Here is a 128,125-nt window from a genome sequence, read left to right as displayed (position 1 = left end):
TATATAAATTTAGATTTGGAATGTTTGGATTCATATAATTCATTTAAAAATAATGAAAAATTCTTAGTTACTGCAAAAAGTACAAAAAAATACATTTTTAAAAATATTTATTTACTCTTTATTTACCTCCTTTAAAATCAGATATACTCTATTTCTTCAAATAAAAGTTGGCAACCCTAGCCATGCTTGATGCGCGCACGATCGTCAGTAGCAAAGAGTAAAGTAATATAAGGGGACAGTAGGATACATCCAGCACCGCGGCCTTGAGCCGACGTACGTCGGGGATTGACCGTGAATAAGACGCTTAATAATATTTTGTTTATAAATACCACTACCATACAATGCAATACGCATCGTAAATGAATAATTCCAAATTAAACGAATCTTAAAATTTGGAATTACCTATCCATAATTCAAAATTAAAAGAATCTTAAATTATCTTCAAGCAATTTTATAACTTAATTTTTTTATTTATCGATATTTTAGTATTCGATAAAGTGGCAAACACTACCTTTTTAGAACAAAAAGTGGCTACATGTGGATTTGAATGCCAAGCCGATAACAGTGTGTTGTCTCTTTCTATCGCATTAATTAGGGTATTGAATAAAAGAGAGCCACTATATAAGAAACGTTCAATCCATTACTTCTCCAGGCTTGTTAATTGCTCCGAGTGACGCAGAGATTACAGAGTGACACTGAGTTTAGTCACGCAAATAATTTGAAGCCTAGCTTATAATGGATTTTCCTTTATATTAGGCTTCAAATGAACTCCAATAACACAATAGATGTGAGGATGGAATGAAAGAATATTATTGTCTCTTTTAATATATTTTACAGAAAAACTTTATTATTCATAATGTTATTCAATATTAATTTTTCTTATAATTGATAATAGCGTAAAAATATACATTTCAAATATGGTATAAAAAGAGCAAGAAATTATATACAACATGTTGTGTTACTACAACAATATAATAGAGAAGCCAAACAGAAACTCTTTGACGGTAAATATCAAGGGGTTTTCACAAACGATGCCATTTCTCTAATAAGATTATTAGGGGAGGGGGTGACACTGAACCCTCCAACTAAAGGACACTTGAGTATTGATAATAAAAGCTAAATGTTACCTTTGCAAGCCCACTCTCGTACAGGTCTCGCTTCAACGATAACGTGATTTTTGTAAAGCAAGAAAGCTTCATTCAAATAATGTTATAATAAACAACCTTAACCCTGCACCGACAAGAATATTTGCAAAGCAAAATAGGTCGGAGGGCCAAACGTGCCCCGAATACTTTGCGGATTAAGAATTTGACTTTAAAATTAAGAAGATAAACCCGATGCTGCGTATCCTTAAATAAGGAATTGATTTTCAATAAGCACTCTTGGGGCGGCTTTCATAACGTTGTTTTTATTGCGAATTTATCTTATTTGCACACCTGGGAACTGTTATTTTTTATCAGACAGCGATTGTTGTATTTTAAATCCTTTGTTACATATTTTTATATTTTTTGCTATAAAATCATCGAGTCATTTATTCATTGGGCAACGACAAGCGAGTCGTATAAAAGTGAAGTATTGTTTTTAAATCATACATTTTATGTTGGAAACTGTAAGCTGTAGTTAACATTCCAGATAAATATTATCTACACTAATATTATAAAGAGGAAAACTTTGTTTGTTTGTTTGATTGTAATGAATAGGCTCATAAACTACTGGACTGATTTTAAAAATTCTTTCACCATTCGAAAGCTACATTATCCACGAGTAATATAGGCTATATCATCATGCTAAGACCAACAGGAGCGGAGTGATGCGGGTGAAACCGCGCGGCACAGCTAAATGATAAAATAAACATGTACAGCCGTACAAATAAACGAGTTATAACATTTTATGATAAGAATAAACTAAGAATAAGTAAAAATCATACAAATAAACTCGTAATAAATGAAACCTATTATAACGTCGTAATAAGTATTCATACTAATGCTATTTCGTCGTTATTCCGGCTACCACCCTAGTATAAGTCTGACATAACCGAGTAATAACATATCTTTTGGTACATTGTGCTGTGTTTTACAAGTTTTAGAAGCAATTTTCAATCTGAATTTGAGATAATATAATGAGAGTAATACGAGAAGTAGAAAAAGTTGAGCAAATTAATAATTTCATTATGTACCTATTGAAATGAAAAATTTTGTATGAAATGTCAAAATATACGAAATTATGAAAAACCCTTTTGATATTTATAATGATTTATTTATTTACGACATGCGCCAAACCATACATACATAAAACTTATTTCTAAACTTATCACAATAATATAAACTTTCGTTGAAAATATAAATCTTCTAAGCCTGGAGTTGTATGTTTTGAGTACCAGTTATTAGGCAACTCTCTATCTCAAGGTGGGTTTATCTTCTGTTCTCCAGTTATTGGATAGCGTTCTCTTTCATTTGCTTGCATATTTAATGATATATTTAAATGATTTCCAATAAATATTTAAAAAATAAATAAACAGAACATCGTATGATGAAACTTCACAACAAATTCGACGAAGTCAAACGAGCGTCAAAATGACAGCACCAAGGCATAACCGTAGACAATTTCAATGTTTTTCATAATTTTATGAATGAATTGCTACGTTGCCGCTTCGCGCCTATTGCATAGCGTGAGCATAGTTACATCGACGATATTCCAAATTTATTTGTAAGAAATTATGACATCCTTATTCTTTATTTATTCTTATCATATCTATTCATTGCATAAGGTTTGAATACGCAAGTTTTTATTTGTACGGCTGGTAGAGTTTTTCACAAATCATTTCTGCAATTAATTGTGTTATACTTTATGTTTCCACTAGTGATACGAGTATTGTGCTCTTATTATTAAAATATTTACATTATTATGTAAAGTCTATATTTTATATTCTTACTGTATTTCTTGTTATAGACAGTGCAATATTTCCAACTAGTATTTATTATACGAAGAAGTTTATTTCAACAATGTGGTTAAAGTCCTTAGCCAATACAAGTAGGTACTCAGTCATACATAGAAGGCTTTATAAATCCAAATCCTGAATGAAAATACCCGAACACTAGATTAGGTAAAGGCAAATAAATTACCACATATTATCCCCGTAATGTTTCCCTGTTACAAGGTCACGTTTAAAAGCAATTCATCACCGTACAGACAGTGATTAAAGCTGATCATTTAGGCCCATCGCTTTGGAACTTCGATTTGTCACTAACTTCCCTTCATTACTTACTAACTTGCTCGAACTTCCCGGCAAATAGAACTTTGATACATTCTTTATAATCTGCTAAAGGTCTTAGTTATTGACGGATGCGAGAGTAAAAGTAGTTTTTCATGGTCAATTATGTTTGTGAAAACATTATTTTATTCATTGTAGAGGCTGATGATTTTTTATATTGTTAATCAATTTAAAATAGGAAGTTGTTTAGTGCTCCACTGTATATTTAAATAATTTGTATGTTTTTAATAGTCATTAATATATAATCATTGTCTTAAGGAGGTTTGTAGACAATTTTTACACCACATAAAGCGTGACTTAATAGCGCAAGCACATCCCTCTTAAATTTCGCCATAATGTAAAAGAAGTTGCATAAAATCTTACTAACTCCCAGTTAGACTTCATCGTAAGTTGTTGTAAAACGTTCAGTATTCAGAATAGGAAGTTACAGCATCGTATACACTTGTAAACTCGCTTCTAGATTACGGCAAACACATTTTCGTTAACTTTTTCAAGTGCCCTAGATTATCTAAGTTTTTAATCTTATGAAGTGCTTGTTTCACTGCTTATGTAACAATTCACTATATAAATAAGAGCGATTAATTTAAATATCAAATAAAACTAAAAAATACAATGAAATTAATTTATTTTTCATTTGCCGATATGAAATCGATGTGACCGTCGGACAAATGGACTTCTGTCTTCTTTCGGAATCTGTAATAAAATAAATTGTTTTCATCAATTAATTTTTGATTGGTTAATCAATAGGTATATGGGTATGTATATATTACCTAGAAATTAAATTACTCATACTTATAGATAAAATATTATTGCTAGAATAATATTATAATTCTATTTGTTTGGAACATTGTACATATAGCGTATTTAATATTAATATTGCTATAGTTTACTCATAAGCTTTTTATAAATATAAACTGTTATTTTCTAACGATAACATTCTATTCTACTTTTAAAATATTCACTATAGTATATATACTTAAAAACTTAAGTTGCAGATAATTAAAAGTTGATGCAATCCACCGAGAGAAAATTGTTTCGATAAATCGTCCGCAAAATCTATTAAATGCCGTTAAATGGGTTAAGATCTGGCTTCGGAAGCTAATGTCCAGAGGGGCCATTCAATACATCCGGATAAGTGGACCGTTACTCGGACTATATCCGGGAAACCGGGAAAAAACGGATTAAAAAGGTTACGTTAATGGTGGCGCGGTGAAAAGTGACGCAATTACAGGGACTTGGCTCTTTCTTTGTTTTCGGCAATGGCTTCATAGGCTCAGATGAGGTAGCAGTGGGATTTGAGATGCTTATCATCATTACTAGGTTCATTGTTTTGGATGGATATATACAGTATACTGCAATGTTTGTGTCGATAATGGTTGCGTGGATGAGAAATGAGGATAAATGAATAAAAACAATCTTTAAAGTCTTGTGCATCATAATATCATTTGAATTCTATCAACGTAGAGTTTTCAGTTTTTCGTTAGAGCACAAATCAAATTGATATATGAACAGAGGCGGTTGTGAATATAAAATAGTCTTTCGTACAAATTACTGTTTAATTCACATCTTTGATATAACACTAAAGCACTTAAATTATTTTCATTTATGTATAAATATGAACCGACAACAAAGCATAAGCGTAAACATTAGTAAACAAGAAGTGCTTGTCAGTAAAATATTACATTACATATGCTCTGAAGTAAAAAGCATCGAAGCCTTAAATTAGTTCGCAAACAATCCACAGGGATACGCCGCTACTTATTCCTGCCACGTACGTGTGTGGTTCAGGCGAGAATTTTACTTATCTTATCTCCAACAAGACTGGGAATATTTCAAACAGCCATTGCTGTAGGAGAATTTTCGATTATTCCGCTGTGAAAACGATTTGAAATAAAACGCAAACGGTTTTCCTGTTTCGGCGCGATACATTTAGGCCTTTCGCAGATTTCGTATCTGATTGAAGAGGCTTTTAAAGATGTATTCACGTTTTGGTGTTATACTTGGGTATTGATTACGTTTTGTGGTTTCATTGTAAGGTACAAACGCGGTCTGAAATTCAAACAAAAAATGATTCCTTTTACTAGTTTCACACTGAAGCCTTTGAATTGCGCAGTGTACAGGACCAATTAAAAGACTTCAATTTCATCTGAAGGTGAAGTAACTTCTTGGAATTAGACTTCCTAAGGAAACCTTACTTGACTATTCAACCGCTTGCGCTTTTGGTCTACATCCGAATAGAAATAGCACTGGAAGGTACCTGAATTTCATTCTGAATTGAAATCAAACATTTTGAGTACATAACCTTTAAAGAAACTGCGTGGGTTCTATATATTTTCTCGATTAATTTTAAAACATAAATCATACACGATTTTCGACATAAATATATCTCCAACGCATGTGCGTAATTAAAATATATCTATGCTATCTGCTACCTTAAATTATATCAACCAACGCAGGAATTACATATGTTTTACTCACACCGTAAATCAAAGATTTGCTCCGAGTAAATTAATTCATCGCACAGACGAAGATTTCCGGCGGGTTACCGTGTTTTATGACGTCACACAACGTGGTTTCCTGAACCTCATAACGCGTTTTACAATGGTGGTGTTCAATAAATCTCAAATTAATTTTGTAGCGCTCGAAACACTTGTACTTATGAAACAGTAAAATGTATTCTTGTATTGTATTTTGAATTTGAAATTAAAATTAATGTAATATGTAAATGAATAACTGACGAACTGATACAGATTTGCTAAGGGAACTGTATATCTAGATACAAGTATTTTTTGTCTTTCAAAGCGATGTTCATATTATAACTTTCTTTAATGGATCTAAAAGGAAATTACTAATTTAAACTGATAAGGCAAATCCACACAGATGATGATCTGTCATCTGTGTTGCTCGGGAAATGCTTCACGAATCTGCCTATTAACATTTCAGTATTCTCTATGTCTGTCTTTAATTTTTAACAAGTTAAAATGAGCAGTATGTAGGTATAGTAGAAAAAAAAATATGCACAGTACGGATAGCGATTCAAAAAACGAGTTGTCAGGTTTTAATTTACCAAATAGTTGTTGTTTGTTAAAGCAAAATGTTTCTTTTTCTTATTTCTTAGAATAACTTAAAAGTACATACCTAATGAAATGCAATAAGAGAATAAATGGTTTCGGACAAGTGAAATTTGAATTCACTGTAAGTTCATAAAACTTTTTGGATTAAACTTTTCGAGTTCCAACGTCTAGACAGGATTATTGGGGAGCATTTGTAAGACAAATCCGATGATGCATACATGATAACCATTAGATTATAATTTATATAAATATAATATATTAAAAAAATATATGAAAATATGAACATGGGAAAGAAGATAAAACCAATTTTTTTCATTTCATTCAAAATAAAAATAATTAGGTATACAGTTACAGGACATAAGTACTTGTTCATCATATAATCGATACTAATATTATAAAGCTGAAGTTTGTTTGTTTGTTTGAACACGCTAATCTCAGGAACTAATGGTCCGATTTTAAAAATTATTTCGGTGTTAGATAGCCCATTTATCGAGGAAGACTATAATCATCACGCTAAGACCAACAGGAGCGGAGTAATGCGGATTAAACCGCGGGGCACAGCTAGTTTATTATAAGGCATAAGGGTTAAAATTTGAAAGCTATTTCCATAATATGCTTCATGCTCTTAAATAATTTTCAATAAAAACAATTTTAATAAAAATCACAATTTAATAAATAAAATAAAAAGGTTTATTTAAAGAAGCCGGTTGAAAGAAATGTACGATTCAGTTTGTTTAAGTTTGAGTGTGAATCTGGTTGAATGAAGCAATTTCACACATGTCGTCATTTCACTGAGGATTTTCTTTGAACATTTACTTTCTTTTGGTTCAAAGAATATAGAGAGTATGAATTATTTTTAAAACATTTTACGTGCCTTTTACAAACCTAAAATATTCATTAATAATTGGTAAAGTGAAGCAATCACCTGCGTCATTAGATTGAAACGAATTTGTTGAATTTCAACTCGTTTATTTCTTGTAAAATATTTGTGTGCCTTATCCTTCCGCAATTATTACATTAGAATAACATTTTCACCCTTTCACATCTAATAAATAAATCAGCTTTTATATTTATATGAAAAAATTCAGAGATTTCGTTTTTATTTGCTTAGGCACTCATGCTACTTTTAAATGCATACCACACGAGTTAAGTCGCGGGCTACAACTAGTATATCCATAGACTATAAAAGTCAATATGACCTCTCTATTCTACAATTTGTTTATAGTAAGTACTTAAATACGTGCACAGTTGCATGCAAATTTTATGTTAAAAGCTACCTCGAATGCTTAATGAAAGTTCGTAAAGTTGCTAGTAACTTAGCACTTGTGTGTCCCAAGCCGAACGACTTAAACCAGAATTTCATTATAAGCCAAAGATTATATAATTGTGTATTTTATATACCTGGATGTAATATTAATATTGTACAATTAACTCTAATTTGCTGATGTGATATCAATTACTAGGTTTCCGCCCGCGGCCTCGCCCGCGCAGTCAAAGAAAAACCCGCATAGTTCCCGTTCCCGTGAGATTTCCGGGATTGCGTCATTTTCCCGGGATAAAAAGTAGCCTATGTCCTTTCTCGGGTATCAAAATATCTCAATAAAAAATTTCATGAAAATTGGTTCAGTAGTTTAGGCGTGATTGAGTAACAGACAGCTGACAGACAGACAGAGTTACTTTCGCATTTATAAATGTTTTAAATATTTTAAATAACTTCAACAATATACTGATTTATTGTACCTATTGTTAATAGAAAATCTTAATTGCTAGAATCATAACGATAAGGTTTTAATAATTTATAGAGTAATGACTATGTCTAATTACGTTAAAGCAGCAGGTTAACTAAAACTTAACTCTATATTATTTAAAATTAATATTTAAAACTTACATTTTTAGAGATTTATATTTACGGTTGACCTTGTTAAAGCAATATAGGTACATCTGTGAATATTTTATAAGGCTTTTAAGTCTCTATTTGAAATAAACTGTTGTAGTTGTTTTTAATATAATAACACAAGCAACCTTGTACGTTCAGGTTTTTATTTTAATACTGAATGCATATAGAAATATACTAGCTTTCCGCCCGCGGCTTCGCCTACGTTTTCAAAGAAAAGCGTCATAGTTCCCGTTCAAGTGAGATTTCCGGGATAAAACCTATCCTATGTGTTAATCCAAGTTATCCTCTATATGTGTGCTTAATTTCATTGTAATCGCTTCAGTAGTATTGGCGTGAAAGAGTAACAAACACATACATCCTCACAAACTATCGCATTCATAATATTATAAGTAGGATATAGGTAAGGTTCTAAAATATATAAATGCTATCTGAAATTTAAATATTTCTCGAATCGTATTATTGATTTAAACATATGCAGATAAATTAGTAAACCGTTTAAAAATACAGCTCATATTTATGCACACCAAACGGAGCGCTGTAAAAATACTTCAAAATAAACTGCAACACCGCAAAATATTCCTGTTGTTTTTGCTTTAATTGTTAATTTATTCATAAATCAGAATTATGTATGCAACCAAATAGTTCCATTTCACGACAGCACGTACGTGTGAAAAGCTGTTTAATGCACTTTTATTAAAGATTCATTCGCTGATACATGACAATAAATTTTAAAGAGTCTGCAACAATAAAACGGCCATAAAATCGTGTCTGTGCGATAGTGAGTAAAAATGTTCATAGACTTAAGGCAAAGTTAAACTTGGAAAAACTTTAACAACCTCGTTCGCGCAGTAAATTTTTCATTTTCCCAGTTCTTGTTCTTTCTTTTTAATAATATGATCTTCCTAGTTTCAAATAAGGAGTTGGTGTGACTTCGTTTGTTCTTGTATAAATCGTTAGTTTTCTTTGGATCTCTTTAACATTGTCTTTTATATTTGCTAGTTTAGTACGTACGTCAGTATTTATCGGCGAGAAAAAAATTGTTGTGTTCTTTGAAATTACTTCGTTTTAAATTAAAGTGCATTTTCTGGGAGGCGAAAAAGTTATAGTTAAAATTAAAAATACTTTTTACGTTGGCGTTATTCTGTACTGTCTCTACCTACGCAATTCAACTTAAATCCTTTCAAAAAATCTGAATATAGTAAAATACTAGTAAAATTCATCAAAAGATTACATTAAATATTATATCACCAGTAAATACTTTTTAATGTCTCCAAACCCGCAAAGGGCGTCTATACGACCTTTTAAATACACGAAGTTCAATCAATATTATAAGCCAAAGTTTAGTGAAGAGGCAGCTCGTAAAGTAACCCGAAACTTATTGGAGAACTTACTAAATTGTTAGTAGAGTAGAAACAATCAATCGTGTGTATCAAAACTTTTGACAGCGGGGTAACTGTTTTGTGTTTATGGTTATTTCCAAGAAAAAGCGTTTATTGGAAACTGACAATTGAGGATTTAATATAAGAGAAGTTAAATTGAAATCGACGTTTTAAAAAGAATCGAAGTAGCTCAATACTTTAAGAATTAAATGGTATTCAGACGATACAGTCGGTTTAATAAATTTGGAAAGGAAATTGCCGTAGTATTATTTTTAATTTCATTTGTTTCTAGTCATCACTATATGAAAAATTAACTAACCAACTGTTTTTGAGCAAACAATAAAAATTTCTACAATCATTCATACCAGTAAAATTGACAATACAACGCATAGCGCGAGAAACTCCGAGAATCATAGTGATGGCTATTTTCCATCCGCCAACTTTTTCAATAAAAACCGGCAGGTGAGATTCAACTTTTAAAAATGCTATCAAACGTCCCCTTAAAACTCGTTTAAACGAAAGTTAATTTAGGTACAGGCGAAACACGTCAAGTATGGCGAAATAGCGAATTTTATAAGCGCACCGTGCGAATGTACGAAAAGTTTAATGCTAACTAAAAGAATTTAGGATTCTACGGGGACATTTTAAAAGTGCAGTTGTTGTTTCACTGGCTTCTTTGTATTTTTCAGCGACTTCACGTAAATAGAGTTTATATTTGCTGTTTACTGGATTTTTATTCCGTTTTAAGTCAGCCAAAAATCTACAGGTTTGTACGTTTTATTCTGAGTTTAAGACTACATGTTGTTGGCAAGCATGAGGCCTTTTATTATGATTGAATAACAGAATAACACGTAAGATTTCTCTTAATATAAAAGCTAAGGTAAGGGATTTATTCTAGACGAAACAAATACAAGTAATAAACAAAAAATATTTATTTTTCGTTTGTTGCTTCATGTTCTTCATTTCTTACTTGCTACAAATACTAAGATCGAGTAAATTAAATGTAACTACGGAAGTAACGAAGAGAGAAAAAGGAATTAGAAATAATTGTTATTCCATCTTCTGAATTTTCTTTAGAATTTGTTAGCAATCTGTTAAATGCGATACAACTGATAGCAGTAAAGTAATTTATTTCGCAGTCCATCAACGTTTCGAGGCATTGTATACAAAAACTCGGGCGAACATTTATAATGGCCCACTGGGCAGGCGGACAGCTAGGGAATAGCTTGACATTATCGGCAGAGAAAAATGACAGAGCGTGTAATTCTGTACGTGATTTTTTCTTGTTTAGTCACGTAAGTTGGGCTTTACCAGCTTTATTATATTAGCAGTTCTCGGAAAATGGTGATTTAATTTGTGACTCGAAGCTAGGGGATTCCTATTTTTATGCACATTTGAGAGATACCATTTTCGACTTCGTAGACTTCGTAGAAGTCGATCTAAAGAACTACGAGCACGAGTAAGGCGAGTCAAGGCTTTTGTCGCTTCAGCGGTATATAGAAAATGTGAATGGTACTTTATGCATTCTGATAGTGTTGAAAATAGAATGGACAAAGTGAACTACATCTTAAAAAGATTCAATAAGTTGCTCTGCATATAGCAATTCAAATGATTTCTTAGACCATTTTCTTAATAGTGGCTTATCTGGCTTACAGAAAAGGTTACACTGTTGTTTTAAAAGTGAAATATTTCCATAATATGACAGCAAAAAAAGCATATAACTAGGTATATTATTTAACCTCACTTGTAATAAATAAATAAATAAATAAATAAATAAATATTATAGGACATTATTACACAAATCGACCTAGTCCCACAGTAAGCTCAATTAAGGCTTGTGTTGTGGGTACTAAGCGACGATAAATATAATATTTAATAAATACATATATGTATAGATAATAACACCCAGACCCAAGAACAAATAATTGAGTTCATCACACAAATATTTGCCCTGACCGGGGATCGAACCCGGGACTGTCGGCTCAGTAGGCAGTTACTTTACCACTGCGCCAACCGCGTCGTCAAATAAAATTTATTACATCTAAACCTACAACTAACTAACAGAAAATACAGCATCTTGCCTCTGAGGAAAAATCACCGATCCGTAAAAAGAGCCCTAACTAATTCAATTGTACTTAGAAAGACACGGAGCAGTTCACACAAAACATTTATATCCTCGATACATCACGTGCGGAATTCGTATGGATGATTTATTTATAAGTGCAATTCTAATTTTACGACGGACGAAATTACACAGTTCGATTTAGACGGAGCTCTTCCAATCTGGTTTACGATGGACCTGGGTATTGCTATATCAATGAAGCTTTAGTATGCCATCGCGATATTAGGCGTTTCATCGGGTTTCGTATTATGGTACCCGTTTTCCCAGAATTTGTTCCGCAATTTAGTAAATCATGTATAATAACATTCTGCTACGAATGCTTTTGTATGTAGCTTTTGTCTTGGAAATAAGAACTAAACTGGATTTATTAAACAATTTAAATAGGAGAGTATTATGTACGTCATACAAATAACATCACACAATTTCAAGGCCCATTTTGTTTTTTTATTACGTTTTGTACACACTGATTTTAGATAATAGATAACTACTGTCTATTGTTAAATGGACGTCAGGTCCATGGTAAAAATTGCGTATAATGTCTCTCATAAAAGGATATTTTCTATGTACCAAAGAACTACGATTGACAGTCAAATAATAAAAAAATGTTGCCGGACATTTCACAAAGCTAACGTTTCTAACTAAGCTGTGCTTTTACTTTGCAAACGAGACAGCTGCACGTGCAGAACGTATTTTTAAATATAAATGCATACTTCTTAAATATCATAAAAGACTACGAAATGCAGATATTTGTGTAAAATCGACACCTCACCTTCTTACCAAATAACTAGCGTCGAAGTGACTAGGCGATTAGATACACAAAGATTAGATAGTAGCAAAAAATATTTAAAAGTTTTGTAGGTATCTACTTACGTCATTTTATATTATATAGATCGCAAGGAAAAACAAAAGGTTATAAAATAATAAAACATTGTATCCATGACTTAGCGTTTTAATAAATATAAATCTGAAAGCCTCCAAAAGATGATGAATGTTATTTACTTAAGTAAAACGGTATTTAAATTTAAATCTCATCCACTACCTACTCATAATAAATGCAAATCTGTAGATATTTATCAAACAAATCTCTTGGTTGAATTTGGTATGGAGGTCGGATAAACTTCGTAAGAGGGCTATTAACTAAAAGACGGCTACGTTATCGGAGATAATGTGAAATGCTAAAAAAAGAAACTTGATTTAAGATTATTGCGTATAAAAAAATGAGTTTTACAGTACTTAATTTACCTTCAATTACCTACCCATAATGCAGTGACTACCTACGTATTTACTTTTAAACAATGAATCACTTATTATCTCTAACTAACATAATAAATTAAAACAAAGTAAGAAAATCAAAAACTCTTCATAAAATACACCATAATTATCTATAAACAACATTATAATGAAAATCACCCTTGATAAACTGAACGTAACAAAATGCAAGCACAAATACAAAGCCTTATCATTTTCAATACTTTAAATTCTCTGAACAAAGGCGATTGATGAAAATTTCAAAACAAGCAAGAAAATGCTGAAGTGATGACTTGACATCTATTTGGTAAATACATCAGACGCCATTGTTGGCTCCTTTATGAAGAAGATAAAATATTTCCTGGCGCGAGTCGAGCATTGTCGGTGAAATGTCTTGTCGACTGGGCCCGGGGCGTGTGGTACAAACTTCCCTGGAACAAAATTAAATCAAAATTGAAAAACATTATAGCTTAGTTTTCTGTAGGTTAAGTAGATATTGAACACATTTATTTTGGTAAATAACTTATTTCGATTCTATGGAATAAATTTAATAATTAATACTTCGTTAAAAACTAACATTCATGCAGCATAATATCTTCTTTGGAAAATAGTCTATAAGGCATATGCGAGAAAATTAACATTGTTGTCTGAATTAATAATTAATATTAATAATAAGCTTTTTGATTTCACGGATAAGGATAGATACGTACCAAAATATCAGACGTTCTTTTGGGAAGCGAACCTAATCATTGTTTATGACGTTACCAAAAAAGCTTGAATAATCGCAAAAGAAAATGGCAAGAAAAATAGAATGAACCAGATTGCGCTTCTAAACGCTGCATCCTTAATCTTACGCCTCTGCGCAAAATTCCCAGGGTTTTACAAAGGAAACAGAGCCGTCAATGAATTGACGAATATTTATGTTGTACATGATTATGTACTGAGCATGTAACATTTACAAGACCTGGGACGGGAACATTAATTTTCTTTAGTCCTAAAAAACTCATAATGTGCGTCAAGGGACGAAGTCGCTACAAAAATGTCTAAGGTAGTAAGGCTACATGAAAGAGGATTGTATTTTAGGAATATGAAACGTGTATTTTGCTTTTAGCTAGTAAGGAAAATAGTCTCTAAAGCTTCTAAATTATACGTAATAGTTCATTTGTACTGTACGTCGGCAAGATTTTATCTTAATAAAAAATCTTCTCTTTTTGCGTTTCTTGTCTTCTTTATAAGTGATTGGCGTGCGAAAGATGGAGCAAATAAGAAAAAAATTAAAGGTCAATTTAAGGAGAAAATACATGATATCAGACAAAGACCTATTATAAGATAGCAGCTCTGTCTATTCCTCGACAAAATAAAGATGAATCTGCGTATAATAACTCCATCTGCTCTTTATATTTTAAAGTTTTCACTACTCCGGTTTCAAGCACGTAGCAAGATGGATAACTGCGCGTTATTCACTGAAGCCATTTATATAAGACCATGAGAGAAATTGCCTTGTAAACAGTTACCGGGCAAATATTTGTCAGGCGTTCTTGCATGACAACTTAAATATACATTTTTTGTTTAAAAATTACTCGTATAATGAATAGAACGTAAATTAGTTGGAGCTAGATGAATTGCTAGCAAAACAATTTATTCTGGATATATTTGTCAAGACAAAGGGATTGAGCTTCGATTAAAAAAGGAAAGAGAGTGAAGGGGTGTTTTGTAATTTGATGGAATCGAAGAAGTGAAGACGTTTCTTGAATTAAGTTCAATGGTATTTTATCTGTACCTTTATAAAAAGTAATAATGTCTAAGTATAGAATAAATTTCTATACCACAACCTCTGACTGATCATGTTAAAGTGGCAGATTAACTTGATAAGAACTAATATGAGAATTCCTATAAGTTTATACGAAAATTTAGTTAAAAATGTTTAAGGTTCGCACGTGAAAATGATTGAGAAATTAGTTTGATGTCCACGTAATTACAGTTGTGGTGTTTTCGATTTGGTTGCCAATATCAGCGCCAACGTTTTACGTTGTAATGGGCTACAATTACATCAGCGAACTATGGATGCAATCGCCGAAAAATAGCTTGATATTCGTTGCGTTTATGCAACGAAAAAATACCAACCAAAAGCTAGCTCGTAATAATTACAAAAATAACATTACACTACTTATTTTACTAAGGGCCGATTTTTCAATGCTTGGATAAAAATTATCCGTCCAGTAAAGTATTACACGATAATATTAAAATGTCACGTAAACTGTCAAATACGGGCAATTAGAATACGTTTTTAAAATGGTAGTTTTATACATTAATCGACGAATAAGTTTTAACCAAGGATTGAAAAAACAGCCCTAAGAAAGAAAACTTATTAATGGTTGTTTTCGTTTAATGGTTATTACTTTCAATCAAATCAGATTAAAATGTTGAATTGATGATATACGGTTAAATACTCAATCAAGGAATAATTAAAGAAATATAAAACAAATATGAACTATGACTTACATTTATTAACGTGAATAGTTAACCATATTCCATTATGTACGATCTAAAATGTATTTAATAAAAGTTGCCTAATAGCCTTTTGGTTCATTAAAAATTAAGCTGATTTTGCAGAGCCATTAAATTGGTCTTACTTTATATTCGGCTTTACTCAACTTACCTTAAGCCAACGGAACTCCCCGAAGTATTAACTAAGAAGTAAACTCGCAAACTATATGCTAACTTCAGACCCCGCAGTGTATTTTTATGTCAGCATCGAGGGACAAACAAAAACACCCACTTTTCACTTTTGTGAACATTCTAGCTTTAGTTTGGAACTTGTGACTGTTGTAAATTTTCCAAGTGTCTTTCCGCTGCGGGGAAATTCAAGAATTTTAAGTTTAACGAAGTAATAAATATGTTCAAAGATAACCGGAGAACTTCGATTGATTCTATTATAGTGCAGGTAAATGCAGGAGCTGTAATTGAGTTTTATTGTGTCTTCTTGAAATGGGATGCGTGCGGGAATCTCGTGACGCTCTCAGCGGGTTGTATTCCACTTTCACTAGGAAGTTTGGCGCTTAGAATATATACTGTAAAAGTAAGTTACTTAAGAGAAGATTGACGGGCGAGAGACGCGACGATACGATAATATAGAACGTTGAATTCAAAACAATTGAAGCTAATTATTTAAATCCACCGCTCGTTGGGATATGTAAATAAAATGAAAACGTAGACAGCAAAACAGAAAAGTTCCCCAACTTACCGTATAATTCGTTTTTCATCTCCACCTGCACAATGAGCACGGCAAACGTATAAGAATCATCTTAATTTCAATTCCGTGTTTTCTTTAATCTGACGCGAAAACTTTTCGATTTCCAAAAATCACAATTTTTGCTCGATCGAATTTCTTGGAGCGTCCCAAATTTTGACAGCATTTTACGATTAGATAAGGAATTGAGTTAAATCCGATTGAAAAGTTTCCTGCTGATGTTCCCGTGAAGAGATTAGAGGCAATCTTTTGAGTTTTAAGTGAGTTCCGAGATCGGGCGTCGATCTCTAGGGAACATATTTAACGGGGCTTTTTCTTCTAAGGGAATTTTTCGATAAAATTGCTACAAATCGCTGCAAAGGGTCAAACCTTTATATTATTTAAGTGAGAAATATTTTGGGAATAAGTTATGGATAAGGAAACATCAATAAAGGCATGAAGAGTGGTTAATTATACTAAATATTGACGGTTTTTTGGTCGCTTGTTTTGTATTCTGTATGTTTATAATTTATATATTGTGTACTGGTGTGTGAATTAACTAATTCAATCATTCAATTCTTTTAGACCTATCAACAGTTTATTCAAACGAATAAAACTGGAATATTTTCGCCCAATTCATATTGACACTATGGAAAATAAAAACACTTAAACAGATTAACATACGGGCTTCAGATTTCGCTATTCAAATATCGAGTTACCATTGATAATACTCGTTTTTCTGTTTACAAATACACAAAGCCTAAATCGCTTTGTACGTTTCGAGTACTCTTTGCTTCTGACAGTATTTACATAGCGCTTTAGTTAAATTTCCGATCTACTGACCCGATGCTTCGAATACCTACGAATATTTAAAGTTCCTTTATATTATTCCAATGATAATGTTGTTGTGTGTACTGTCGTTCGTTTTTGCTTTGAGGGTTTTTCAATGTGGTTCATTTAATATAGACAGTCTTGAAGCTTTTACTCCATGCAAGTTAATGCTATTTGTGAGAATAATTAATATTTGAACTTTTAATAGTCTATACTCTATATACTCGGGTTGACAAAGTATGTATCTTTGTAGACACGTATCTTAGTTTGAGTATATTAATTATAGTAAGTAGTTTTTATCGTATAGATTATTTTTTTTTATGTTTTTTTTTAGAATTTCCATCAAAGAATACATAGTTTGAAAACTCTTAATTCTAAAATTGCTTACGACAATAAAATCATTTATGTATCTTTACTTACAGGAAATTACAACGATCATATTACAAATATATTTGAACGGATGACAATATTCTTTTAAGACATTATAGTGTAATAAGAAAAAGAAAAGATTGTATCTCTTATTATAATAAATTTCTCATAAGTACATGAACTTTTATAAATGTATATAGTGAAAAAAATGACTAGGTACGTCTTGCTGAAAATACATTTAAAAGAATTTGAAAGGTCGTATAATTTACTAATATAATATATGTACATATTACTAAACTAATACTAGGTTAGAACCTAGGTAGGTACTGATATAAGTTAATAATGTTTTAAATAATATTATGAATACAGTCTTATATTTTTTCAGGAATGTATAATAATATAAGAAAAGCAACTCCACGTGCAAGTTACTCAGAAGCTATACGATCAAAAGCACCAAATTTTCATGACATGAAAGGAGGACAATAATATTCATATAATAAGCAGGATAATATAATAGAAATCATTAGCTCTGTGGGTGCGGAGACATTGTCTTTGACACGTAAACAGTTGTGAAGCAAAACTAATTGACCAATTACGTCGAAAAACAGAAGTCGGCTCATTGTCTTAATGACTACAATTATAACTTGAATCAAAACAATTAGTTGCCGTATTTGAATATTCTTCTTGCGTATACATATCGTAATTGCGTCCCTTGTCTATTTTACAAGAGAGTTTGTTGTTAACCTTCATTATGTTATTTTGCTAGTATTTTGTCATAGAGTAGATTATTTCGAGAGTCTATTACAGATGAGAAATAACAAGACAATAAAGCGCTTTTACTTGACCATTTAATTAGCTTAGGTATACAAACATTGTATTCCTACCATGCGTAAACAAAATGAATTATTTACGTTAAGTGGCTTCCATACATATTGGAGGAAATATTTATACCTATAGCATTAACTTGATTATATTACTACGTAATAATTAATATAGTTTAATAACCTAAATAACACGCTTATGAATTTATTGTACTGTCACCGATCCTCTTCCGTAAGTATACAAAGTTTGAATTAAATCTGTCCGTTTACAGTGTGTCAAGTATATATAATACTAGCGGTCCGCCCCGGCTTCGCCCGTGGTACATATGAAAAATAGACGTTGGCCGATTCTCAGACTTACCCGATATGCACAGAAAAATTCATGAGAATCGGTCCACCCGTTTCGGAGGAGTATGCAGACTAACATTGTGACACGAGAATTTTATATATAAGACTAGCGGTCCGCCCCGGCTTCGCCCGTGGTACATATGAAAAATAGATGTTGGCCGATTCTCAGACTTACCCGATATGCACAGAAAATTTCATGAGAATCGGTCCACCCGTTTCGGAGGAGTATGCAGACTAACATTGTGACACGAGAATTTTATATATAAGATAATATGACGTACGAACATGCATGTGAAGATAATAAAACCCTGTTAAAAATAAACAAAATTGCTCTCCTATTGTATAATTTTCCCCTCAGCGATGTTATATTCATAATTCTTTTACGCTATACGTTACAATTATCATAATAAGTGGGTACAAAATACGTAATACAAAAATATAACCCAGTTAAGAATATTTCGTTCCAGTGAGATTTTCACAATCGCGTTAATATTTAAAGGCCGTACAATTTTTAATTGTATCCAATTAACAGTATTTCAGCCCTTGGCATTCGGCAAGCCAATTACATTAGAGTTCGGAAAATGTAACGAAGCGAAACATAAACAAATATAATGCAACTTTATATGCGCAAAACGTTATATTTTGTAGTAAAATTTGACAACTCGTGATGTATAATGAATAGAGATACATTTTTGTACAATTGTGTTGTGTTCTTTTAAATAAAAATATGGTATAAATTTACAAATTCAATGATGAAAATACACATTTATTTTGCTTGATAGTTGTAACAAAAGAGATGTAGATCTGAAATCTGTTCCATATTTACTTTTTCATTGAAATTATTTTAGTACAAAAGTATCTTTTATTGCCAATTTATTGCATACAATTTCATGCAATTTTTACAACAGTTAGTTTATCTAGCAGAAATTGCCTCAGGCAGTAAAACTATTTATTGTATTGTAATATCAGTATTTTTTCTACAATAAATACAATTTCTTACATTAAACAATCTAAGTAATTTAACCAAAGGAATTAAACTTAAAGATGGCTATAATTCTGAATCTGAACTGAATCATCTCATCTGTATGAGCAATTTGGCCGGGTCTATCAATTGTTCTAATATCGATATCCATCATTGCTCGAATCGACTCATTCTTAAGACTTCGGCTATACTGTTAGACTAGATTGGTTAAATTGCCTCGTAGTTATATTGTAACTGGCCTCTATTGGAAGACACTTTATCATCTTTGGATAATATTTGTTTTGATAGTTGGTATCATGCTAAGGTATCATGATAATATTCATTAAAAAAAAGTAATGTTATAAAGTTTGGTCATTATAATATCTAGGTTACTGGCATCGAAGTAAAATTTTACGTACCTTTTTTGATTGTTTAAGCTTCTAATACCACGTAACTAATACTTCCATTCTTCGAAAAGTTATTTCATAACAGCTATTGTTTTAGTTAATAAATTGAGAAGCATGTAAAAGTAATATTCAGTAATGTAATATATACTATTAAAAGGTCCTTATCGGAGGTTGTAAATGTCGGTAAAGGATCTACGATTAAGGTGGAATATAGCGCGGTTTATTGAAAGTCATTCCATCTTGAGCCTATCTAGAAGTCAAGAGTCATGACTCATGACGTACTTTCGGCTTTTAATATAACGCGTAGATACATCACGAAAATTTTAACGGGTTCAGCATGAAATAGAACAATTACCTAACACTAAGATTGGCTGAGCCTTGAGGGAAATCAAGGGATCCACACGATCCCCGATCGGCGGTGATTTGAACGCCTCTTACATTTGGCCGTGTTTCATGTAATGCTGTAATTTAACTTAGTATGTACAGTCACGCACACAGTACTTAGTGGTTTTAATTATACGTCGTATTGAACTGATTCTATGTTTCTGGGCTAATTGTACCTTACCGCTCGATGTTTTAATTCATTCCTAGATGTGGGGTATTTTTATGAGCCCTGGGAATTTGAATAAAAAATTATAAATACATATGAGGGACAAAAAGGGTGAAAAAAACTAAGATTCTAAAGATATCGCTGAATAGATTGCTAGATGGTAAGAAAATAGCTTTTACAAACTTATTATTACGAGATAACACATAATGTATCTTATTCTATTCATATTACAATACGACTCCCCACACAACATTTTCCTCTCACTTGTACCCAAATATAGAAACTCCATAGGAAATCGTCTGCACAATGTCAGTGACCAATCTGATGAGGGTCACTGAAAGGTATTTCAGTTAATAACCCCGGTACAAATAGCGAACCAAAACCTGCGTTCTGTGGGCGTTCGTATACAATTTGAACTCGTTTACCGTTTTTCTACAACTAACATAGGAATTGTGATTTTGTAGATTGTAACATGTTTTTATCAGATACAATAATGTGGTTTGTAAGTTTATTGATTTTGTGTCATCCCTTTTCTGAATGTGAGTTTGTTGATTCATCACAATTCCTTTTTTAGTAACTTCAATTCCGTGGCTGACACAGTTAGCAACAAGAAACATTTCTCTAATATTAACATACATAACGTTATATTATGTGTAGAAAAAAAAACTAGTGTCACTTGTGGATTAAGTATATTTAATTCTATTTTCGTTTTTATAAATCCGGTTTTAATGAGTTCCCAAAACTGCTAGAGCAGTTGATAATAAGATTATCTTGGATAAATTTCACGAATGAAATTATAGCGAAAGAGGATAAGTATCTATTTATAGAATTCTTGTTGCCTTGGTAGCAAAAGCGAATTAAATATACCTATGTATAGTAGAACTTACCTTTCTGCAATATATTATACTAGCTATACGCTTCGCGGTTTCACCCGCGTGGCTCAGGTCCTGTTGGTCTTAGCATAATAATATACAGCCTAAAGCCTTCCTCGATAAATGGGCTATCTAACACCGGAATAATTATTCAAATCGGACAAGTAGTTCCTGAGATTAGCACGTTCAAACAAACAAACAAACTCTTTATATTTATAATATTATATTTTTAGTGTAGATTTAGGCACTGTCTTTCTTTAGCTATTTCGAAAATGATATTTAAACAAATGAAATAAGATTCAGGGAATATAATAAAAATATAGAACACATTACAAAAAATGATAATTCGCTATCAACACTCATAAAAACTGTAATGAAATAGCGCTCCAGAACGTATAATTAACAAAGAGAAAACATACCTACAATTACACCAGCTGATTAAAAAACAACACAAAGAGATAGAAAGGAACAAAAATGATTACGCTTTTTAATTACCAAGTACTCATATCACGCCATGGAGATTCCACAAAGGTTCAAAGGGTGTCACAAAGGATGTCATGTTGAAGCATTTTTTCAGTAACTTCAGTAATTGCGGGGTCGGAGATTTGTGGATACGGTGCGAATATTAAATTAAATTTTTATAATGATTTATTGTAGTTTTATTCGGCTAATATTGAATGTGGTGCCTACCTGTAAATTTAGATACATAAGTACTAACGCTTATTTTAAATTAATTTTGAATTGTTTGAGCAAAAAATTATATACCTATCTAGTTGGTAAGCCTTTTTTAAATAAATAAATATATGCGTGCGTTTTTAAGATATACTTAGCTCCTGATTCATATTTTAAGTGGCACAAAGTTTATCTTAAAATAAGCAACAGGAGAGTAGTTATATAAAAAAAAATAAAAAATAAAAAAAATTGTTTGATAAGTTCAATACTTAAGATTTTACTTCGTTTAATTTTCGATGGGAATAGATAGATAAATAATATAAGTAACTCTGTAGTTAGAAAACATATAACAGACATATATTATAATTTTATTCCATGATAATATGTGTTTAATTTTAATTTGTAATTAAATTTTCTATGTAACTTTAACTAAGTTTTCAACGTTACAAATTTAAACTAAAATATTTTCAAATTTTATAAACATTAATTTCAACAACACAGAAAGGGCTGACGAACTCTACTATTAATAAACATTGAAATCAATTTAAAGCTTTTGAAAGGACAGCCAACACAAATAGGTGTTTTCAACATAAATAAATATCAATTAGAAGTACACCTAAAGCGTTAATCTAAAAGACCCGAAAGTTCCAATCTGTTGAGATTAATTTTGATATCAAAGTTTAGTTCATTCATACATCTATACAAATCCAATTTAATTAATGCCCTTGGTGCTTATTTCACGTGTGCCTTCAAATCGAATTTCCAGTAATGTACTTGTTCTATAATAACTCGCCATCCGAGATTATTGGAGAGGCAATGGACCCACAAATAAGTGCCCTTTACAATGAAGTGGTGATTTGGAAACATACGGCCGTAGAAATGCGAGTCAGCCGTTGTATGCTAATACATACTGATAACGGATTATCGAATAGCAGTGATGACAAAATCTATGTTACCAAATAAGTCAGTATGGGTATGCATATGGCCAATAAATATTATATAGTAGGTATGTTCATAATTCTGACCTAATTGTTATGTGCAATAAATTAAAAAAAATCTAATATTGTATCTTTTACATTAACAAAACCTTTTTCTTTTTACTTGCACCATATTCTAATTTGTTTTTATACCTACTCAAAACTCATATCAATGTTGTTGTTTTAAAAAAAAGAAGTACGTAACGTGTCCGTTTCAATTAAATACATTTCAACCTTTATGTAATTGAAGTACGGAGAAAATCAAAAGAATAGGAATAACAATAATTCTGAAGGTCATCGCGATTCGTAAGAACTCTTCCGAATAAGTGCCAAAGTTCAGTTAAATTAGGTACTTAGCCCCAATTCCTTGCGAGTGCTGATTACTCGGGTCTTGAGTCGGCTTTCAAGTTTTAATTTTGCGCGATTCACATTTTGATTAACGTGCCCTTAGAAATTAATCACGAGTACCTACAAAGTGAAGTAAAGAGTTTAGGATTAAGTGAAGGTGCCTTTGCTATGAAAGGGTTCAGTTGTAGTTGAATCTGTTGTTATATTATTAATTTATTAGGGCCTAAATTTTGTTTGTTACGCTTAGGTACTTATACCTATTACGCTTATAGTAGGTACATAAGAAATCTCTATGACTATTTCATGCCTATAATTAAGGAAGCGGAATTACCATTTGACTTATTTATTAATGAGTTATTTACCTGCTTTTAGTGAGTAAAACTGCAGCTTAATATAAGTTTCATATTTTTATGACGTCACTCATTTAAAATGTGCTTTTTCGATTTGGCTCTTTCCGCAGGTCAACGAAAATTGGGTCATTACTGATTGTTTAATTGTTTATTCCTCATGGGTTGTATTTCAATAAACATCATGTATTTGGATTCTGTTGAAATTGAAATGGTTCAACGCTGAATAGTAATTTTCGGTAAATTAACACTTCGTAACGCGAATAATTATAGCACTTAATGAGAATTGATGAGGCGTGACTTTTTATTCGGACTTTATTAGTGTAATTTTATTGAAAAGCCTCTTCAAAAAGTCAAAAAATTACTTTTCTATCCTTCATACAGACCATCCTTATAAAACACATACTAATACCTTACAGTTACAGTACTCGTACTTTGCTATTCCATTTCTTAAGATTTGTGAAAATGTGCATATAAATAAATAAATAAAATAAATAAATATTATAGGACATTATTACACAAATCAACCTAGTCCCACAGTAAGCTCAATTAAGGCTTGCAGTGTTGTGTGTACTAGGCGACGATAAATATAATATTTAATAAATACATATATAGATAATAACACCCAGACCCAAGAACAAATAATTGAGTTCATAACACAAATATTTGCCCTGACCGGGGATCGAACCCGGGACCGTCAGCTCAGTAGGTAGTTACTTTACCACTGCGCCAACCGCGTCGTCATAATATATATACTTCCCTTTGTCACAGTATTACAATATTTCCTTGTAGTACAGTCTACTGCCTTTGTCTTATACGTTACAATATCGACCATCGTTGTAAATGTCCTTGAGTAGCCTGTACCTACCATGATGACGTACCCTGTAGTTTAACTTTCCTTAACTACAGAGCACATAGGTGTAACACTACGGATGTCTCCTTGTTAGAGGCCAACATTTCGTTGCCGCATGATTTGCCAACCCAGATTGTAATTAGCAATGAATTGGAACTAATACCCAATAATCAATGCTACAGTATTTTATAATATCAGAGTCTTACAATATATTAATCATCTTGATGGTAAAGAATTAATTAACTTATTATTAATTAAATTAATTAAATTAACAATAATTGTTGTTCTTAAAATAGTTTGCACCCATCCATTTAAAGTACTATATGCCACAGTACGAATTTAATTAAGAAGCTCCTGCTATAAGTAGAGTAAATATTAATAATAAAATGTCAAAGTTGGTATCTTACCGTAATAATAATATGGTTTCATGTTCAAGTTAGGATCTCTCCCGGGGAAAGAAAGCTAGATCAAATTTTCAGAACAGAATGAAGTTGTGGAAATGGTTACATTTAGCACTGCAGATAAAAATTAACTGGACCTTTTCGTATTAAGACAACGCTTTATTAAATACTTGGATGTAGGTTGAATATATTTTCGTTTATTCATATTGAACTAGGTCTACTTATTATGTAAATAATATGTAATGAAATAATAGCGCATCGCTTTTATGTATGGACTTTTGATTAGATACTCCACATAATATTTGAAATAAGTTGTTTGCATGATAATGAATATTTCGCTCAAATAAACGCTATTTAGAAAAATCATCATTCGTCTGTTTCTTTTGATGTAAATGATATGAGTTTGAAAAATATTATTAGTATTCGAACAAACTTATCCTTACATAATATAATATCTCGTTAATCTATTTAATCTCTAATATCTCGTTAAGTATCTATTTATAATTCAGAATTTTAATGGTCTTTATCAGTCTGATCATTAATAAAGTTTTTTCATGTAAATAAAGCAGTTCTAGTGATTAAGGAAAATACGATCGCACATAAAAAACTTTCCAATATTTTAATAATACGTAGAATACGCTGTTTTCTGAGATACCGGAATATTATCAGTTCGTGGAATAGCAAAATCGTGTTAAGAAATATTGAAATGTAAACAAACAATCATTATCAAGTTTTGAGAAGTAAATTATTACATATAAAAATTGATCAGTACACACCGTTCAACTAAGTAATTTTTTTTCATGGTTTAGTTGCTATATTTAAACCATTTCTGTGATCTGTGATTTAATCCTTTAAATGAAAGGGGCTTTGTGCCCTATAATGCTTTGAAAGAAAGTGGGAGAGTTCTTCTAAAACTTTCTCTGAATGGTAATTTTTTAGGTGTGTAATTTCTTACATTGGTATAAGAATCTAAGCAATAAAATATAAAGAGTGTGTATATTTCTCGTGTTTCAGACAATAATGATTTAAATATCAATGCAAATTAATTGCAAATAAAAAAATCCTGTCTTCGGACTTATATCATACACAACTATTTGTAGAGATGGGATAGTGATAACGATTAATAATGTACCTAACGATTACGTATTATTTTATAATCATTTCTCTTATGATATTTGAAATTAATCACAAAGCTAATTATGTACTATTAATCTCATACTATGAATACGAGAATTCATAACTTTGTTGTTCATCTGTACTTCACTTTGCTGCATTTATTACTGTAATTTAGCACTTCGTTGGGCTTGTGATAAAACTTGTTAATAATAACTAACCAGATTTTATCAGTCCCATGAAAGTAAAATGTATGGTCACTCTTACATTGCATCGTATAGAGCCTGCGTCGAGTATGAAGTGGTCTTTATATTTAAAAGATTTCCCGGGAACGTGTGCAATTTGCTAAGTCGATTTCATTCGGAAATCTTACTGGAACTCCTATATACAGTATAATACTTTTTCTTAAGATGTTTATTACAAGCTTATTACGATGGGTCAAAATTAAACTATATTGATTAAAAATAATATAGAATAATGACAAACGATTAAATCTTATAAAATAATGAAGAAGAAATAAAAATTATACCGGCCGAATTGATAACCTCCTCTTTTTTTTTGAAGTCGGTTAAATAAATTTTCAAGCGTCCCTGATGAGTTCAAAATAAAAAGAAATACAAAAACAGACTACCTTTATTTGACTATTACTGATACAGTGTCTGTGTGCTTTTAATTGGAGTGTTTTGTAGCTACTACAAACCATTTCAATATGTAGGACGTCCATTTATTCATAGTGTGTATTTATGTGATTAATTCTTGCTTAAAAATTCATTATCTATAATGAATGCCCAGCAATAGAAGCTAATTTGTTGAATTTTGAACAATAGGCACAATTGTATAATGCCCTGGCCAATGGAGCGAAATAATAGACTCCCGAGTCTAGTTGACAGTAAATTATTGCTATGCTTATTCTCGAATATTCGCTACATTTTCCAGTAATAAGATTAAAACTAAATTGTGTTTGCTCTAGATAAATTTAATACGTTATGTTACAAGCTTTTCGATTACGAAAAAGTCAAACATTTCAGAGAGGTTATGTAGGTTTGATTTTAAATAAAACCCTTATTTAACATTTTTAAATTTCTGTGTTTTTAATGTAAATATAGGTCTTTTAAAAGAAAGTAATTCAGAAATAAATATTATATCTTGAAGCTTTATTTTTTTAGGGCACTTGGGCAGAGATGATTACTGCTCTTAGCGTGAATTGCCCCTTCCACTTTACAAACACAAACACCAAATTGATAAATTTTAAATAGAAAGCTTACAAATGCAATCATTGTTTCCCAGAATACTTGTTCACAATTTTTGGATTGAGTTTTATTTATTTAAAATATCCAGATAGTAGAAAGTAGAAACAGTCTCTGCTTAGTACCGTAAAACTGTTGAGAGTCGTCTGTTCTTTATCATTAAATTCCGCAAATGGGACATACATTATAACATTTATTATGCATTTAACGTAAGTAAATTTTATTATAAGATACTATATGTCACTTATGGAACTTTCTAGATCCATTCAGGTATGACATGCTGAGCACCTATGACGTCACAGTCTATCTTTAGTCAAGTGGGAATACCTCGAGGGCAGCGAAATTAAACAATGTTGTAGAGACAAAGCGGCAGTAGAGTGGTTAGGCCTCAAACCCTTTGTTCGGTCACCCTACTGCTGATGTTTCTTTTACGTGTGTTACACATGGCACGCTCAAGCGAATTTTAGAACTTACTAGAACTTGCAAATTAAATTGTAACTTCATAAAAGTTTTTATTTATTAAACACACGCTTTAGTTGATAAAATTTGTGGAATTCGTGATAAGGCTTTATCAATTGAATACCTTATAAGGAGAAGACCTTAGGGAAAACATGATGGCAATTTAGCTTACGTAACATAAAAACATTTAACAAAAACTCACATAAACTGTATTATTGAAATCTAGTTCTAAGATCTAGATTTATCTAGAAAATCGTCAATTTGTGAATGTTATTTTTTTCATAATAGTAAAAAGAAGGTAATTTGATACAGCTTAAATTTTTATTAAGATAAGAAATGAGTAAAACCTACAGATTGAATAAAGGTATCATCAAATTATTACATTGAAGTTTCGACAAGCCTTATTTAATATAAACACAATATAACGAACAAGAAAAAATATTATTACAGCGAAAATGTCACAATCGTTTACCCAAAATATAATATACGTCCCATACATTAAAGTTTCAAATCGCTTGTTTCTATAATTTGCACTAAATCACATCAACACGAAACAGGAAGCCCCTTTAAACAAGCATATAAGATTTCTATTGTGTACAAAGATGATATTATGCCCCGCAGTCATATCCAACATTCTTCAATTTCAACAAACTATATTAGGGCGAAAAAGTACTGGGAAAATCCTGAAAACCTTTCTGAGAATTTTTTTCATAACATGTTGTTTATTCTACAATATAAGACACGTGTTGGGTGGTTGTGAATATTTATATAAGCTAGTACAATATTTTATTACAGATAATTTTGATTGTACCCTTTTATCTACCAATAAATACATTTTTATAATAGATAATAACAGTTCAAAGTTTAAAGTCATTATCAGACCTTTGGAATTATGACTAAAACATTAAAATTTTAGATCCACCCACAATAATGACTGCTTTATTTTACAAAATAATAAACTCTTAAACAACGGCAGTAGCCATCGTAATCCGATATTTTATAATAAATTCAAGTAAGTGCTTTGTAACCTAAAAAGAACGAAGCTAAGAATAAAACGCAACTCAAGCAAGTCAATCCAATTAGTCTCGTTTTAACTCGCTGTAAAAATCCTTTCCTCAAATCGATGAAGTCACAAATCTTTAAATTGACTCCTTCGTGGCTATTCACGTGAAAAATACGTCATACGTGTCTGGTTTTAGAACGAGGCATTAACCGAAGCCAAGACTTAGGGAGAATCTTAAATGGAAACAATGTAAAATGCAGACGTGCATGGTGGCAGGGAAAAGAACCGACTTATCCAAATAACCTCTTTGTAAGTTGCAGTCATTGTTACCAAGTATACTGTGCTAATGTGGTGCAATACGGTGGTATTATAGATAGCATGGACAATGTATCTTAGATAGGAAGGAAGAAAAAGATATTGCATAAGAGGTGGTTATTTGTTTCATATGTTAATTAACAGAGACAGATTATACTGGTGAGTAGTACTCGTAAAAAGAAGCAGCTACGACTTGTAAATAAAAGTCAAATCAAACTTACAAAACTTAAGGGCTTGGTCTAGTAGTGCAAACAAATGCATCCTGTCATCCTATATGTAAATAATACAAATGTACTAAGGGAAAGTTGCTCCACTTAATTTTTAAAAATTAAATCATTCGTATGCATAATTTAATATTCGTAATAAGTACCAAAAATGACAATTTGAAACAATTTTCGTGAAAATTACACCGGGTGATTTTTTTTTTATCAGTACACAAAATTTGCGAATACTTTCTATTGATATCTTCAACTTCATGTTTATATAACTGATCAAATTTTACAAAGAAATTTGGACGAAATATAAAAAAAATAAGCTTTCCATACAAAATGCATAACTCTATACATTTTTTTCGACCTAAGTTTCTTAGTGAAAGTTGTTCAGTTTAACTAATAAAACGGATATAAACAAATTTTGTATATAATAAAAAAATGTAATGTTTGTGTTAAAAAATTATAAAATAGAAAAATACGCAAATGAAAACAAAAGATATTTATTTCTGACTAGCTTCCGCCCGCGACTCCGTCCGCGCGGATGTCGGTCTTCGCGTCTTCTACAGATTTATTATATTAAATTCAAATTCAAATTTCTTTATTTGCAGAATGTAGATTTACAAAGATGTTAGGTAGATACATATTACATAGGCTCTTAAACATTCTGGCTCTTAATTGAGCATGCAAATATATTATAAATTACAATAAACAATTTTATATTACACAACACTAGATCCCATTAACATTATATATATATATTAAATTATAGCAGCTATTATAAATTTTTACAAACAAATATTTCGGTCGAATATTCGGTTCGGAAATTAGTTTTTTTTACATAATATTATTATAATAAATAAAGATACAAAAGTCAATACAATATTTAAGCCTAAGCCAAGTCCTCGTTCATCTTACATGTCAGAAATTCATTCACCGTATAAAAGCATTTTTGTTTCAGAAATGAAGTAATCCTCCATTTAAATTTATTAAGATTACAACTCCTTATATTTGGGGGAAAGTGATTATAGATTTTTATAGCCATTCCTTGACAATTGGCACAAAATAATTTTGATTTACACATGGGGAAGCGTAGTCGGGTGGGATCCCTAGTCTGAAACAGGCAGTCTTTTTCAAAAGTAACAAAATGATAAGTATGTTTTTTTACGAAAAGAGCTATCTCGAGAATATAAAGGCAAGCTACAGTCAGGATCTGTAACCTTCGAAACATCGGTCTGCAACTATCGAGGGGTCCTATTCCTGTTATAGCTCTGACACACTTTTTTTGAGCTAGAAAAGCTTGGTGTACGTCAGTAGAATTACCCCATATTAAAATACCATATCTCAATATAGAGCCAACATAGCCGTGGTAAGCAACAATAGCGGCCCTTTCTGAAACCACATTACGTAATTTTCTTAGAGCATACACGAATCTATGAAGTCGTGATGCAACTGTTTGAATTTGCGATTTCCAATTACAATTCTTGTCAATAATAACACCTAAGAACTTAGTTTCTGCAAGCTCGGTCATTGATGTTCCGCGAAAAGTTAAATGTAGTGGGGTTGTTTTATTTTTATAATTGTGAAATTGAATAAAGTTTGTTTTACCTATATTAATGTTTAAATCATTAGTTTCTAACCATTCTATTACATTTTTAATTGTGTTATTAATAACGGATTGGTAGTCAGTAAGTTTGTTATCGGCAATAATAATTGATACATCATCAGCAAACAGTACACATTTATGCGGTGTTATATTGGGCAAATCGTTTATATATAGGAGGAATAATAAAGGTCCAAGGACGCTTCCTTGCGGCACTCCACTTCTGTTATATTTAGGAGCGGATCTGTGCATTCTAACGTTTAGATCCGAGTGTGCGTGGGCTATTTCTACGTATTGTTGACGATTTTTTAAATAGCTTTCGAGCCAATCAAGTGCTGGTCCTCTTATTCCATACAGATTACGTATAATATATTATGTATAATATATAGATTTATATTGATAAACCTAATAAATCTTTTGCTAGCATTCTGATGCTTTATCGGTTGCACTGGATTTATCTCTTTTTTTTTTCAATCGCTTGAATGATATAGGATGTGTCCTTGATGGGCATCGAATGCTGAAGTCTCGAATCAATCAATTCTGACAGTAGGCAATTTATGTAAAATCTTGATAATGGTCCATCATTTTATTTTGCCAAAACGTTACATACTTTTTTATATATTCTATTTTTAACGAATGATTCACTCCAGTCCAAACAGCAAATAAGCAGACTTCTGCTTCTGCAACGTTTAGTTGTCCCTGAATTTGGAAAAAATAGTCATGATTCTTATCTATAAAAAAGTGTTATTTTTTGCATTGTATTTCAAATATTAAATTTTTTATTTTTAACTGCATCTACCGCATTCATGTCTTTTGCCGGAATTAGAAATTTAACTTCTACTAGTTCCATTTTCCCTTTTTGATATGGGAGTGTATAAAGTAAATTTCTTAGATATTTCTCGTTATACTTTTAAAAAGTTATTATTGTCATTTTGCTCATTAGGTAAAGTAATTTCGATATCAGTTTTAAGTTTTTTGATACCTGCAATAATAACGTCATAATCGCCTGCACATACTTATCGATTACACCCTGTATACAATCCACCATCCACATTCATAATGTTTTCCTGTCCTCCTCTCCTTTACGCTGTTCACCGATACATTTTAAATGAGTAAATCTGCTACCACTGAAGGATGTTTCATTGTGATCAGCAAATTTTCACCACTGTTGTCGATTATTTGTTTTTCATTTTTAATCAGCAATTGGGAATCATCAGTTTTGTTTTTTGCAGATTGGTGATGTACCCTAACAATACGTCGAAAAGGGAAAGCATCAACGAATAATTATCGTTTTCGTCCTCTTTTTTTATTCTTCGCGTCTCTGTTACTTGTGTTTGTTTAGTTCTCAACACCCACTGAATTTTCTATGTTATTGTGATCTTCCATTACATCTGAGTTTTGATGATGTGATGATAATCCATTCGTTTTAATATTGGTACTTAGAGTTGGTGGACTAAACTAGAAATGGCGGACTAAATTTGTCAGCGCGTCTGTAAGATCAGAATATAAAACCAACATCCTGTATTTAAGTTACAAAATTAATAATCAAACAACATGCCGCTACGTTGAAAATGACTAGAAGAAAAAATTAAAACACCTCGGCATATAATTTTGGAGTAAACAAATCATTTTCCTTGGGGATTTCCCCGGATGAACTTGGGAAGTTCAAGTTCTCAATACAAGTTTATATTATATTTCATATTTCTCAAACGAAAAATAAACATTTTTGGAACTTCAAAAAAAAATGTTGTGTGGTTTTATGAAACCACGGTAAAAGTGAAACTGTTCGAACGGTTCCGAACACTGCTTTGTGTAGCGCATGTCGCGTGTCGGTCGGCTGCCGAGTAGGTATACCTACCTACTCGGCAGCCGCGATACACGCGACATGCGTTACACAGACCAAAAAGTTTGAGACGATGTAATAAAAGTTTCACTTTAAAAATTATGAATAATAAGAAAATTTATGAGCTTACTTTAGTTTTAAAGAAATATACATCCCTTTACTGACACTCCGTAAAATAAAGAAATTGTTGCCAATCACCTTTGCAATCTATTTGGTTTCATTAACTTTATGTTCGAAGATAATTTTTTTTCTAGTAGTTACACGCGTATTTTTTTCGTTTATTTTCCATATCGAAATCAAATGTTTAAAAATACGAATATTTGCACAAAACTAAGATAAAAATAATCAATTAACAAAAATATTAAATTTAATGAAGTAGAGCAACTTTCACTTCGGTATGAAGGAAAATCGAGCGTAGAGCACACGTCAGAACGCTCCGGCCCAAGGAGCGCGACTAAAGAAATTCGCTAGGATTTTTCCTAATTATTTTAAATATTTTTTTAATATTTAAAGAATTATCAAAATTCCAAAAAAATTTTTTTTAAAGGATTAATACTCATTGGTCTTCAACCAACTCGAATAAATTAATGGAAAAAATAACTTTTAGCAGTATTTATCAATAGATTTTGTAAGGCAAAAAATGGGAAATTTAATGAATTTATAACGTTCTAATTAGGAAAATCATAAGTTTTTCGGCAATTGTATTCAGCAGTTTTTAATAACGACTATATAAGGATAATAATGCGCTGATCAGATTGTGTAAATTATAATCGGTTGCAACGTAGTGAGTGCACAAAGTTAGCTCGAAATGTCTTTGGGGGAAAGAGACTTATCTTTAAGGCCTGATTAAGGTAACATAAAGTAACTTTATAAATGTGAAAAAATTCACGCGCATTGCGTATATAACACTAATTGATAAACAAGAAAAAAAAATTCAGTTTATCATTTCATTAGCCGGGAAAAAATTGTCAAATAACTTGTTGAAAACGCAATTTTGCTAGACTGCAGCCTTAATATAACCCGATAAATAAAAACACTTAATGAAATTTGAACATTCCCACCAAATTATTTAAAAAGTATAATTAAAACCAAGGTTATGTTTCAATGTAGCCTCAAAGGTGCTCAACTCGTTTTAGACGTAAATAGTTTCCATTCTTTTAAATGTAACTCGATACATTGTTTACGATTGCAAAGTTGTTTTGCAATTGAATATAATATTTCCTTTGAAGTTTTCACAGAAAATATTCAAGACGAGTAGTACACTAGCGACCTCTAACTCTTGCTTTATGGTCTCTCTGTACAAACACATTATAATACAGAAGAAGTTATTGGCAGACGATATTGTGATGTGTGTATTTATACAATAGATTGAAAGATTGAAACAATATTTCTGTATAAATAAAATATTGAATGCTATATTTTGGACTACCAATGTTAGTGTACACTATTAAATTAAAAATTAAATAGTGTACACAAAAAATACGATGCACATTTTTATTGATAGTTTATGAATATTTCATCAATAAAGAATACATTTTATATTTAAATGATAAGCAGAATATCAGGTGTAAAAAGCTCAGATAAATAATCTTTTCATAATTGCGACGAGTGAATAAGGTTGACAAAGATAGAGATGCCTTAAATTATCCGCGCAATATCAATTTTTTCATCGTGTTTATTTTAGGTAAATGTGCTAGTCTTCTGTGATGCGCAACTTTTTTAGTAAAGCAATTTCGCATCGTTTTCGTAAAGTTTATGTTTATATTCATAATTCACAAAACTTCAGACGTTCGCGTGACATCTTAAACAAACCGTTATGAAAGGCAATAAAATTTGTAAACAGTGAACCTTAGATTTATTAAGTAGAATAGAGATAAAGTCTACGACTTCAGTCAAAACGTATTCAAACAGCGTTTTGATAGAACTTGTTACAACTGTAATTATCCAGAGACGCGTCGAGAGTCACGCCCAGGGGAATCAAAATTGTTTATAGAGTAAACATAATCTGGCTTCAATCGTAAGATTGGCTTTGGGTATCTTATTGGCTATTCTTCTTATGGTAAAGTTCCTACGAAATTTCCATGGTGTTTTCATCATTGCTTTATACAAATGTAGGTACTAAAGTTTATAACAAACACGTTCTTTATAATAAGCAGTATGTATTATTTGTTTGTTTGGATGTAAGGCACATGCTGATTGAACAAAGCCTGAAATTGTAATGTATGCGCTGGTATACAATCAAGATCTACAGAATACTTTGTTGTTTATTTATATTGATTTCTTTGTAAATATATCTTTGTATATAAGAATAATAATGCAAGTTGAAACACTTTAATGATTTGAATATTTGTTATATCACACATAATTTATGGATTGATTAATAAAATAGAGATTACTACTTAATATCCTAAGGCCCCTAAGTGGGGCATAGGGCTGATTATTAGACATTGAGAATGTCAAAATCTGGATTTTAATTTATGACATGAAATTGTTGCTATTTTGCAACTACATATATTTTGTTTTTACAAGAGTATGTCGTTCAATATTGCCATTTGCCGTTTACCTATTCTAAAAATACAATCCAAGCTTTATCAAGCTCTTATTTGCTTAATGCATTCATCTGACTAACCGTTAGCCGTCCTAAAACTATGTGCTAGTATTTCGGGTAACAACTTCACATTTCACCCTTGCGATTAAGTACTTGAACTGAGGCTAATCATTTCGTATAATGTACCATCATTAACGTGAAGGGCCCTCGTATACTCCGCTCTTTCGGGACCTTAGATGGTGAAAGTTGTAAACAAAGCAAGTGTTCCGAGAAGGTATTATGTCTTCGAAATGTGGAGTGGGGCGCTTCGAGTTACTAATGGAGATTTATTTACATATATGTATTAATTTAAATATATGATCTATTATAACTGTGTGTGCTGCCGCAAATCAAAACATTAAAAACGGAACATGTAGAAGAAATAAGAAACAAAATTTTTGCCGGATCAGCTAAATACAGATTATGTACTTTACTTTTACAGCCGTACAAATAAAAACTTGCTTATTCAAACCTTATGCAATGAATAGATATGATAAGAATAAATAAAGAATAGGGATGTCATAATTTCTTACAAATAAATTTGGAATAACTGTTAGAAATTAAAGATTTTTATCGGATTTTAAACGCGATTTATTCATTATATTATTTTCCCGACGTTTCACACACTTTGCAGCGAGCATGGTCACGGGGAGACAATCGCGTTTCAATCCGTTAAAAATCTTTAATTAATAAATGTATAACTAATACTCGCGTAAAATCAAACACTATAAAATACTATTTTACTTTTGTTGGTGTAATTTGAATAACGATCATTATGTATCCATTAATTAGTTATTATTATTAGGAGCGTAATACTATATTGTGTTTTCATGCATTTGAACAATAACAGTGAATGTTATTTGGATTTTATTGAACTACTAAAATATAGAACCTGATATTGCCCATACTAATTTAATGTGCGTTAAGTATTTGTCAGTTTACAAATAATATGCATAAAGCGATAATGTTCATTATACCATAATATTGTAATGCTTGTATTGAATTAAATTCTGTTAACAAATGATTAATAGGTAAATCGTGGTAATGATTTTGAAAATATATCTTTTCCAATACATAACATCTTAATAAAACGCTTGGACTATAAAAAGATGGCGCGTAACGGATAAATGTCACGCGTAAAGAAAAAATGTTACACTAAATTTTTTTCCAACCCCGATAAAGAAGTTTCACTACAAAAAATATTAGGTACATTATAATATTATACATATTTCAGCTTTAACGAGCTTTGCTGCGTCTGTAATAGTAAATAATTTGGAAAATCCAAAAGTGCACGCCTCATAATTTTTTTTTAATAAATATTTATTAATTATTATTTTTGTTTATTTAATAACAATTAAACCACATCGAATCAGACCCTGAAAAATGAAAGGGTTCTATTCCTGAGCATACTCAAGCGTAAGAGAAAAAAAAAGACTCGATTAGTAAAGTATTTCGGTCGCTATCGTGTTAACAAGAAAAAGGATCCGCACATACAGACACACGGACGTCCAAGACAGAACTTTTTTAAACTGTTTTTTAACTAGTTTAAATAACAAAAATGACATCAAAAATATCATGAACGTTAAAAATAGTGTTTTTTCTTAATATGTGTGTGTATGTATTATCTTACAAGTGCAATGTATGATACATAAAGACATTTTAAGTTTGAAAAATCAGATGTTTTGCGCGAAGTGACAGTAGTACCCACCTCAACGCTTCGCTTATGAGGCGTGCAATATTCGATGTAAAGATATAATATGCGTGCTCTTATCAAGAAATACTCGATTGTGCCCACCGTAGAATATATTTACACCCCAGATAGATACGTATCGGTCACGTAAGCCTAATTTGTCACCAGATATTGTGCGTATTGTTGTCTATCTGTACGTAAGTAATAATACGTGACACTGTATTGTGAGCGCATGGAAAATTGCTCGGAATTATAGAGTGCTTTGTTGGATTTTGGAATATCGAGAATAGCATTAATATGGCTCAAAATATATAAATAGATGCTGCACATGTCTCTATTAGTTTTTAAGCTATTGCATAGCTTCTATCGCGGGCCTTGAGCGCGGGGACCGAATCCAGAAATTCCGTAACGAAAAAACCTCACGCTGAAGGGCACGGAGGTGGGGCATGAAGGCATAGCATGCAATAGCTTTACCGCGGCAGTCCCCGAGTGCCACACATCTTTTTTTATTTATCGCGAAATATTTATTCGATTTGAAATTCAATGTGCATTTGTAGAGCCATCTAGATTATGTGTTTCATTAGCTAGACATTATTCTTAAACAAGACTGCACAAATTCTTCTCGAACCTCGACAAATATCACTAACCGGAGAGCAAATAAATTGTCAAATACGTCTCAAAGCTGAATTTAAACTCATGTATCCCAATCCTCAAAGTCCATACATTCACAACTACGTTAGTTACAATTAGCCAACGCTTGAGTTCGGCTCCCACAGATAAGTAACACTCAGATATAGCACAAAGCGATCACGCGTCGCTACAAGGCTACTGATAACAAAAACGTTGTGACAAGGATTACAATCCACATCAAAGCCGGCTTTCGTGTAACTGATCCACTCATTTCCACTGAGTGTAAAATTCGTGCAAAGTATTTTAAAGTACATTTTATAATTAAATGTTAGCGCTCCCTTTCTCACCTCCGCTGGCGAGTGCTTTAATACGTTTTTTTGCTGTTCACGAAGCCGGGGCAAATTCAAATAAACTTAACGCTGTATATGTTGACAAAAAAGGTACATTTTTACTTTATTAAACAATTTACAAAGTGATAGATCGCTGGACGCGATAATGTATGGAATCTGTTGAAAAAGTTTCATCAAGTAAATTTAATGTATTTTTAAAATATATTTAAAATTGCAGTTATCCTTGTTTTCAGGATGTATATACAAGTTTTTGTACAAATGGATGTTTCTTAATAAAGTTCGTAAGAACGATTAAATGGTGTTAGGTGAATTGGGTAGTAAATTTATTATAATCAGATATCGAGATGTCGACCTCAAGAGCTAAAGCTAGTTTATAAAAAAAATACAATATGAAATAGCACTAAAAGAAGATTATTGGTTTAGTTGTTGGACACATTGATAATTTCCTTGAACTGAAATCACTTTGCTTTATTATTAAGGTTTTTCCCCAATATAATAAAAGCGTACATCGAAGGAAAAGCGAAATAAAATCAGTATATCATATTCTTATTATTATAATATGGACGTGTTTTTTTACATTTGTTTGATCGGTATAATATTCGACTATTTTTCTATCACTTGCGTAACATGACAATAGACAAATAAACTTTTGTCTAAATAATTATGCATCCACAAGGCAATCACCCTGATTCCGCGAAGTTCCGCTAAGTGATGTGTGTAGCTTTCAGTTTATACAATCATTTTCAAAAATTCATTATTTTATGACATGTGTTAGCATAATCTAATCTGTACCAAATTATGTTTATGTTAATCTGCCGGGATTAAGGTCTTGCCGTTCCGATATATTATCACCATATCATGTACAAACACAATGAAATCATCGAGAGCAAAAAAACAAGGAATGAACTAAAGTTGTGAACTGATTCAACTTTTACTTTGAACACGCTATGTGATCCGAACAAAATTAATATATATCCCGTTCATAAATCTAGAATTATAAATCCGTGTTATCTTCCCCATACATATGACCCGTCGGAAATTAAATTAGATAAACGTAATTATACACGCCGGGCGCATACATTGTGCCTGTTTACGGGGTCAAAAATACCCGGTGTCGCTAATGTGGGTTAAGGATGTGATTTAGCTTTGTATTAATGTTCTTGTGAGCAGTTACGATTTTATGACGTATGTTTATTTGAGTATTTTGTTATGAAGAATTTTAATTAATAAATAAAGTGGAAGTAGAGTTAGCTCGGCTCTACATGAGATCTGCCCCCCTAGACAAGTGGCTTTCTATTAGCGTAAAGTTCAATAGAATAGATTATGAATGTATGAGATTGACGTTTGATTACGACGACGATGACGATTGCTTACGTCAATCTCATACATTCATATTCTATTCTATTGAACTTTACGCTAATAGAAAGCTACTTGTCTAGGGGGGCAGATAACTAGAGTTCAAAAGGATTTGGAACTAGGAAGTTGCGCCTCATGTTTATTTGGAATTATATTAATAAACACGACCACCTTCATTATTAACTATTTTTCTATACCGCTATGTCTTTTTATATGTTTACTTACTTTATAATACCTACTATATAATATTATAATCAAGTTGATTCTGTTTTGGTATATAAAAATTTCAAAGTTGTGGTCTCGCTCCCTTATAAGTAAATTTATATTAGAAAGAAAGAAACAAAGTAGTGCTTGGTTTAAACATTGATTAAAAAAGTTTAAAAGTAAATTAATATTTAATAACAAGATCACAGGAGTTCTAACCAAGGAAGCGTCTAACCAAATTCCGTATTGCAATTTGTATTTTTTTATAAACAATACTTAAAAGACTGTCTCGTATTATCTTACTTATCTGCAAAAATGGTTTTTGAAGTATGCTAAATTTTAATCATAGCAAGAAGTTTAATAAGGTTAGACTCACTCTTTGCTGTTTTTCTTATCATGAGTTTTATTATTGTGACACGACCAAAACTATTTTACTATATTTCTTCCTTAGTTGAAGGTGAGTAATTTATTATTTGAATGGACTTTACTTGGATATTTTAATATTATTTACTGTTTACTAATATTTCTATATTGAAAATATCTACAATATCAAATATAATTTATTCATGTAAAAGCACTCGTAAAATACCAAATTCGAGAAACTATTTACACTTTTTGGAAAAAATAATTGGGTTGTTATGTAACTGAATACTTTATTATAATATCGTATCTTTCATTTTCAAGATATTCTTCGGTGAATCCAGCTTCGATAATAATTTCACTTTATATTGAAAATAAATATTATATTTGTTAGTACCTACATAATTAGTTTTTATATTTGAATTTGATAGTCTATACTTATACCTTGTTTTTTCAGTCATGTAATTTATTGTTTGTTGTTGTTATTGAGTAGGTTAAAATAAGATATTTTTATGGAGCAAGTGAAAGTTAAATAACGACGCACAAACTACGCTCTTTTATTCAAAGTTTGAACAATAAGGTAAAATCAAATGATTTTACCTTATTGTTCAAACTTTGATAACGTTTGTCCATCATACACGAAATTCTTAAATGTCCAAAAATTCATATTAAAGCTAAAAATGCTCTAAAGCTATCTCCTAGCCCCCGAAAATGTAATCGTTATTTATAATCTCAGCCTAAATTAATTTAGGAGGAAATAAATCTTGGTGTAATAAATAAATTTTCATTATGGCGTGACAAATTTTCATCTACCGACCGAGATGCGCATGTGTTGGCCACAGTGTAGTGGAGTAATCCAGTATGTTAGCAGCGGCCGTGCGGTGCGCATGTCTCTCGCTGCGGCTCTTCTGAAGTTTTGTGCTCGTGCTTACGATGTGCAGTTTTGTGTGATTTTGTTTTATGGATTGTGGCAGGTGAGTTTGTATTTAAATTTAGAAAAATGATGTTTATTTTTCAGGAAAATTATTTGTTACTTTTTTTGGAATAAAATTCGGACGACTTGAATTATTAATTTATTGATGTTATGTTTTAGGAATTTAATAATCTGTTGGATGTTATAATTTTTTATTGCGTCTATATTTTTGGAAACTGGTGTGGAAGATTCTTAAATTAAATTAAACAATTTTCTGAAAGTCATTGTTTTTTTATCATAATTTTAATTCCATTAAAAATGTTTTTTTTTTATATATTGTATTATGTATTTTAGTAGGTAATAAATGCTCAAATATGCCCCAACAGATAGAACTTGTCGTCTATAAAATAATAAACATAAAGGTATGATGAAATTATTTACAGACATATTATTAGGTTATAATGTTAAGTCTCGACCATTCTATAAGTTAATAGAGCTAAAATAATCACGAGAAAAGGTATAAATGCGATCAAATAGATATCGGGAACCCATGAAGTTTTAATAGGCTATAGAGGTGTGAAAAAGCTAAAACTTGGTGAATCGTAGCTGGTAATTATGAAGATTTGTGGCTGTATCCAAAAAGGTTTTATTTCTCCGTAATGCGGTGAAAGAGAGCATTCTTAAGTAGAATTTGTATGACTTAATTAGGTCATAGATACCACCCTTAAACTGTAGTCACATAAATTTAAGGATTTAGGACAATATACCGTTAATGGTAAGGTACGGAAAGCAGCTGGGACTTAGAAAGTCAGATGTTTAAGAATTCAGAGTACCTCAAATTTTTGTTCTGATTTTAAGTAAGGCTGAGCAAAGTATAGAGCCATGCTTGCACCGAAAAGAAGATAAATTAATTGAGTTATCGAATATCTACTTACAAAAGTATTAAAGATGGGAAATGTAATTATTGATGAGGCTATCATAAACGTTTCCTTTTCTTTCCTACAACCGTAGAAAAATACCTGATACACTTTCAGCTTATTGGATCTTATCAATGCCATATTTTATACTTTATACAGGACCTTATTAGCTAGCTAATTGAAAAATTAACTCCTTGGTCATGATTTTACGCTATTTCTTTTTAATAGAGAATATATTGTACTTTACAATTGTTTAGTATAGAGTAGACGTAAATACTCATTCTTTTACTTCAATCACGATATTTTTTATTTTGGATCTTCTATTAAACGGAAAATTCCTCGGTTGTTCATTCCTGATTCCACGGCAAATGGTTTTCCACTTTTTGATTAAATTCGCAATTATCATAATAAATTCCTTGTCTAAAACGTGCTTGAGGCATGTTCGCTGCGACATTACTAGGTTAGCGAAATTAGATTAGAGTCCCACAGACACCGCAAGTTTGTCGTACCCGGCGCAGATTTAAATGGCCTTTCTTTGGAGTCCTTGTACCTAATATCACTAACGAATTTCGGCCCTTTTCTTTTCGTTCTAGTTTAGTTTTTACGCCGCTGAAGATAACATGTTACGGTCATGAGCATGTAAACGAGCCCAAGTTTTTGTTCAGTAAATACGGTAATTGGGTCGAAGTTGAAGGCTGTACAAAAACATTTCTGTTGCGAAAGCTAAGTTCCCGGGAGTTTTTGTAAGTGTTGCCAAGAAGTTGTTGGATTTTTGCGTTTATTCAATATTCTCTATTAGGATGGCAGACTTTTATCGACTTATTTACATTTTTGTCTGATTTTCAAATTTGAATTATTCATTAGTACGTACCAGTTAGGTTTTCAAATACTTACATTTATTAGTCACAGTTCAATCGTTAAGAAATTTATAAATAAGAAATACATTTATCTTCAATTGCTAATGCCAATGTACTATAAACGTTATGTTCAACTAAATACATCAGAAAATTTTCACGTTTATTGATTGAGAACATATTTTTCATTTAAAAACGCTCGCTACGGCATCGCCCTAGTAGGCACTTTTTGTAAGTTTTTCAAATTGATAATCCTAATCCAAGCGGAATATCCAACAAAAAAAAAAAACATAGAAATCTGTTAAGCTATTCTTAGGTTAGAAGGATTACAATGTTTTATATAATTATAAATTTTAAAGCATTTACAATTAAGCATTTAAATATAACTAAATTCAGTATTGACTCAAAGTCAACTGTTAAAATGTTCGTTCTTAGTACTTCGTTTGTTTTATTTTTCAAGTGAATCGACATAATATTAGTCTTAAAGTTAGCTTTAAAAATAATAATTTTCTTTTTATATTATAAATATCACTTCTCTATTCAACGTATTCAAATATTTTATAGTAAACGAGCCATAAAAAGCTCTTAGTTAGCTACTTCGTTCCTTTACGTCAATCTTTTCGATACAACCATTTATCTCAAGAAGAGTACTTTCAAAATTTCTCGGAAGATATTAATTTTTAATTGAAAACATCAGTTTTGTATCTCGCTGAATTTCACTATCCAAGCCCCTTGGGAGATAGATTTTATAATATCTCCCTCATTAGTTTGAAAGTAACCTTGTTCGATTTTTATAGTTTTTCTTTTGACTTAAATATACGTGTTTACTGTTATACCTCATTTTATTTTAATTTTTATTATAGGTGTTTATCGTTGCCACTTTTTATTATTTTTAGTAAACATTGAGAAAACCAGTTGTACGACAAAAAACATTAGATATTATAAGGCAATCAAATTAAAATGTATTGCATTCAATACACAGAATTTAATATTAAAAATATTAGTTGGATCTTCTCTTAATCCCTAATTCCAGCAAACGTATACAAAGATATTTATAAAGATTTTCCTAGAAGTTCATAAGCAACTATTTCATAATAACATTAATGCTGAAACAATATTATTTTCCTTATCCTTTATTTTTAAATTATTTTATGAGAATGTACAGTTATTACTTACCTGGATTTATCAGTATTGCTGGATGTATTGTTTTGAAACTTAATATCATGCATCATATTACGCGACATTTTTTAAAATCTAAAGGTACGATCATTTATTAAGTTTTACTGGTACTCAATGTATTTACACATTACGTTCAACCCGAAATTTTAAAACTACATTAAACGGACTAAGTCAAATAAAACGTTTCCAGAAACTCGAAGAAGATTTAGATATTTTTCAAGTAGTAAATTTGGCGGAATAGACGTTCTAGCCGTCTCACAATGAACGTTTATCAGAGATTACGCGTTTCACGATCGTTGCAGTGGAAAATGGAGCAACCTTTTTGAGAATGGAGATAGAAACAGTATCCGAATGGGATTAATTATATAATTCTGCGCAGTATCCCTGTATAATGTTCTGCTGTTTTCTGTTTATGGGACCTTTGTTGGACGCTTTTATATGCTTGATACGTGAAAATTGTTTTTAATTTAGTGCTGTATGTTTTTGCTTGTACTTGTATATATTATAAACGACATCTAAACATGTTAATATAAGTTATAACGCATTTTCGATAAGCTTAATAAAATTTATTTACTCTGATATTTAACGAACGCACTATTTTATTGTTAAAGTTTGTCATACTCTCGGTTAAAGTGTAATTAATGGTTATTATACATTTATTTTCAATAAGAAACCTATAATAACATACTAGGGACAGTTCGCATCTTAAAATACATTCAAAGGCAGTAAATTCAATCGTCACAAAGACAGTGAAAACCTGTTCATACGGCTTACCTTATCGGATGCAATAATCCAATAAAGCCTGACAGGAGTCAGTCAAATGTTTACAAATTCGGAGTAAGGTCAAAGGTATTGGATAAATCGAATCAGATCCCAGAATGTGAAATAAACGGGATCTCCCATGAGCTTTGGGCACGTGTGAGAACTGAGAACTACAAGTAATGTTTAATATAGTAATAATTTAGCCAATGGAGAGAATATCAAATGAATGTAGTGCGTGCGGACGCGATTGTCGAAGGAATATTTCGTAGTTATATGGATAATCCTACTAATATAATATAAGTAAAAGATTAAAGATGAAATGTAAGTTATACCTACCAACAAAAATGCCTTCTGGGAACTTTATAAAAATTGTCATTGATTGATATTTTACTTGGTTACCACGCACTAGTACCTAGCGTTATAAAATTCTATGTAGGTACTTATAACTGAATCTTACTTCGAATTTAGATACGATGGATTGCAAATAAATTAACTATACGTAGGTAGTCAACAGACTATGCTATAAATTATAAAATACTAAAAAAGGTATACAAGGTATAAAAGGCAAAATATATGTCTCCATAACTCTTCTCGGAATGGGAAAATGATGTCACGTTTATGTTTATATTTTTATATTGATATAACATTACCTATAACGCAGGCAGGCGTATCCAGAAACATATTATAATATAACATGCTATAAAAAGTATAAAAAGAAATTGTTCCATAATCTATTTTTTATTAATTCATATAACTGAAGCATGATTCTCGAAAAAACAAACATAAAGTTTAAACCTATGGTCTATTTTATTCATTAAAAATTTTATGCTTTACATATTTATATATCCATTTTACAAACAACATTGTTTGCAACTCTCCTTTTTCATATATTAAATGAAGAACGTTAAATAAACAAATCAAATATATCGGAAGCCAAAACAAAAATAAATGGAGAACCCACGGCCGAAAATAATTGAACAGAGCTGAATTAATCTTTTATTATTTTATGAAACCCTTTGTCCATTTCGAATACAAAATTTACCGTGTACGTACAAAATATTCAAAAACTAATCCACTTTGGGTCTCTGGCTATAGGTTTGATGTTTCAACCTTTAAACTTTAATATTTTAAAATAAAATGCCATTTTTTAGAAGCGATAGATTCACAATCTAGCTCGATTGATTTGCTTTGGGACGCATACCTAAGCCGTTTGAAAGTATTTCTATAGGTAGGTACATGTTTTTTTAATAAATTTAAAAATAATCTTATACATATATAAAATTCTCGTGTCACAATGTTAGTCTGCATACTCCTCCGAAACGGGTGGACCGATTCTCATGAAATTTTCTGTGCATATCGGGTAAGTCTGAGAATCGGCCAACATCTATTTTTCATATGTACCACGGGCGAAGCCGGGGCGGACCGCTAGTGATATATAAACGACATGTTCATTCCAATAATATAACACAGTAATAATACGTACCTATTTTTAAATCCTCTCACAACTGAACAATTCAACGAATTAAAAATATATTCACTCATTTGAATTTCACAGATTTGGTAATATTTAATTTTATAAGCAATGTTTCTATTTTTCTCGCCCTTGCTATATTTGCTTATGAGTTATGATCTTTTGACAGTTCGCGCGGCGCGCCATCTTACCATCTTTTTTTTTTATTCTGGGCTCTGGCAATGAGCGAAGACCTCAGAGGAATAAAGGCGAAGACTTATTTCGAGTTTTAAGTTAAAGGTGGGGAAAGGTAAAGATAAATATTGTTATAAAAGGAACTAAAGGATGATCAGGAAAAGAAGCTAAACATGGGTAATTTGGATCAAACAAAATAAGAACAAATAAATAATCTTACCATCTTACCCAAATCTTACGGCTGCTGGGCGTCAGGCGTTTTAAATATCGAACTAACCAGCAACATTTTGTTTTCTTTTTAATTTCAAACCACGGAAATATTTAGGTCATTTTACTTGGTTAATAATTAAATGAAAAAAAGAAACGTAGTATCAAATCATAAATAATAATAAAAACCAAGCAGAGCTGGATAGACCGTCATTAAATATTAAAACGTCCGCTAAATTTGTTAGGAGGGACGAAATTTAAAGAAAAAAATATCATTAATAATTCACACCGTACACCACGTCCTTTGTTCAATATTAATATGCCGTATCAAAGGCACGTACTGACTAAATAATTCAAACTAAAATATAATCTCCACTTACAAAAGACAAATAGTGGTAGGGGAAATACGTACAAAACGACATGTATGGACAAAATGACATAGTCCCCTTATTTCAAAATTGGCGGGTTTTAGCTACGTCTCCGCGACTGTATCACGTGACGGCAGCCATATTTACAATCCTGTCAGACGTTGAGCATCATTCTGACAGTTGCGCCGCAGTTACCAGTTCAAACTTGTATCTCGCCTTCAAAAGTTTATTTTACAGGTGTTTTTTTCCTATTTTCTGGCGAGTTATTTGTTGTTATTTGTAATTATTTGTATTTAAATCGATAAACTACGCTAGTATCCAGTGATTTCGATTAAGTTTATTGAAATCATTAGTTATTTTATGGAATTATGATTTTTATTTGTTTTTCGGTGAATTGGGACAAAATGACATACATACAAATTGGACAAAACGACATAGTATGCCAGTATGCCATTTTGTCCATAGTGTCCATAGTGTCCATAGTATTTTCCAATTCTAAGCCAGGTGAAGGTTGGTTACGATGTATAACTTGTTACCTTTGGGCTCATGCGTCATGTGCTGGTGTCCCAAAGAAGACCAAAGGATTTATTTGTGAACTTTGCTCTTAAAAATTTGTATGTCATTATGTCCTTATCGTATATGTCATTTTGTCCATACTATATGGACAAAATGGTTTTTGTTATTAGTTATATTTTTCATTATTATATATTTTATTATAGATCCTACTTAATTAATAGACTGTGTTACTGATAGTCAATGAACTTAAGATGAGTATAAACGATTGAGACTGATTATAATGCCATTCAATAAATAAATATGATTGGAAAACAAAACACCCTGTCATTTTGTCCGTACTTCCCCTATAATGAAGGCTCTAAGACGCCGCGGGCGGTTAAGAAATAAGGGGAATTTATGTCGAATCAGACGCCAGGACTGACATTAATTAGCCGTCGCGATACCATTATTCATCTCTATTTTTTTTAATATTTTTGGTAAGCAATGTCAATATAACTCACGGTTAAATTAAATAATATATGTGAAGGAAAGGAATACTATTATGGCAAGAATAGCCATAGATAATAGCAACACATGTTTTATAAGAAGGTTGTGTTTGAAAGAGTGGTTAGTGAAACAAGTCTCGGAATTGGAATGTAATAGGCCTCGATTCGAAATTTAAAATATGTTTTTTTTTATAACTGGCCTGTTAGAAATATAATTGTGTGTTCTTTTTTTAAAAAGCAAGAATGTAGATAAACTATCCAGTTAAAATGATTATTTCATTATTGACTGTATTTTACCGTACGAATCTGCGTTCAGCTTTATCCAACCGACCCAACATTTACAAGTTAATGTTTACTGAGTATTTTAATTGTTCAAATATTTTCTCAGCGTAATTTTCACACGCCGTAATAGATCTTTAGAAAGGTCAAAAATAAATCTCATCCGCCTACGGTTGCATAAAATTCGTTGTATCCCAAACATTAATCTCTTAAGCAATTGTGTTAAAACCCGCTACTTCCTTCCAGTAATAAATCAAGCTAGAATACATAGCGCTTTCTTTGTTTAGGTTAAAACAATTGTTGAAATTTGTACGTATCACTATAATATTTTATGCGGGATTAGGATAGCTTAAGACGCGAAGCGCTGTATCGCATTGTTTTAGTTTTTGACTAAGTATTTGCGTGGTTTATTAGTTTACAAACATGATTTGTATGTAATATAATGAGTACAGATTTATTAAAAGAGGCTTCTATTCAAGTCCTGAAAAGAAAAGGATGTAGTAGTGATAAACGAAAAAAATAATTAAGTTTAGATAAGTATTTTAATTTAATAACTTAAAATATTTTTTTTGATGTACTTAAGTTGTCTATCTTGTTCAAATGGGATTAAATAATATTGTAGTATCCCTTGTATTTAAGAGTATAGTTTTCATAAGTTAAGGTGTTTCTTACACAAAAATACAATTAATTCACTACATCTTTACCAAAGCAATCGAACATTATTCATTACAATAGCATGAACACAAGTCCAGTTCAACCACAGAAAGATCGTACGTGCACTGAGGTGACATTATAACAGGTTTACAAACCATTTGCATCTCAAATGTATTTCCTCTCGAATGCATTGTGCAAGTGATCGGTGCATTAATGGTACAGCTTGTGACCTAAAAACATCACAAGTAACTCCTAGTATAGTAAGCTCATTGTTGCATATTTATTTTGAGTTTTAAATACGCTTTTAAAAGCAATTATGATTTTAAGCTTAAAAGCATGTTGTCGAGCGCTCTCGTTATCGGTAACTATCGTTATTTTTAATTGTTCTAGAAAATATGTTTGTTGGAAGAGAATATAAAACATCTAATATGATATCGTTCGAAGAATACTTTATTAATTAGTTTGATCAATTAATAAAGTAATTTATAAATGTTTATTTTAGTTGCATGGTACACAGGCAATAGTTAATAATATTTCCGCACTATAAATATAACATAATATGATACTTATCATCCAATAGAGCTTTTAAATAAATGAATTAAGTAGAACATTCCATGAATTTTTTATGAGTGCTAGATATACCTTTGAATACACATATGCTTTTAAATGGTAATGTTTCCATGTTCGTTAGATATTTGTGTATTTTTATTTTTATACTTTATTAATGAGCAGTTCTACACGTATACACAGTTTACACAATATAGGTAACAATGAATGGTTGTATTCCAGATATTTAGTATAGAGAAGATACTCTTGCTTCGAAATCCATAAAATAATATATTTATACATTATTTACTATTAAAATATTGTAGCAATCATCTTCCATGTAAGGCTTATTGCTATAAAAATATTCCATCAGATTCCCAAAAGATTTTTTAATAAAAAAATAATAGGCGCATAAATTTATCACATAGACTGCAGGTACGAGTAATAAGCTCGTTTATCATTCATTTCTTATACGGTCCCTTTTACTTTTATTAAAATACTAGCCTGTCTTGGATGAATACTTTTTTCTTTATAACCTTGTTTTATTTTCTTCGTGATTTAATCAAATTCTTGGCCTTTAAAGTGGTTTTGAGATGAAGTAGCTGTTCTCTCATGAACCTGCCTCGATATAGACTCGACCGTAATGGATGTGTGATCCATCTTTGTAGTGTAATCAAATTACAATGGGTTGTGTCCTATGGTTATAGGAAATTTTCACGATGCGGAAGACATTTTGTCGAATGGGTCGGTTCTTTGCAAAATTTGGTGTGGTTTGTTTGATGGTTTTACTATATTAAGTTTTATATAAAAAAAAATGTTTTCCTTTTCTCCTTCTATTTTATGATGATATGTATGAATATATTAAAATATATAACTGTAAGAAATTGTGTTGAAATTTATTATACCGTGCAAAAAGCATTACCAGGCTCTCTTTCAAACCAGTTTTTCGAAAATAAGACATATTTGGTGAAATAATACCTAAAATATTTCAAAAAATTGTCCAAGTAAATTATACTATTAAAACGCCAATGATTGTTTAAACCGTCCACAAGTAAACAACACACACCCCACTTATATTTGGAAAAGCTCAAGTAAAATCTCAGAAACGTACGCCAATGCTGCCAGTAAAACAACTGACGATATATAAATCGTCACATCTGAACATAATGAGCTAGTCCTTCGTTTTAATTAAGTTCTTGTGTAATACGATATAATGAAACTCGTAAATAAGGCTGCGTCATTCTCGTCGCAGTTTGTATGTAAATAGACGCCCAAATACAGCATTATGTAGCCCAGTACGAAGTAAATAGAGTTTTGCATCTTTAGCAAGGAAATTGCGTACCGTACGATATTATTTGAGGCGCGCTTTGTTGAACTAATATTTGATATTGAAGGATGTTTTGGTCACATTTTTTGGTGTATGGTATCTATGTTTGAAGCTTCGTGGATTACTGTTGGTACCATTGCTATCTATATATCTAGCATATATTTTTACGTTACCAAAAAACATTGAATCGGTGAAATTTACCTATTTTTATTCTGCCATCAATTTTTAAAAGAGAATTTAATTTGGATAGCAATTAGCAATGAAATCCTATATTCAGATAAGGTATTTTAAAATTGAACAATATTAAAAAAGTTTTAAAATACGCGAGATTCTGGAAATGGCGGCATGCCTCCAACTGTTCGTTATTGTTGAAAAGATCAAGGTCCCAATTAAAATTGGGAATAGGTGTGCCAAATTCTAATTTACTGTCTCTTCAGTTTTGCAATGACCTCAACAAAAAGTGCACTCAAATATAAAGATTGAACATAATAAACACAAAGCAACTTTGTTACGTGACATGCATGCAACTTTGTACTAATAATGTTAATTGTGTCTTGATTAATTTCTTGAAGATTTAAGATTACTTATAAGTAATTTAATGTTATTAAATAATATATTCATTCTAACACACAACTTACTTATTTATATCCCACGCTCAATACGGATCGCGAAAAGTTTACAAATCAACATAGACCAAACATTTAGTAGGATTTGATAGAAATAGACTTTAGCAATGTCTCTCACAAGTTATATTTAGCAGATACAAATATAAACGTTATTCGATCCTCTCAATCATTAGATGGAATTATTCTGAATACATCCCAAGATAGGACACATTTTCGTTTATTTATGCCACTAAAATTTACGTATTTCTCAGGAATAATATTTTTTATCAATAATCTACCGCCTTCAAAATGACAGAACAAGACCAAATTTAAATTAGATCACACGGGACGCTCCAGTTTTCAAATAATAAAAATAATCTTTAAAATTGATACACCCAGTCAACAGTCTTAGGTAAATAACACTAAAACATTCGAATTGAGAACTTTCTTATTTTAACTTCAGTTAATAAACCTTTGTAAGTTAAGTTATTCTGTGGTAAATGAAGTAGAAACTTCCAAAGGCTATCTATATAAAGTAACTGTCATTTCTCTTGCCAGGTAATGCCATTCCATGCACGTTGCATACGTGCAGGTCAAATGTAGCTTCCTTAACGCGTCAGCTTGCATAGTACTGAATATCTTAGTATAGAACATGTTTGAAAAAATGTTTAGCAGTGGCTACCCTGACTAATGGTTTGTCAATGTGTTATTTTCTTGAAATAAAGTTTTATTGAGTGAAAGATACGATTCCCCGGGAATACTCGCTCGTAAGAGAAACAAATTATTGAATAGAATTGTGAATTTTAATTATGTTTGAAAATATACAAGAATATATTATTATGATCAAGCTTAACATAAAACTGTAGAGGAAAAGAGAAACTTTATATTTGGTATCTACTGAAATTCACTGCGATGTTGATGTTTTTATATAGCCTGATCATTGCCAATACCATATTATTGGCTATATATATACTATATTATAGGCTGTTAAAAAAAATCAGTTTCTCTCACACTACAATATACAGGCCTATATTGAATTTCGATATTCGTTTATCCTGCCTATATGCTTTGAATTTGGCTATCATACAAAAATTTTATTCCGCTGACGTTTTATCACTCATAAGTTTTGTCGTTTACGTTCTGTAGTTTTCGCTTTTCGTTTAGACAACTCGTGTCAGCTGTTTGAAGATGCAAAATTCAGAGGAAATTTTAAAATGCTTTTGCACAAACTGAAATTTAAGGCCAGGCGCCTCTAAAATATATGGACGTCGTGTAAATAATATAATATCCTGGCTGCATGCTCGCGGTTAAATTGTTTAGCAGTATAAACATTTAAAATTGTGTTCAAATAAATTGCCCTTAGTTTAAGTGAAGTTATGGACGAAGGAAATTAATTAAATATGTATGAAACGATTAAACGATAATATGATTGTACAGTGAGAATATAATTTGATCTTTATTCCTGCTAATATATTTTTGTGTATTAGGTATTAGGCAGAAATACGTAATATAAGACACAATCTTTCCAGTACTTCTAATACTATATGCAAATAAATATTCGTACAAAAATACATGCAATTAATTTTATTAATTTTTCCTGTCTCGTTAAAATTTCTCTTAGTCACGGCACGATTTTCTAGTATCAAAACTTAAATTTTCCATAAAATCATTGCATTTATACGAAATAAAGTGTTCGGAAAATGGACGTAATATAGAGACATTCGATACTGAAATACGTTCGTTCTACGAAGAGAATAATGAATAAACTTGTGAACAATTCATTGTACATTGATGTACAGTTCATTAACACTCGCGCCAACTTTATATCGCTACAGTTTGTGTATTTCATTAAACTCGACCTTTTTCCACCACAATTTTTCACCCCTGTTTAATAATGTAAAATACTTTTTTCGTAATCGTTTGACCGCCTACAATTACTTAAATGAAGCGAAATTTTACTTATAAGCCTCCCTTGACGATTATGACGAAGAAAATATTACTTCATATTTTTTAATGTTTCATTTTAAGGACAACTTTTTATTATATTTTAAGGTTCAAAGAGCGCTTGCGTTAATGGTTTCGAAGATATTTGAACGTGCATTATCATACATCTATACTAATATTATAAAGAGGAAAGGTTTGTATGTATGTACGTATGTATGGTTTTCACGCATAATCTACTGGACCGATTTTGATGAAATTTGGCACAGATAATCTTTAGACCCTGAGAAAGAACATACGCTACCTTTTATTGCGAAATATGTACCACGGGCGAAGCCAGGGCGGACCGATTATAATAAATAAATACTCATAATTACATTTGCTAACACAACCACGTTTTAAATAAACGAAACGAAATACAAACTTCCACATTTATCATCCGAACGGTGCGAGGTTTATTTAAGAAACTATCCTGAGACGTATCTCAATTTAATTAATCTGAACAGATAAAACGGAGTCAGTGCTGTGAGTTACACGTTCAGTTAAATCCAGCTGAGTAATGAATAAACGGACCGCAGTGAACACTGACGAATGGTATATATATCGGCCAATATGGAGCCCGCTTTTTACGCGATTTATATAGATGGAGCCAATCCCGAAATTGCTGCGTGCTTTAATTTATAAGGACACGCTGTATCGGTTAAAGCTCACGCATATAAAAAATATTACGATAAATAACAAAGATCACAAAAACAATATTGTCATATTTTTTTCGGTTAAAAGTAATCTGTCGAATTTCCAGTATACGTAATGTTATGAATTAAAATTCCACTCGAATTATTATTTAAGAAACACATGAAAAGAAAAACCGATAACGTTTTGCAAGAATAACAATGTCATTTCCATTTCAATAACGTTTACGAAAAAAAGAAAAAGAAAACCCAAAACATTAATATTTAACAATATAAGTAAAGAGTCCTGTCTGTATCCTTTCCAAAATATTTGACGAAAGGAAGCAAGAAACAAAGCAGTGGTTAGTTTAACCGTTGATTAAAAAAGTTTACAAGCAAGGGGCTGCGTTGAAAGGATTTCTATTAACCGCACAATCTTCAATCTCAAACTCTGTTTAGGTTAAGTACCCTACGCAAATTATTGTTGCGTATAGTGCCTTATTATGTGGTTTACCAAGTTTGCCTTTCCTAATATGTTTATTTTCCTCTTTGAAAATGAAAATATACAAGTTGAGTTTGATATTTAGTTTTATAACATTCAAATGATTTAGAAAGCGAGCCGGATTGGAATTCCGAGTCGAGATCGATATTTTTCCCTACTTTCAAAATTTCTCTACCATAAGCGCACCTCTTGAATCTGTTTTGCACCACGTCCTTCTTATACATTTTGTATGAAAGAATTTTGGAAAGGCGACGAGGCGGCACGCCACGGTTGCGCCGCGGGCGTACCGCAGGCGTACCGCAGGCGCGCTTCCCCCATCGCATCCAAATAGAGGTCAATTCACGGTCATACACAATCAAAAACAAATCGGGTGGTAGGAGACGGTAGCCTGTCAGTCAAAAAATATGTGTTCTCTCTGTGTGGAATTATATAGAGCTGCTATTACATACCCTTCTTCGTTTTGTTTTTAAAGGTGAATTGAATTAATCGATGAAATGATTTACACAGGTGATGGCAGTAGGGAAAGTGAAAATGAAGAAGAGCATAATGAAAGTTCCCATGTATTTACAATGTCAGAAATAAAGATAATCCTGATTTTGATTGTGTTTTTTATTTATTTGTAATTGTAATAATATTGTGGAATGATCAGTACTGTAAATACTTTTGAACTGAGATTTTAATGATAAGATTTATATGGTTTAAATGTAAACCTGTGTTTGAAAACCATATTTTATCTATACTAATATTATAAAGAGGAAAGGTTTGTATGTATGTATGTATGTATGTATGTATGTATGTATGGTTTTCACGCATAAACTAGGTACTGGACCGATTTTGATGAAATTTGGCACAGATAATCTTTAGACCCTGAGAAAGAACATAGGCTACCTTTTATTGCGAAATATGTACCACGGGCGAAGCCGGGGCGGACCGCTAGTACAATATAAATTTTGTGTTATTTTAACCTTCTTTTCTTCCATCATTACACCAGTACTACTTTAAAATTACTTTAAAAGTACTATAAAATTTTCCAAGTAAATTCCAACATTTTCAACAAAGATATATTTGCAATCGTGGGGTTATCCTCGCTATTTACTTACAAGGAATTATCAAAACAAAATCGTTACTTTCAAATTAATGTTAATCTCTTTTAGCACAAAAAACATAATTTTACTAAATTATGCATGAAGAAAATGCATTTAACCACTCTATATAAATATCATTTTCGGACGCCAACAGCGCGCCCGATGCGCGCCGGCCGCGGCAGCGCGCCCGAGGCGCGCCGGCAGTGCGCCCGCGGTGCGCCCGATGCGCGCCGCGCCGCTTGTATATGTCCCGCGCCTATAAGTTACACTCCTCGCTTCTACCCGGGTAGTCTTATTGTATCCTATTATCTTTATTGTCGTATCTTTCAAGTGGGATAAAACTGTACACAGTATGCAAAATTTAGAAATCCATAGCAGATAAACAACTTGCTTGAAGGTTTAATGTTTTTTAATGAAAGCGAGTAAAACCATGCGGCCACGGCTAGTCCGAACTAATTTATCAACACGTCACGCGCACAGCGTTCAGACGAATTTAGAGAAGCAATCCAACGTTAAAAAGTAATTGTTATTAATTAATCTCGATTATTTCATTCTAAGACTGAAGAGTGTAATTGAATTCCACTAGTAATGTATTCTATCGGCGATCCGCTCACTCTTAAGTGGCTAAATTAAATTAAGATCTCTATCTGATTCTTATTAAGTTTACTTGATAAAACCTTATTGCAGACAGACTAATGACAGTGTTCGAGTCTAATGGAAAATGGTGTCTTTTAATTTTATTACGATTCTGTGATCTGCATTAATTAATCTGTGGGATTAGCCGCTTTAAATGTCATTGAATGAATATAGGTACACACACATACCTACACATCAACTCACGCATTATTGAACAGCGAAAGAATAAGGATAAATATTTTAATTAACTTGTTTAATAAATCTAATTACAATATAATGACCCCATATATATAATTAATTGAGTTCAAATATTCCACCTTATCCTACCTCAATTCTCGCAAAAATTTAAGTATATTTAACATATAAATTTATAAAGAATAGAAAAAATTCGATCACGAGGCGGGACTCGAACCCGCATCCTTCGCGCCATTCCGGGGCGGATGCCTTACCAACTCAGCCACTCGTGACCCGCCAGAGCAATCGAATTTATTCTATTCTTTCAGTTTTATGGGCTGAGTTGGTAAGGCATCCGCCCCGGAATGGCGCGAAGGATGCGGGTTCGAGTCCCGCCTCGTGATCGAATTTTTTCTATTCTTTATAAATTTATATTTATAAAGCATTTGAATGCCATAAAACCAAAAATATAAATTCAACATATATTTAACATGACAATCCAATTTAAAATGTAACATCGCACGAATTCAAGAGCACAGTTGTATATTATGTTGGAATATCTCACTATTTCACAGACGGCAAATATTAAATTTTATGTAGTGTGTCACACTCGTAGCAATACGAAAACTTGAGAACAGTGTGTGAATGTAGGTGAGAATAATAGGTTAGTTAAGGATAACGTATTTTCACTTGAGCTATCACACGAGAAAGCGGAAGCTGTCTGTAGACAGTTGCAGTGTAAGCTCTGAGTTTACGATTCATTGTGTTCTGTATCAACAGTGAAGGAACATAGGCTTATTTCATGAGATAGTGGGTCTTATTTCCTCGGCTTATTTTATGGAAGTAATAGTGGTTCATATTTCTACGAATTAAATAAGTGTTAGTGAAATAGAGGTTAAAAGTACATACATTATTGTCACTGTAAATACGAATTAAATCAATTTTACAATGTTTATTTTCAATCATTGTTAATCGTTGATACGATTAATTGGTGTACAGTTGAGACTGGTTTAGAATGTTCCAATTAAAGGCTGTTTAAATTACCTTTATATATAATAAGTTAATCCATACTAATATTATAAATGCGAAAGTAACTCTATCTGTCTGTCTGTTACTCAATCACGCCTTAACTCTTGAACCAATTTGCATGAAATTTGGTATAGAGATATTTTGATACCCTAGAAAGGACATAGGATAGGTTTTATCCCGGAAATCCTACGGGAACGGGTTTTTCTTTGAAAACGCGGGCGAAGCCGCGGGCGGAAAGCTAGTTCTATATAAAATTAACAGTGGCCACAAGTTAGTGCAATATACCGGAATTGTGGCAGGTAATATATGCAAGACATCCTCTGTCTTAAATTAGTACAACTAAACGTATGATAATGTGTTGCCGTGGTAACAGAATTAAGTTAATAGCTCCAGCTAAATTAACTCTAAAATGAGGATCACGTTCTACTTGGGAGTTTGTAAAACGAGTGCTCTCTTTGTACTCGTAATGGTGATACTTGTATTTTTTGTAACAGATAAACAATTAACTTTCGTCTTTCTTGATGCTATCTGAAATGTATATACGACCGTAAAAAGACTAAAATTATTTAATAACGCCCCAGACTTAGATTATTCGTTTCTAGTCTATGCGTAATTTATAACTAAACACTAAATATTAGATATTAAAATATTATATAAACTATAAAATAGACCTGAGAAGAACCCTTTTTCATATAAATTTGATCAGTACTTGTCTTTGCGAAAAACTTATAATTTTGGAAAAAAATATCATACAAATTATTATAGATATTGTGAATTCTAAATTTTTGGTGCAACAGGAAAATAAATAAGGATCAGAATTAAGTTTCAACCCTTACTCTGTTAAATTCTCTACAATAATAAACCTCATAGAAACATTGTCATAATAGCACCCAATTAAGGTTATATTAAGTAATATAGCTTTCACCTAGATGACAATATTTACGCTAATTAGTAAGTGCTTTTCTTAGTTCTCAGTCTTTAGAGGCACTTATATAATTAATATTCCTGGAATATTTATTAGAGCAAAAGGATGTCAATTTAATAGCACTCTGAAATAACAAGGAAGTTATCAGGGCAGCATTAGTTCTTCATTATATAACAAAGGAACAGGGAAATTCTAATAAAATTTAAATTATTTTATGTCTTCATACACGTGTAATATTTTTTCATGGTTAACTAATTTCGGCGGTAAGAATGTTTATATTTTTAGAATTGATGAACAAATGAGATGATTATTTAAGTATGTGAATGAAAAGTCATTACCTAGATACCATCTCCGTAATAGTGCGTGTTTTTCTATTTGATAACCTAAAATTAATTAAATAATATATACATTCTAATATACATATTCCCTTTTTTGTTTTATTCTGTTCCATCGAGTTTACGCAGATGAATCTATGAAGCAGATTTTAAAATATGGATGATACGATGTTTCTAAACATATTGCAAATTTAGTCAAACATGAATTGAAATCTTTGAAATAAACAATTTTGATTATAATTCAATCAATAAAAACTATGGTGTTTATGCATGCAAACGTAGACTTTTCTAAAGCGAACAAAAGTACAAACTGAATAAGTACAAACTTTTTACTGCTGAATAAGAGTATGGATCCAACAATTCATCGAGTTTTGTTTTTCATAGAACGATGTAGCAATTTTTGCGTTTTTGCAATCACACTCGATACTATTCGGACGCTTGTGATAAAAATCAATAGCTTTAAAATACATATACTCTAAATTGTTCTTAGATCCTAATAATAATATTATAAATGCAATAGTATGTTTGTTTGTTATTCCGTCACGCAAAAACTACCTAACCGATTTTCATGAAATTGGGATTAACACATATGATAGTATTTATCCTGAAAATCCCACAGGAACAGGATCTATGCGGATATTTATTTGAAAACACGGGCAAAAAGCTAATAGTTGAATATATAATATGGAAGAATATTTCATCGCAAAGCAAAATTTCTAACTCATTATAAATGAATGTGAATGTAATATCATTACTTGTTGATGGAAAAGCGTTGAAAGGGATTTCAATAAGCTCTTGTGGCTCCATTACTATAGAAATATTGCGAAGAGATCCGCGATGTTAATGTCGCAGTCACCTAGTTGAATCTGCTATTAGATTGTATGACTAGTGTGTTCATTGAATAACGACATTTAAGGACAACGCTTTTTTAATGCTTGCAACCGTCTTCTTGTGGACGGTTAGAAAAAGTTAATTCTGTCGCCATTCAATGAACGCGCTAGTCATTCAATAACATGCCGAGCGTTATATCTGCTCTGTTCAATGGGCTAAGTTACAATCCGCTAACTAGTTGGACGTTGAAGGTCGCTTGATAAATCAACGTTCGACCTAGTCATTCAATTGAATGTCATCATTCAATGAACGTGCTAGTCATTCAATCAAATAGCAGATTCAACCAGATGACGGCGACATTAATACTGAGTTCTACATACATTTGTGTTGTAAATGTAATGCAAATCGTATTGGCTTAGTGTGCATCATGTGGCTTACAATCAGAAGGCTATAGGATCTCTATTTACCGAGACACCGCACGCCTTAGCGGTTGACCCGGGATAAACCTCATAGATGGTTTATGTAATGTGTAGGTATGAATAATACTAGGTAATAGCTCGAGGGTTTGCCCGCTTTGTCAATGGAAATGTAAAAACAAAGAAATATTACCGTTTGCATATATATGTTTTTATTTGTATTTATTTCATGAAGCAATCCATTGCGACAAAAACGTTGTCATAATAAATAAAGGTACAGTTGTTATTATTTATCCCTTTGCGACACTTAACTCTGAGCGAATGTAAGTGTATGTGTCTGGACGGTGATACAAAAGTTTTAATTGTAATGAATTATACAAACGTCTTGGACAAACTACTTCTAGCAAGGATTTAAGGTTAAAAAGTCCAAGTAAGTCTCTTCATTGGATATTAAAAGTTACAAGACCATAGCAACTACCTTAGTATTTGCTAATGAATGATTGTAATATTTTTATAATTATTCAAACGCGATGATTCAACTAATATATTCCCTTAATATCAAATATATTATTATGTTCACAAAAGCGTTAATATAATGATAATATTATTATTAAACGGTACTTAGAATCTAGATATCAAATATATTTTACATATATTAACAATAAACAATATTCCATAAAGATCTCTATGTTTTCGCTAGTGAACAAATAGTTTTATTAACGTCTACGATTGCTACGCTATCACATCGTCAATCTTGATGCTACGGGCTACGGAGCTACGAATGTGCAGTTACGTAGCACTTTAAGCGAATGTATGTCTTTACTCTTTGTACACACTTCAAAATAAATTTATGTATGAGAAAATTATCTTGTATGTTATAAATTATTTTGTTAATACAATTTACGTTTATTGTTTTTGTAAATTAGTATTGTAATATGATTGTCTTTTAAAAGTAATTATAATTTTTAAAATCTTACTGAATTATGGCAGTAATACAAAAAATTTTATTCGTTTCTTGCAGTTCAAAAAATCACTGAGATACTATTTTATATTTATAAATTGCATGCAACATCGTAATCACTTTTTAAACACACATTTTTTGTAATATTATGTATTTCTTAATATTATTCTGAGTCTGATAGATCTATAACCATCACTACTAACATTTTCAAGATTTTTGCAACAAACAACCGCGGAATTAAATCCTAATACATCTAAACAGAACACCTATATTATGCGTAATAAACTCTTCTATTTTTATAAACATAACACTTATAATAGAGATTAAAATAGAACATATGTTCAATCATAAATATTCCATCAAACAACAGCCAGTATATACGCTTCACTGAAAATAACACACAAATGTGCAAAATCGCTAACGCTCATAACATAATCAGCAAGTTTTAAACAAACAGACCCGTAGTTCCTATTCCTGCACAAATGCTGTTTGAAGCAAAACAGATGCTGCAATTTGCAGTGTACACTTTTTATTTACAATTAGTTTGCTTTTGTATTTATATGAATATTGAATGTGGTAATTGACAAATAATAAAAAGAACAATATTTGATTTATTTTTACATAGTTTGTTTAAAATATTTACGAAAATTAAGTTAGATTTTTGTAGTAAGGTTTTTGAATACAAAAAAATATAAATAAATGACTAATTTTTGCTTAGTCTAAAGGAAAGTTTTTTTACTATCCGCTACTCTCAATATAAATTGATACTTCGTTTTACGAAAGGGCACTATCTTACTTGAAAGAAAAATAAAGCTTTAATAACATAATAAGAAAATTCCATTCATAGATAAGAACCGTATGATAGCAATTTTCCTCAACATCGCGTAAAAATAATTACGATATTATATGGCAACATACGCTTAGCTTCCATAAAACAGGCAAAAACAAAAGTTATTATCATAACACTTAGGTTTAATTTAGCGTAATAACATGAAAAAAGGTCAGATTGTTGAAACAAATACGTAACTTATCCTTTATCTTTAACGATTTAATTTTATAGTACCCTCCATATTTTTAAGGATATCTAAATATCTTTACGTCGATAGGCTTTGAATAGGTTTCTCTTTTATTATTATGGAGCTTTCAATGAAATATTATAGTTCTTAATCTGCTTTATAAATACAAGCTGCTCGCCCCGACTTCACGCGTGTAAACATTTTGAACGGCTTTTTTGCATTCTGGTCCAAGTAGAGACAAATCTAACAAACGAAAAATCATTAAGATCCGTTCATCCGTTATTGAGTAGTAAATTGTGTAACCAACACGACTTATTTTATTAACATAGGTATGCTATTTAACGTGGTTATTTTTCGAACATTTTAATAATACATATTATATATTTTTACCCAACATAATACATAGAACTGTAATGTTGTCAGAATAAGATTTCACTGAATATCATCATCTTTGTGAATATTCTATGTAATTTCACCGAACACTAACACCGGAAGAGCTTCCTTTTATGTTCGTATCGCCTTTTCTCATGACGAAAATGCAATTTAATAGATATTCTCTGTAGTTCGCATCAGCGTTGTTGAACCTATGAATATTTTTTTGATACGAAAATTAGTAAATATAATAACATGAAGACATTTGGTTTTGGTAGTATTGTAACTGGTTCATACATATTATGATATACCGATGTACAACTTATATATACTTCAAGTTTATTATCATAAAGCGTTTGTTTGAACGCGCTATTCTAAGGAACTATTGGTCCGATTTGAAAAATTATCTCGGTGTTAAATAGCCCATTTATCGAGGAATGCTATCAACAGGAGCGGAGCACCAATGAAGAATGTTTCAAAATCGGGGGTTTTTCTATGCGTGATGTCCTTTACCTACGCGGGCGAAGCCGCGGGAGGAAAGCTAGTTTCTCTAATAAAATATAATGTAGAAAAGAGCAGAAGCAATAACAGTAACATATAAATGGAGTTACAACCAATACCATTGAAAGTATTAACGTTAAAGGCGGAAAACTTTTCAATTTTACAATTTAGCACATTTATTAGAGCCAACAAAGAATTTTATTTTCTAGCGTAAATTTTCAATTTAAAATTTAGGCACGTCCCCGGCATTTATCTTTCATGCTCACAGTAAAACATATTTTCTCGCGTTCCATTTGATTGAGAATTCTACTTTAAAGTTCCTTAAATTTATTTCGCAAAGAGCTTTTATGCGATGTTGTGTTTTGGGTAAAGCGATGATTTACGGGAACATTTGCTTTATTTCATTCAGAGCTGTGAATAAAATTATTTTATAACTTAGAAGATACTGAAATAACGTAAATTATATTAGAAAAAACAAAATGTGAGCATTAAAAGTCGTTACTTTTCTTATTATAGTTTCTTAAAGTAGTTATTAAGCTTAATCACAAAGTCGCTTTCTCTGTCCCTATGTCCCTTTGTATGCTTAAATCTTTAAAACTACGCAACAGATTTTGATGAGGTTTTTTTTTAATAGATAGAGTGATTTAAGAGGAAGGTTTTAGTATATAATTTATTAGGTTTTAGACCAAGCGGGCGAAGCCGCGGGCGGTAAGCTAGTTTTGAAATATTTCTAAATTTAAAGAACATGTATGAAGTCAGCAGTTCGTATCAAAATTTTTATATCACAATGCCATGTTAAATGGTACTTACAAAAGCTTAGCATTACACGAAACTTTAATTATTACAAGCATTCAATCTTGATCACACCGTCGGTACATTTATTTTAATAATGCTAATAAATTTACGGTTGTTTTTTTTATTTATATGGGCTAGGTTTGTGCACGCGAACGAATCTGGTCTTTCTGAATATAACATTTTGTCGCCAATTTCTCGTTCTTAGAGTTCTAACAGACGAACGGCAAGTTGTGAACGGCAGAGGCTACTTCAGCCGTTGTCACATGTCGACGGCTGCTGTCGACACGCAAAAACGGATGCTGTCAAACGTCAAACGCTTGCAGTTTGCCGTCACGGCAGCCGACAGAGTCGCCACTTGTCGACGGCAGCCGTCGACATATTGACTGCTGCCGTCGACGCACCGTCGACTGACGTCGATATGTGGCGACGGCTGAAGTAGCCTCTGCCGCTCGCAACTTGCCGTTCGTCTGTTAGAACGCTTAGGGTTTATTTTTAAAAGTTTCATTAGAAACAGTTTTAATCGAAATTCATTTGGCAAGTCTAGAAAGTTAAGATTAGATATCTTTTTACACCAGGCCAAGAATATTTTGGTTTTCCAGTTATGATCACCCAATAAAACGGTTCTTAATACACGTGTAGTGTAAGTATATTTTATTAATTTATTTTATACTATGATACATAAATAATTTATTATCTCAAATATATTTTTGAGAGCGGCCTTTGACTGCGTATACCTTTTGATTCATTTTCGCAAATACTTGACCAAAGGGGCGGTATGAAATAACAATTCGGGGATTAATGTAACTTAAAAGGATGTTTAACATTATCCCAAGTAAATAAAATTCGGTATTTGTATATTTAATATGCTGAAATAATTGATATATTTTATTTATTCAATCTGTGTACGTATTACGTATCATTGGTTTTTAATTTACTTACCTACTATCTTTTCACCCCGGTTCTGCCTGGGTTGACTTTTTTGACTGAATTAAAAAATTATCCTTTTCCAAGAGAATACTGTCTTACAAACCAAAAATAAACAATTAATCAACCGGTTTTGAGTATTGGTTGTTTTAACTAATAGGACTCTATTTTCTACATATGGTCTTATTATGTAGTATTTTATAAATATAGAAACTTAACATGTAGCGTTCCTAAAATAATCTTCATTTAATTTCTGTGACCGCCTTATAGCAGATAATATAACACTATACTAGGTTATATAAAGTAATTCTTCTACAATTTTCTTTTGCAAACGAAGATTCAGAAGTTATCCAGTGTACTCAGCAATTGTGTGAAACTCTCACCAAGTTAACTTGCTGAAAACAAGGGTTAGGTGATAGAATAAAGATACTAAGAACATTAAGGGTGGTTTTCCACTAATAGTGTGCGAGGATGTGTAGCCAGGAATGTTTGTAAAAACCAATTGTATCGCTTCATTTAGTTTGAAGTTTTAGCGTTTGAAGCGATACTATTGGTTATTTGCAAACATATTCCTCGCTACACATCCTCGCACATTAGTGGAAAAGCACCCTAATAATCAAATAATACTAAAGTACACCGTTATATTACCTTTTATTACCAACATACATCGACTATCATCCACAAGGCAGCATTGCATGCAATAGCCATGTTGTTCTATCGTCTATGCCTAAAAGACCTTAGACCATGCAGGTAATAAGTGGTTTGCAATCGATTTAATCTTCATAGATAATGCAGGTTCGGTTACCGTTGGTGTAAGAATTTTCTTTGTGATGCGTTGGATGTACTATCCGCTATTTTTGTTGCTGTTTCATAGAGGCTTGATTGGCAAATTATACATCCTCTTATTACCACAACTATCTGAAGAAATTATTTACGATCACACTTTTATGATAACGTCTATTTTTTAATTAAATTTAAATATCATTTATCTTCGTCATCGTGATGAAAGTATTAAAAAAAAAATATTTCAGGAAAATTTTCACACATGGCACGATCTGATCCCATAACTACTAAGCTTTCGCTTGTGTTATGGAAACCAGATGGCTGATAAACATAGATATATAATTTTAAATAAATACTCATATAGATAATTAACACCCAGACAGAGAGCAAACATCTATGTTCATCACACAAATATTTTTCCCGGGTGGGAATCGAACCCACAACCTCTGGCTTGAAAGGCAGGGCCACTACCAACCAAGCCAACCGGTCAGTCAGTTGAATTTTGTTTTATCATTTAAAACTTATATCATGTTCCGTTATATTAAAAACGTTATAAAATAATTATTAAGCTTTTGCTAAAACTAATTAAAATACCAACACCGACTTTTCTGCACTGCATTGCTCTTTTTACAAAAGAGGTTTCACAGAAATCGCTTGAACCTACAATCTTGAGGCACAAGGGTAATCAACTGCTTGCTGACTAGCAGTCTTGGCCGGGTTAAGCAGGTCTAGATTTCAACAAACTTCCACATTGCTATCATAAATCAAATAGTTTGTACTGTTTGACTACTAGTTTCGGACTTGTTAGGACTTTGTGCGGTGTTTTTCGTGGTGTTTATTTAGAGTGGTTTTTTAATGATGTGGCCTTTGTTTTATTTTGCTTTGTACAATAAAATTAAGTATGTACTCTATTAATCATACCCATATGTTTTTTTTAAGTATCTCTTCATTGTTTTTTTGTCAGTCGCTAATTCAGAATTATAACAACAATACTTAGAGTAATTGGAAATATTTAAGTACATGTGTTTGCATTTATTACAACCTTAAAACGAAACATAAGCCAAGTTTCCGTAATGGAAATTAAAGAGCAAGAAAATTGCCCTATAAACGATAAGCCAGTTTATTTTCCACCATATTTTGAATATATTTTAAAGTTAAAAATATCAATATATTTTTTTATGTTTATCCAGTCTTCCAACATAAAAGCCGTCGATATTTTACGTACAGCCATAATGCATAACACCGTGTGCACTTAATCGTAACTGACCTTTCGCCCATACCACGTAAAGGTCAATTGCTATGGGGTCCATGTTAAATATTCACGTCCGTCACATGTAAGGTATGACCTTTTTACATGAAAACTTTTTAGCGTTTTTAATTTGAGGTCATTGAGCTTTGTAGAGGCTAATTTAAAATTCCTAATAATATGCTCGATGCTTTTCGGAAGCCAATTTGTAAAACGCTTGGAATAAAAAATATTGAATATAATTTTACTGTAGTCAAACAGGGTTTTAGAATACCTACATGTGCTTTAAGCAGTACCTAATAATAATACCATTTTCTAGGAACTATTTAACATAAACAGTTATGTATTACTTATAAAAGTAAATATTGTCATGCAATCTTTAATTTCATTATGGAAAAATATTTCACGCTTCGTCTATTTCTATAAACGCTGCAATTCTTAAATGCTATTTGCACTTTCTTTCAAACTGTATTAAAAGTTAAATTTTGTGACTTCTTTTCAATAAAATATCGTAGAACTTTGAATCGTAGAAATGCGAATTAGAATAAAAATTTTGTCAGAAATTTGGATTTGTAAAACCAAGTGTTTTTCTATCAAGTTATAATATAAGGAAAATAGTCGCTAAATTACCTTTATAAGCTTATCTCTTTTGACAGATTTGATTTGATTTGTTCATTTTAACTAAATTAATAAGAACATAAAGATACGAAATTAGAACGCAATTTACAAAAAGATTAGAACGGAATAAAAAAAATCCTTTCGTGTTAAAACTAGACAAATACAAATACAAACTGTTTTCATGTTCTCGTAATGATAATGTTATTATAGTACTGCTGATAAGAACCGAAGAATATTCTGTTCACGTTTAACCGTATGGTAATTGTTATATTATGTAACAGTTTCTTATTAGTCAACCATTTCGTTTCCTAATTTGTAATGCAAATGATGTAGGAAAATAGTTCTGTATGTAATTATTACTTATAAAGGCAATATGTGTATTATTTGAGAAAGTGCCTACTAAATGAAATATATATGCATTTTACTTCTAATTTCTAAAATAAATGATGAATAATTTTACTGAAAATTACGGACAGTTCTTTATTTTCTCTCTAAGCTTTCGTTGGCCTAAATAATGTCCAATTTGTATATACATAATTAAAATGCAAGTGTAAAAACCCATATTCAAATGTTAAGGCAATTAGTAAGTGTAATAGCAAAGCAAAACCCGCCAGCACTATTTATCTAGCACATTTCCTAAACATTTAGCAAGTTAACATTAAGCTGGCCCTTATTCAACGTCATTTGGTGCAAATACACCTCTATTTTGGTAGCAAAATTCACATGTAGTGTGAATAGGAATTGCCGCAGTAGGTTAATTGATTCAGCCTAGTTACCCACGTCCGAACTATTTTGTGCCTATTTACTTCTACGTCCATTTGGTGAGAGGTTTTATGAATGGCGAAGGTAACAAAAATGTACGTACAATGTTTACCCGCTGAAATCCGTGTAAAACCACTTATTTTGTACGTCTGTATTATTTTTGATACATTTGGTGAATGTTAAAGCCTTATAGGGACAGACGGAGCAGAAAGTTGGTAATGTTTTTGTGAAGTGCTTCACACACACATATACAACACCGAAAAAGGTACGTCGTACGTAGGTACGTACTTTAAGGTCATTATCAAGTATTTTTACAATGATTTTTTTCAAAATTAACATTAAAACTTAGTTTTTTTCTAAACGTAAAAATAATTTAAAATACATAAATGGATTCTCATTTTCACAATTATTATTTCTTCAATCGAAATTTCATTGTAGAAAATTTTACACTTTCAATAGTTCGTTACGTTAGATACTTCGTAACAATACAAGAAGTTAACATCGTTGTATGAAATGCTCCCAGATATAATTCTCATTGATACCAACTAAATGTAATACAAACCCACTTATCGCATACTCGCAATAAAATTTCACATCGTATTTTATCAAAGCACTTGTTCCATAACACAATAACCGCATGTAATGTTCCAACAAGTTTTAGCCTCGTTTATGTATTTAGTACAGACTGTATTCTTATGGGGCTCTGTATTTTGAGGCCCCAATATGCTAAATAAGCATATTTCAAAATACTTGAAAAGCGTCTTCGCTTTTCAAGCATTTTGAACGAGGTCCACTTGGACGAGGTTTAGAATTTTTTTATTTTTTGTTATTGGGAATAGGGAAGCGCTTGACCACAATCTCGGCTGATGTTAAGCTGAGATGTGATCTAAGATGGAACGCGCTTCCCTAGAAGGTACCTGTTCACTCTACGCTTGAAGACCCCCATTATTAATGCTTTAAAAGCTGAAATATAAACGAACTAAATCATTAATTTTAAAAAGCAGACGAAACATTTTCACCTGTTTAATGGTCCAACTGAATCGTTAGTTTAGTTATTTTATATATTCATCATCATCACATTCATATTCAACATTCTCCGCAACATTTTTATAAAATCTTATCTACTTTAAAATGCCACAATTTTGGCCCAGGGCCCCAAGTAAACCAGGAATATTTTTGTTTACTAGTTACCCCGTCCCTGTTCTTATGTCTAAGTGAATTTTGTCTAAAAGCAGGCACGTTCTTTGACGTAAATATCTTATCGAAACTTATATTATGATGGAGAGCTTAATGTACCGATCAATAGTGTAGAGAGAATAGTTTACTGTGGTTGGTTTTAAAATTATAGTTGTTGTTTTTACTTGTGAATAAGACTCGAGGGGTTTCCTTTATATATTTTTTACAGGTTTCATTTAAATGTCTTATTATTGTTTGATGTGGATGCTAGTCTTGTACATAGCTCAATTAATTAAGAAAACCTCCATCTGTTTGATCGTAAGGAATCTTTTCGTTGTTTCAATTAGGTCGATACTTAAGTCGAAGATAGCTATGAATGAAGAAATTTTATAAACCATTTTAATACCGAATAGCATAAAATACGTTGTTTATAAATAAAGAGTTATTGATAAATATTCTTAAAGAAACGGAAACCATAATACCAGTGATATAAGGCTTCAAAAGTTCCTTCACTTATTCGTAGACGTAAATCAAGCCGCAAGACGCGCTATCGTGATATAAGTTTGAAGACAAGTTATAGCTGCAGTTCATTTTGTCCGTCTTTTTGTGTATTTAGTTTGACTTTTTAAAAAATCTATTAATATGGCGTATTTTTTATTATCACATTTAATTGTAAGAGATCGTTCTATATGTAGTGTAGCTATAGTTAATATCGGTTTGTGCTCCTGCAATATAAAGGTTTTTCTTTTGCTTCTAGCTTAAGAAATATTAATATTAAAATAATAATTACCTTCATTGTAGTTATTGAAAGAAACTGTAAGTTTTAATTATAGTTCGAAAAAAGATGGCATTGTGTTGAGTCTGAATAATAGATATTCTTTGAGATTCAACAATATTCAGACTAAGATTTTTATAATAAAATAATAGTCATTAAAATAAAAAGCTTTATAGATCTCATTGTGCCCAATTAGTGGCCTAAATTCTAGAGACCTTCGAATAGACATAAAGTTTTACAGCTTTTATAATTCACAAAGCGTCCTAATAAATTTGTTTAACGTAGGATCAACCGTGCGGTCCATTTGCTGAATAAATTATTTACTTTTAAACCGAAACGGCGCAAAATTAATTGCTCCGTGGAATACGTGATGAATTTTTTAACGATATTGCATTGAGGTGTATTCAATAATTCATATTCGATTTGTTTCTAGCCTTGACCGACAGTTGCTACCACATGTACATTGGTCTGCATTAATAAATACTAGGATCGCCCCGTGGCCGTGGTCGTAATTCGACCTTCTAACGGCTCTCACCTGCGTTCCTCTACACGTATCACGATGAAACGTACATTCGACAAATCTTGTATCCGTATCGTAATAGGAAAACAGCTTTATATGTATCACGACACGTGGATAAAACATCCGAATAAAGGAGTTGGTTAGATATTCAGCTTTCATAATATATGTATGAAAATATAGTTAAGTTACATAATATAATTTCGTCACAATTACTGTGTTTTATGTAAAATATGGATGCGTATGTAGGAAAATATTATTTTTCTTGATTTATTTATTCTTAAAGGGAATTTGCTTATATAAATGTCATATTAGTTGTGATAAAGAGACTCAGTCTCGTAAATATTAGTTATATAAATAAAACACCTCAAATCAATCATTGTACTACGACTGTGATATCATTTTACGTACAAATTGAAACATACTTGAAACTCATTGAGGTTAAGAAACTGATATTTTATTCAATAGACACGCTACAATACAAATGAACATGTAACATGACAGCACATAAATATCTTTATGAAAACCAAAACCTAAGCTGTCTGGATAGAAAACACCAGTCATTTTCTTTGTTACTCGACTCTTAAATATGATATTTTTGAAAATAATATATAATCTACTTATTATTTGTCTAATAGGTATTAGTACGCCAGTTATTATTTGATTACAATTATTATTTTTACCTTGAGAGTTTAGGTTAGTATATCAGAGGTAGGTATTCCTGTAACCAACCTATTTTAATATTGGAATTGATTCTGTATTAAAAAGAGCGTGTGTGTCGAGCATGCGTGTCAGAAGTGAAACTTCTTTGGCAAAATTCAAAGATAACAAAATCGACGCCTAACCATGCCGTGACGGTATTGTCATGTCGCGACCTTGAAATTTTACTCTCTAAGCGTCTAAAGAAGTTTCATTTCAAAAACATTTAACATTCAACATCAACAAAAATAAAATGTATTTTATTAGGAACATTTTATTAGGAATATTTTCTAATGCAAGAATCATTGTTCTTTGAAAACCACAACAAATTATGGATATTTTAGCTGAAATGAGATAGATGTATTCGTGAATGGGGTTGAATGCTATTAAGAGTAAGGGTTGGATAATGATAATAGCTCCATTATCGTTTGGAGGTGATAATGCATTATTATTTTATATTTCTTTCAAGTTCTAATTTTATTAAAAATACGATATTTTTGTGGGAAGAAAAATATTTGATGATTGGAGTTAAGAGCGATACTTATTTATTATTTTTTTGCAAACAAAACAGATTTTGATAGGCACATCTACACAAATTATTGTTAATACGTGTGACGATTGACGAATTGTGAACACACTTATTATATTGTTTATTTGATAATAAGTTTGTTGAATGGATAAAATCAAGAACCGATTTTACATGTTATTTTGACCTTTTTAAAGCTATTTTATTCCTGATTGATACATAATTATTAAAGTAACATTCAAACGAAGCATCGGATGTTTGTTAATTCTTGTATAGCATAAGAAGTACACGTATATTTCCTCAGTAGAGTTTAGAATATTGTGTCCGTATTATGGCGTAGGAACCAACACACATGACTGGAGAAACATGGGCTATGTTTCTGCGTCTTTGTTCTATCTATTTCATTTTATTTGTGTCTCTTTGTTGGATTATATCTTGTTCTATTCTGTGATTCTATGATCATATGATCAGTGTTCTTGAGTTTTGTTGTAATGAATATTAAATGTACCTTTGAATGATTTCGGTATTTTTATTTTATTGGCACATCAGTTTTCATCATATGAAGCCTTTAGGCTTTAAAGAAGCCTATTTAAATGAATAAATGTTTGCGTTTGAAGTAGGGCGTAATATTACATGTTTTATGTATAAGACATTTTACTAGAAAGGGGGAGTTGTAGTGATATTAACTATTAAGTGTTGAGTTTCCTCGTTTATCTTTTGAAACGTGATCACTTTGCCTTTACTTCAAGCCTTTGCTACAATTTATGGGTGAGAAGAACGACATTTACATCTTTTATTGTGCAATATTTAAAAATGTGTAAGCATGGCCATCTAATTTTCTCCATGAAAGGCCGAAGAAATAACGAGAAAGAACTGAAATAAAACTTCAACGTTGCTTTAAAGGCAAGAGAAGAAATATTGCTTTGCTTTTTAATGGCGTTCAGTTCGCTTTGTTTGGAATAAATCGTCTAAGAGAGAATCCTTACCTCTTTGTACCTACTGAATAACATTTTAAATTTAGTTTTATATTGTAAAAATATGATTTTACCGTGCTAGCTGGTAGCAAGAACGTTGACTGTATTGTATTTGTTCTTTCGCCCACGAAGCACAGTTGTTTTCACGTCGTCTATCACTGAAATGTTTTATAAGATTTTATAAATACTTGTGTACTATTCTGTAGTAGTTAGTAAACCTAAAATTTGTTGCTATGATTATGAATACGAATAAGTAAATAAATATATTGTGGGGCATAATATTATTGGGTTCTTTGTCCCCAATGAAGTATTTGCAACGATTTTGTACTATATTAACTAGCCCCATGTCTCCCAAGGATGACAGCAATTTACTTTCAATTAGCTTTAACACAAGGCTGTTTAAGAAATAACACGAGCCATAGCCAATAGATTCATAGAGACACATTCTTGTGAAAATATGTTAAACAACAACAGAGACTCTGCAGCTATATTTAACGAAATATGCGCATTCATAATACTGATACAAGCTCTTATCTGTAACAAAGAATGTCACGTCCACATAACACAAATGTTAATTTAAAACATCAGTTATACGTTCATACATTGTTCACAGTTGTTCGCGTACAGTAAGCTCTTATAATTTAGCTTGTTACCCTCGATCGTACGGTTCGCAGTAACCGCTGCAACGCGATGTACCATCATAAATACTCGTGAACATTTTTCCTCAGTTAAAATGTAGTTTTAACAATGCAAATCCCGACCGAACTTTTAATCCGCTACCGAACTTCCCCGCGCCGACTTCGCTTTAAAATCCCTAAATCCCACTGTGAAATATATGATTTTGTCACGAAATAACGCAAATTGGTCGGAACGACTTAATTAGGTTAATACCTGTTGATGATGATTAACAAACATGTAGTGAATATTCATTCAAACATCGGCAATGCGACGTAATGAATATTAATGGCGTCCTCATAAATTACAAATATGACCTTCGCTTATTTTGTAATTATTTCGCACCTGTCCCTCTTTAACGACCCTAATGTTTAATAAAGTAAATACCATGGAACACGCAAGGATTGAGTACGTAATTACATATTAATAGCAGTACCTCGCCAACGGAACTTATGTTTATGCAACTCACTCGAACGCCATACACGGAGACTACATTGAATAAATTTAGAAAATGTGTAGCAAAAATACGTAACATTTATGCTACTTAGATATTCAACAATTCAAGCTTTTCGTCGAACATAAAAAGGCGCATTAAAGTCGGCCGGTAACACTCTGCAGTAAAGTGCGTACATACCCATTGCATATAAGTTGGAGTATAAACGAAAAACTTTAGACATTTTTACACGTATTTAGGACACTAGTGCTTTTGCATTAGTGTTCTCATTAAAAGTACTTTTAACTGAAACATTTATATTATGTTTAAAATCTGCTTTTCTATTGTTTCAGATTGTGGCACGTGTATAATGGAGCAAATGACAAAATATTTAATTATCATCGCTTCCTTATTGACCGTCAAACCGACAGAGAGCAAAAACGATACGAAGCCCAAAATAGACCGACGTTATTACCAAATGCCAATTTTCATTAACGTCTGTGACATCGTCGACCGTAGATCAAAAGTGCACTGCTACTGCGATAGTAACAAACTGAAATTGGCGACCAGAGCTGACTGCTGGATATTCAGTGGCGGTTTAACGGAAGATGATGCAATTTGGCCTAGTTTTTCCTCACAATCTGAAATAGAGCACCTAATGTTCAACGTTCGGACCGATGACGCATTAACTTTTATACCGGCGAAGGCTATAGTTAGACTGGATAAACTGAAATACCTTTCGATTCAATTCGGCACGATTAAGCGAATTCCTCCTTACGCTTTCACGAATTCCTCTACGGTGAGACAGATCGTTTTGAAGTCCAACAAAATAACAAACTTGGACAAGCATTCGTTTTCACAGCTGATGATGCTGTCCAATCTCAGTTTAGACGATAACCTCATATCGGAATTGAAGCGAGACGTGTTTTTCAACCTTCCTAATTTACACGTTCTACATTTATCGAACAATAATTTAAGTCTGCTACACGAAGGCTGTTTCAAGCACTTAAATAATCTAATCGAGCTGCGCCTTGACGTGAACTACATATCAGTCGTTACTAAGGAAATGTTGGAGGGGCTCGAGAATTTATCGAGATTAAATTTAAGGAACAACAAGTTGACAATGATAGGTAACTTGGCTTTCAGCGAGTTGTGGGGTTTAAAAGAATTGATGCTGGACAATAATGCGATCGAGTATATATCGGAAAGAGCGTTTGGGGGATTGATTCAGTTAAGAAAGTTGACACTGTCTGGTAACAAATTGACGTCGTTCTACGAGGATATCCTCGAGGATATAAGGAGTCTTATCGTCCTGGATTTGAGGGATAATCTGTTGACGACAATATCGTACGAAACGATCAGGCCTGTAGTTGAAAATGATAAGTCACTGTCTTCAGTTGTTTACTTGGATGGTACGTATTACATCTTTACTTGTATTTTCCAATACATACGTATCTAGATAAAATAAAAGTTCAGTAAATATGATACGATTTTATAGGAACATTTTTTAAATTTGTAAATGTATTATATGCATTGCATTTAATTGCTACAGTAATTACCCTGATAAGAGAATCCATACTCTATATTTTCATATTTATAAATTATAATATCGGAAAAAATGTATCCGTTTCAAAATAAGCGTATACAATTTAATAGCATGATACCATACAATACTTATTAAATGATTATCAAAGGTATTAAGTCACAAATTGATGTAAAACTTTTAGATCTAATTAAAAAGCCTTGCTCCAAAGGTGCAAGCAATGTGGAACGCTAGTAATCTTTCGTTAAGCAAAGTTGGGTTAGTTAGCAAATTAGTTTACTTGCAAATTTTAACATGCAATCGCTTAAAATAAACTTGGCGAACGTTTTTTTATTATTTAAATATTTATTATGAACAATCCGGTTATGTTTTGTTCAATAAAATAAATGTATCTACTGTTTTTATTTACTTTTCGTTTTGCAGAGTTTAGATACATAAACATGTAAATAAATTGTTTGCAGTAGGATTTATGAAGTCTGTTTTTATATATTTAGAAGTCATATTATAATAGTTCTGCTAAAAGTGTAGCTATCCCACAACAAGTATATTTGAATTAACATTTGCGAACATTATAATATTATTTCGTTCATTGTATAACGCATGACAAACAGCTATTACATTTACAAAATATCACCAGGCTGAGCCTAAAAACGAGAAATAAAGCATCTAATAAAAAACTAATAAAAATGTGCGGTGATAAAACGTAAAAAGACGTAAAACGGTCGCATCTGCCAATCGCGCTTGACGCTTTTCTTTAATCAGAATGATCGAACGTTACCGCCTATTACAGCAATACATAAAGCCTAAGAATATTTCAAGAGGCATCTTGATACGCGTATAATGCTTTTATTCGTCACGTTATAGCCGAAATGCGTAAATCAGGCGTCTTCTCACAGAATTGTACCTATATTTCGCAAGGGCAGCGATAAATTCGGCCGTTTCCATCGAGGAATGCCATTTTATTTGCAAACATTCCCGCTTGTTTATTAGGTACTTTATAGCACCATTTTGTAAGCTCGTATAGACTTTTGTTTTATATTATTCATGAGTGGGATTTCGGTTGTTTTATTCCCGGTATTGAAAATAAAACTGTGGTTCGTGTTTTGTGCGTTTTGCTTTGTTACGGTTGGCATATTTTTATTGTGTCGTCATGTTATCATAAAATATAAATCATTATTTTTAGATATTTTTTTCAAATGCTCATACCGCATACTATAGCAGAAAATAGCTCTCCCTCTTCCATAAAATATAGGAATAAGTAAGATATATCGTACGTAAAGAACTTTGCGCTTCCTCAGAAAATATACAGAAGCCGAAAATGTATATTATTTCTAGGATACGTTTACGGCTTTCATGTAATTGATATTTCAAATCGTTGGTATTACAACTTTTGTTCATATTTTTTATTGTAATGAGCACTTTGAATTCAGTGTATTTGGCAGTGGTACAGATCTCGCATATTCAAATGACGCAGGTTACATTTAGGGCTGGGTATCTGGGCGCCTGGGTACCTAGGACTAGATTTTAACCACGTTACCATAACAAGTATTATCTTTTGCTTAATAAGCTGTATATCTTCAATAATGTGTATATCTTCGAAAAGGTAAAGTGATTTATCACTCAAACTCAAACGCAGACATTTATTTATTAAATAGAACTTCTTAAAGTTATTTTTTTCGTCATAACATAGTTTTACAATTTACCACCAGAAAAGAGCGGACAAGAAAATCGTAGTTGCTCTTTTAAAATCATGTCAATTTTACATTTTTATTTAACAAAACATGACATTTATATTTCATGTATGGTATTAGGTCGCGTTTAATTAAAACCTATAAATTAAAGACATGATACCCAAGTAATAAGTTTAATATATAAGCAACGAGGGTAAAATCAGAGCTATTCCCTAGCCCGAAGTTATTGATCGTTTCCTTGTAATTTTGTTAAGTGCTCGTTCACTGTTATGTGCAATAAATCAGAAGATATAACCATTGGTGCATTCTAAGTCTCATATTAATTGGAATTAATTAATGAAATATTGAAGGCCTTTGGGAATGTGCAGATATATTATTTTGATATCAGATTTATATTATGACTAGCTGCGCCCTGCGGTTTCACCCGCATCGCTCCGCTCCTGTTGGTCTTAGCGAGATGATATTATATAGCCTTCTTCGATAAATGGGCGATCTAACACCGAAAGAATTTTTCAAGTCGGACTAGTAGTTCCTGAGATTAGCGCGTTCAAACAAACAAACTCTTCAGTTTTATAATATTAGTACTTATAGATGTTGCCTTTGATATCAGATTTATTTGATGCTTCCAATTTCTTCGATTTTTCGTCGCATTTATCTTGCCTCTTTCATAATATAAGTACATTTGTTCTCCACAGAACTCCATTAAGATATATTTTGAAAGTAAAAGGTTTTATCGTAAATGTTAGCTTTCAAACGAACTTAATCCTCCAATCCTTTTTAATAATAAGTTGCATTTAGATGAAATCGGCTGAAATATTTGTGTTATTAATGTTCGCCTAACATTGATAAATAACTCAGATTTCTTGACTTATTTATGACCCCGATGGGTAATAATAAAACGATAAATCTCATTTTTTATGGATTTTTATGCATTCGCACATATTTTAATTTTCAAGTACAAACAAGTCCTTCATTGAATGGTATTAATTTCTATGAATAGTTATAATATGCTTACTTTGAAAGTAAAATATGAAACCTGTTTATTTAAACATATTCCAGAAATACGGTAGCTATCTTTTTATCGGAAATACTCGAGATAATTTCGCTTAGTTTCAAATCCAAAAGCATTCGGTTTAAAGTAAATTTATTGAGAAAGTATCTTTTTACTGCATTTTTGGGTAGAATCAATTCGTTTGAATTTAAACGTGGGAACCAATGAATTTTGCTAATCAACTGAGAATAGCGTGGCGATAGAAAATTATAGAACAAAATCCATTGTGAGATCCTTTATTTAAACAGAGGTGAATTGTGCAAAGCTTGTCCAATTTTCTTATCTGCATTTCAATTCTTATTTTTCTGGTAAAACTGTAATGTTTATTGTTTGTTAACTTTTTATGTTTAAGTTTTAATATAATAAAGTAATTATGATGATCGATCAGCCTGTCATGAGACAAATTGAGAATGAAGCTTTTAAAGCTTTACTTACATAAACCTACTAATATTATAAATACGAAAGTTTGTGAGGATGTGTGTGTGTGTTTGTTACTCTTTCACGCAAATACTACTGAACCGATTACAATGAAATTTAGCACACATATAGAGGGTAACTTGGATTAACACATAGGATAGGTTTTATCCCGGAAATCCCACGGGAACGGTGAAGCTGCGGGCGGAAATCTAGTTTAAATATAATTTGTAGTGTGTAAAGCAAACATAGTGTTATAACTTTTGAATTATAATTCTGTTTAATATATTAATTGTCATAAGAAGTATTTGATAAGTATGTATTTCTATTATTATGTTTCTCATTTCCATAATACTCGGGTACCACCAGAAGGACAGTACCCGGATCTTTGGAAGGCTTACGTGGGGACACGGATCCAACACGCAGAGGCCCTTTCGAGAATTTTAATGTGTTGTGGGACACCAGCCGCAGCCTGCCCATGACTGCACTATAGAGATACAGCCCTGGGCAGTCCGCGGCCGATGTAGGACTATTGCAGGGTATGGAAATTTAATGATTGGGCTATGGATTGGGATGCTAAATGGACTGGTACTGAGGACTATGGGAAACTATGGCACCTGCCTTTCTACTAAAAGAAAGTAAAAATATGTTGGCAGGTGGTGACTCGCCCTCTCACTGTATGGGCCCCCGAAATAAGTCGCTGCAATAGTGCGACAAGGGGGCAACATATTGTGAGCAGCTAAGGGTGGAGAGGCGTCCCTGGACTTTAAACTACGATCACGCGCTCCCTGAGGGTCCAGCATCACGTGCCCACTCGCCACTTACGCTTCGCATCCACCCTTCGAGCTAAAAGCTCTCGCGACTCCACTCTGGCCGGCCGGTAAAGGCAAGCCAGAGGTGGGGGTCCTGTCCTCGTCAGGCTTCACTCCGACCGGCCGGTGAAGGCGAGCCGGAGATGAAGACAGGGGCCTCCCCCGGGAGCACTCGGTTCCCGCGGGGTCGCTACTCCCCGACACCCCGCCACAAGGTGTCCTGCGGGTTGACTGATTGCACGGGTGGAATATCTATTGTCACGTAGACAATAGATATTCCAACCGTGGGCGATGGGGTCATCACATCCCTACGCCCCTATTATTATTACTATTATAGTCACCTATACTAGTAGGTATCGTATCGTACAGGTGACTAATTCTAACTAAAATCTTATAATTTATTCATTTTCAGATATTTTTTGAGCAAAGTTTAATGATAATTAATTTAAAATATAAATAATAATCATCTATCTCCCGATTAATTATAGTTTTAATTGATTGCTAAGAAAATAAGGAAAAGAAAACGTTTCTTAATTGCAATTGTTTTTCTCTAAAGACGCAGTTAATTGTTAAGGAAATAAAATGTTCTACATTTGAAACTCTTTTCAATGAAACAGTAAGTTGCAGTTTTATTTGCAACTCCGTTAAAATATTTGCCACTGTTGGGAAAACGCTTGAATAATTTACATTTTCCGCGATTTTCTGCGTTTTGCAATCATCGTTTATTTTTTAAACACGTAAATTCTAAACTGTTTTCAATTCAAACGGAATTTAACGGAAATAAATATATGTATCTAGTTATTAATTATTTTGATATTTTAGGTCCACTTGTAACGAATTATTAAGACATTTATGTACATACAATAATTACATCAAAAAGAGGGTATTCGTAAATTAACGATGTTGAAATGTCATTTCTCTCATTATCTCTATTAAATTAACGGAAAGTTTCATTCGTTCATCAATCATGCTCAGATTACAGGCTGGATTTAATTACATTTACCGGCATGGCAGTACTGTTCGGAAATATGATATTGCTAAGTATCCAAATTCATAATTTTCATTTTTCATGGTCACAGTTTAAAATTAGCTTATTTATAATAATTTATCCGACATTTCAAATTTATTTTATGATAATGCACAAACACTCGTTATTTTTCCTGTACCAATCCAATAGCTGTGATTTTTTAGATTTTATTACAACAAAGTTAAACTGTTTACTTTGAATGCAAACACTTTAACGTCAAAACATATCTGAAACATAAATCCAACCCGTAAATCATCGTAATATTATAATACTAGTAAAATAATAATAGTTAAAAAAAACTAAAAAACACGCTTTTAGTTCGGTTTTCTATACTTAAAACGCGTGTTTTTTATTTTTTTTTTAACTATTATTTATTTTATCAAATTAGTGTATTGTCATCGGTCCTAAATAAATCTACAAAGTTTGAACGAAATCTGGCCGTTTAAAGTGGGTCAAAATCGCGCCCAAAGAAGTCGGTTACAAACATACAGGTGAAGCTAATATAAAGCGTGTAAAAAGAGCGGGTAATATGTAGGAAATTTATCTTTTTTTATTGACGTAGTAATTTTAATAAGACTTACTTTAATAAAAATAACATTCATGTTTGGGTAATTTTGCTGAGGATGCTGCCAAATAAATTATGTATTTATCGATGACATTTAAATATCTTAGATCCCTCTCATTGCAATGTACATCATAATTTTACTAATAACTTTGAATGCAATTGCAATTTGCACTGCCACTAAGCCTTTAATATTCCCAGCTTGTTATGTATATTGGTTCCTGCGACGCTTTGATACTATTGCTTATATTATCATAATAATTAAATGGGATTTTTGAAGTGAAACTTCTTTATCGGGGTTGGACAAAAATTTAGTGTAACATTTTTGCGTTACGCCGTACGCGTGACATTTTTGCGTTACGCTGTACGCGTGACATTTTTGCGTTACGCCATACTCGTGACATTTTTAAGGTCATAAAGAAGTTTCACTTCTTACGTGTGTACTCTAGTACACGCTTACATTTTTTTTAATATTAGCAATAGTAAAAATAGTTCTCACATTTCTTAAGTTCGTAACTACAGATTAATTATCTGATATTAAAACCTAAATATATGTTATTAAGTTTTTATAGAGCAAGATCGAATTAAGAGTGCATCATTTAACAGTATAATATTTCCGTAAATATATTTGCTAGCTGAAAATAATCTTAAAATAAATAATAATTCAATTCTTTTTAAAATTAAATTCTGTTGCGGTCTACATTCTTCCTAGATTTAAATCTTTTGATATTTGTTTTGCTATAAGGGCAGCTTAAATGTACAAATATTAAAACGTTTATGTAAGAAATCGTAACCAAGATCACCACATGAAAATTATGACGAATGCAAAAATTTAAACTTAAAACTTTTAAGATATTCAAGCGCTGCTCGACCACGAGGTCAAAAATTACTTAAACAGATGTGTTAATAGGAAAACCTGTGACAATCTTGTACTTTCACATTTCAAAACTTTTCAACATACTTTTTGTACAGCGAATTAATTACGAAGTAATAGAACATTAGCAGTAGGAACGTTTAAAAACAATTGCAATTTAAAGAAGCATTTTCTGTTTTCCGATTGGCATTGCTTTCTCAGCTATAAACCATTACCCTACTTTGTTCAAAGCGTTTTTCGACTTGGATTCCCCACTTCCTTTAGGTTCAAGTTGTCAATAGCATAACTAGTACTAAATTAGTCAGCTCCGTGAATTCAAGATCGCAATTTAAATATTTTATAGAGCGTGCTAGCGCCGACATTAACGTCGAAGCAAAACAAATATTTGCTCGGATGGTAATAATTCTATCGTTTACAATATGCAATATTTCAACGTCAGTTCAATTCTACATTGTGTTACATCGGAGCAGAATGGGAATAACGTTCGTGAGGTCTTTGGATCCATTTTTCTTAACTCAGTCTATACGGGGCGAGCTGACGAATAATTGTTACACGCATCCATCTTGATCACTTTTGATGGGTTGTTTTAAAAGGAATTGTTACATATTTTTTCGGAATGGAACAAGTGATTGCTTTGTAAATAATTTATGCTTGTGTTTTGACAATTCAAAGGGACTTCTAAATGAAGTACCTACAGTTGAAATATATGTTTGAGTTTGAGTGTTTTCAATCGAACGTATACATTTAGTTTAAATACAGTAGGTAAAGTATACACGACTTTTAAAATTGTGTTGAAAAACTAAAATAAGCCGTGTTTATTGAATTAACTTTAAGTGGATCTAGCGATTCTTCTAAGAATGGACTCGATGTTTTAAACTATGAATCTTTAAGAGATAAAGCTGGCAATTGAGCTAAGGAATCCTACTTTTGCCTTATTCCTCTATTTCTCTGTATATTCCTCTCATTTGGATTTTGTTCACATTTACTTTTGATAAAGTTTTAATCCGATATATTCAAAACAAACTACGACTAAATTGAATATATCTTACACATTACTTTTCACTACATCTATTTTATTTGTTATTTTAACTTACGAAATACGATTAGCATTAAAAAAGATGAGATTTTCAGAATCATTGGTAATAGGTAGATAATATTATGTTATAATACGTTAGAATAAAACATTCTTGACACAAGTTTGACACCATTAAACTTATATAGATTACTCCAAATGGGTACGTGCCAATTCTTTCAGTTCTATACATAATATAATACAAAATGCCCATTTTCCGATTCTTATCAGTAAAAGGATAATAATGCAAAATGTTCAAAAGCATCATGATATTTATCGTATGTCTCGGCTTTTGTTAAGACTAAGCTGCAGCATATGTCACTGACGGGCTTAGGTAATGGTCAGCTTCTGTACGTCTGAGAAATATCTAGTTACAGACAGGGTTACCTTTAAACGAGTTGTTATATTTTACTTTCGTTAGACGTGAGAATACAGTAAAAGATGATTATTTGTAAGAATATACTGATAATGGTTATTTGTAAGAAAATATACGATGTTTTTGGCATGTATATCGTTGATTTCTAACTTTGGTATTTTAAATTGAGTACTTTTGTGTACCATAATAATAAAATATTAATCTATCTGAATTAAAGACTGAAAGCATTCGACACAGTTTCACACGTAAGCATATGGGAAAGTTTGAGAGAACAAGGAGTCGAAGAAAAATATATAAAAGTCATAAAGAATATATACAATAATAATACAGGCAGAATCAAACTAGAAACTCTCGGCCCGAGTTTTCCTATAGCAAGAGGTGTAAGACAGGGCGACCCGCTCTCTCCAACCATATTTATAGCCGTTCTTGAATCTATCATTAATAAACTTAATTGGAACAAATTGGGCTTGAATATAAAAGGCTCATATCTAACTCATCTCAGATTCGCAGACGACTTAGTTTTACTGACGGAGACAATCTCTCAGTTACAGCTTATGATCGAATCCTTACATCTAAGCAGTACAAAAGTAGGTCTGGAAATGAATACCACTAAAACTATGGTAATGACAAACGGCTGGATAAGACCAATAATAGTTAACAACAAGCCATTGGAATATACGTATGCCTGCCAAACATGGAAATTCACTTCAAAAATAAAAAATAAAATAAATAGCTGCCAAAGAGGGATAGAACGTAGTATGTTGAAGATAAAGAGATTAGACAAAATTAGGCACACTAAAATAAGGTCGATTACCAAAGCAACTAATGCTTTGAGTCATGCACAAAAACTGGTGGAGGAGGGCAGGACACGACGTCGCCAGACTTACTGATCAAAGATGGACAGCGAGAACGACAACGTGGAATGGCCCACTAGGCAAAAGGTACAGAGGGAGACCGTTAACACGCTGGGACGACGACATCAAGAGAACAGCCGGCCCTCTGTGGTACCAAATAGCGCAAGATAGAGACGGGTGGTCAGCTTTGGAGGAGGCCTTTACCCAGACAGGGGTTCATGCAGATTGATTACTTTAGTTCATTACGTTAAATTAATTTCTTTTATTTATTTACAATAACTAAATAATTAATATTAGCATTGGAATACAACAAAATTACAATTACTAACACTATTAACAATCAAGTTTTGTATACACTTATTTTTTTACCGCGTAAGCGTTACTTTGTAAAAATGTCAACATATTTGCATGAAATAAATAGGTTTTTTTATTTTTATTTTATTTATTTATTTTAATCTATCTGAATAAACATATATCGGTATTCAACTGATCGGAATGGCATCTGCTTTTGGCTCCTTTTTAATTTTTTTTATCATAAAACACATATAATTGAATATTTTGAGGATAGTATTCTTCTACTACTGTAATGTTTAGTAGTATCGAGTTTTATCTACGGGGATATTAAATTATTTTATATTATAATAATTGGTGTTTATTAAATTAGGATAGTTAATATTAATTTGACATGATAAAGTATAATAATCGGTAAATCCCAGTGGAATGTTATTGAATTTTAGAACGAAACGCGCCATATTGTCCAGCAAAGCAATTATTCAATATAATTAATAACCATTATTATATTTTATCAGTAAATAATAATAACAAATTAGTTAATTTTACCTTCGATAATAGCAAATATAACGAAATTACATTTTATGGTATACTAGCTGTGCCGCGCGGTTTCACCCGCATTACTCGACGCTCCGCATTATGATATATAGCCTATATATTACTCGTGGATAATGTAGCTTTCGAATGGTGAAAGAATTTTTAAAATCGGTCCAGTAGTTTATGAGCCTATTCATTACAATCAAACAAACAAATAAACAAAGTTTTCCTCCTTATAATATTAGTGTAGACATACCCAATACAGTGTATTTTGACTATTATTATTAGATCATGTTAGAAAATGTATTGGTAATATATTTTTAAAAGTATATGTTTTGTTGGAAAATATACATAAAGATCTATAAAAAAAACAAGAAAGAAAGATTCTGTGAATACAACGTGTATTCATATTTCGTTCGTATAATGTTTGCTTGATCAAAGGACTTACAAGCTCAGTCAGATTCGAAAAATACTTATTGCTATATTATAATAAAAAACATATTATTGTCATTGATTTCCTATAAAGATGAGGAAAAGCTGTGAGCAATTATAATAATAATAATAATATCGTAGCAACCTATACAATATGTTCTTATATGATTTTGTTACTAACAATAATAATTCTTAAAATATACTGTATCTATTTATATTTATGAAATAGAATTACTCAACAGCGACATTAGATTAAAAAGTTTTTTAATAAAACAAAATCGTGCGACAACAAATCACAAAAGCTAATTTTCTTCCCAGTATTACCTAGTTCAACATAAATTTCTTTTTACAGGTAATCCACTGAGCTGCAATTGCCGTCTTTCTTGGATTTACACCCTTCGCAATGAGACCAAAGATAGCACTCTCAGACATGCCCTAGAAAAGATAACATGTCTCTCTGATACGAAAGACAGTGATAGAAGTCTCAACGACCAAATCGAAGAGCCAGTTGATAATTCTAATTTATTAGCTGATGACAATTATGAATACTACGATAAAAACAGTGAAGATACTGTCGAAAAAGTCAACAACGAGAACAGTAAAGCTATCAAGTTAACAGACTTACCTCTCGAAGAACTCCCCTGTCCAAAAGAAATCATGCAATCAATAGAAGAGTCGTATGGGCATCCAATCCAAAATGAAATTAGGTTAAAAGCATTCTCAAACGACGTAAGAATTTTACCAAATTTAATTATCATTGTATTAATGGTTATAATACTCTAAATTATCAAAATGAAAGAATCAAAAATATTTGTGATATTAGATGTTAAATTTTTGAATATGTAGTCTCGTTTTGAACTTGTAAAAATTTAAATTAAGACGTGTTGATTAGGCTCTGCCTTTGTATTAAAAGTTTAGATATGTTTTCTTCTGAGGCAAATTCTGAAAACAGGTTGGGTTAAGCTTTCTTTCGAACTTTGGGAAATACAGTTTTGTGATTTAATTGTAACCTTAGTTGCTTAGGTCTTAAGAATCAGTATTGTGTGTATTGTTGAAGTGCGAAAGATAAATTTAGGATATAAATAAAGTAAGTACTGAACATAATTTATGTTTTAAAATAGGTGTAAATAATATCACTAATTATTGAAATATAATATGTTGAAGATCATCAGCTATTTACTAATTATATTTACCAGAAAAATGATAATCAATTATATATTAGCAATTAAGCTTTATTGTATACAAAAATATTTCTAGTGTCTAATAACAGATGTACATACAAATGAAAAATAAATAGAAACGTCAGTGCATTCATCTCTAGCCATCTCATCATCAAATAAATCAACAAGTTCATTTTCTGCAAACAAAGGAAGTAGCATAGCTTTTTGCTCAACGAACTTGGCAGTCATTTTTGTAGAGCAAGTTTCTATAGCACAATATAACTTGAGACCGGAGTTAAATATTAAATGAATTGCACAAAGTTTTGTCACGGTCCTGTGTTAAGTGAAAACGACGCTAATATTTTAAAAGCATATCAAAATTGTTTTGATCGTCTTGTGACAATTCAAAGTGTTCCGTAAATGGTTTATTATATTCACGAATTTATATTATATAAATGGTAGTGTATTCTTAAGGCATTTTAGGCGTAATACATTCCTTGCCGTTTTAACAGAAGGATGATTTTCGTGTTAATAACATACGTTTATGTTTATTAAATTACATAGGGTAATGTTTTGTTGGAATTGAGGTGTGTTTATTTTGCAGGTGATGTATTAATTATTTCGTGAGTATCTTGTGATTTTCATTTGTATATAGTTGTATATTACATATCTAGTCATTTGTTTCGATCTCATTGTACGAATGGTCATGTATAGTCGTTTTATTCTGTTGTAATAAATATTTCTACTACTGTGATTTGAGTTTTATTTATTCCATCTTAACGCTTGACTTTAAAAATAATTCCAATTGAGCTGTCTAATGAATCCTTACTTCTTAGCTAATGTGATAAATGCGAAAGTGTATTTATCTTTCTTTGTCTCTTTAATGTCACAAGGATAAATTTAATAATATTTTTTTTATAGCAAGTAATACAGGCTTCTTTTTAAGCTAGTGATAAATAATTAAATTTAGTGAGATCCTATACTAGCTTTAGTACACTGCTTGACCTAATTGGTATCTGGATTATTGCTATATAACTAGATACATAAGTGCGGTACGCTTTACTTCTGATAATATTAAATTGTGTTTATTGTATTAATGTTAATGTTATTATCATCAAACACAATATAATATATGATTGTTACAATCAACGATTTTGTTTGCTAATTAAAAGTTCTTGAATTTACTTTAAATTACCCTAATGTAGGTACGTATATTATGAGCCAATGAAGAAAGTATTACGTAAAAGAATAACAATACTGGAAGTATATCTACGTTGCAATGGAGCAAGAAACCTATTTCTTGATAATCCATTTCTTCTGACACATCCATCAATCATTACCTTTGACATAGAGTTTTATAAATTTGTCATTCTGCTTCCGTAATGTACACCGAAATATTTCCAGTTATATAACAACTTCATGATTAATTGTCTCCATATACATTATAATGAGTCTCTCTTAAATTTCTAAGTAGGCGCCGCGTTGTTATAAACTGTCTTTGTATCACATTTAATAATTTATTTTAATAAGACACCAAAGGTATTATAATATATTGTAATCTTATATTCAGACATTACGTAGATTATTATTAAGACAATAATTCTAGTACAAGTACATTTTCATCAGTAAAGCATTTTTTATGCAATACTAGGGAGAATAAAAAGAATTGAGATACTTTAGCTCTACAACAAATCATATAAAACGGCATGGATAATTATTAATGATCTTCATTTAAAACATAAATACCAAAGGGAATAAAATGAAAAGCTCCATAGATGACAGACAGAGCTTACTTCATATTTCCTTGCGTAATATAACTAATGCCTTCTTTGAATGTTCGAAAGGCATGCAGTTCTTAAGATAAAAGCTTTCTAGAGAACCTCTAAGTGATGCTCTTACTTCGATACATTGATAGCCTATAATATATTTAGTTATAACATTAATGATACCTTAATGAATTCGAAACTTATTGAATAACATACTTCATATAATACGTGTAGATCGACAGACCTATTTTAATGAATGTACCAATCTCGCACCCATGGAATAGCATAGTTTGAATTCAAGTTAATAAAATAACATTTATAAATTAATTACCTTTCTTTAACAAGCCGATATTTCAATCCTTGGTTAAAATTTATCCGTCCAATAAAGTATTACATGAACATTTTAAAATGTCACCTGTAAACTGTCAAATACGGACGAATTAGAATACATTTTTGAAATGGTAGTTTAATACGTTATTCGAATAAGTTTTAACCAAGGATTGAAAAATCAACCCTAATATATAGAAAAACTTGAATAAGTTTATTATTGCATCATTAATGCAAATCATAAGTTGGAATTAAGTTTAATAAATAAATAATAAAAATATAAAGAATAATTGACTGCATTCTACATCAACATTTTCCTTTAGAACGCAAATTGACTGTTGAAACTTTTAAAGTAACTTTAATTGCTGTCACTTAACATCGAAATTACCCATCGATTTTTCTATTGTAAAGTAAAAAGTTTGTCGTTTTATTCCGTTTCAAGAGAAACGAACGATAATTGATACGAATTTACCGTTTTATGAATATTGTATTAAGATTGTTCAATTTAACTTGTTAGTTGAGAAATAATTAAATATCAGGGCCTGTAGACAAAGTAACAATTAAAAAACGATAACGAAGTTAGAAAAGGCAAAAATGTATGGGATTGACATTAGATAGACCACGTGATCTAACGCGGCATATGTCAATCCCATACATTTTTGCCTTTTCTAACTTCGTTATCGTTTTTTAATTGTTACTTTGTCTAAGGCCCCAGATCGTATAACGTTTTCTGCCTCTTATACTAAACTTGGGTCATTATTATTATTAGAATTTCGATAACAATATATATATATAGTATTATAATTAACAACTTAAGTACCTAAACTCATTTTTATTTTTAGTGTTTGCTGTCACAAAAATTCATATAAGAATAAACAAAAGGATTTTCCCTGTCGTTATTCATATGTTGAAAGTTCTACAAATCTTAATTTGTACCACATTTCCTACATTGTTTTGTACAATGAAGTGTTATAAATAAAATAAATAAATAAATAAATCTTATATCATAATTATACCACATGGTTGTATCAATAATATTATTAAACATATCGCCTCACAGGCGAGTGAATTAATTTTAATCAGCCCAAAGATTGATTATATACAAAGATAACACAAATGCGTAGTAATTCATGTGGTTGATGCTAACTAGAATGTGCCTCTGAGAGGGCTCTAATTGACTAATTAATAATACATACTCCATACTAAGTACCAGCTGCTAAGGGCCCGTTTGGGGTGTGAACTGACTATATATTTCTTTACAATGATAAGGCGTATTTTTAGGAGGAAAACCAATGTCTGATATAAATTTTTGAAGAACATGGAATTAGAAACATTTATAATTTTATTATTAACTACAATTTTTTTTTATTAAAATGGATAATTAGCAATACTAATTATTATTTTTAAAGTATATATTTTGTGATTTATCAAGTATCTAAATACATATGTACAGTGTACTCCGCTCTATCTACCGACTTTTCCGAATCCTGATGGACAGTACAACTAATAATTATTATTTTTAAAGTATATATTTTGTGATTTATCAAGTATCTAAATACATATGTACAGTGTACTCCGCTCTATCTACCGACTTTTCCGAATCCTGATGGACAGTACAACTAATTTGATAATACGTAGGTATAGGTATGTATTTAAAATAATATAAGTATATTAAAGTAATAAAGTAAATCCCTTTACGACTTTAGATTTAAGTAATATTCAACTCATTTAATTAGATGACCCAATTGGAAAGCCTACTATAAAAACACAATCCTGTCGGCTCTTACCCTAAAACTACTAGAATGGCATAACATGGTTTTTCATTAGCATAATTTACTCAAGTAGTTTGTGTATACAAGAGAATTAAATGTTATTTAAGCTACTGTTTCGTTTTAGTGTGTTAGTGTGTGTGTTAGTGTGTGTGTTAGTATTAAACATGGCCGTAGTCCACTCTTGAAATGTAATAAGAATTCATTTGTGAAGTGTGGGCTTGCGGCTGCTTGGCGGTGGTTTAGTGATTTTGTTTTAGAAATAATGTGAATTTTTTTTGTAAGCGGTTCAAATTCTTTGCTTTATTTAATATCTATCTGTTTCCTGGCGTTGTCGTTTTAAATAGTGTGTATAAAAGAAATCAGTGATATGAAAAATTCATCCTCACTTACAGATGATTTCCTGTAAGAACCATCAAGAAACGTTTCATAAAATAAAATTTCAGCTCGATGACTTTAACTGACTATTTTTATTGTCTATTATTATAATAAACACACGTTATACATAAAGCACAATAACATACAATAATCACAGCTAATCGCATTAGAGTATAATGTGGAAGTACCTTATTTGGACTGGCTCCAATTTGGCAGCGTTACGGCAATTTGCAGTGATATCATGCTTTTTATCACGAAAAATCATGAGATTAGAGAACCTTTATTCAAACAAAAATCTAACACACTAATATGTGCTAAAATTATTTATTAAAATTATCAGTCCTTCGCTTCGCTTCAGATAATTAACAACTAGGATTAGTAGGTACATTACTGTTATGTACATATAATACAATTAATTCTAATCAAAAGAAGCTGCATATAAAACTGCCCCAAGGTACACAGGTAGCAAGGAGACAGGGCATAAAAAACAATTAACGAAACTATGGGAACATTTTATAGCAATTCTGATTTCTCTAAAATTTAAGTTTAAACCGGATCTTCCCTAAATTTAATGAAAAAAATATCATCATATTTTTGGAATTACTTTTAAATTCGGTGCGCTTACATAAACGAATTTTTCCACAGAGGTCAGCTTTGGCAAATTCGCGAATAGACAAAATAAACATTTGGTGTAAAAACATGGGACATGTGTCTCTACTCTATTCTACATTTGCCTTTGATGCTTTGAACAATTTTGAATTTCAAAATGGAACATTGAATTTGCTCAAACCCACTCGCATTTTATTAAAAATTAGGTCACACTACTATTATTTTACGACAGGAAGAAAGTTGTTGATGTAACAGTTCAAAATTTAGGTTGTAAAATATGATAATTTGATTCTCGTAACAATATTCCATGGAAAGTAAAACGAAATAATCGTGTTCGAATCTAGGCTTGTGTTTGTTTTTGAACTCTATTATAACATTAGGCCTACAATTATGCGCACGTGATCATTTTTCTATAATTGTTTAAATTAAATTGTCAAGTTTAATTTAAACAATCATAACATAAAACATATAGAGATAAACTTAATAATGAGTAATTTAAGTAAGTATAATACAAAGAGATGTAACTGGAATTATGAAATATTTCTAAGTACCTAGGTGTTGAAGCAGTATATTGAAGCAAGATCGGATAGGCCATTATTTCATACGAACGACATATTGCTCTAACGAACTAAATAAGGTTCAAAACTTGGTGATTTTTTCTATTTTCAGCACTGCTTTAAGTTTGCTCTCCAACGTTGGCAGGGAGCCGAGTTTCCATGCAAGGCTTGAGCGTCGTAAGCTTACTTTACATGGAGTTTTTCTGGGGGTAATGACGCTTGAATGAGATGCTGCAATGGTGATGTGATAACCCGAGCTTACGGCAATATGGCCGACAGTTCACCACAGATTACGCATACGGCTGGACACGATAAATATTTTTTAAAGGTGTTTACTGTTTAAGTTTATGTGCATAAAACAATTAAAAACATTAAAATATGTGCAGTGATATTTATTTTTCGCGTTTAGACAAAATAGTATTAAAAGATAATTTTAAATTTGAATTTTTTTGTTGGTTTTAATAGTGTTAATTAGAGCGTAAACTAAAGGAACAAACTTAGCTTACATAAAAAGGTTAATAAGTATAAATTATAACTGCAAAATCAAGGCAAAGCATATCTATATTGATATGTGGTAGGTATGCATCTAAAAAATATAGATACCAACTGTTAAAATTGTTTCAAGAATAAATCTACTATCTCCACAACAAACTTGTTTGTGATTCAAATCATTTCAAAGTGTGACAAAATTTCCTGAATACAAGCTAAAAATGAAAATGATAATTATCATTCCATTACGGCAAAGTATTTTGCGTTCAAAATAATTTTCTCTTCAAATAGATTTCCACGATTCCATTCAAAATATAATGCACTCTTAATGGTTATTTGAGTTATGCCAAAGAATTTCTTTAATTCTCAGAATTCTTCATTAAAACAGCTCATCTTAGAGAAGCATTTTGCAGTAAAATATAAAGGCACTTTAAGATAAATTTAATAGCCGTACTATTTGTTTATGAGAATTACTAGCAGCTTGGTCGGCTTTGCTCGGGTTGATCTAAGTTAAAAACAAATAAATATATAATTATTATGCGTGGTTGAACAGCTTGGGATACTTACTAGTATCTTATATACCTACAGTTTTAATAAATTTTTCTTTCACGGGACAACTGTTTATAAGAAAATTTTCGTAAAGCAAGAAACGAAGTTATTTATTAATATCTGTACCTAAATCAAGCTTTTTGTGAAAAACGTTTCAGTGCTTTCATAAAAAAACAATTCCAATACAAAAACAGATATTAAAATGTTCAAAAATATTCATTGTTACCGAAATTTGTTAACTAAACAACAAGAATAAAAGCTACGAACGACACAAAGGCAACTTTGAAGGTCTCATTGGAAGAAACATGATATTTCTTTAACATAAGAAGATGTTTTTCTAACAAGTTGTCACAAAGGAATTACAGGTATTTCTGTTTCCCAATCGACACGTGAAACGAATACTGAATGACAATTTGGAAATTATTTTATGAGTTTCAATGTAGTTAGTTAAGCGGAAAAGATTTTCCGAAAATTATATCGCACAATGAAAAATAACATACATAAATGGTGTTATTATTTAAACAAAAATAACTATATCTTCTTTGTTCATAGCACGAGATCCGAATTAAGATCGACGTTCACCCACCTGATAACCAGAAGTAGTAGTGTATTTCTTATGAAATATAATTTATAAACAAATATGCCTATGATCACTTGCCTATGAAAAAGTGCTCTACATACACAAAGAGAAGTTTATATAGGTACGTGAAATCCAAAGCAGTTTAATTAGAAGTTTATTATATTCTAAGAACTAGCTGTTGCCCGCGACTTCGTCCGCGATTCGGTCGTTTTTCATCATTCGTCGTTTAAAAAAAATACGTGACACTTTATATTTGAATGTTCTTAATTGTCTCTTATAAAATTTAACTACATTAAAATTGAATACTCTGATAAGAAAATCTTAAAATCATCGAAAATCATAGACATCGAATATCTGAGGAAAACATGAATGAATGTGATTTAAATTCTACATTTCTTAGTAATTAAAATAATAATCTAAATTAAATGTAGATTAACAGTTTGAGCGCACCATTATAGAATATGTACCTAAGTAATAAATTACGTTAGTGTACATAGTAACTTTACTAAAAACACGATGACTTTCAAACTAAGCATGTTTGTGGTACGTGGCCCGCGTCACTTTACCCCCCACGAGTTCCCCTCCGTTGCTATGCGAAAATACATTCGTCGCCCTACTGTAGGAAAAATTGTAATACTGTGGCCTGGGCGTTATAACACGCTCAGGGAATTCCTGAGTGCTGATAGACTTCCGTCTATCGGCATTTATACCAATTTTATATTAATATCACCATCTTGAGGAAAAGCTTCTAATGTCGATTTAAAACGCATATATACGGATTGTTTAACCTGATGAATTAACATGTTCTAAAATTGTGAAATGAGTTCAGTTTTAAATTCGAGAAATATTGATTTCTTGTATTCGATTATTCGTCGTAGTCGAATACAAAATATATTTAAAGAAACTTAGGTTGGCCTTCAGGCAAAAGGGATCCTATCAAATGATAAACTTGACCTTGTATCTTAAAAGTAAGAATGAAAGGAGCATCTGATAATTGTTGAGCACCAAAGGATCATTTAAAACGCAATACTATAAGAGCTAATATTGTCTAAGAACTGTTTAGATTGCACATGTTCCTCTAAAACTTAAAAGTAGTGATTTCAAAGGTTCCGGCGTATCTTCAAACGAAAGCCGACTCCTTACTCCACTTTAAAGCATTACAAAAAGAACATACTACGTTAATATCGCCTATACAGAAGATGATCTGTAGGTAATCAATTGTGAGGTTATAAGCAAACCCACTTTTATATTTGTCGGACCACACCACCGAATTTGTAGATTGATCTTCTATGTTTACCTCTAAGTCATTAAGACTATGTCGAAATCTGTCTGCAGTAAGACGGGCCTCTCGCTATTCGTCCGTTTCAAGAGACCAATAGTTTCAATTCTTAAACTTTCATTAAACAAACTTATTAATCGTTCTTGTCTCAAATAATGGTAATATTCGCGTCCCTACTCTAGTCATTGCTTATGCTCATGTTCATCTTCGAGAGATCGAATAATATTATGGTGCACCCTATTATTTGTCAAACGGTCTTCATATTGAGTAAAAGTTTCAGATTCTCGAGATAAAATATGACGATCGTGATCAGCTGTGAGACGTAATTCCCTCTCAGTGAGGGTTTCGGTCTCACGGGATAGTACAATATGCCATTTGCGATCAGCTGTGAGACGTTATACCCTCTCAGTGAAGGTTTCGGTCTCACAGGATAGTACATGCCGTTCGCGGTCAGCTGTGAGCCGCAATTCTCGTTGTGAAGCGGTTTCAGGTTCGGCATAACACATGTTGTTTTCGGTCAATAGTAAGCCTCTTATCTCTAACGATCCTTGAGAACTCTTATTTCTCATTTTCTTAACTTTGCTCGAATTTCGATATAAAGATTTTTTAGGTGGCACTGATGCGGGTGAATAAAAATTAAGTTAAAGCCTGATTCCCACGACATGTTTGCTTCACAAATCCGACCGCGCCACACCACACCACATGCCATGGGAATCGGCGCGCTTGTCGCTCGCCAGTGCTTGCCATACGCACACATGCCGTGGGAACGCTCAGTTCAAATCGCGACGGATGGCGACAAGCGCTTGTCGTCTGCCAATGCTTGTGAAGTAATACATATAATAAAATTGTGGAAAAGTGATGTCTGTACAATTAAAATATGTAGAAAAAATTAGCAGGTGTTATTATTATCGAGAAATCGAGAGAAACCATTTTTTCTCTTAAAAGCTCCCCCCCCCTCCCACTTCCCGAACTCCGATTGACCGTAATTTATTTTTCCTTACATTTTTATCATATCCTTTTCTAATGGGTTTCATCCTACTGCGATTTTTTTTTGTTTCAAAAATTATCTACCCTGGTGTATAGGTAAATTTTCCACATAAAATGTCCTTTAAATTATGTCGTATTTTATTTTTAACCCCCGACGCAAAAAGACTGGTGTTATGTGTTTGACCGCTATGTATTTCTGTGTGTGTGTGTGTGTGTCTGTCTATGGCACCGTAGCTGGCTAACAGGTAAACCGAATTAGATGCGGTTTTTTTTGTTAGGCAGAATATTTTCCGACGCTGGTTCTTAGATAAAGTGTATCAAAATTGGTTCATCCACTTATTATACCTACATAGGGGTAAAAGTGGGAATGAAAAAAATGAAAGTTATAATTTATTTTTAAAGATCGTCGGGAAGTTTATGAAATTATTTATTCCTTTTTCTATACACTTTTCTTCGTCTAAACGGTTTAGTTACGTGCTCTCGCTCTCTTCAGCCTTTAGTTACGTGCGTGAGACAGGAAAGATCTAATTTGGATTTGTTGCTGGATTTGATAAAAACTGAGTATCGATTAAGCTGATCAGTGGCTACACCATAGATAATTAAAAACATCCGTTTAAGAAAGGAAGGAAATAGAATTTGCTCCTCTCCCCCCCCTGGTTCCTAAAAAATAATATGACATAATTTAAAAGAAATTTTACGTAGACGTACACGTACGTAGAATTAGTTAGGCGTTTCTTTTTTGATTTTCGATATTATATACTAATCATAATTTTTAATTACATTATGTAGTAACTATTTGGTATAGGTTAGGCATTTCATTTCTTGATTTTCTTTAATAATTTGGTACGTAAGTTTTTTAGCTCAGTTTAGTAAGAAATTTTAATAACAATTCTTTTAATTATTTATGGTAAAGTCCGGTCGCGGAGCAGGAAGAATTTCGTACATTAACCTGTTACTGTCACTCCCTTGTAATGTGTCTTGCTCGCACAGGTGCAATGACCGCCGTCCTTAGGGATTGTAAACCTTTAACCTGAGAGCGTAAGGTTTGTGTTTGCTTGATTGGTGTCAGGTGTTCAATTATGATTTTGTGAATTCAAAATTTATAAGAATAAACCTCAAACTCTTTATGTCCAATCAAAATCCGCCTAAGTCGAAATTGCGTGTTAGAATAACGTATTTCTGTAATATTGTACCTACATAGTAAATTATTTTTTGAAAAATAAGGTCATAAAGAAGTTTCACTTCTTATGTGTGTACACGCACACTTTTTTTTATATAATATATCGTTGTTATTGAAAAAGTTAAAATGTAACTAACTAATAAGTATTGTAAATGAATAGAGGACATTTATTTAATAAATTAGTAAAAAACATTTTCTCCTCCAAATATTTCATGCACTTCATTCAAAAATGTTTGTGACCACTGTCAGTAGGTAAAGAGGTCATTGTACGAAATTCTTTCTGCTTCGCGACCGGACTTTAGTACGTATTTACTCAATAATTGTATCTTAAGTAGTAATTCAGCATGGGCGTAGCCACGGTGGGGCTGGGTGGGGCGCTTACCCTGGCTTTGATCTGGTAGGTACCAATTGTGAAGGGGAGTGGGCGTGGGCGTGGGATTGGGACTGAACGTGGCATATGGCGTGGGAGTGCGAGTGGGCGCGGGAGTGGGAGCATGAAAATAAAAATGATTTTTTATTGTTGCCCCACCCTGAGCCCATGGTCATAGGTCCCATAGTCACTATTCCACGCGAAAGAAGTCGCGGGGACAGCTAGTAGACAAATATAATCAGAAAGCTTTGAACTCCTAAGCTCAACCATAAAAGATAGACATTTATGATGTCGGGAGATATTTTTATATAATATGGAGAACATTTCTTTCATACTTGATTTCTGTGTAGCTTTAACCATTAAGATACACGCATTAAGAACGCACACGCGACGAAAGCTTAAAAATGGAGTTGCTGCTCTGCTCACGAATATGAAAAATAATAGTTATTTAGGAAATATATTTCATGTGCAGAATTGACCTCTACAGATTTAATATAAGTAGGTATACATATATTTAGATTCCAATTTCCATGTAACGTTAAATTCGACTATACAATAACTAACAGACAACGCAGGTTACTCTCGTTTCCGTAAGTTGAGGCGGCTACATATTCGTTCCTAATAACATGACTTTTTGTGAACGAAACGACAGCGCGGTTTAATTCGATGGCAACACCATCAGAAAAAAGGAAATATTTTTAACTTTGAAAAAATATTATGATTTACACTATTATTAATACTATTTTAACATTAACACAAAATATAAGACTGTGAGTGTGTAAAAATAAATCCAGCTAGTTTCACATCACACTTATGTTTATAATTAGGTATACGACATGAAAATATATTAATTACCAAGCAATAATCATATAGATAAATACTGAACAAAAGTATTAACAGTCAAAGTATATTATTTTTTACTAACAACATGTAAATGATGAAGGAATAATAATTATCAACGAACTAACCTTTTTGTATTAGAGTCCCGCCTCGTGATCGAATTATTAAAACACGAAGATTTTTAAAAATGTAACCAATGAACACAATCAATATTAGATTAACTGTAATGGTGTCTAGTTTGACTTAAAATAATATACATCTACCCTCACTTTTAAAAATGTAGTATATTCACACGAATTATTAGCGCACCTTATAGGGAAGGGAAGATTTATTATGGGTTAAAGAGTTAAATAAATAACTAACATAATTATATTTAAATTATTAATTTTTAACATTGTGTTCAGTAGTGTTAACATGTAAATTGATTTGATTTTTACGAAATCTCATAGATGGCGCTGAATCAAATTTGTCTTTATAGTACTAAGATTCATTAAACAGTTTCTCTGCCCAAATTACGTGACGTAGTTTTTATAGTGTAAAGCTAGATAATAGCATGGCTTACTCAAAAACAACATTTAAACATGAGTCTTTAGATTGTACGCTGTCGTAGTACACGGAATACGTAAGAAAAGTAAAGGCTCACAGCTCCTCCCCCGGAGGTGATAGCATGATTATATGTTTAAAAAAACCTCACTCGACCTGTTAGTAATATTCATGCAAAATTTGAAGTCAATCTATGCAGTACTTTTCGAGATTAGCTCGGACAAACATACAGACAAACAGACAAACAGACAAACAGACAAACAGACAAAAATTCTAAAAACTATATTTTTGGCTTCTATATCGATTATAGATCATGGAATATGTATTCTTTTAAAAAAATATTCAATGTACAGTTTTGACTTTCCTACGATTTTATTATATGTATAGATATTATATTCTTCTTTTAATACCTTTCGTTTAGAAAGTAAGTATTAGCATACTAAGATATAATAAGAGAATTCAGATTACAGAGTCTAGCCTATATCCTTTTTATGAACCAATTAATCTGGCCTTTTATCTGAGAAATTCATTACAATGTCTTATCAAACTTTATGTGTTGTTTGTTAAACTTAAGCAATTAAATTTTACTTGAAACAAAACATTGTAAAGGAACGAATATAGATAAAACTAGGTATATAAGCAAAAACCAATATAAAATTTATAATGTTTACTTTTAAATGATAAGCAAACAGATAAGCAAATCCTTAATCACCCTATAAATAATATTGAATACATCTACCTATAGAATGCATTTGTAGATAATAAGAATCGTCTTATATATTTTTTGAATAGTAAACTCAATATTATTACAACCATTTAAGAAATTAGTAGATATGTCTTCGACGGTTACATCGTTCTCTAATCTTCATTGTACTTCCAATTTTGTAATTATTTTTACAAAGGTGGCCAAACACACAAACATTTTCGTATTTTTCCACGCGAACTTCGTTACAGTAAAACACTGAGGTAGAAATAACGCCAGAAAAAACATCGCTCGGATGTTTTAAATCTATTAAAAGGTCGCCTCGGGCTCTCTCTCTTGTGTACAGTTTTTAATAATCCATTTCGAGTGAATTCATATCGTGTAGACATTTTTCCTGAGGGCTTGAGCACGCTAATAGTTAAGATTCATAATAGCTACGGAAGTATCTGTGTTTATAGGTTATTTCGTTTTTTCTCTTGGTCTACGTTTGATGGTTTTTAATCAACGTTAAGCAATATTAGTCTGTACTCGGATACATTGAATCACATAAGATTCATAAATAAACGGTTATGTACATAAATAGCTTAAGCCATCTACGCATGTTTGCGACCGCCTACAGTGGTTTAAGCGTGAATGTAGCACCGAGGGGTCCTGAGTTCGATTCCAGGTGGAGACGAAGAAAAAAAAATGTCTCGGTCTGGTAGGACACAGAAGGTTGATCACTTACATGTCTCTAAAGAAAATCGATCAGTGAAACAGATGCATAATGCATATGCCCCTTACGCCACTAGGGGACATGGGACTTCACTATTATCTACGCATGTTTATCGTTTTTGAAAGTTATTATACTGTCTACATGAAAATATTCGACCGGATTAAAGCCAACTAGAGAGTTATTTCCGAACGAAGGATTAAGCCAGACGTGTAAATAAAAATGAAAGAATATTTAATTGAATATTTTTTCAGAACGACTTTAGTGTTTTTATTACCTACTAATGGCAATAATATTTAGAGAAACACTTATATACATGTTTGTGTTTCTGGTTCTTAATAATATTTTTCAAATAAAATAATAGACTTCATTATTACTCCCGTAAAAACTGTTCTGATACACTTTTGAGACAGATTACTCATACACAAGTTCACTCTACAATAAATTGTACTTAGATCAAATACAAGAAAGTATTTAACAAATTAACATAGACTTCACAGCTTAAAAATCTAATCAAAAACGGATCCCCGAATCTAAATAAGTGGTATTTTCAGGGAGTGTTTTGGGCGTGATACTAAACTTGGCTTAACATGCACTCAAGTAAGCATGAACGTTGAAAAGCCTCCATCGTGCAACTGACATAAAAGATTGATAGGCCCTTAACAAAACCTTATTGGTACTGGATATGCGTTCAATATAAATGGGCAATATTTTTCAAGCCATGGGAAGTCAGAACGAAATAAAAAATATATTATATTATAGTACCTATAGTTAGTTGTGTGTTTGTTTCAGAATCATTATTAATAAATAAATTTTGGGACGATTTCGTGAAATTATTACATTATTAAGTATTTCTAATAATTCAATTTTCTGTACACATTTAGGTATTGTGTCAAATTATTATTACACAATTTCACACGCATATTTTAGCTATTAATTGATATTTAGACATTTTGTTCGTAATAATGGATATTAATTTGATGTTAAGTTACATTATGTAATTACAAATTTATTTAAATAAGGTTATTTCAATTGACAAGTCATAAATATTTCCTTTTTAGTTTTTTACGTAATATCTAACTTTAATGCTAAATTTTTAAATATAGGCTATATATCTGCGAGTCTTTTTATTTACCAATATATTTTAATATTGGCGTCTCTTTTAAATAAATAATATTATTTGTCTTAATAAATTCCTTCAATAATATAAATAAATACAATACTAGCTCTAAGTAATATGAAACCGAACATAGTATTAATACTCCTCTATCCTATTGTTAGCATTGTCACGGTTTAACCCACTTTACCATAACTTTGGACAGAATTGCGTTCCATTGACCAAAAATTATCTCAATGTACGCTATTGTCGCAATATTCAAAGTAATATTTGTATTTCTTGACCTCGTTTTTGTCACACAAAATTAAATTATTTTCATAATATTGAAATGATAAAGTTTGAAGTAATTTTATCATCATAATTATAAGCATTATCTTATAAGACAATCGACTCATTTCTTTGGGAAATTAAACGCTTTTTTTACATAAAAATGGCTTAGTTTTTTGAATTGATAAAAATAGAGATATTTAAACCTTTAAAAGTTATTCTTTCCTATTCATATATTTACAAAATGAACATGTAAATTATGTATATAGTTTCAGAATTCCTACTGAATTAATTTTTATCTGCATGCCTTTGCTATTAATTTATTAGTAATTAAAGTAATTTTAAAGTAAGTTTGTATTTGTCTTTAAACCAACTAATTTTGCGGTGAATCTTCCATAAAAAATGTAATGACAAAAATCAAATTCCAGTCATATCTAGTCTTTTAAATATCCAAATAGTAGAGACTTCCAGAGCTGAGAAAATTAACCTTGCTAAGAATTGGGACAATAGAAGTCTATTAGCTACAATATTAACACATTTTATGAGAACTAAGATTGGGTTAAATAAATTGAACGCCTTTCAATCTTGATCATAATAAGCTTTAACATCGGATCAAATGAGCGTTTAATTTAAAGATTAGAGTAACGGATCATTACTTTGTGTAGCCGTTCATTGTTTATTTTAACTATAGCTATAACCATTTTGAAATCTTCGAGTTGTTAAAATATTAAATTGCATAAATTAATACCTATCTCTATACACGGTGGTCCGTGTAAAAAGTAAGGCAGTCACAATTAGATGGGCGCCATTCTCGTCTGTCATGCATCAACACTTTTTGTTTGAATGAATGAATAAAAATGCTTTATTGCTTTGAAAATAAAAACATAAAATAAAGACAAGACTTAACAAAATCAGCAAAGGGCTGCCTTATCGCTAGGTAGCGAGCTCTACCAGGCAACCCGCACATTGAATGGAAATAAAACTATGTGGTGGGTGAGCAAAAATAAGACAATAGTTGTAACACATTGATAAAAAGAATGAAATAAACATATACAACGCAATCATAAGTACTAAGAATAATATAAAAATATTCTGTTTGTGTTCGAAAACAACAAAAAAATCACATATCCTGTTTATAAATAGTAATATTGTTAATATCTTATGATTAACCCTAATAAACATAGCATTTCATTTCATATCACATACATCTGAAATTAAGACTGAAATAAACAAGAGATTCAAAGCTTGCACTATAAAGTAACTGAAGTTTAGTTCCAAAAGGTCGTATGTCTCTATTTGTCACGAGTATTCACAATGAGTTTTGCTCGCAATCTTTGGAACTTTCTCGCATATGTTAATTTGAAACTTAGAGTAGATTGAGATCTTTGACGACTTTGATACAAGGAAGATTCATAGCAGTAGTGTTCTGAGAAATATGAGACCTTATTTGAATAAGAAAACGTATTGTCTTTAGTCTGATGGACTTTATAGTTCAGAATGACGAAATAAATAAGTACCTATCTCTAATTTTTGGAGGATAATAACAGTGTTTATAATTGATATTGATTATTTCCGTGTCTATTTGTCTTTTTATTTAATATTCATAAGCCGCTTTATTGGACAACCGCAGTGAACATGAAAATATAATGTATCAAAATATTTTAAACTCAATTTGTAGTATGGAAATTGTATCAAAAATTGTTTTGAAAGAGTTTAACAGCACGCAATTTATTCAAATAAATCCATACATATTTTAACAGACGTGTTTCCATTAGATATTGTAATAACAAAGTACACAAAAACAACGTGAAGATTAATTTATAACTAAAACATTTATTCCGGCTCACGAGTTTCTGTAACACTTCATACCGAATCGAAACAGATAAATGTCGTAATAATCGAAAATTTTTACGGATTTTCGACTTTCGATGTTCGAATAAGCGAAAAAATATGCTCGGGCGAGCGTCCAGTTATACAATGGGAGGTTCTTGAAAATAATTCTTCTTTTCATTGTTAAGATTATCATCAGACGCGCCTTTGTAATGTCAAAGGCAGGCCAAGTACAAAAATAAGTCGTATAAATAACTCGATGACTTTTAATATCGAATCGTTTGAAAAGTCAAAGATGACAGGATTGTATAAAAATGTATAAATGCTGAACTAAATGACCCCGCGAAAGCGTCAGTCGTTCACTGTTATGTCACACTGAGTCTACGAAAATGAACAGCAAAATTTAACGTGGGTGGCTCAATAGTAGAGATGAGTATGATTGTGAAAACTTTGTTATTTTGTGTACATAGAAAAATATATAGTATTTCCTTTGTGTATACTTACTCGTGTGTAACTTCACTCGAATGATACTTTTAGAAATAATATCTGTGAGCTAATTGAGTTTCCGATGCAGACTATTTTCTCCAAATTTTATTTCTATATTTCATAAATATTGGATGTGCTATTATTGAAGAAAAGACTAACAAATATTCATCTCACCTAATGTTTACAATATCTAAGAATAGGATTCAATTCAAATAAAATCATGCAAATATCACATATATGCTGACGATGTTCAGCTTTTTACCTCCTTTTACCCAGATGAAACATGTTCCGCAATAAACAATTTAAACTTGGACTTAGCTTCAATATTCGCATGGTCAAGCCGAAATTCACTTGTGCTAAATCCTAATAAGTCGAAGTTCATGGTTTTAGGCACACCTAAAGTAGTTAGCTCCATCCAAAATCGTCTTATTCCCGTAACTATTAATAACGAAGTCATAAAACGTGTTGCGGAAGCCCGAATTTTGGGGATTATTTTTGACGAAAATCTACGATTTGAAAAATATATTAATGTTACAGTAGCTAACTGTTTCTATCGTTTAAAGATTCTGTACCGAATTAGAAAATATCTCAATACGGAACTTCGCGTAAGACTTTGTGACAGCCTTGTCCTATCTAAATTTAATTACATGGATGTGGTATATGGTAGGCGGATTTTGAAGCGAACGAAACGAGCAATACAGCGCGTTCAAAACGCATGTGCCCGGTTCTGTTGGAACATTCCTCCACGGGAGCACATTACGCCATTTTTAAACAAAGCCTGTGTGTTAAATATGGAAAATCGACGACGACTCCATTTCGCCTCGTTCCTTTTCGATATTATTAAGTTTGAATCTCCTCTATACCTCTTTCAAAAGTTGGTTTGGATGGGAGATCATCAGGCAGTGTACAAAACGAGACAAGCAGCGACTAAACTGATGATTCCTAAACACCACTCTGCCAGTTTTCGGGGAAGCTTCAAATACAGTGCCACTAAGTGTTGGAACAATTTACCACCGCCGCTTCCTAGCCTTCGCGCGGTTGAGAACTTTAAAAAAAAATACACAGTTATATTACTAGAGAAACAGATCCAACCTTAGTGGCTACTGATGATGATTATCTCTATTTAATATATAATATGTATATCTATCAAATGTAAAAAATATTGAATATACGTTAATTATACTTTCTTTTATATATTTATTACTACTTATATCATATTTATTCTATTTATTTTTGTTTATCTCTGCACATAGACGTATTATTATTAGTAAGTATATTTTTTATTTATTGATTATTTATTTTAATATTTTCTTACTGTAATGGAGGTCACTCTGATTATTGCGACAACATTTAGGGGCCACTGAAAACCAGCGCTGTGCGTGCATTTCTGTCGTACAGTATTTAGCTGAGTTGGTCACCCTTTTTCGAGGACATCCTACCGTGCAAATTTCGTTTTTTTTTTTTTTTTTTTCTCTTTATAATTTTACTTTTTTTACTGTTTTGTTTGTCATGTTTTTAAGACTTTGTTTGATTATGTCCTTGAAATAAATGTTTTTTCTTTCTTCTTTCTTTCTTTCAATTGCATGAATAACATCAAAAATCCCTGTTAAAGAATACTTTTGTCGCAGTGACTCCTATACCAAAACTATTTGCTTGAAGTCGGCTATTCTCATGAATAGCGTTTACCACATCAGCATAAGTAAATTATTGTAGCACAAAGCCTTGCTTTTAGAATAGTTCAAACGATTCCCCGTTATATGTTCGATATATCGAATAATAAGAAACTAAACCGTGTATTTCTATAACGTTAGGCTAAAGCAAAGCGTTAAATGTTATAAAACCAATAAAAGAAAATACTCAAGCAATTAATGTTACTTCACATAACGCATCTAACAACATTCGATTGAATTCTATAGTGTGAGGATCAAACGTGCATTCAATACACCGGAATCGAACCAAAGGTAGGCTTTATTTCAGGAAATTGTTTTGATATGTGTTTTTGCGGAATCCCACCAACGCTTCGTGTATCTACGCAATAAAAATTTATTCGTCACAACAATAAATTTTTACTCAAAGTTTTCGTCGAAATTGACGTTGTTTCAATTTTTATTGGAAAAGATTTATGGGCTTACTTTTATTTGCCGAAACATTTAGCGGTGAATGGAAACATTATCAAGGACAGCTACAAATACACTCGATGAGGTGTTTGTCTGACGAGAAGTATAATAAGAAAGTAGCTCTTTCACAATTATTTATTATTGAAGAAGTAATTGATTTTCAACTTAAAATTTTAACTTCAATTTTCGCTGAGCTACGTTTGCGTTAAGAGCATCTTAAAATCTTAATTTTATATTCGTAGGTTCGAAATTCAAATTTAAATTAAAACCATCTTGAGTCATACACATTAAACACTTAAAATTTAGAAAAAAATATCATCAAATGTATCTTTAGTATTTGTATATTCCCATTATAATATTTAAAGAAGCTTTCAGCAAATGCTCTAAAAAATTATATCAATAAACAATTCAAAGGAATAGTATTTTCTGATGTTTGATTTTACGCGAGTATTATACATTTAGAAATTAAAGACTTTTTAACGGATTTTAAACGCGATTTATTCATTCTATTATTTTCCGACGTTTCGAACACTTTACAGCGAGCGTGGCCACGGGGAGACTAGTGGTCTCCCCGGTCTCGCGTTTAAAATCCGTTAAAAAGTCTTTAATTTCTAAATTCAAAGGAATATCAAAGAAAGGGCATAAAAGGTGTCTAAAGAATTCGCAGCTTTGGCAGATTTTATAACTGCAGCGTACACCTACCATGAGTTTCAGTGATCTTACTCGCTATCAACCACGTTCAAATATTGTATGAAATTGTACAGCGCCTCTAACGGTCACTTGCGGAAATTATTACTGTAAGTAGTATGTTTTGTAGTAACTATTTAATAGTCTATGGTGTCTAGTAGCAGGTTTTGTAGCGTTTTCAATCATGAGTAATTTATTTGACAGATGCTCTCGAGAAATACTGATAATCTCCTCGTAGTTGTAGTCTCCTCGTTTCGCTGTCGAATGCAAGTGAACGCAAGATTCGATTCCTAGCTCATGGTAAGGGATCTCGGCTTACCTCAATTTCGCAAATCCCTGCGAGCCTTGTGATTTCTTGGAAATAATTCTGCGTAATTTATTTCACATCTGATTCATGCTGCGTAGGTGTTTGGGTGTATAATTGAGATGTTTTTTCTCGTAACATATTATACTAAGTAAAGAGTTTTAGGAATACAAGGATTCAAGACTTCATTCGCTTGTGATTTAATCGCTTAAGCTTCTTTTAAAGTAAAATTTAGCTAATTTAATGTGCGTCAGCTTTTTATGTCCTTAAATGTTGAATTTGCAAAAAAAAATATTTCTTCGTGTTTATCTACTCTGTAAATATAAGTATGTTGCATAATTTTAGTTTTCTAATTATGGCAGTAGGTCGTTTCACGTACAAGATTAACGTATTTGTGTCGTTATAATTAATGTGTGTACAAAAACCAAAATCTATAAAACTTAAGTTAATAAATAAAAATTGGTTAAGATAACATGGAAATCGTAAAAGATTACTTAATAAAATGAATTCATACATATGTGAGACTATTATCGTACTGTATTAAAAATTGTATTTAAAAAAGATCAATCAATACTGTCTTTTTAAACATCGTTCATTATCCCACTATTTAATTATTTCGTCCACCGTCTAGACTCGATATTCAATCAAGCTGTATTGTACTGTAAGCTTCTAACATTTGATTGGGAGATACAGACGAAAACAATTGCCCCTGCTTCATTACAGTTGGTACTCGTACTCGATTAATGAAACTTACAAGGAAATATGTCCCCACGACCCCAGACCTTCATTCAACCACGTTACGTGATTCAAAAGGAGTTTTATTCAAATGTAGCAAACAGCATGGCCTAATTAACTTAAACCGTTGACATGTCTTTCCAGAATGTCTTCGAATACTTAATGTGCCATAAGAAAATTTTGTATTCGGTCAATTAAAATATACAAATGAAATTAAACCTTACCGCGTACAATTTAAAACACTTAATTCCCTTAAATACATGCCCTCTTCGGGTAACTGTAGTGTATCAATATATTTTGTTAAACAAAGACTTTCTCGCTAATAATTATTTCGTAGCGGCTTTTAATATTTAATTGTCATCGAGGCTTAGCATATTGTGTTAATTAGAATTAATTTAACGATTGTTTTAATGAATTTCAATGTTAATGTTTAGTGATTATTTTTTTATTCGAAACTAGCAGTCCGCCCCGGCTTCGCCCGTGGTACCTACGTGTTTACGTTTTTTTTTTCATAAGAACCATCCTCGTACTTCAAGGAATAGATTCCGCAGCGCACGCGATGACAGCTGAAATTTTAGGAATTTTTTACACCTTGGGTTACATTATTGCATTTTTGATAAGGATCTCTATTTTTTTTGAAAATGCAATATAGCCTATGTTGCTCAGTGAAGATGCAGCTTTCTAATGGTGAAAGAATTTTTGAAATCGGTCCAGTAGTTTATGCGTGAAAACCATACATACATACATAATTACAAACCTTTCCTCTTTATAATATTAGTATAGATGACGAGAACTTTTCTAAAACTGGAACTTTTTGTACAAAGCATTTATATAATTGAAAAATCGGGTATTCAATTATGGACGTATCACAAATGGAGGTCGTTTTTTGCATTCTGCTGTTTCATGGCGATCATATTATATGGTTTACTATAAAACGTGTGCTTCCATAACACCCGGCCTTCATAAATTGGTATAATAAAGATACATTTATTTTCCACCACAGATTATATAAGCTATATTTATATGTACCTACCTTAAGTACATAATACACACATACACAATAAGAAGTAATTGGAATAGAAATTACATTATTATGATATAAATATTTAGGATGAAAAATCTTAAATTTATAAAAAATAGAAAAAAAATCGAAGGGGGATTCGAACCCGCATCCGTTCACGCCAATCCGGGGCGGATACCTGACCAACTCTTTTCTATTCTTTATAAATTTATATTAATAATGCATTAGAATGCCATAAAACCAAAAATATCAAATTCATTAAAAATCTTATCTATAAAAATGAAAAAGTGGGATGATAATCAATGTCGATAGGTATCTTAGTAACAAAAATGAATTACTATTTAATTTTCTTAAGATTTCCCGACACAAATTCAAAGGAACGTAAGCAAAAACAAATTAACTTCGATACAATGAGTTCCAACTAAGAATATATACTGTAAACATTTAAAACACTTAGAGCACTAAAGACCGGTGCTAAAGAAATATAAATGAAAACTAGAGGATAGTTTAAATGAAACTTCAACGTTTATTCCTCGATTAAGTTACGTTAGGAAGCTAAAGTTGACGGATGCGCCGGCTGCAGTAAAACTTTCAGCTTATTTTTAGTGAAATGCCTTGAATGCTTTAATATTGCGCCACTCGAGTGATGTGCCATCAAATCTTTTACAATCGTAATAATAAAGATTTCATGTTAAAGCATCAGTAGAAATACAATTTAAACAGATTTGAAAGTACCAGCATTACGCACTAGTACATTATTTCTGAGTAGGCTGTTCTACACAGAGCGAGCAGCCTCGCGAAGCATTTTCTACACAAAGTGGCTCGCCTTTTTTGGACGTACGTTTCTGCCGAGGAAAATGGCCACTCACGCGTTTTGGTCGGTCAAGCAACGTCCACATACACTGAGCTTCGCAAAACTATTGGTTCGCGAGGCTGCTCGCTCTGTGTGAACCCTCCTATTATTATTTTATCTATATGTCACTGATTGATTGATCAAAGTAACTGAGCCGCTAAAGTTGGATTGGATTGTAGATCCATTTATATTAGTACAATAGGCTGGATTTAACCGAATTCGTGTGGGATGATTGCCTTTAAATGTAGTTACGTGTGATAGTGAACTATGTACCTTACTTTAATCATTTTGATTAAATAAAGTATTGAACTATAATAGTTGTTTATATCTAACTTCATTTAACACTAATTTTGATAAAGAAGCGATAGAATTGTTAAAAACGATAAGATACAGATAACAAAAAAATAGTTAAAAAGACGTGTGGCACTCAGCGACTGCCGCGGTAAAGCTATTGTATAGCATGCCTTCAAGCCACACCTCCGAGCCCGTCGGAGTGGGGAGCGTGAGGTTTTTTCGTTACGGAATTTCTCGATTCGGTCCCGCGCTCAAGGCCCGCGATAGAAGCTATGCAATAGCTTAAAAAACGGAAAGAATTTAAATGACCTGTCTCCTGTAAAAATGCTATTTAATTAGCCAACACTCGTAATTAAATACAAAATACAGAACACCGTCATACTATATTCAAAACATCTAAATTAGCTTCACCGTTCGACTACCACTTAGTAACCATGGTAACCCTACTCCCATGTAGGCATTATATGAACTTGAGGAATTTATGTGACAAGCATAGTAACGGGTGGTGTTACGAATTAATTACTGGTCCCGCGGGCTGCGGTTAATTACATCACATGAGCTGCGAGTTACTAAAAATAATTATTCAATTGAAATGTACGTATATTATACGCTGAGCTGGTGAAAATTGTTTGGAATATGGCGTAGTGGCCGATTTTTATAGAGGATTATTTTACGCATGTGTTTGTGTTTTAATGTTCTTACCTCTACTGTTGGTTGAGCTACATTGTAAGTAAATGTATTGCGGGTAAAGCAGCGATGCGGTTATACATTGATGGGTAGCCTCAGTAACGCCAAACAGTATTTTACCGCACGCAATTCAAGTTGAATCTTCCATCAAAATAAAGAGAGCAGTATCCATGATAAAAATGTTCGGACTGTTGGGTTAATTATTATTATTAGCCTCTAACACTAAAACAGTAAAATAAAAATAGTTTGGAAAATCCAAAAGTGCACGCCTCATAATTTTTTTTAATAATTATTTATTAATTATTATTTTTGTTTATTTAATAACAATTAAACCACATCTAATCAGACCCTGAAAAATGAAAGGGTTCTATTCCTGAGCATACTCAAGCGTAAGAGAAAAAAAAAGACTCGATTAGTAAAGTATTTCGGTCGCTATCGTGTTAACAAGAATCCTCCGCACATACAGACACACGGACGTCCAAGACAGAACTTTTTTTAAACTGTTTTTTAACTAGTTTAAATAACAAAAATGACATCAAAAATATCATGAATGTTAAAAATAGTGTTTTTTCTTAATATGTGTGTGTATGTATTATCTTACAAGTGCAATGTATGATACATAAAGACATTTTAAGTTTGAAAAATCAGATGTTTTGCGCGAAGTGACAGTAGTACCCACCTCAACGCTTCGCTTATGAGGCGTGCAATACCTACACCAATTTATAAAGTTTCTCTAAAAATATTTATTATTTCAAGTGTTAAGGCGCTACCCGGCAATTTCGACTATGTTCAACCTCTATAAAGTCTGGTACAACATAAAGCACAATACCGAAAAAAATATATAAAATAGGATGGTCTTTGATCTTTAATTGCTCGCGAGAACTTTTTTCCAAAGTTAATAGATTTCTAGAAAAAAAATGTGCCGTGGTCATCGATTTTTCCGCAAATACTCTATAAACTTCGTAACCTGCTGACTTAGAGCTCTGAAAATTTTATGTTTAATAAATTATCAGTTACACAACAATCCCTGACGAGGATATTTTATTTCACTGATTAGTATCTTTTTAAATACAAAATGCGAGGAAAAAAGAAGGTGCAGCGGGAGAGGTTTGAGATCCGTCAAGTATGGTCAAGGTTATTAGCGCATGTAAAAGCCTTAAATGACCCGGGATACGGTTCAATTATTACACAATTAAAAGTAATCGCTTATTATTACATCCTTAGAATCGTGTACAACCGAAATGCGTATCGATACAAAATATATTTCATAGCCATACCTAATCCTAACTAGGTTAACAAATAACATATAAGTACAGTCATAAATATTTCCCCAGTCACCGCTCGGCAAATCCCATTTTCGTGATACAATTCATCCACTATAAGAGCTATCAATGTTAGAAATCATAGTGGCATATAAATTACTAGCTATTGAGCGAAAAAGCTTATTAGTCTGCCCCGATTACGCACAGGATTATTGGATATTGTGGTAAGATTTTAGGCCATTAGCCGGCTTTATCGGACATCCTTAGTAATATATTTTCGAGAGCCAATAGAATTGTCATTTGCTTTTTGTAACGTGAATGAAATTAACATAACGCTCATTCTGCGCTTTGTAAAATTTATAAAGGAGGTGGTTTATCCGGCTGTGTAATAGATGTTTACAAGAGGTATTTTTCGGTGTTTTAAGATCCTATGTTTCCATATGATAAGACCGTAATACCACAGATAATATAAAAATATTTTTAAGTATTTAAGAAAGCGATGGAACTAGTTAAATGTTCATTCAGAAAAATTGTATAGTACGACAGTAATTTTTAAGCTTATTTATCGCAGTTTTCAAAACATTTTCGTTGTGTTTATATTTCGACGAGATGTTATAGCAAGTATTGGAATAAATCCTACCCCAGTCGTTTATTATTTATCTACTGCCAAGCAGATTGCAGATGGTAAACAAAACAATCTCCATCATTCCCATCTATACCTGTAGAAACTATTTAACTTCTAATTTCCCTAAAACATACCGCACATTTTCGGTCGCGTGCCCGCAACCCAATCACAACCCTGTCATCCCTAAGTTAAATGGAATGCCCCGAACTTACTGAAGGGATAAGAAAAAACCCCGCTCAATCCCCGAAGAAAGTTCCCAACTATTAGGTAATGTATGTATTGTACGAATCTTATAGTTAAGTTTGATAATGAAATTGACTATAGGGTATGCAGCAAATTATTTGTCAACTGATTTTCCTCTAGAAAATATTTAGTTATTTTTTTTTTGTTTGTTACACATTGCATTGTTGTTGTTTTTTTTTCTGTATTTCTGTATTATTAATATTTGTATTGTTTTTTATCTATGTGTGTTGGATTAAATGTATTTTCTTTCTTTCTTTCTTTCTAGTAATCTGTGCTTTTACTCTATATGAAGTACGAGAATTGCTTTTACTGTTTGCTATTTAAATTAATAAATACCACATAACCGCAGCCATTAAGTAAAACCATAAAATTTCATAGTTGAGATAGCATGCGTTGGGATGACATTTATGACTTCATTCAGTAATGATATTTCTTTCTACTTCGACTTTAGTACCAATCAATATTTATTTCTATAAAAGTTTCTCCTTCAAGTAAAGAATAAGCTTCTTAGTTCTTACTAAGTTTTCTTTAAATAATCATTCAGCATTTTATTAGATGGAAAATGAATAATTTACGTAACAAATTACCTTACGTTAATTTCTGTTCCTATTTTAATTATCAGCAAATTGAATACTTATACTGCCAATATGCAGTATCTCGTATAGGTTAGCACTTGAAAGTTGGACTTCAAATACCATTTTCACTCCAGGGTTTTGTCGATTCGATTACTTTCACTCGACGTTGAATAGTTTTAAATATAGCTCGCTGCACGTTCATGAAAGTTGCTTCACAATTGTTAAAGTTAAATAACGTAGGTATGTGTAATCGCCTGTTATGTCCTAAAATGTTCAAAATCACCATGAGAAGGAAATACTGAAACTGTTGTCCAAGGTTGTTGCATAAACTAATTTAATAATTTGAAGCTACTCCAGAATTAACTGTTATTAAATAATTTGTATCTACTATAAAAAAAGTTACAAACAAAGCTCTTCTACATAAACTGTATCTATCAAATTCAACTTAAATCGTTAACATAGAACATGCTAAAGTAGAGATTCCTAATTTAATAAATACCGAACGAGACTCAGTCTAAGATCGCCACATAATAAGTAAATAGCTTAGTTCATTATTAGAGAATAGCACACAAGTCCTGCGTCGCATAACCATATTTCTCACACAAACAATAAGAATCATAATTCCCTGGCAAGTATTCCAATTCGACCGCACCAGACCAGCTTGTAAATAAACGAATCGGCGAGAACTCGCAATTACGCGTATGCTTCAGTAAGCCTACCATGTGTTTACAGTGATCTTACTCGCTGGTAACTTCGTAAATAGTTTGTATGGAAAATTATACAGAACCTATAGAGGTCACTTAGAACACTTATTTTCGGTATGAGTCTGAAAGTAAACAACCTATCCTACCACTAGCGTGTCACGTCTTGTATCGTATTCTATAGATAAATAATCGGTGCCACGAGAGAATTTGAAAGACTCGATCGAGAAAAGGATCATTCACGCAATACCGTATCGCCATCGGGCCTCGGCCGGTTCAATATTATTGTTGGTGGATATTGTTTCATTTTTCCCGACTCCGGCGCGGTCCGGCCCCTGGATGAAATACTTAATTAGCGCTAAATACTTTTCCGTTTCTAGTTTCGTTATCGAATGCAATAAGTGAAGGCAAGATTCGATTGCGAACTCATGGTAAGGGTACAGAATTGCATTGCGTGCAACCAATTCCGCGTATAAACAAGCTAATCAAGCCTACAGCTCCAGATAGTTCGGCGAATTAAAATGGCGTTTTCCTTTTTTAATAATCGAGACGAATTTTTCTAGACGATGTCTCTTGCATCACTGAGTTTGCTGGAATTTTGTTTGCATATCCATTTTACATGGTCATTAAGTTTTAAGTAGGTACCAATATCCAATATATACGTTCATCCAGAAGTACCTCCTCTTTTAATAATTCAAGTTATTGATTGAACATTTGGCTTATAGGCTTAAAGGATAATTAATCTTTACAACGATCAAATCGAACGGATTATTTTTTATATCATAAAAAATAAGCCTTTCCACTTGTTCTCTATATACTTTTTAAAATTTAAAATACCTGCTAAGTTCATCGATTGAATCATTATGAACACATGTTTTCAAAAATTGTGCAAACTAATATTGTTTTATATTCTTCCAAATCACTTACTCTATTTCGATAACTTATTACTGTTCATGTAAAAAACGATTATGACTCTAGAAACGCTTTAAATAAATATAGGCCGTTATCTGGTAGATGGAAAAGCGCTAGTTTGTCTTGTTTGCTATCAGTAACACGCCAGCACGCAATCCCTTGAACTGCTTTCAACGAACAAGGTGTCTAGTGGATCTTATAGATAGACTTAGTTCACTTTATTATTTCGTGGACTTGAATTGATTGTCCGATTCAATAACAATTCATTAATTGATGTGTATGATATTTTCAATGGCTTCATTTCTTCGTGTTTCTTAATTAGCTTACCATTAAACTCTACATACTCGTAGCTCTAGTTTTATTTTTCTAGTAGATTAATTAATTATACAGCCTTTCGAAACGTCGGGATAATAACATTATGAATAAATCGCGTTTAAAATCCGTTAAAATCCGTCCGTTAAAGTCCTTTAATTTCCATACAGTCTTTGTTCAATGGTTTTCACATAATTTTAGTAACTTTTTAATAATTAAATATTTCAGCTTTATAGTAAATAATAATTAGGCTGAAAAGTGACTACTGATCCGATTTAAAAATTATTTCGGTATTAGATAGCCCATTTATCAAGGAAGGCTATAGGCTATATATCATCACGCTAAGACCAACAGGAGCGGAGCAATGCCGGTATAACCGCAGGGCACAGCTAGTGTGTGGATATAGCCAAAGTGAGACTGTTACAGCCTCGCGAATGTTAGCTGTAACAATTTACAGCGAAAAATTTCCACCAAATAGGCTTATATAAAATGCTACAGTTATAGAGCTAGCAGTCTAAATCTGACCTATTAACTCGCAAACACATTAATAAACTCATTCATTCAACATTCTCAAGAATTTAATTAACACCTATATAGGTACTATATACATAATATACTCCATTTTACTATTTTCCTGCTTCTAAGGTCAATGAACTGAATAAAGTAGCCAATACATAGCTCTGTGACGTAATTAACAGGATAGTAATCCCATGGCTAATTAATTATGTGATTATACCTTTTGGTACAAACGTCGATAAGGATATACCTACAAGATATACAATACATAATATGTTATCTGTGATTCAATTTATGCTTATAAGCGTATAATCAATTGGGTTCTCTCGTGACAACTTAAGGATTTCTGATTATAATAATAGGATTACACCTTTCAAAGATACAATCGTCGATAAGATATGTGTATTGTGTAATTCAATAATAAATAAATAAATAAACATATATTAAACCATAAACCCAACTCAATATATTATTATAGCATAATTATTATGCTATAATATATTGGGTTAGTAGCGACGTCTTGATCACGTGACACTGATGGTATTAGACCGGGAGATACTGACACAAAATTTCGAGTCATTTGTAACAAGGATGGCGGTTCTACAGGGGTCTTAGTACGCAATGACAAAAAGAAAAATGATGGTGTGAACGCTGGTACCGGTGTCTTAGTCGCGTGGGCGTTTGTCGAACTCGTCGGAAAAATAGCGAAAGTCAAACGATTTGTAACACAAAAATTTTAGAATTTACCGATAGCCCATAAAAAAGTAGTAGGCGGTAGTGTCATGCCATACTTTTCCGGTGTGACTTACAGCCCGCCATACCGACGCGAATGTGTTGATTTAAATAAAACAATCATTCAACCATTTGTACCAGGCTAACTTTTGCACAGGTAACTATCGTCGTGCAGCCATTTACGAAAATCGCCATGCCATACTTTTCGGACGATTCCAAATGGTCGCCATACCGCCGAAAATCTGCAAAAAAAATTTATTTCGCCAAACTTTTTGTACCAGTATTGCATTTGGATTTTTGGAGAGTATTTGATAAAATGTGACCATTATTATATTTGCCATACTTCTAGTAGGGGGAAAAAGTGCTGTTATACTTGAAAACTTAATTTATTATAAATTTATATAAGTGAGGATTTCCAACACTTAGATCTTTGAAATTTTGTATTTATATTTGTTGATCCTCAAACTTACAAGAAAAATAAGTGCCATACTGTTACAAATCGTTTGACTTTCGCTATTTTTCGACGAGTTCGACTAACGCCCACGCGACTAAGCCGCCGGTACCAGCGTTCACGCCATCGTTTTTCTTTTTGTCATTGCGTACTAAGACCCCTGTAGAACCGCCATCCTGTTACAAATGACTCGAAATTTTGTGTCAGTATCTCCCGGTCTATATACTCTTCTCTCCTTTAGGTTAAATTTTATTGTAAAATGAAACTGACTATTTTGTAGAATATAAAAATTACCTAAAGAAAATTCAAGTTCATTGTCATCTTTATTTTGTTTGCGGCATTGTTAAAAGTAAACTGGTTAAATGAAAGAATTTTGGTCTTTTGCAAATAATCTTAGAAAGAAAATTTAAAGAATTAAATGTTAAAAGCGAAGTCTCGTGTCTCATTGTAGAGTATGGAGCAATGCATTTCACATCTGTTTCTTTTCGTCCTGCTGGTTTATGCCAGCTTTTTACGGTTCTAAATTTAGTACTTAGAACCGTAAAACTTACTACTTAGACTTAAATACTCCTTGAGCACAGAACGCGATTAAAGGACATCACATAGTTAAAAAGTATTTAATAATATAAATACCTATTTGCTATACCTTCCCCAAAAATCTCTTCACTTATCCAATCCTGATCTGGTACTTTTGCGTAAGTATATCTTTTTTTACACACATATTTCATCCCAAACCCTGTTAGACCATCTGTTTTCTCCACATAATATATCAGCGAAAGATTACAGCAAGTTCTTAATATGGATTGCGTCGAAAACAGCGCTGTGGGTCTGTCGATTCAGAAAACAATAAATAACATGAGCACACGTCACTGAGATTTATTTACCTCTCCCTATTACTTGTGTCTGACACTGCTTATTTCGTTTCTTGTGTACCGATGTTCCTTTGATTACCGTTGAATTCATAAATCACGTGTGTTTTGAGGTAACACAATATTCTATTATTTTAGAGACAGTACATAATACAATTGGTTTGTATTAAGTATGTCTCTAATTCAAGTTTTTTTTTAAATATCACGTTTAATATGGGTTATAAAAAGAAGACAGATGTAGGTACTGACAGATCGTAAAGAGACTACTTACAAAGTTTATCTAAGACCTAAATAGACAACTAATTCTTGTTATTCTATGCACTTTAAGAAGAACGAAAAATCATAAATAAAGCTAAATATTTTTAAGGTAAGTCATGTACGTTCTTTCTAGATTACTTCAAAAACATAATGCCTTCACTAACCAAAAATGAGAACACCACATTATACTTTAAAAATATGATTTGTTCACTTCAAAAATGATCATTCCATTATAGTGGCACATGACAATAGTGAAATACGTCAATATACTGCATAATACGTGTGACCGACAAGCGAGTCGCGGAAGCTATAAATCCGGAGCCAATTTCACGGACACTTAAAAGCGATTATTGGACACCATCTGGTTACACGGCTTGCCATTCCACTCGGATAAATTAAAAATCCTATTGTCCAAGTAACTTGTAGTATAGTTACACATTTCTGTTCAGTAAAAATGCAACGATAATTGTAATGGCTTGTGTGGAAATTTTACGAAATACGAATGCAGTTGATAAAGCTTTTTTCTGATATGATATCTATACTTTTTTAACGCTTAAGCAGGCACACGAGCTGGCGGGTCACCTGATGGAAAGTGATGCCCGCCGCCCATAAGCATTCGCGATGTGTTGCCGGCATTTAAGTTATAAATATGGCCTTTTCTTGAAGGTTGTATAAAATGACGCTATGGCGGGATTCACTTAAACACTCAACACTTTTAATTACTTTATTTTTACTTTAACACAATATTACACAAGTTACACAAGATCGATAATCGACATGAAATTTGTTATACGTATTCAACAAAACATTTCGCTAGTGCGATGCAAATCTAAAGTGTCGCCATCTATTGGTAACTTATGAAACTAATTGTCGTAACTTGACATATTTAAACGTAATTAGACATTCCGCCCACCAAGGACTAGTCCGTAACAAAAAAAAAAAACAACTAAAATATACCTCTAAACAAAACAAAAAATAACTAAACAAAACGTAACCGCCCACCGTGATACATCAACGTAGTGGCGTTAAACTAGTAACCAAAAAAAATACATATGACACTTCAGTCAACTGACCTTCCTAAATTTAAACAATTTTATAAGATATTCTATTCTATTAACTAATCATTTTATTTAGGCAAAACACTAATTTTACTCAACGGTCGTTTTAAATATCCATTCTTACACTTAATCGTTACAACGCGAGTTATATTATCTGATCCAATATGTTTGTTTACAATTTTTCCTAAAATCCATTTAGAAGGTGGAACGTTATCATCTCTAATTATACAAATATCATTAATATTAGGTTCTTCTAATTTCGAATTCCATTTATACCTCTGATTTAAAGTAACCAAATATTCTTTAGACCATCTACACCAAAAATTATTTACCATTTTTTGAATAACATTCCATCTTTCTAATTTATTTATATTACAATCATCATAATTACGATCACTTATATTTATAACTGGTTCACCTATTAAAAAATGACCTGGGGTCAGTGGGAGAGGGTCATCTGCTTCACTACTAATAACAGAAATTGGCCTAGAATTAAGACATGCTTCGATCTGTGATAGTACTGTAGCTAATTCCTCATACGTTAAAATACTGTCACCTATGACCCGTTTCAAATGGTTCTTAGCACAACGCACTCCGGCCTCCCATATCCCTCCAAAATTAGGTGATTGCGGTGGTATAAAATGCCACGTTGTAAATTCTAATGTAAGAAGTTCCGCAATTTCATTAGGTAAATTAGATTTAGCAGAGTCAAACATTTCTCGTAAATGTTTGTCCGCACCAACAAAGTTTGTGCCATTATCACTGAACAAATCCTGGCAACGTCCACGTCTAGACGTGAAGCGTCTAAAAGCGGCGATAAATCCCTTAGCTGTTAAATCTGTTACAGCCTCAATATGTATAGCCCTTGTGACCATACAGACGAAAAGACAAATGTAGCCTTTATAAGACTTTGCCCCTCGACCTGGAGAAAACTTAATATTGACTGGGCCTGCATAATCAACACCAGTTGCCGTAAATGGCTTGCAAGGCTTCAGTCTAGTATCTGGAAGCTGTCCCATCAACTGCACTCTCGCTGCTTTCGAATATCGTAAGCACGTGAGGCACTTCCTATAATGTTGTTTTACTAGATCCCTACAGCGTACTATCCAATATTTTGTCCGAATGTAATTCATCATGATTTGCGGTCCACCGTGCAAAGTTTTTTCGTGAGCATCCGATATTAACAACTGGGTAAGATGAGACTTAGCTGGCATAATAATCGGGTGCTTCGTGTTATGGTTTGCGAGAGCCTTATCAATCCGACCACCGACTCTTAATATTCCATTTCGATCTAAAATGGGACAAAGAGTACGAAGGGGACTTCTCTTCGGTATATCCTTTTTATTCTCTAAATCCTTGATCTCTTCATCAAACGCAATCCTTTGAACCTGTTTAATACATTTCTCTAATGTTTCATTCATTTCATTTACTGTTACAAACTTCGGCAAAATTTTTCTTTCTTCCTTCTTAAGTAATATTCTTCGACAATAAGAAATAACCCTTAGCATTTTAGTCAAATTAGAAAATTTTAACCATTCAAAATCTTCAATTTTATCTTGTTTTACTATTAATGATACTTGTCTTCTTTCTTCATCTGTATCTACTATCTCTGGATTTTTCATTTCAATGTTTCTGTTCTTCAACCCTTCCGGTCCGTACCACCATAGTGAATGAGAAAGTAATTCTGTTGGAGTCAAACCTCTAGATGCGCAATCAGAAGGATTGGCTTCGGTTGAAACATGACCCCATTTATCATAATCCATAATAGTTAAAATCTCTGATACCCGATTACTTACAAATGTTGTCCATTTGCTTGCACCGCCCTTCAACCATGCTAAAACGATTGTAGAATCAGTCCATCCGTAAATGTTATCTTTGCATACCTTCATCACTTGAGATACTTCGTTCACAAGTTTCGCAGCAAGCACAGCTCCACATAACTCTAAACGAGGTATAGAAACTTCCTTCTCTATAGGTGCTACTTTTGTTTTAGCTGATACTAACCTGACATGTATGGATTCATCGTTATTGATGACTCTTATAAAAACTGCAGCAGCATAAGCAGATCTTGATGCGTCTGAAAAGACATGAAGTTCAACATGACTTTGACTAGTGCAACAAATCCACCGTGGTATTTCTACTCGTTGAATATCCTTGCATTGCTGTCGTATATTAAGCCACATTTCGTTCAAATCTTCAGGTAATGCATCATCCCAATCTAAATGCGCCTTCCATATTTTTTGAATAAATAATTTAGCAACAATGATTACTGGTGCAATCCAACCCATTGGATCAAACATTTGAGCAATATTAGATAAAACTTGTCTTTTCGTGACTGGAAATTTTATCTCCGGTAAATTGATTGTATACACAAATCTATCTGAACTACGATTCCATGAAATTCCTAAAACTTTTACCATATTATCAACCTTAATTAGCATAGATTCTTCTTTTTCTTTATTATCTTCTCCTATATATTTTAATAATTCCTTACAATTAGAGCTCCATTTTTGAAGTGTAAATCCTCCAGATTTCATTAATTTGTTCATTTCATTGTAAATAATTTTAGCTTCTTGTAATGTATCACAACCTGTCATTAGATCATCGATATAATAATCATTTTTAGTAATTTCTGATGCTACTGGAAATTTCAGTTTCTCATCTTCTGCTAAACGTTGTAAAGTTTTAACAGCAAGATATGGTGCACACGCGGTTCCAAATGTTAGAGTGAGCAATTTAAAATGTTTAATTGGTTGATCCGGTAAAGTTCTCCATAAAATTCTCTGAAAATTTGTCTGTCTTGGATTAATACGTACTTGACGGTACATTTTGACAAGATCAGCCACTATACAAATGGGATGGGTTCTCCACCTCATTAATATATGTCTGAGATCTTGTTGGATTTTTGGTCCAATCATAAGATCATCATTTAATGACACATTATTTGTTCCCTTACTAGAAGCATTAAAAACTACACGAACCTTTGTCGTATCTTTATCCTCCCGTACAACAGCATGATGCGGAAGATAGACAGCCGTTGGATTGTCTAAATCATCTTCTTCGACTAAAGACATATGATTAAGAACTAAATACTCTTCTATTACTCGTCTATATTCCTCATATAATTTAGAATTATTCTTAAGCCTTCTTTCTAAAGCGAATAATCTATTCTTAGCTATATCCATCGATTCTCCATACTGGCACTCAGGATCCTTATTTTTAAATGGCAATGTAACAACATACCTTCCATCTCGATTTCGTACAGTTGATTTTTCATATAGCTCTTCACACAATTGTTCCTCTCTTGTAAATTTCTTAACTATCATATCTGGTTCAGCTTCTAATTCCCAAAAACGCTTCAAAAAATCATCGTTAGTTCTAACCTGTAAATGAAAACTGTTAGCCTTATATTTATCTGAAAGTGGATCAGATACCTTGCCCGATAAAACCCAACCAAAGACCGTATTCTGCGCTATTAAATTTCCTTTGGGTTGTTTCATCATACCTGTTAATAAAATCTCAGCATAAACTTCTGCCCCTAATAAAACATCAATCTTACCTGGTGTTGCATAACCTGGGTCCGCTAATTCTACATTCTCGAGTTCGAGCCATTTAGGAGCATCTAATTTCACACATGGAAGCATAGACGTAAGTGAAGTTAATACATAAGCCTTAACATTAATAGAAAATTCTGAGTTATGACGCGATTTTAAACATAAAGTTACTACATGTTTAATATGCATTTGACCATCTCCCAGACCTGATACTAAACTATTAACATATGTACGTTTAAGACCGAGTAACTGAACAGTTGCTTCAGTTACAAAAGACGCTTGCGAGCCTTGGTCCAACAATGCTCGTACCATAAATAAGTTACCATTATTTGACTGAGCCTTAAGTAGTGTCGTAGCTAGCAGAACATGATAGCTTTTATGCTCTCTTTTGGCAAAATTTGCCACAATCTTTGATTCTACTAGCGTAGACGGAGTTTTATTCTCAATCCCATCATTTTCTTCTTGTGTCCTTTGAGTGTTTTCAATGAATCCTGTCTTCTCTAAATGCAACATAGTATTATGTCTACGTCCGCATTTCTTGCAACAAATTGATTGTCGACATTTACTTACAATATGTGTAGGTTGCAAACAATTAAAACATAAGCCCTTACTCTGTACGTGATTTCTTCGTTCTTCTACTGTTTGCTTCTTAAACTGTGTGCATGCATTTATATAATGATTGTCACCACAAACTGAACATACATTCTCTGTCTTCTTATTCTGTAGGATAGCTCCGTGAAAAGAACTTTTAACCAATTGCCTCTTTTGTGACGTCTCATGTCTCATAGGTTGCTTTCCAGAATCTACCATCTCTAAACTCCGAAATCTTGCTTCTAAAAAATCCACTAACTGTGACCAAGTTGGCAATTCATCGGCACATGACATGCTTATCTGATTCTCCCATAGTTTATGTGATTGTACATCGAGCTTTGAAACCACCAAATAAATTACAATTGCATCCCATGTTGCTGTTGGTATTCCCATATTATTTAGCGCTTGTAATACTGATGTAGTTGTGTCCAGAAGTTGCTTAATCGCTTGTGCAGATTCAATATTAATTTGTTTTTGTCCAAATAATTTTTTAAGAACAGCATTTAAATTATATCTTTTATTATTGTATCGTTTTATTAATTGGTTCCAAGCCTCTTGGTAGTTTTTATCAACAGTAGCAAAATTTCTTAATAAATTCTCAGGTTCTCCCGAGACACTACTCTTTAAATAATGCATCTTTTGCACCGGTGATAATTTTTCGTTATTATGAATTAGCGACAAAAACATATCATAGAATGTCTGCCACTCCTCGTATTTGCCCGAAAATGTTGGCAAATGTATTCTTGGTAGTTTTACATCGTCACTTGTCATCGTATTAATTGATGTTGATATCGGATTATTGGGCACTTCTTCAAACTTTTCTTTTAGTTCAGTCATATGGTCTATGTAAATTTCTTCAAACTTGTCATAATCGTCTTCCATAAAATATGTCAATGATTCTCTTTGTTCCGATGTTACTATTTGAATTAGCTCTGTATGATTCCGTTTAAATTCCAAATAAAAATCTTCCAAATTTTTTATTCTAGTTTCCAAATACTGTTTAGTAATTCTACTTTTCGGACTCTTCCTAAAATTTTGCTGTGCCTTTTCTAATCTAAGCATCAAATCCGCTTGACTTTTAATTAATTTTGAAGCCATTTTAGTTTAAATATTAATAATTTAGTTTTATAAATTTTTATTCTAAAATTATCAAAGTCTCAATAATCTTCCAAGTCTATAGAATAATCCAGAAATTTTAAAGTCCATATAATAAATTCTCAAATTTTTCCAAGTCCTTAGAATAAAATCTCAAATATTTTCTAAGTCCATATAATAAAGTATCAGATTTTTCCAAGTCCTTAGAATAAAATCTCAAATATTTTCTAAGTCCATATAATAAACTATCAGATTTTTACAAGTCCTTAGAATAAAATCCCAAATATTTTTCCAAGTCCATATAATAAAATATTAAATTTTTACAAGTTCTACTTATCGGAAATTTTTCTAAGTCTTTCAAAGTCCAAAGTCCATCTTAGGTTTCGGCACCATGTATAAAATGACGCTATGGCGGGATTCACTTAAACACTCAACACTTTTAATTACTTTATTTTTACTTTAACACAATATTACACAAGTTACACAAGATCTACAAGATACACAAGATCGATAATCGACATGAAATTTGTTATACGTATTCAACAAAACATTTCGCTAGTGCGATGCAAATCTAAAGTGTCGCCATCTATTGGTAACTTATGAAACTAATTGTCGTAACTTGACATATTTAAACGTAATTAGACAAAGGTCTTCGCGTCGAATTCGTTTGGGAACACTGAGGGTGGTAAATTCGCTTCATTCTTAGATATTCCAAAAATTATTTCGTATAACAAGAGAAAATTCGGCACACCCACAAGTCCCGTCCCATTTAATATCCAATACCCCAGCGAATAAAATTTTATAATGCCTGACACTACTCAAAAACGATAAGAAGACGTTTAACTTCGTACACCGGCGTTAACCGACGGTAAAAGGTTGATTAATGCGTTTCACATTTGCCGCTGACGGCGTAGACACCTCAGCAAAAAGAGAACCTGTAATGGATAGTCTGTTCCCTCGACCTTCGACTTCTAGAATATTCTACTAAATAAAAGCTAGCACTCAAATCTAGGAACTAAATATAAAACGTTTTAAGTTTGAAAGTAATAATATGTTTATTCATGCTCGAAGAGGTTAGAACTTCGATAATAAAGTTTCATAAAAAGTTAAATCCACTAGGACTTAATGAGACAGTTATTCTTAAATTCATAGAGTTGATACATAATTAATCTATTTTACTTTATATAAACCCTATACTGACCTCTATGCACCATTGCATATTTTATAGAGATAATTAACTTTTGAACATATTTTGGATAGCGGTAATATTTTATTTCATTGTATTAAAAATTATAAGAATTTAAAATATATTTTTAGGTTATTTATTTTATTCCATTTTAGAGAGTGCTTGTGTGCAATATGTTTGTGAAAAATCCATACATTGGATAACATTGTTTGCATTATTTGGTAACCAATAATTTAGCAATAAATTCCATTCCTATATTTTTTATTCACACAGATAAATTAATTCGATTTCATACGATATCATTTCATTTTTGAAATACATAGTCATGATTTTTTTTTTAAATATATACAGTCGTTACCTCGGTTAAAAAAGTACCTCCATTTAAAACCAATTATGGAAAGTCTTCTATGAAACAAATTAGGATTACAAATCCAATTTGATATTTCGCTTCATCAGAAAAATATCCGTGCCACGAGATTTATACGTAATCGAAAAATAAATCATTTTAATGTTACATTGAGCGCAGTATTAGGAAAAAGGACCGCAGTCGTTGAAAGGGTTCGTATTAACGATAACGAGGTACGTGTGGCAATTCAAGTATTGTTTTATTTACACTCTTACCGCAAATAATTATAGTCCTTAATCAGTTGGTATAGAAACTATTATCGATTGAGTTTGATGAGCTCTATGTTGAGAATAATATCAATTGGTTCAATCGTATAATTGAGAATTTCCCGCCTTTAACAATAAAAGTGAGATAAGTCAATTTGATAGCTCGATGTAGAGGAAACAAGAAATATTAAATTCGTGATGTAAGGTTCAGATTTTCACAGCTACCTGACATGTTCCTTAGCTAATCTGTAAGGTGAAATGACAAATAATATCCATATGAAAAAAAAATCATTTAATCACCAAAAAGTGAAAAATAGGCTATCTGGGACATCAGAAGTGGAAACCGGCTGTAAAAGTTTAATTCTTCCATTCTATCCCTTAAAAATTAAACTTTAAACTACGATAATATAATTTAACGACATGTTTAACCCGGGCTTAGCAGATAAGTTATCAGCGAACTATTAATCAAAGGGTCCCTGGGATTGGAGCTGTCAGTACAGTCACAAACACTCAAACCTAATGGGACCCAAATCGGTCAAATAGGCCTTGGGCTAAACCATGATTAGAATTAACCACACGCTACCGGAAGGTTTGGGAAAAATGGCTCGTTGAAACTTTGTCACCTACATTTAATACGGGGTTTTGCTGAAATTAATGGTTATCTAATTTGGAAACTAAATTGAAACTGGAAGTGATATTTTCTAAATCATAGGTATGTCATCCAGTAACCGAAGGGATGAGTATATTACCTACAAAATAAAATTAGAAGTATTATTACAGATTAGATAAAAATTACTACTATCAGCTGATATTATAAGTGAATACCTGTTTTTGCAAAAAATTCGACTGATTATAATATTTTCTTCAAAAGTCATAAGTTATTTCTGTAACATCCTAAAATAACGTATTCTCAGATTAACAGGTTGACTGGTTACCTAACTGTAATATCAAGAGGTAGTCAGGAAAAATGCCGATCTGTACCAGAATTTGTAATACGCAAAGGTAAAGTTAATCATTAATTTCATAATATAGAACACTAGTTAGGTACGTATCTTACTTTGAAAATTATTTTATAAGTAGATAATATGACCTATGTTCGTATTCGATTCGAAAATTTCATATCATTATCATTTTTATTTCTGCAACAAAATCGATTTGATAATTCCTTTTCTATCACACCATATAAAGCGTATTTCTCATTAGCAAACCAACTTATTACGAACAAATTAAACTGCATTACCTTCTTGTTTTAAATTTCCTGTTACGGAAATTAATGCTCGACTGCTTCAAGGAGTGTGTAGAGTGTAGACCTGCCATTTTGTTATACTTACTCATGATAATGTTTCTTGGAAATAATTACTAAATCGATATGTATTTTACCCTTTTGTGACCAATGATGGAAAAAGATTTATAATTATAATTTTGAGGTAAATGTTAAAAGTCGTTACGCGAGCGAAAGCTTTTCAGTCACTTTTTTTGTAAAGTGCACATTGGACATTAAATGAATAATATGAATAATAAATAAATGTTCTTACTAACTGTCGTATTTAATTTTATTTTGTAAAAAGATATTTTATCGAATAAGTATTGAGTCTACACTATAATCCTCTTACGATGTAAATGACGTGCCATTTAGGTTGTCTCAAAATGTGCACGACCGCTCAAATCTTTAAATTTAAAGTTTTCTTTGAATAAAATATTTAAACCGATTTACAACATCAAAAGAAAACAATGAACTGTTAAATGACTATAGCAAAATTCGTTTAAATCAAATCAAATTTTACAATCTGCTATTGAACATTCTTGAAAGTTTTCCACTCTTTATAAGGCTTTTACAAGAAGCAATTTAATAGAAATGTCCTTAATTTGTTAACTCGCTAAGGAAACACCCACGTGGAACGCGGCACATTGTTCAAATCTAATGAAATGAATCTGAAACTCGATAATAAGACGTATCGGTGTAGTTTGACAAAATTAGCTGATACTAAAATAAACTTGAATAAACACTTCGGAAAGTTATCTAACGATAATAGACTTTTGCGTTATTCCAAAGTTTAAATGAGTATTTTTAAGGAAGTTTTTTGCAAATTATATTGAGCTTGTCACAGTAAATCTTCATATAAATCCTTCCCATGTTAACTTGTCTATCCATAAAAAAACAGCGTAACGAATTGACATTAATTTTGACTTAGGAGTTAGGGCTTGTTAATTTAATATTAACAATCTAAACAAATTACATACTAGAATAAATTAATTCCATATAACGAGAACCACGTCGCGAGTTAACAATAGTTAGTAACATATTATAAACAATTGTGTTTGTAATGAGAAATTCCATTT

The 128,125-nt window shown here is 31.9% G+C and overlaps 1 protein-coding gene and 1 non-coding gene across 2 annotated transcripts; one reads left to right on the top strand and one right to left on the bottom strand.

Moving 5' to 3' along the window:
- The first annotated feature begins 40,836 nt into the window (after positions 1 to 40,836).
- LOC149486954 (uncharacterized) lies at positions 40,837 to 86,905 on the top strand. The gene is made up of 3 exons (XM_089697093.1): positions 40,837 to 40,920; positions 73,855 to 74,913; positions 85,390 to 86,905. The coding sequence occupies exons 2-3, from the start codon at positions 73,872 to 73,874 to the stop codon at positions 85,818 to 85,820; spliced, it is 1,473 nt and encodes a 490-aa protein (XP_089553219.1). The 5' UTR covers positions 40,837 to 40,920; positions 73,855 to 73,871; the 3' UTR covers positions 85,821 to 86,905.
- Positions 56,430 to 56,505, bottom strand: TRNAS-GGA (transfer RNA serine (anticodon GGA)). Its single transcript has one exon. It is a non-coding gene; the product is annotated as a tRNA-Ser (tRNA).
- Positions 86,906 to 128,125: the final 41,220 nt, after the last annotated feature.

This window comes from Colias philodice, chromosome 7, assembly GCF_061535455.1.
Source record: "Colias philodice isolate Cphi_HAF_F1 chromosome 7, ilColPhil1 Martin Lab GWU primary, whole genome shotgun sequence".
Classification (NCBI taxonomy): Eukaryota; Metazoa; Arthropoda; class Insecta; order Lepidoptera; family Pieridae; genus Colias; species Colias philodice.
Note: the sequence above shows the minus strand (reverse complement) of the source record. Positions and strands in the feature narration are given on the sequence as shown.

Bases quoted from the DNA above. Each gene is read 5' to 3' on its own strand.
- LOC149486954 (XM_089697093.1), top strand. From the start codon at position 73,872: ATGGAGCAAATGACAAAATATTTAATTATCATCGCTTCCTTATTGACC. The intron at 74,914-85,389 runs GTACGTATTACA...TTCTTTTTACAG, and splicing joins TTCAGTTGTTTACTTGGATG to GTAATCCACTGAGCTGCAAT.